The sequence below is a fragment of the Suncus etruscus genome, chromosome 6, assembly GCF_024139225.1.
Source record: "Suncus etruscus isolate mSunEtr1 chromosome 6, mSunEtr1.pri.cur, whole genome shotgun sequence".
NCBI lineage: Eukaryota > Metazoa > Chordata > Mammalia > Eulipotyphla > Soricidae > Suncus > Suncus etruscus.
In genome coordinates, this window is record NC_064853.1 from 90,555,932 (window position 1) to 90,700,110 (window position 144,179).

At 38.0% G+C, this 144,179-nt stretch overlaps 2 protein-coding genes across 9 annotated transcripts; one reads left to right on the forward strand and one right to left on the reverse strand.

Moving 5' to 3' along the window:
- The first annotated feature begins 36,502 nt into the window (after positions 1-36,502).
- Positions 36,503-104,164, forward strand: FXR1 (FMR1 autosomal homolog 1). Of its 6 annotated transcripts, XM_049775853.1 has the most exons (18): positions 36,503-36,559; positions 57,996-58,048; positions 59,347-59,440; positions 70,586-70,657; positions 71,041-71,189; positions 71,400-71,493; positions 72,081-72,197; positions 73,159-73,329; positions 75,498-75,576; positions 79,431-79,540; positions 86,169-86,255; positions 88,656-88,713; positions 88,801-88,863; positions 95,900-96,103; positions 97,795-97,995; positions 98,665-98,745; positions 102,319-102,410; positions 103,100-104,164. In XM_049775853.1, the coding sequence occupies exons 1-18, from the start codon at positions 36,509-36,511 to the stop codon at positions 103,268-103,270; spliced, it is 1,947 nt and encodes a 648-aa protein (XP_049631810.1). In that variant the 5' UTR covers positions 36,503-36,508; the 3' UTR covers positions 103,271-104,164. The 6 variants fall into 6 exon arrangements, with proteins under 6 accessions (XP_049631810.1, XP_049631807.1, XP_049631808.1 ...); XM_049775850.1 differs by lacking the exon at positions 98,665-98,745; XM_049775851.1 differs by lacking the exon at positions 98,665-98,745 and having other exon boundaries at positions 95,978-96,103.
- Positions 104,165-112,170: 8,006 nt separating this feature from the next.
- On the reverse strand, positions 112,171-118,928 carry DNAJC19 (DnaJ heat shock protein family (Hsp40) member C19). Of its 3 annotated transcripts, none has more exons than XM_049775904.1 (6): positions 118,789-118,928; positions 118,069-118,120; positions 117,922-117,995; positions 116,311-116,390; positions 114,478-114,548; positions 112,171-112,908 (listed from the first exon to the last, which is right to left on the reverse strand). In XM_049775904.1, the coding sequence occupies exons 1-6, from the start codon at positions 118,789-118,791 to the stop codon at positions 112,838-112,840; spliced, it is 351 nt and encodes a 116-aa protein (XP_049631861.1). In that variant the 5' UTR covers positions 118,792-118,928; the 3' UTR covers positions 112,171-112,837. The 3 variants fall into 3 exon arrangements, with proteins under 3 accessions (XP_049631861.1, XP_049631860.1, XP_049631862.1); XM_049775903.1 differs by having other exon boundaries at positions 118,073-118,120; positions 118,789-118,922; XM_049775905.1 differs by lacking the exon at positions 118,069-118,120 and having other exon boundaries at positions 118,789-118,922.
- Between the last annotated feature and the right edge of the window lie 25,251 nt (positions 118,929-144,179).

The following is a 144,179-nucleotide window of genomic DNA, read 5'->3' on the forward strand; positions in this document are numbered from 1 at the left end:
TTAGAAAACTGGGAATTGATCTCTCATATGATCCAGCTATACCACTCCTAGGGATATATCCTAGAAACACAAAACACAATACAAAAATGCCTTCTGCACTCCTGTGTAATCGCAGCATTATTTATAATTATTTATAATAGATAATAATAATTATAATTATTTATAATAGAATCAGGAAGCAACCCAGGGGCCTAACAACAGACGAGTAGCTAAAGATATTGTGGTTTATGGGAAAAAAGAAACATAAAAAAAAGATATTGTGGTATATTTACACAATAAAATACTATGCAGGTATTAGAAAAAATGAAGTCATCAAGTTTGTCTATATATGTATGAACATGGAGATTATTATACTGAGTGAAATGAGTCAGAGGGAGAGGAATAGACATAAAATACTTTCACTAATCTGTGATCTATAAGAAAAATAAGACAGTATGGTAGTTATAGTCAGTCAATAGAGATGAGGGCTAGAAGGACAAGTCCATGAAACGAAGCTTGCCACAAAGAGCAGTGAGCACAGTTAGAGAACTAACTGAACTGACAACTACCATAACAATGATAGTTGGAACTGATCACTCTGGAGAAGAACTGGGTGCTGATCAATGATAAATTGATATACATGGCACCCCCTTATTTACAATAGTGCAAACCACAGTGTCAGAAAGGAAAGAGAGAGAGAGAGACAGAGAGAGAGAGAGACAGAGAGAGAGAGAGAGAAGTAAAAGACCTGCCCCAGAGACAGACAGGCAGTGGGTAGGGGGTAGGAGGGAAATGGGGGATATTGGTGGCAGGAAAGTTGCACTATTGAAGGGTGGTGTACAACTATGAACCCAACTATGAACATTTCTGTAACCACAGTAATTTAATAAAAAATTACTATTTATGGAGGGTACCAAGACCAGACAGTCATATGAATATAAAGTAGAAATAAAAAAATGATCAGAGTTACACAACAAATCCAAAGCCAACAACAACAAAATCGACATTCAATCTACAACATGCTAGACACAGAGGGGACCACTTATATTAGTAACCCAATGGGTAAAGGAGGGAGATATGGGGTGCATGCTGGGAACAGGGGTGGAGGGAGGACAACATTGATGGTGGAAATGCCCCTGATTCAATGTCACTATGTACCTAGAAAATTATTGTGAAAAGATTGTAATCCACTTTGGTCAAAATAAAAATTAAAAAAATATATTATTTAAATAAAAAGGAAAAGTGCCCATGATCACTAATTATTAAGGAAACATAAATTAAAAACAACCTATCATCTCACAGCAGTAAAAATAACATGTCAAAAAGAATAGGAACAATCAATGCTGACAGGAATGCAGTGAAAAAGGTACCCTCATTCATTATTCATAGAAATGTTGTCTGTTTCAGCTTCTATAGAAAATGACAGATATTTCTCAAAAAGTAAGAATAGAATCTCAATATGACCTGCAATTCCAGTTCTTGGCATCTAATAACCAGACACAAAAACACTTATTTAACAGTTATATTCATTTTATGTTCATTGCAGTGTTTAGTTCAAAAGTCAGGATATTCATATCCTGGATATGGAAATAAATAAGTAAATAAATTGTGGTATATGTATACAGTGAAATACTGAGCAGGTATAGAAAAGATAAAGCATGCAGGTTCACAGTACTGTGGCTAGAACTGGGGGATATTGTGTTAAGTCAAATAAGTCAGAAAAAGAATGATAAATAGCAGTTTATCTCACTTATATAGAGACAAAACAAGGGAATATGTGGTATAGAAAATCACAAACTGTTGACTTTGACATATAAAAGTTACCTACCAGTGGTGGTAGAATGAGAAGAAGTTCAGACTAGGGATGATATAGGGTCAATGGCCGAGGGTCATGGGCACTTAGATGGTTGTACTTTTGTTCACTGTACCATAAACCTTAATTAACACTATTGCAACCACCTAAACTAAAATAAGTATAAGTGCCAAATCATGTATATAATTTTCAAAGTCTGCTAAAATAATAAATTACAAGAACATTTAAAGTCAAGTCCATGTTTAAATAAAATAATTCCTAACCCCAACTGTAAGGAAAATTAAATTAAAGGTAAGCCATTAGGACTACAAATTTCAGAGTCAGAGAGATAGTAAAGAAAGCAAGTAAAGTGTTTGCCTAGTAAGTGGCTGGCCCAAGTTCAATCCCCAGAAGAGAATATGGTCCCCCAGCATCGCCACAGGACACACTTGAGCACAGAGACAGGAATAGGTCCTGAGCGGCCCTGAGTGTGGCCAACACTACTTCTATCCCTGTAAAACAAAATTAAAGAAAATTTAAACATTTTAATGGCACAAATGCACACTTCACCTGTGGAATTTTTTTGGTTTGGTTCCCAACATTACATAACCTAATTGCTTGTGCAGGAGTCAGTCCCAAACACAAAAACCGGATTATCCCTTGAGCACAATTGCATGTAACCCCCCCCCTCCAAAATTAATTAGAGCAATTAAAAATAAATAAACTGAAAGCTTTGACAAAGTAAAAGAAATATAAACAGAATGCAAACACAGCCTACTGAATGGGATATTTTTGCACATTGTTACATATAGGTGTTAATATTCAAAGTAAAAAAATGAGTCAGACAATTTAATAAAAACAACTTTGTCTTTGTTTTCTGTTCGTTTGTTCTGCCCCCAGGGCAGCTATTTTTATTTTTTTAATTAAGTAAATTCTTGCATTGAATCAATATAAGATACATAATTATGTTTTTCATGATTGAGTTTCATTTATACTATGACCAACACCCATCCCTTTATCAGTGCACAATTCCTGACACCAAAATCTTATTTTCTCTCAGACCCTCCCCCCTTACCATGCCTTAATGGTAGACTAACTCTCTCTCTTTCTCTTTCTCACTCACTCATTCTATTCCTTTTTGCCTTTTAGGCACTGTGGTTTGCAATATTGTTACTGAAGGGGTATTATGCATATTACTGTATCTGCTTTCAGCACCCAATTCTTATCCACACGATCATTTACAACTATTACAGTCATAGTAGCTCCTTCTCTGCCATAACCACATTCCCACACTATTTGGGGCAAGCTTCCTACCATGGACTGATCTTCCTGCCCCTTGTTTCTATTGTCTTTGGATATTATTATCATACTATTATTTTTATATTCAAAAATAGGTGCAATCATTCTATTTCTATTCCTCTCTTTCTGACTCATTTCTCTCAGTATAAAACTCTCCATATCCATCCATGTATAAGCAAAATTCTATAACTTCATTTTTCATGTCAGCTGCATAGGAGTCCATTGTGGAGATATACCAGGGTTTCTTTATCTGCTCATCTGTTCAGATTCTGACTATTGAAAATGTATAAAGGCATAAAGTTGCCTTTTCTACATTAAACCATCCTTGCATTCCTGGGATGAATCCTACTTGGTCATGGTATATGACCTTTTTGATGCATTGTCAGAATCTGTTTGATAGTATTTTATTTAGGATTTTTTGTTTGTTTTGTTTTTGGGTCACACCCGGCAGCGCTCAGGGGTTACTCCTGGCTCTACGCTCAGAAATCGCTCCTGGCAGGCTCAGGGGACCATATGGGATGCCCGGATTCGAACCACTGTTTTTCTGCATTCAAGGCAAACGCCTGACCTCTATGATATCTCTCCAGCCCCTTGTTTAGGATCTTTACATTTATGTTAATCAAAGATATCAGCCTATAATTTCTTTTGTTTGTGGTGTCTCTGCTTTTAGTATCCGGGTGATGTTAGCTTCATAGTAACTGAGAGTGTTTTTCTTTCTTCAATTTCCTGGAATAGACTGAAAAAAATTGGCATTAGACTCTCTTTAATGGTTTGAAAGAATTCACTAGTGAATTCATCTGGGCCTGGGATATTGTTTTTGGGAAGAAATCTTGATAACCATTTCAATTTTCTCAATAGTGATATGTCTTTTCAGGTATTACAAATCATATTGGCTCTACCTTGAAAATTATAGAAGTACCAGAATTTATTCTTTTCTTTTAGGTTTTAACATTTCATGGCATAAAGATTCTCAAAACAATCTCTAATTATCCTTTGAATGTCTGTGGTGTTTGTTATGACATCCCCCTTTCATTTCTGATTCCGTTTATTAGGGTACTTTCTTTACTTTGTGAATCTTGCTAGTGCTTTTCGATTTTGTTTATTTTTTCAAAGAGCCAATTCTTGCTTTCATTGACTTTTTTGGTTTTCATTTATTAATTTCTGCTCTAAGTTTTATTATTTCTTTCCTCCTGCCTACTTTCAGCTCATTTTGTTAGTCATTTTTCTATTTTTTAAGCTGTGCAGTCAAGTTATTTATGTGAGTCTTTTCTTTGCTGATGAATGTTTGCAAAGCTATAATTTTTTTCTGTTAATGCTATTTTGTTGTGTCCCAAAAATTCTGATAATTTGTGTCTTTATTCTCATTTGTTTCCAGAAATCTTTTGATTTCCTCTTTTATTTCCTCTGTGACCCACTGGTTGTTCAATAGTGAGCTATTTAATTTCCAGGTTTTATAGTTATTCTTTATGCTTTTTTTTAATTTTCAGTGGTCTGAAAAGATTATTGATATAAATCTATTTTGTTAGAGGATAGAGGTATGTTTTATGGCCTAGCATGTGGTCTATCTTAAAAGATGACCCATGGGCATTAAAAAGGAATGTGTATTTGGCTTGTGCGAAATGAAAAACCATATATATGTATATATATGGTTTATATTATACATATCTCTTCCCCCCTCTGCCATTTCTTTCTTCAAAGCCAGTATTTTCTTTTCTAGTTTTAGCTTGGTTGATCTATCAAGAGGTGATTGAGCAGTGTTAAATTATCCAGTTACTGGTTGTCTCCATTTTTATTTATTTATTTTATTTTCTTCTTTTCTCTTCTTCCATTTTGTGCTCTGTCATGTTTTTTTTTTATTTAACCAACTTTATTACATACATGATTGTATTTGGGTTTCAGTCATGTAAAGAACACCACCCATCACCAGTGCAACATTCCCATCACCAATGTCCCAAATCTCCCTCCTCCCCACCCAACCCCCGCCTGTACTCTAGTCAGGCTTTCTATTTCCCTCGTACATTCTCATTATTAGGATAGTTCAAAACGTAGTTATTTCTCTATCTAAACTCATCCCTGTTTGCTCTGAGCTTCATGAGGTGAGCTGTAACTTCCAGCTTTTTTCTCTTTTGTGCCTGAAAATTATTATTGCAAAAATGTCTTTCATTTTTCTTAAAACCCATAGATGAGTGAGACCATTCTGCATCTTTCTCTCTCTCTCTCTCTGACTTATTTCACTCAGCATAATAGATTCCATGTACATCCATGTATAGGAAAATTTCATAACTTCATCTCTCCTGACAGCTGCATAATATTCTATTGTGTATATGTACCACAGTTTCTTTAGCCATTCATCTGTTGAAGGGTATCTTGGCTGTTTCCAGAGTCTTGCTATGGTAAATAGTGCATGGCAAGTATGCAGTGCCTATCTTTATTGCTGTAGCGCTCACTGGATATTTTATTCAATACTTCTTTTTATACTGATGTGGTGTTCACCTTCTTTTTCCCCTTCGTCTCTCAAACTGAGGATGAGAGCCTCTAGAAGAACTCCGCCCATTTCGGCATATTTAATTTTTACCCCATTTTATTACCTTTTTCTTCTTCAAACAAAACCACATAACTTTAACTATCTATCCCATCTCCCAATTAGAAGAGGATATAATGGAGGTACCATGACCAAACAGTTGAAAGATCACTGAGTAGTAAGCTAGGCACAGAGGGGACCACTAATTCTAGCAGCCCCGGGGGTGAGAGTGGAGGCTATGGGAGGCAGGACTGGAGCGGAGCTGGAGGGAGAACAATTCAGTGGTGGGAATTCCCCTGATTCAATGTAAATATGTACCTAAAGTATTGCTGTGAACAATATGTAAGTCACTATGATTAAAATGAAAATTGTAATTCAAAAGTATCCAGTTACTATTGTGTTGCTATTAATGTCTTTCTTCAAGTTTATTAGCAGCTATTTTAAGTATTTTTCTGGCCCTTTATTGGGTGCATATATATTTAGGAGTGTGATTTCTTCCTAATTATTATTAATTATAGAGATTATTAAACAAAGATTAAAACATTTCCCTGTCTGTCACTTATAAGCATTTTGAATCTTAAGTCTATATCTTCTGATATTAGTATGGCCAGCCCAGCCTTGTGAGGGAGTTGTTTGCTTGAGTGATTGTCATCCAACCTTTGACTTTGAGTCTGTGTTTGATCTAAGTATTCTTATGTTTCTTGCAGGAAGTAAAATGTTGGCTTCAATTTTCTAATCCACGTTTCTATTCTGTGTCTTTTGTGATAAAGTTACCTCATTGACATTAAGATAAATGATTTTAATGTAATTTTGTGTCATCATTTAGTAGAAGTTTGGTGCATTTATGGAATTTGTCTTGTGTTATAGTATACACTATAGTTCTTTTAAAGTAGGTTTTGATGGGGCTGGAGCAATAGCATAGTAGTAAGGTGTTTGCCTTGCACATGGCTGACCCATGACTTACCTGGGTTCAATCTCTGGCATCCAATATGGCCCCCTGACCCAGGAGCAATTTCTAAGCATATAGCCAGGAGTAATCCCTGAGCATCACCAGGTGTGGCCCAGAAACCAAAAATAAAATAAAGTAGGTTTTAAGTCTATAAAGTTCCTGAGCTATCATCCATGAATCCATGCATTGTTCATTGAAATATGAATGAGGGTCTGGTTTGGCGAAGCATTCTTAGTAAGGCATTTATTTTGTTGACTTTTTAAATATACCCTCCCACTGCTTTTGAGGGTTGCCTTAGGTAAATCTGCCATAAATCTTAAGTATGCTCTGTTTTAAGTGAGTTTCTTCTTTGGTCCTGCTGCTTTAAATATTCCATCTTTATCTACAGTTTTTATAATTCTGATTAGAATGTGTCTTGGAGTATTTTTATTAGGATTCCTTTCAGCTGGTACCTTCATGCACACTTTTGTGTGGGAACTTCTCAGCAATATCTTTGAGCATGGCATTTTTTATGAAGTTTGTCTTTCTGACCCTCCAGGATGACAATAATTCTTATATGGTTCCTCTTGAAGTTATCCCAAAGTTTTCTTGTCAGCTGTTTATTTATTTTAAGACACTTTCATTTTCTGCTGTTGGCTGAGGTTGTTCTGTAGCTCATTTTCAAGCTCGTTGATTCTTCTTCAGTAGCTATTACTCTGCTAGTGAGTTCTTCCAGTGAGTATTTAATTTTACCTACCAAGTTTTTCTTTTTTTTTCTTTTTTTGTTTTTGTTTTTGTTTTTGGGCCACACCCGTGACGCTCAGGGGTTACTCCTGGCTATGTGCTCAGAAGTCGCTCCTGGCTTGGGGGACCATATGGGATGCTGGGGATCGAACTGCGGTCCATCCTGGCAAGGCAGACACCTTACCTCTAGTGCCACTGAACCGGCCCACCTACCAAGCTTTTCAACTCTGCTATTTCTGTTTACAGTTTTCTCATTTCTATTTTTATATCTTTTTGAGTCTTATTGGCTATTTGTTCCATGTTTTCTTTGAATTTCTTGAACATCCTCAATGGGCCTATGAAAATATGTTTATTATCACAAATCATCATGAAAACACAATAAGACCACAATAAGAAACCACCTCACATCTATGAGTTGGCTTACATAAAACATATTAACTAGTGTTAGAAAAGATGTGTGAGGGCCCGGGGAGATAGCACAGCGGTGTTTGCCTTGCAAGCAGCCAATCCAGGACCAAAGGTGGTTGGTTCGAATCCCGGTGTCCCATATGGTCCCCCGTGCCTGCGCCGGGTGTGGCCCAAAAACCAAAAAAAAAAAAAAAAAAAGAAATAAAAGAAAAGATGTGTGAAAAAGGAACCTTCATGCCTGGTGGAAATGCAAATGAGTGCAAACATTTTTAAAAATCCTAAGCAGTTTCTTCAAGAAGCTAATTATTAAGTTACCATACGATTCAACACTTACTCTTGTTGTTACCTGTCTGAAAATTATGAAAACTTTCAAAAGTCTATAACCTGAGCATGGGCCAGGAATAAGCCCTGTACACTGTTGGGTTTGGTCCAATCTTTTTTTTTTTCTTTTTAAATATTCTTTTTTTTCCTTTTTTCTTTTTCTTTTTTTTTTTTTTTTTTTGTTATTGTGACTGAAGTTCATTACACAGAATTATTTACAGTACATAGTGACAATGAATGAAGGGCTTTCCCACCACCAATGTTGTCCTCCCTTCACTCCTGTTCCCAGCTTGTCTCCCACATATCCCTCCTTTACCCCCCAGAATCCTGGTGTAACTGGTCTCCACCTTACAGCTTGTTATAGGTTGGGTATCTATTCTCTTTGGTGTTCCAGTCTGGTCATTTTTTATTTACACTATGTGTTCATATGACTGGTCCTGGTATCATTCTTTCCCCCCCCCTCAATTTATGAGGCTGAATGATTCAAGTTATGCTATTCCGTTAGAGATAAAAAAAAGTTAATGAAAAGAGAAGAAAAAACTTGGTATCAACTACTAAAATAGAAAGAAAAAAAATCACTGAATAATATCCACAAAAGTGAAAAAGAAAGAAAAAAGTGGAAGAAAAAAGAGAAGTGAGATAATATCAAAAAACAAACAAAAAATAAAGCAAAATAAAACCAGAAAAAGTGGTGCAGTGGCAGGGCTTGGTGTTACCCCACCATTTTTTTAATAGGCACAGTAAGTATTGGGGAAGGAAGGAAATTCCTGTGGCCTAAGAGATTCAGGGTTTCTCCACTCTTGAAGCATATTGTAATGGGAACAACCACTGGCTCCATACCTTCTCATTGCCATATCCCAGGTTTGGTCCAATCTTACCTCAAAAAAATTATATTCAGGAAAAGAGATACAGTACAGGGGCCTTTGTCTTCCAATACAGATTTTGATTGCAACACTGCATGGTTCCCTGAGCTTGGTAGGATGTGATTTCCACCCACCCACATGCAAAAATAAATAAATAAATAAAAGCTATAACCAATACAATGTTTATTGCAGCATTATTTATAATAGCAAAAAATAAAAAATAAAAATTCCCAACTGATTAGTTCAAGGAAATACATAGCCAACACAATATTTTTGAAGAAATGATATATAATAGGGCAAAATGAAGAAATAGTTGGAGGGGTCGGAGAGATAGCATGGAGGTAAAGTGTTTGCCTTGCATGCATCCCATATGGTCTCCTGAGCCTGCCAGGAGCGATTTCTGAGCATAGAGCCAGGAGTAACCCCTGAGCGCTGCCGGGTGAGACACAAAAAGAAAAAGAAAAAGAAAGAAAGAATTGGAGTTCCCAGCATACATGATTGATTCAAGAAGAGGTGTTTTTAGTCAAAATTTTATTTTTGTTTTTGGGCCATACCTGGTAATGCTGTACTAAGGGATCACTTTTGATTGTGCTCCAAGAGTCATATAGGGTGTCAGGGATTGAACCCAGGGTCAGTCACATACAAGGTTAATGCTCTACCCACTGTACTATCACTCTGGTGATTATTTTTTAATATTAAAAATAATCTATTTAAAATAAAAAGAAGAAAAAGAAAAAAAGAAGAGACAGTATAGCAAATAAGTTTTTTTGTTTTGCACATAGCTATTATAAGTTCAATCACTGGTATTACATGTGATTCTTACTCCTTTACCCCACCCAATACCATCTTAAACACAGAGCCAGAAGTAAGCCCTCAGTACAGTTGGGTACACAAAATCAAGAGTAAGCCTTCAGCACAGCTGAGCACAGCCCTGAGTACCCAAAACCAAAACCAAATAAAAAAAAAATTCTACTTGCCTATGAATCACTAGGAATGATAATGCTGAGTAAAAACATAACTAAATCTTTGCTCTAGTTTGGGACACACCGGTGATGATCAGAGGTTGCTGAGTTTATGTCTAGTTTACATTAGAGCAAAGCTTTAGAGCAAAGTTTATGTCTAGTTTACATTAGCCAGTCACTTTGTTGTCTATCATTTTTAAGATTATTATTAAATATTAGTAAGATAATATATCCTCTTGTTCTCTGCAAATTACACTATGTATCTTCATTTTTTTCAAATAGTCTCATCTATAAATTGCATTTTACTTTTATTATACTCTTTTATAAATATTCCCTAGGAAATCTCAGCATGTTCACCACAGGAGTCAGGAAGTTAAGTCAATGATCTGGAGAATATGCTTTATATGTAAGAGATCAGGATTCAGTTATAAGCACTGCATGATATTCCAAGCACCCCAGTGAGTGACCCTTAAGCACTGAGTCTCCTAAGCAAGACAGTGTGTCACTCCCCCAAAAAACAAACCAACAATGTAGATAGATGATTAAATAGATTAAGTAGGCCGAGGGGGGGGGAGAGAGAGAGAGAGAGAGAGAGAGAGAGAGAAGAGAGAGAGAAAGAGAAAGAGGAGAGAAAGAGAAAGAGGAGAGAGAAAGAGGAGAGAGAGAAAGAGGAGGGAGAGAGAGAGTGAGAGAGAAAGAAGAGAGAGAAAGAGAAAGGAGAGAAAGAGAAAGAGGAGAGAGAGAAAGAGGAGAGAGAGAAAAAGAGGAGAGAGAAAGAGAAAGAGGAGGGAGAGAGAGTGAGAGAGAGAGAGAGAGAGAGAGAGAGAGAGAGAGAGAGAGAGGAGATTCATCAATGACTGGGGGTATAAATCAATGGGAAAGCTTTTCCATTTGTGATACTCGGGGTTTGATCCCCAGCACCACAAATAAATAGATATTCACCATAGACTCCAAAACTTTCATCTCCACTCAAATCCTCTTAAATGCACTTAAGAAAATTAGGATTGAATTCAACTTAAAAAACCAAGGGGTTGTTAGGACAGCAGGAACTACTTTGCACTTGCCTTTCATGTAACTGACCTTACTTAGTTCCATACCTGCCTGGTCCCCCAGTAACTGCCAGTAGTAATTCCTGAGTGCAGAGCCAGGAGTAACCCCTGAGCATCGCTGGGTGCAACCCCCAAACCAAAATATAAAAATCAGATTAGGAGTAATTGAAAAAGTGTCTCTACCTGCCCCCATCTCTTTCTAAAAGGTAAGAGAATAGAATCTTTTTTTTGTTTTGTTTTGTTTTTCGGTCACACCCGGCAGTGCTCAGGGGTTATTCCTGACTCCAGGCTCAGAAATTGCTCCTGGCAGGCACGGGGGACCATATGGGGTGCCGGGATTCGAACCGATGACCTCCTGCATGAAAGGCAAACGCCTTACCTCCATGCTATCTCTCCGGCCCTGAGAATAGAATCTTAACCTGAAATCTTTTTTTTTTTTTTTTTTTTTTGGTTTTTGGGCCACACCCGGTAACGCTCAGGGGTTACTCCTGGCTATGCGCTCAGAAGTCGCTCCTGGCTTGGGGGACCATATGGGACGCCGGGGGATCGAACCGTGGTCCGTCTTAAGCTAGCGCAGGCAAGGCAGGCACCTTACCTTTAGCGCCACCGCCCGGCCCCCATCCCTGAAATCTTTTTGCTTTTGGGGGGCTTGTTTGTAGTTGCTAGCTTTGGTCTTTTGATTTTTGTTTCCTTTTTTGTTTTGTTTATTTTGTTTTTGTTGTTGGCTTTTGTTTGTGTTTATTGTTTGCTTGTTTTTGTTATGGTTCTCTTCCTTTTTCCCCTTTCTTCTTTTTTTTTTCTTTTTGGGACACACTGGTGACGCTCAAGGGTTGCTCCTGGCTATGAACTCAGAAATCGCTCCTGGCTTGGGGGACTATATGGAACGCCAGGAGATCCAACTGCGGTCCTTCCTGGGTAAGTGTCTACAAGGCAAACGCCCTACCACTTGCGCCACTGGCCCTTCCCGTTCTTCTTTTTAAATTGATATTTAAATCTCTAGACGGCCTCTTCCCGGTTTTTTTGTTTGTTTGCTTGTTTGTTTGTTTATTCTTTTTTCTTTTTTTTTTTCAAACAGAAGCACATAACTTGAATCATCTTGTTCTGCCTCAAAAATTGAGGGGGGAAATGGATGGTACCAAAACCAAACAGTCGTATGAACATTGAGTAGAAATAAAAAAAGGATCAGACTTAAACACCAAACCCCAAGTCAATAACAACAAAATTGATACCCAATCTTCAACAAGCTATACACAGAGGGGACCCGTTATACTAGCAGTCCGGGGGGTGGGGAGGGGGCAAAGGAGGGGATGCTGGGAACAGGGGTGGAGGGAGAACAACACTGGTGGTGGGAATACTCCATATTCAATGTCACTATGTGCCTTAAATATTATTGTGAAAAGTTTGTAATTCACATTGGTCACAATAAAAATTATTTTAAAAAAATAGAACCTACACCACCCCAAAAGAAATCGCTCCTGGCTTGGGGGACCATATGGGTCACAGGGGGATCAAACCACAGTCATTCCTATGTTAGCATGTGCAAGGCAAACGCCCTACCACTTCACCATCACTTGGGTCCCAAACTAAAATCTTTGCGGTAACATGAGTGTACCAGCTCTTGAGTGATATCCTGATACTCACCCTCCTGTAACCCACTCTTCCTAAAACTGTATTTTTCTGTTCTGTTTTTCTATGGAAACAGTAGATAAATAAAACCCATCTTGTAACTATATAGGGAAGATGGCTGTTTCGCTTTTTTGTATTTGAATCTGCCAGTTCCCAACTTATACATAAAGCTTTTTCTCTCCAGGCATCATTAGGTCTCTCCTTTGTCTTATTGTTTGTTTATTTGGGGGCGACACCTGGCTGTGCTCAGTACTTACTCCTGTCTCTGCATTCAGGGATCATTCCTAGCAGCCTCCTGAAACCATATGGGAATGCTGGGTATCAAAACAGGCCAGCAGCATGCAAGGCAATTGCACTATCCACAGTAGTATCTCTCTAGCCCCTGGGTCTCTTATTTGATTTGTCTTCAAGCATCAGTGGAAGAAAACCATTATGTTTACACCTTTACCAAAAATCTTTACTGGATATTTTGAATACACTTCTAATGCAATGCTCCCAAATAGAAGAGAATCTCTATAAATCTTCCTCAACTTTCTAATGTAATTGCATCATTGTGTAACTAATTGTCCAAATAAGAACTTTAATTTGTCTTCAATTTTTTCAGTTCTCATCATATCTCTAGATATAAGATTCTATTATTTCAACATCTTAATGATCTTAATTTTAACTCTTTACTGAACTCTGTTGTTATTTAGGTTTCTATTTATCTTTAAGCTTGTAATAAACTTTTAATTTGTTTCTGCCTTCTCTACTGTGATTTTAAAATCATTCTTCCTTGACTTTGTATGTGTGATACCTTAGTTTTGTCCCTAGCACTGCAAAAATAAATAAATATTTATTCCTGTTTATTGCTAAAAAAAAAAAAAAAAAGTTTTTTTTGGGGCCGGAGAGATAGCATGGAGGTAAAGCGTTTGCCTTTCATGCAGGAGGTCATCGGTTCAAATCCCGGCGTCCCATATGGTCCCCCGTGCCTGCCAGGAGCAATTTCTGAGCCTGGAGCCAGGAATAACCCCTGAGCACAGCCTGGTGTGACCCAAAAACCAAAAAAAAAAAAAGTTTTTTTTAAAGAAAACCTCCAATATGGTTAAATGACTTGCTTCTCCCTTCTAAGCCTATAATGATTTGTTTATTATATGAAAAATCACCATCATTTGTTGAACATCTAACATATAGCAGTAATTTTCACAGTACTATATAAATGATACAGACAATGGTTTAACTCTAAAATTATTGCTCTTAACATCACATGATAACATTATAGCTGCCTTTTTGAAATAGGATAATTCTAAAACTCTTAACACAACTTATAATACTCTTTTCAGTTAGATCCAAAATCTATTCAACTATTCATTAAAAATTTGCGAGTATTTCCACCTCTTAAATAGAGGGGGAAATAAGGGAGTGTACCAGGACTAAACAGATATATGATCATTAATAGTAAGCTAAACAAAGAAGGAACCACCTACTCTAGCAGCCTGTGGGTTGATGGTGGGGGATATGGGTTGCAAAAAGGGAACTGGGATGTGGGAGAGGACATATTTGGTGATGGGTATTCCCCTGATTCAATGTTAATATGTACATAAAATACTACTGTGAAAGATATGTAAGCCATTATGATAAAAAATTGTGTCTTAATCAGAAATGTTCTTTGATTTACATATATTATTATATTAATTATATTATGTTGTTATGTTACTATATTATGTTATGTTAGTTTACCTCAATATGTTAATCAATTTTGTCTCTTGAATAAATTCTTACAATAAAAAATTTGTGAGTATTTATTAAATATCAAGTGCAATGGATAGTAAAAGACTTCCTTGAAAATGAACTATGCTTTGCATTCAGGAGGCTGGACTTCAGGAATTGGAGCTGGCAGTAGCCACTAGCACCTCAGGGTAAGGCCCCCAAACAAAATAGAGTTTATCTTCAAGTTTTAATCTACACCCAGCTTTGTATATATGCACACACCTGCATTTCTCCTTTGTAAAGCTCTGGAGTGGAGCTGAGTTTCGGTCTTTTTAGTCTCTTGAACACTCTGGTGACTAACAAAGAAGGTTCATGTATGAATGAGGTTCCTGAATGTAGGAGCCCCACTTTCATTCACTTCATTAGCTTAAATTTGGCTATTCTCAAAATTCCTTAGGAATAATAAAGACTTCTATCATTCATAAATTTCAGGGGAAGGAGGCCCTGGGTAAAGAAAGAAATTGTTTAATTTTAAGAATTGTCTCACATTTGTAAGAACTAGGAAATTCAAAATCTGTAGAGTAGGTTGTTTTGTTTTTATTTCCTTTTTTTTTTTGATACATGTCCATATTTTTCAAAATCATAGAAACAGTCAACATTCTCACTAGCAGTGAATGAAAGATCTTTTCTCCCCACATCCCAGAGAATATCAGCTGTTTTGGTACTTCGTGATCTGGAACAGTCTGACTGGTATGAGATGATAACTGCATTCCCCTACATATAAATGATGCAGAGCATTTACCCACTGAACATTCATGTCTTCCCTGAAGAGGTTTCTGTTTATCTCTTTCTCCCATTTTTTGATATTTTTAATGCTAAATTTTACAACTGCTTTAGGATGTTAAGCCTTAATCAGAATAGTGGTAGACAAATAATTTCTCTCACTCGTGAAATGTGTTATTTTTTATTGATTTTGCTACTGTTGCAATGTAGATGCTTCTTAATTTTATGTAGTTTCATTTGTTTATCTTTACTCATGTTTGCTTGGCTGAATCTCTGAAGATGCTTATAGATAGAATGCCATGAATAGTTCTATAAATGGTTTTCTCAATATAATTTATGAATACTGGTCTGATTTCAAGGTCATTAATTTATTATGAATTAAATTTTGTGTATGGTGAGACAGAAGTGTCTAAATTCATTTCTTAATATCTGACTGACCAGTTTTCCCAACACTGAATAGGTTTTCCTTAATATATTTTTTTGCTCCTTAGTCAAAAACTAAGTGTCCTTATATCTGAGCATCCATCTCGGGGTTCCAATTTTATACCATTGTTCTGAGAGTTTATCTTTATATCAGTACCACATTGTTTTAATTACTATGGCTTTATACAGTATCATTTAAAAATAGAGAAGTCTCCCGTCTTTTATTTAGGATTGCTTTGGCTATTGAGGGAAGGGGAATAATTACATTTAATTTTTAACAGCATTTGATCTAATTTTTTTGTGTCACAAAGTTTGGTAGGTGTTGTTTGTTTGTTTTGGTGTTGGGTTACACCTGCTGTGCTCAAGGCTTAATTCTGGCTCTGAACTCAGGGATCACATCTGGCTAAGTTCAGGAGACTATATGTGATGCCAGGGAATTCTGAAGGTTGGTGTGTGCAAAAAACTATCTCCTGGTTACTTCTGATCAATATGATACATAAAGCTTCAATATCTATAGGACAAGAAGTCAGGAGGAAACTTCTTTTGTTATAAGACATGTATGTTAATCTCAGTGTCTACAAAGTGTGCAGTAAAGCTATGTCCAGGAGCACATGAGAAAATCTCTTCCAAAGGTATTTGAGGGCTAATTTATTTAATTTCAAAAATTCCCAGTCACCATACTTTAAATTGTGACTAATATAATCCCTTAAATTAGAATCTGAGAAATCTTCCTTAACTTGCTAATGATATGCTTGAACATCTATACAATAAAGAAGCCTCATAAGAGGTCAGAGATGTGGCAAAAGTAGAAGTAATCCACAGTGCTGCTGAATGTGGCCCCTAAAAACAATAAACACATATAAGGTTTATATAACCTGTACAGTGAAATTGATCTCTTCATTTCTGAGACTCTGTAAGATATACCTCAAAAAGAAAACATTATTTTAATTTTTTGGTTTTTGGTTTTAGGCTAACCCTGGGAATGTTCAGGGGTCACTCTGGCTCTGCACTCAGGAATCACTCCTAGCAGTGCTCACTCTATTCTTACATGAGATGTAAACTACGCCATGAAAACTTATGGATAAACCAGTCATGCTGCAGAAAGCTGGCAATCTTGGGAGGAGAAGGTAGGCCAAGCTCCTGCCCTGTTAAAGCCACACCTGTTGCACACTTCATTTAGAATCACCATTTTGCCAATGGCCTTTTCTCACCACCCCTCTACAGTTCTCTTTGGGGACACCAATCTGATCAAACTTCAGGTACACTAGTTTGGGGACTGCTATCACTAGGGCTTTGGAGTGAATGCAAGCACCATCCCCCATACACCCCATACACGTCACACCCCCACACACATCCTCTTTTTTTTTTTTTTTTTCAGAAGGTTTGGCAGCTGAGAATACCTTGCACAAAAGCCATAGTATTAGTAATAGTGCTTTGAATTGCTGGAAAACTTTATTTTTTTTATGTTTTCATTCCTATAGGGACACACTAATTTTTTTTTCGGTTTTTTGGCCACACCCGTTTGATGCTCAGGGGTTACTCCTGGCTAAGTGCTCAGAAATTGCCCCTGGCTTGAGGGGACCATATGGGACGCCAGGGGATCTAACCTGTCCTTCCTTGGCTAGCGCTTGCAAGGCAGACACCTTACCTCTAGCGCCACCTCGCCGGCCCCAGGTCACACTAATTTAATAGAATGAGCAGCTAACAAGACCTCACTAAATTTTGCTATTGTTTTTTTTTTTTTGGGGGGGGGAGGTCGTCACACCGGCAACCCTCAGGGGTTACTCCTGGCTCTATGGTCAAAAATCGCTCCTGGCAGGCTTGGGGGACCATATGGGATGTTTGGATTCGAACCACCGTCCTTTTGCATGCAAGGCAAAAGCTCTACCTTCACGCTATCTCTCCAGCCCTAAATTCTGCTATTGTTTTGATAACTTCATTGGTGAAACAATAATTTTCTCTTATATGCTTGTTACAGTACCTTATCTCTTATCTTTCTTTTTATATATTTATTTATTTATTTTTGGTTTTTGGGACAAACCCAGCGATGCTCAGGGATTACTCCTGACTCTGTGCTCAGAAATTACTCCTGGCATGGGGAACCATAATGGATGCTGGGATTCGAATCACCATCCTCCTGGATCGGTTGCATGCAAGGCAAATGCCATACTGCTGTGCTATCTCTCCAACCTGTTTTATCTATCTATTTTTTTAAAAAAAACTTTCCTCTCTTCCTTTTTTTATTTTTATTTTTCTTTAATAATTTTTTCTCACTTATCTGGAAACAAATGTATTATGGTTAATTATGTCAATTATGTGATACTGAGATGCATTTTCTTCAAATAAAGTAAATATAAAAGTACCCAATAAAAAAAAGATAAAAGAAAAAAAAAGGGCCGTAGAGATAGTATGGAAGTAGGGTGTTTGCCTTGCATGCAGAAGGACAGTGGTTCAATATTTTCATCACTGCTGGGAAAACAGCATAAAACAGCATGCAATGCAGGCCAATGAGTATATTTGGGTTTACCTTGTTCTTTTCATTTGTTTTTGTTTGAGGGAAAGTACACTTGGGGGTGCTCAGGGTTTTCTCGTGGTTCTGAACGGAGAAATCACTTCAAGCAGTACTCAGGGATCATATAAGGTGACCTGGGATCAAAACAAATCAGCCACGTGTAAGCTAAGAACCCTACCCACTGTACTACCACTCTGTCTTATTATGTTCAATCGTAGTGATAGTTTCCAAGCTGGATATTGTACATTCATTTCAGAATTGTTCCACCACAAGGCAAGTAGCTCTTTGGTTCTCAAAGTCTCTGTCTAAATGGTAGTCGTATATATAGTATTTCTTCAGAAAGTCCTAGAGGATCAAGGTTCTTCCTACATTTCTATATATCTTTATAGTACCTTGGTAACATAATCCATAAAAAAAAAACAAAACATTTTTTTTGTGTTTTGGGCCACACCTGGTGATGCTCAGGGGTTACTTCTGGCTATGTGGTCAGAAGTCGCTCCAGGCTTGGGGGACCACATGGGACACCGGGGGATCAAACTGCAGTCCATCCTAGGTTAGCACATGCAAGGCAAATGCCCTACTGCTTGCGCCACCATAAAAACCATTTTTATTCCCATATGTCTGTGGCACTCTTCAGGGACTTACTCTCTCTGTTTCTCTCTGATATCCTTGAAATGGTGTCTATCTCAGATATTAAGGTCATTGTTCTTTCATCTATAACCAGTTCAATTAAAATCAAGAACTGGACTCAAGAGTAAATCCAGTAAACTCTAGTCATGGACTATTGAAAACATAAGGATTGATCCATTTTCTTTATATTTTGTCCTGAAAAGTCTCATCAAGGAAGACATAGGCAGAATTTTTAGAGTTTATTTTTAAGTTTTGGGAGGGCTCATCCAATGGTATAAGGGTCTTATTCCTGGCTTTGCAGTCACGAATTGCTCCTGGTGAGACTTAGGGGGACTCTATGTAGTCTTAAGATTGAAGCCAGGTTGGCCCCATGTAAGGCAAGTTAACCAGGGTACTATCTCTTCAGTCCTAGGCAGAACTCTTAAATAGAAATTTTTACATTCAGAGATATGTCAGTACATGCGTCAGAGGACTAGGTCACACTGAAATTTATCAGTCATTCTGGTGTCCACTAGCCTCAAACACACCCCACCTAAAAATAGACTTCCAGGTTCTTTTCTTTGAGAGAAAGAAAAGGTTCTTATCAAAGTACTAGCAAGATGACTCATTAAGATATGAACCTACCATCTTTTATCTTGCCAACTTGTCCTTTAGTAAAGTTTTTTTATCTAACCATTATCACATTGTCTCTCAATTCATTGACCCCCACCAGGCTGAATGAAACCAAACCTTCAAGGATGGTTTCAGTTGATGTCAGACTCATTTATACATGCTGGGTAACATGGTAGCAAATACACTTCAAATGAAAATTTTCTGAAATCCTAATAGGTATTACTATTCATGGACTTCTATCACAAGTCCCAGAACACACACTTGGGCAATCGCATTGACGATGTTTCTTGCCAGCCATCTAGCTTCTTTCTGTAATATGATGTAAATTCTAGCAATCTTACTGATTTTCATTTATTTTGCACAATTAATATTGCTTTAAGGATAAAGTTATGCTTTGTGTGTGACAATTTTAGGTAAGAGAAGCATTCTCCAGACACTATATCCATCTTCCCAAAACACTTAGTTACTTGATTCAATTAACTATTGAGTGTTGACACAACTAACTACTTCATATAGTTTATCAAAACATGCCAATTCTCCAAAAAGCATTTACCTTAATTCTAACAGCTTTTTATTACAACTGTAGCCTTTTTAGGACTCAACCAAATGTACTCTAGTACTAGTTAGTACTAGAGGTACTAACTGAGGTAGAACCTTTATCATAATTATTTTAAGTCTTTAGATTCTTCACTTTTAATTTTGCTAATGTCAGTATTAGTTGTTTGCTTATTTGTATCAGTGCCAGGAACTAAACCAGAGCCTCACACATGCAAGGTAAATGTTCTACCATTGAGATACATTCCTGCCCTATGTGAGTATTAGAAGTAACCTATGAGAGCCCAGGAATAGTTCAAAGGTAGATTAGCTGCCTTGCAGATATGAGATTTTAATTTTGATCCTTGGCATGATCTTTTATGCCAAGTATGCTCCTGATGGCACTGCCCTATAGGATTCCAAGTCACAACTGAACGTTGAATCTTTGGTGTACCACAACTAAGCATTTGTGAACATCACAGCTGAAGTATGTGATTTTCCAGAACCACAACCAAGTGGCAAGCTCTGCAACTTAGAGTGTGAGTGACTCAACCCAGAATGTGTGACTCATGACTGTTGCATCAACAAAGAGAAAGGAAAAAGAAAGTTAAAGTAAAATGAAAGTAGAGGACCAGAGCATTATCACAGCAGTAGGACTTTTGCCTTGCACGGGGCTAACCCAGGACAGACCTGTGTTCAATCCCCAGTGTTCCAATGGTCCCTTGAGCCAGGAGCGATTTCTGAGTGCAAAGCCAGGAGTAATTCCTGAACATCACCAGGTATGACCCCAAAACAAAACAAACAAACAAAAATAAAAGTAGCCTACAGATTATTCACCTCAATTTAGTTGGGGAACTGCCTTACACATTCAATATAATCCTTATCCAAAAGGACTAGGGATGTTTGAGTCTTTGAGTTTTACCCCTGGTACATACCATGTACATAAACACACACACACAAACACAAACATACTCCTTAGGAAATTGAACAATAAAAATATTTTAAATAGGATAATTTTGTTTAATTCTTTTCCTTTTATGTCAAACTATAGGGAACATGAAAGATTGAATTCAGGTTGGTCACCAAATTCTAAAATTCGGGCTTGAATGATAGTACAGTGGTTAGGGCGTTTTCCTTGTAAGCATCCAATGAGGGTTTGATGCCTGGCTTTCATTCCTTGTTTGATTCCATCTGGTCTCAAGCCTGTCAAGAGTGATGCTAGAAACAGGAGTAAGTTCTGAGCATAACTAGGTGTGACACCAAAGAAACCAACAACAACAACAAACTTGAAAAAGTCTGAGGTGGGACTGGGGAAATGGATCAATTGACTGGGGTACACATGTTGCATGTAGGAGTAACAGATTTAATACTCAGTACTGTATGGTCTCCTGAACCCCAATAGAGCACTGAGCTGGGAGTACATCTTGATTACCACAGCATATAGCCCACCATCCACCCAAAAAAGAGAGAAAAGAAAATGCTAAGGTAAGGTCTCTTTTAGAGGCAAACCATATAAGCCCTTTTAATTTAGAAATGACTTCTCTAGTCTATTGGTTGGGGATGTACCATATAGTAAAAATGAATATCTTTTAGAAAAAGATACTAGTGGTTTTTCTCTAATAGAGATATAGAAAAAATCTTTCTGGGGAGCCAGAGTAATAAATCAATACACTGAGCATGTGTTTTGCATGTAGAAGGCCTGAATTCACTCCCCAATACTACATGGTCCCCTGATCACCATCTGGAGTGACTCCTAAATTCTGGTCCTGGAGTAGTTCCCAAACACTCTGGGGTGCAGCCCAAATGCTTGCTGCCAAAAAATAAAAAATAAAAAATAACTGCATCTGAGGGGCACACAAGACTTAGAATTGTTGCTTTGTAATTATAACTCCTAAGTTTGATCTCCAGTTCTACCACATGCACAGAACTTGATCCTGGAGCTGGAGTGAGCAATACTAATCCATGAGCACAGAACCAAGATAAGTCTTGAACACTTCTGGCTATGGTATAAAAAATGAAAGTCAAAAAAAGTGGGGGACAATTGGACACTTAACAATCACAAACTAGGGGCCCGGAGAGATAGCACAGCGGCGTTTGCCTTGCAAGCAGCCGATCCAGGACCAAAGGTGGTTGGTTCGAATCCCGGTGTCCCATATGGTCCCCCGTGCCTGCCAGGAGCTATTTCTGAGCAGACAGCCAGGAGTAACCCCTGAGCACTGCCGGGTGTGGCCCAAAAACCAAAAAAAAAACCAAAAAAACAAAAAAAAAAAAAACAATCACAAACTAGAAGAAATATAACTGAGGAGATAGCTTAGAGTGTTGGAATACAAACTTTGCATACAGCAGCTCTGGTCCCATTGCCCCCAATACTGTCAGACATGCCCTTACCCCATACACACAAAAACCTACAGAGACCAGTCTCTGACCTTGGTTCAATTTCTGCCATCCCTGAGCCCACCTGGAGTGATGCCTGAGAGCGAAGATACGAATAAGACCTGAACACTGCCAAGTGTGGCCCCAAATCAAACAAACAAATAATAAAAATCTAGAAAATGACCAGAGCCCTCAATAGTAGTATAGGTATAATATAGGTGTATTATACCCATAATATAGGTGTATACTTTGCATGCAGGAGAGCTGGGTTTGGTCACAGTCACTGCACAGTAACTCAGCACCTCTGGTAGTTCTCAGAATGGAGAACAGAACCAGAGTACCACAAGTATGGCCCTAAACAAAACCAAAAGTAAACAAACACCGGAAGGGACAGGACATAAGAAGTTAATATTCAATAAGTTACCCAATAATATATTGATAGGGGAAATTAGTAAACTTGAATGAAAACAGAAGGTGAAAACCCAGTGGCCACAGACATGTGTGGGGAGTGGAATGTGGCTCCTTTCCTGGATTCCTCTTTTTGGTTTGTTTGTTTGTTTTTATTGATTTTGGGGGCCTACAACCAGCAATGTTCAGGGATACTTCTGGCTCTGCCATTAGGAATTACTCCTAGAAGAGCTCCTGGAAACATCAGGGATGCTGGACATCTAACCAAGGTCAGCTTTATGCAAGGCAAATGCCGTAACCACTGGAATATTGTTCTTTTCCCTCCTGGATTCTCTTTGGCCTGCTATGATCCCTTCTCAAGAATGTTCCCTATGATAATTCTTCTTAGCTAGTTCAGAGCACATGTTCCCTCTTTCAGTTCTTCTCCCTCCCCCCATTTTGGTTTTTGGATCACATCTTCCTGTGCTTGGGGTTACAACCCGCCCTACATTACAGGGTTGTTCCCAAAGGGGCACTGGAGAGTTTTCTGGGGGAGATTTCTCCATTATATATGTAGGTAGATAGGTGGATAGGTAGATGTAGATAGATGGTTTATTTTTAAATATTAGGTACTGTGATTTGCAATGCTTGCTGTTATTGAAACTTCAAATATACAGTGTTGCTACACCAAACCTAATGTGAGAATATCAGCATCCACATCTTCACGCCTTGGTTAATTTAGTTTGTAACCAAATGGATTAAAGACCTTGATATCAGACCTGATATCATAAGGTATATAGAACAACACATATGTAAAACACTCCATGACATTGAGAGTAAAGGCATCTTCAAGGAGGAAACTGCACTTTTCAAACAAGTAGAAGCAGAGATCAACAGATGGGAATACATTAAACTGAGAAGTTTCTGCACCTCAAAAGAAATAGTGCCCAGGATACAAGAGCCAGGATACAAGAGCCACCCACTGAGTGGGAGAAACTATTCACCCAATACCCATCAGATAAGGGGCTAATCTCCAAAATATACAGGGCACTGACAGAACTTTACAAGAAAAAAACAGCTAATCCCATCAAAAAAATGGGGAGAAGAAATGAACAAACCCTTTGACAAAGAAGAAATACAAATGGCCAAAAGGCACATAAAAAAATGTTCCTCATCATTGATTATCAGGGAGATGTAAATCAAAACAACGATGAGATACCATCTCACACCACAGAGATTGGCACACATCACAAAGATGAGAATAATCAGTGCTGGCGGGGATGTGGAGAGAAAGGAACTCTTATCCACTGCTGGTGGGAATGCCGTCTAGTCCAACCTGTATGGAAAGCGATATGGAGATTCCTCCAAAAACTGGAAATTGAGCTCCCATTCGAACCAGCTATTCCACTCCTAAGGATATATCCTAGGAACACAAGAATACAATACAAAAATCCCTTCCTCACACCTATATTTATTGCAGCACTATTCACAATAGCCAGGCTCTGGAAACAACCAAGATGCCCTTCAACAGATGAATGGCTAAAGAAACTGTGGTACATATACACAATGGAATATTATGCAGCTGTCAGGAGAGATGAAGTCATGAAATTTTCCTATACATGGATGTACATGGAATCTATCATGCTGAGTGAAATAAGTCAGAGGGAGAGAGATAGATGCAGAATAGTATCACTCATTTATGGGTTTAAAGAAAAATAAAAGTCATTTTTGCAACAATCCTGAGACAATGAGAGGAGGACTGGAACTTCCAGCTCACTTCATGAAGCTCACCACAAAGAGTGGTGAGTGCAGTTATAGAAATAACTAAACTGGGGCTGGAGAGATAGCATAGAGGTAAGGCGTTTACCTTTCATGCAGAAGGTCATCGGTTCAAATCCCAGTGTCCCATATAGTCCCCCGTGCCTGCCAGGAGCAACTTCTGAGCATGGAGCCAGGAAAAACCCCTGCGCACTGCCGGTGTGACCCAAAAACCACAAAAAAAAAAAAAAAAAGAAATAACTAAACTGAGAACTACCATAACCATGTGAATGAATGAGGGAACTGGAAAGCCTGTCTGGAGTACAGGTTGGGGATGGGGTGGGATGGAGAGAGATTTGGGACATTGTTGGTCGGAACGTTGCACTGGTGAAGGGGGGTGTTCTTTACATGACTGAAACCTAATCACAATCATATTTGTAATCAAGATGTTTAAATAAAGATATTATAAAAAATAAAACACAGATGTTAAATTATATTATACAACTGAAATAGTTATATAACAAATACTGTTCCACTGTAAATTTAAACTAATAAAAAAAACAAGAGCAGAAATAAATAATAAAAAATTTAGTTTGTAAACTAAGCCTCAGGATATGTTGTCTTTGACTATTTGTTATCACTTTGCTAAGATTCTTTATATCACACCTATGAGAGAGATCACTCTGTATTTGTCCTCCTCCTTGTTCTGACTGACTTCCCTCCGCAGACAACCCTTTATTTCTATTTATATCCTTTCTTATCACTGAGTGCCACTGTTGTATTACCCACTCATCTGTCCATAGACATTTGGGCTGTTTGCAGTTCATGATTTTGTAAACAGAACATAGGATTACAAGTACCTTTTAAAGTCAGAGTTTAAGTGTTGGGGAGGTAGAAATCTAGGTGTGGAAATACTGTACCATATGAAAATTCTTTCTTAATTTTTGAGAAACTTCTATACTGTTTTCTCTACAGGTTGAATCAGAAAAATTCCCACCAACAGTAGATGAGGGTTCTTCTCCCTCCTCACATCTCCCACAGCACTGCTTCCAGTCTTTTTTATGTGCCATTTTACTGGTCTGTGGTTTTACATGAGGGCCATTTGTTAAAAAACATTTTTTATTTTGTTTCATATTTTTTCTTTATTTTTTGACCATCTGCTTTGCTTAACATTAGCACCATGTACCCTCCCAAACAAGAAAGAAAAAAAAAAAAGAAAAAAGAAAAGAAAAAAGTAAAACATGGTCTGTGGCTTTACATGAGAACCATTTGTTACATTTACATTCCACCAATGTACTTGTCCAAGCTTAGTTGTCTGGGGTTAGAGGAAAAGTACAGAGGATAAGTCAACAAGTTGCTACCCCAGGTTCCATCACCAGCATCCCATATGGTCGTTCAATCCTACCAGGAGTGATTCCTAAATGCAGAACAAGGAGTAACCCCTAAGCATCACTGGGTGTGGTTCAAAACCAAACAAAAAACAAATAGTAAAAATAAGTGTTTGAAAGTCTCTTACAAGCAGTTTAGTCAGGTTCTGTTATTTTGGAGTCATTCCTGATGTTTTTTTCCCTACCTACTTCTAAGTGTAAATTCCTTCATTTGGGGGCCAGAAGGATAACAGAAAGAGTTGTGTGCTTGCCTTGTATGTGGCTGACCTGAGTTCAATTCTTGGCAGTACATAGGGTTCCAGACCATCACCAGAATTGATCCTTGAGTTCGGAGCCAGGACTAACTCCTGAGCACCTCCCTGCCCCAATTTATTAATTTCTGCATTATGTCTGGTGGTATGTAAGGGAGGAACAGGGCTAGAGATCCAAGCATAAGCTCATCTCAGCAATGATGAAGTACTCATACTCGCTATGTCGAGTCTGTGTGTGTGGGTTTGAATTGTGTGGGTGTGGATGCTTGTTGGGAATTTGTGGTCACAGATGATCTGTAGCAGCTATAATGTAACCAGGGATTTGCTTTCAGAAGCTTTTTGCATTAGTTATGACCCCATGATCAGTCAGACAGTGTCACAGCACCTGTAGTCCTTAGCAGCTGTTATAAATTACAATAATTGTTTGTCAACCTCTAGCCATCTATATTACCAAGGTGAGGTTTGGTCTGTATCCATCCTAAGTGTGGACAGGTCTCTGTTTCTACCCAAAGGTCAGAATAGCTGGCAGAAGTAAGCATTGCTGCCATTTTTTCTTTGTTTCTACAGAAAGTCACTTTTCAACCCCTTTTCTACAATCAGTCAGGTATGTTTGGAGGAGTGGGTGGCCATGTGCTGATCTCCCCACTATTCCACCCTTTACTGCAAATGGATTGCTTCCTGTTTAAAAATGTTCAGAAGCAGAGGCTGGAACAGGTATTACTGGAGGTAGGGCATTTTCCTTGCATGCTGCTGACCCAAGTTTGATTCCCAGCAGCCCCTATAGTTCTCTAAGCACCACCAGGAATGACCCCTAATCACAGTGCCAGGAGTAACACCTGAGAACTATTTGGTCTGCCTCCCCCAATTAAGGTTCAGAGCATGTTTTTAGGAGTCTCCTGAGTTTATGAATATCTTGTGACTTTATATATTGCCTTCTGCTCATGTTTCAATTAGAGTGGAAACAAAAGTTTGGTGATCCCCTTTCTTAGTGGGAAGTGTTGAGATTTCAATGTCTGCTTCACCTTTCCCTGAGGAAGATTCCCTTAGATCTGACATCATGGTTAAAATCTAAATTTAGAACCAAGTTTGATTTAGAATTAACTGCTGTTTTGCTTCTGTAACCCTGATTTTGCTTTAAACATAAAGATTGAATGACAGGCTTCACATACGTGGCAGAAGGGACTAAGCCAGAACAGCCAGTATCAGGAACTTCAAGGAGCCATACCAGAACAGTTAGATAAACTAGCAATACCCGGGGGCCTGTAGGAGATCAACATTATACAACTGTGGGCTCCCAGCAAGCACCTGAGCCCTTTTTCTACTATTTCAGCTGATGTTGATCACAAGGTACTATAAACCACAATATACCACTCTAGATATCTAGCTATAAAAGGAGACACCCTAGTCAACAGACATTTTAAAGGCCAAATGTAATAATGTGAAGCCCCTATAGCCCTATAAAATGTATTTAGAAATTTGCCTAGGGGTAGTTGCTTAACAAGGGGCTACCCCAGCATACTGGTAATAAACTCCCTTCCATTTGCATTACTATTCTTCTCCTGGTGGTCTGTGTAGAGTGGATCGTGAGTCTGGAGCTAACATCAGCAGTGTGAAGCCCATAGTGAAGAATCTCTTCAAGATGGTAATTAGGTTCTCTGAGAAATTTACTCATATATTTACACAGGATTCTGTGTTTTAGATTTTGTGCATTTCTTGTATTGGTGTCCACAGGAACACTTTTAGATATTTCTCTCCCTTCTGCCATCTTGGCACACCCTCCTTAAACTCAACTATGAATATATGAGATTCCATTTCCTTTGCTAAATTTTTAGGTTTCCTAGATACAAACTAACATCTAAACACTTTTTACTATAGGCTTTGCCTTATGCATACATTAATAGAACTAAGCAGTACCCAATGAAACATGACAGTGACACACAGTAGCCAATGAACTAAGTCTGGGATTAGTATTAGATTGGAAACATAAAGACTAGGTTTAGTATAATTCCAAACAAATGGGAAGTTGTAGCTGCTACAGTAATTTCAAACATGGAACATGGGGCAAAGTTTAGGATTTAGATGTTGCCACGGGACTAAATTTGATCCAATCAGATCCTAGCAAATGCCATCAGTAATTCCTAATCTTTTCTAAACCAACAAGCCCTAATAAATGAAGATTGCAGACTAAAAGCAGGGAAGGATACCAGTGAGGAAATTTGTATTAAAGGATTAATATTGAAGGATTAAGAAGTACAGATGAATAGTGTTGCGATGAACATAGGAGTACAGATGTCTTCTATATTGTGTTTTTGAGCCCTTGGGATATAAATCAAGGAGTGAAATTTCTGAATCATACAGAAGCTCAACTCTTAGTGATTTTATAAATATTAATAATATTTTTTTGTGGTTTTTGGGTCACACCCGGCAGTGCTCAGGGGTTATTCCTGGCTCCAGGCTCAGAAATTGCTCCTGGCAGGCACAGGGGACCATATGGGATGGCGGGATTTGAACCGTTGTTCTCCTGCATGAAAGGCAAACGCCTTACCTCCATGCTATCTCTCCGGCCCTCATACTATTTTTCAAAAGGGTGAGACCAATTGACATTCCCACCAATAGTGAATGAGGGTCCTTTTATACCCCACATCCACACCAACTCTGGTTGCTGTTCTTTTTAATGTGTGCCAATATCTCTGGTGTGAAGGATATCTTATTGTTGTTTTGATTTGCATTTTCCTGATGATTAGTAGTTCTCAGAGCTAATTCTGTCTCTGTGCTCTGGAATTTCCCCTGGCAGGCTTGGGAAATCATATGGGGTGCCTGAGATGAAAGTGAGCTGCATTATCTCTGTATTATCTCTCCAGCCCATTTATGTTTTTGGAGGAAGTTTCTACTTATTTCAGTGATTGAAAGAAAAAAGAAAAAAAAATGACAGGAAAAGAAAAGAAAGGAAAAGAAATTCAGATGGAGGGACCAGAGAAAAAGTACAGGCATAAGGGACTTACTTGCCTTACATGTGGCTGACCCTGGTTGGATACTCATTGCATATGGTATCCTGTACAATGCCAGAATAATTTCTGAGCACTAATTTAAGAATAATTCCTTAGCACCATTAGGCTTGGACCAATCTTCATCCTGTACCTCTTAAAAAAGATGGAATTGACCAAAAAAAAAAAAAAAAAAAAAACCCAGGGGCTGGAGCGGTAGCACAGTGGTATAGTGTTTGCTTTGCACATGACTGACCCAGGATGAAAGTGGGTTTGTTCCCCGGCATCCCATATGGTCCCCTAAGCCAGGAGCAATTACCTAGTGCAGAGCCAGGAATAATTCTTGAGTGCTGCAGGGTGTGGCCCACAAACAACAACAACAACAAACGAAAAAAATAAAACTAGATGGAACTGTGATGAAACCTGGATTAGACAATTACATCAGGAAGTATAATTTACTTCAGAGCCTTGAACCCAGTGAGAAAGACAGAGAGTGAATGGGTACTATTCCAGTGTTTCTAAAATATCTCCAAACATCCTCATGTTGCTTTATATTCTACTACTGTTTTTAAGTCTGTAAAAAACAAAATTGATTAAGCAAATCAACCAAGTATTTGGGTATCAGTAGTTTCACTAAAGAATCACTTAATTGGGTAGTTTCACATCTCACTAATAGATACTTCAAGAAGATAGTGAATTGATAATATTATCATTAACCTTTTAAATAATATAATGATGTAATGGTTATATTAAAATTTTCTATTAAATACATTCCTAATAAAACATTTATATATAAAATACAAAAGAATATATTTTAAAATGGGGGATTTTTGTACTCATGGCAAGAGTAAGAGTACTGCAGTAATAGTACAAAAGGTTGGGTGCTTACCTTTTATGCAGCTGACATGTTTTATTATCTGCATTATGTATGGTCCCCTGAGCACTGCCAGGAGTGATCTCTGTGCACAGATCCAGGAAAAAACCTGAGCATTGCTGGGTGTGGCCCACTGCTACCTCCCCAAAAGGATAGAATATTGTTTGTGATATTTTAGAGTTCCACACTCAACAGGGCCCAGGGTTTACTAGATCCTAGCTTAGGGATCATTCCTGACAGGTTCAGGGGAACATATGTATTGCTGAATATTGAACCCAAGTCTGTTGCATGCAAGGTAAGTGCCCTACCTGTGGTACTATCACTTCAGCTCAAGAATACTGATTTAGTAAAAGATAAAATTTATTTCAGGCAAAGCTTCCTTCTCTCTCTTTTTTGTTTTTGTTTTTGTTTTTGGGCCACACCCAGTGTTGCTCAGGGGTTACTCCTGGCTGTCTGCTCAGAAATAGCTCTTGGCAGACACGGAGGACCATGTGGGACACCGGGATTCGAACCAACCACCTTTGGTCCTGGATCGGCTGCTTGCAAGGGAAACACCGCTATGCTATCTCTCCGGGCCCAAGCTTCCTTCTCTTAACCCTCCTTCGTGAGGGTTAAGACTGGTAAAATCTCTTTTACACAGATGAATATGGAGAGTAGAATGCTGAATGAAATGAGTGAGAGTGAGAAGGATCGATATAGAATGATAGCACCCATTTGTGGTATATAAAAATATAGTATGATAATAATATCTAGACAAAGGCCAGGAGGACCAGCCCATGGTTTAAATTTGATACAGAGTAAAGGAGTAGTTAGGACAAAGAAGGGACCACATGACAATGATAGTTGGAAATGATCACTCTGGACAAGAACTCGGTGCTGAAAGGAGATAGTGATGTGCATGATACCCATTCAGAAACAATATTTCAAATGACAGTGTCTAAAAGAAAAAAATAGAGAAAGGCGCCAGAGCAATAGTACAGTGGGTAGAGCTTTTGCCTTGCACGCAGCCAACCTGGGTTTGATCCTCTGCATCCCATATGGTTCCTCCCCTCCCCCCCCCCCACGCCCCTAGCCTGACAGGATTGATTTCAAAGCGTAGAGCTAGGAGTAACACCTGAGCGCCACTGGGTGTGGCCCAAAAATTCCCCCAAAAATGAAGAGAGAAAAAACATGCCGGGGGTGGGGGGACAGAGGGGAGAGAGAGAGGGGGGGGCAGGGAGAGGGAAATTGGAACTTTGACAGAATATGTGCTCTGTGAAGGGTGTTGGACATTGTATGACTGAAACTCAATCATAAACAACTTGGTAACTGTGTATCTCACAATGATCCAATTAAATTTCTTTAAAAAAAAAAAAAAGACTGTAAAAATCTGCTATAAGCCTCTGCTTAGTTTGGACATTCATGTCCCTCCAGCTCCACAAGGCAGCTTGCCCAACTGCATCTGAAGACCACTAGATCTATCTGGTGCAACAACTGGTCCCAATCACTTAAGTTCTTGAGGGAACTGTGTACTCAGGTTGGAGTCAAGAATGGCATTTTATAGAAAAAGCAAAGTCAGCCCTAACCTTTCCTCGTGTTTTCTAGATTGTCTTCTTTCTTTGCAGAAAATAATTTCAGGAGGAGGTGGAGTGAAGTGAAACGGTTTTATTTAGAGAAACATGGATAAAGAGCAAGTGTAAGACAGAGACTAAGAGAAAGAGTGAGTGTGTGAGTGAGTGAGAGAGGGAGAGAGAGAGAGAATTTGAGATAACATAAGAGAAATCATAGTCTTCTCTAGAAGAACACATGGTAGGCTAAAATATAGAAACTTGAAATACTGATGGTAGTATATATTTATGTGTATATATATGTTTATAATTATAACATGGCCTTTTCTCTCGAAGCTTCTCTTTTTTCTGAGAGGGGGTTCATCCTTCTGTTGGTAGTGCTTCAGTTTCTGCAGTTGGGTGGTGACTTTAAGCCTTGGGATACTTCAGATCTGATATCTCTGCAACTTCTTTAAATCACATTTCGATTTGATTATTTCTTGAAAAACTCATTACCAGTGTCTCATTACTGTGCCCCTGCCTGCCACAGTGGGGCTTGTTATCAGTTACTATTTTGGTCTTGTTGATTCTTTTAAATTTTATTTATGTATTAAATTAATTGGGGGGTATGGCCACACAGTTGTGTTCAGGGCTTACTTCTGGCTCTGGGTTCAGTGATCACTGCTAGCAGTGCTTGAGGGACTGACTATAAGTGGTGCTGGGGATGGAACAGGATTGGCTGCACGCAAGGCAAGTGTCTTATCCCTTGAACTATCTCTTTAGCATCTCTTGATTCTTTTTCAACATTGCATATAAAGGTCTGCGTTTATTAAAGTGTTCTCAAACATTCTTGTTAACATTCTTTTTTTTGGTTTTTGGGCCACACCCGGCGTTGCTCAGGGGTTACTCCTGGCTGTGCTCAGAAATAGCTCCTGGCAGGCACGGGGGACCATATGGGACACTGGGATTCGAACCAATCACCTTTGGTCCTGGGTCAGCTGCTTGCAAGGCAAACACCGCTATGCTATCTCTCCGGGCCCCTCTTGTTAACATTCTTACTATGTTGGTTTAACTGGTTTTCACTCTGTACTTATCACTCTGCCCAAATAAGTAACAAATGATTCTATTTATTAGTTAATTATATTTGAAGAACTTAAGAAATATTGATGTTCTGATCTGGGGTAGGGCCATATCGGGCTGTGTTAGGGCATACTCCTGTCTCTGTGCTCAGAGATTATTGCTGGCTGTTTTAAGAGACTTTACAGAAAGAACAAGGTCAGCCACAAAAAAGACAAGCATCTTAACTCCTATATTAGCTCTCCAGCCAAACAAACATTAATGCCTTATTTAATCAATATGTGAAGGTGAATAAATGTAACATTGTTGAAAATATTTTAATCTCTGTCTTTTTGTTTATGGCCTACACCAGGCTGTATGGAGGGACCATTCCTGGTCCTGTAATTATAAGTGACCCTTGATAGGAATGGAGGGGACAACCATATTTGATATAAAGGATCAAATTGAGGCTGCACGCAAGACACACACATTATCTCCTGCACTATTTCTACCTTCATCAATTCTTCTTCTTTTTCTTCTGCATTAATTTTTAAATTCTCCATTTCCATACTACTTCATGATTCTGTTGGAATATCATTAGACATTACCACTTTAATTTTTTTTTTGTGTGTGTGGTTTTTGGGTCACACCCAGCAGTGCTCAGGGGTTATTCCTGGCTCCAGGCTCAGAAATTGCTCCTGGCAGGCACAGGGGACCATATGGGACGCCAGGATTCGAACCGATGACCTCCTGCATGAAAGGCAAATGCCTTACCTTCATGCTATCTCTCCGGCCCCACCACTTTAATTTCTTACTCGTTGATTTTTACTTTATTTTACCTCAGTTGTTGAAAATCCACACTTGCAAAGATATTAAATCAGATGGAATGTAGCCTGAACTAATCAATATGACTCCTGAGTCAATGTGAACTCTATTGCTTTGTAGCAGTGTTTATATATCCAGTAGATTTCAAGCATAAAACTCTTAGTCAACTCTGTTAATTCACTGTTATTTTCTGGTGCCTATTAGTGCACAATATGAGAACCCTGGCCTTACCCTTTTCCTTTCATTTAATTTTATTTATTAATTTATTTTTTGTTTGGATTCTCTATGTGACAGTGCCAGGGGTTACTCCAACTTCAGTGCCCTGGATTTTCTCCTGTGGGTGTTTGAGGAACCTATGAGATTGAACGATGTGGCAGGCAAAGTAACCATGAAACCCTTTGAATTATTTCCCTGGCTCCATATTATTCATTTTTATGGAGGAGCTTGTTTTAATTACCATTTTAATTTCTGGTTATTTTAGGCTATTTCTGTTTTTGCTTTGTTGTTGTTGTTGTTTTGTTTTGTTTTTACAACCTTTCATTTCCACTTTTCTCTTTTTATTCTTTTTCATTTTTGGGAGTACTCAGGGGCTAGTTCTGGCTCTGTGCTCAGGAGAGAACCCTGGCAGCATTCAGTGGACTGTATCCAATGCCAAGGATTTAAGTAGTAGCGCAGTGAAGATGCCGGCACAAGACAAGAAGTGCCTCATCTCTTTCTTTCTTTTTTTGTTTATTAATATTTTTATTTAAGCACCATGTTTACAAACATGTATATAGTTGGGTTTCAGTCATAAAAATGTATACTCTCCTTCACCAGTACAACCTTCCAACCACCAATGTCCCCCATCTCCCATCTCATCTGACCCGCCTAGCCCTTTTTTATAAAATGGTGACTGTAAATCAAGTCCTTCCACTAATGAAAACATATGATGTGTTATGGCTTTAATTCTGAGCACCTTAAACTCACAAGCATCTGTGACAGTTGCTGAAACCTTAAGCACTGCCAAGATTGACCCCTTCCCCAAATTTGATTGTAGTAAGACATGAGCATTTCTCAGAAGCTAAAAGTCTGAGGCTGAGTTTGGTCTGCTGTATTTGAAACAGCTGGAGCATTAACAGACAGTGTGATCTTGGGATACCTCAGTTGTGTTTTAGTACCACAATTAAAATCTTGAAATCTCCCTCCCTACCAGCACCATAGCCAAAGATGTGCAGGCTTCCAAAATTGTGAACCTTGTAAGCATATGTGCCAACACCAAACTCAAAGAATTCACTATGACTCCATTCATTGCAAGAAGGGGAAGGGGCAACAAGTAAAATTAAAATAAATTATGGTGTGGTTGCATCGCTCCACAAATATACTAAAAATCATTGAAATCTGCACTTGAGTGCATTGGTTGCAACTGCATGATGTATGAATATTATTTCAATAAGTTGTTAAAATCAAGTAAAAGCATTATAAATATGATGATCATTATATAATGTTGAACAGAAGAAACTTTTATAAATGTTACTAGCAGTTGACATATCTTCTTTGCTAATATTTTCCACATTTAAATCTATCGAGTACACAGCAATACAATATGGAGCACCTTTTCAGACACCATTTCATTTTCCTTTAGCATAAGTGTCTTCCAAGTAGTACTCAGGAGTCCTCCGAGGCAACCCCTCAAGAAATTCAGCTTTTATAGGGCCCTGATGATTGAATGCTTGGCTCTGCCATGCTTTGTGTCTTGGTCAAGTCATTCTGGGAATACCACACCACAGGTTAAATGAGAGACCCATTTCCTGCCTGAAACTTTGGAGGTGTAGAAGTGCTCATCAAATCTTACATAATTTTTGTTTGTTTGTTTGGTTGGTTTTTAGGCCACACTAAGCAGTTCTCAGGGATTACTTGTGGCTCTCCACCACTGGAGGGACCATATGGGATGCCTGGGCTAGCCAAGTGCAAGGAAAATGCCTCCTCTCTCTGTACTAGCCTTCAGTCTCCTTACATTTTTATAGGACTGTTCTCAGAAAGGTTGATCCATTCTTATTTCTTTGAGAAGAGCAAATCCCTGTCAAACAAACAAATCCCAAATCTCTTCCTACCCAATTTTGTGTACAGTTTTTCTATCAACAGGTACAGGACCCTTATTTCTGATGGCTGTGCTTTGGAAAAAAGGGTTAGTTAGTATCATTTCTTAATCCAAACTAGCTTCCTGATAATGTTTACTGCATTGGAGTAGAGTTTGGAAGAAAAAGCATGAAAGATCATTTTGTCTAGGAGGAACTCCCCCAAGCATTTGCAAGGGAAAAAAAAAAACCTAGTCTCTTGCCTCACGAAAGTTTCCCTCACTTCTTTAAACAATAGGTCTTAAATTAACCTTAACTCTCCTACAGCTGGCAAGCCCTGAAGACAATTAAAATGGACAAAAAAGATTTAGTTTGATCTGACAAGGCTTAAATGGGTAACAGGTGGGTTGAAGGCTCGGGGGGGGGGGGTGTAAATTGGAGAAACCTTGGAAGTGTGGAACTTAAGAGAACGCATTAAAAAACAAACACTCCACCTAGAAGCGCCAGAACTTGGAGCACACACGTCTCTACCTTCATTAGACACGCGCCAATCTTGAAAACAGTGTGCAAGTGGGCAAAGGGATCCCCCAAAGTGGCTCTACCCTTGGGGGGCGATGGGTGCTGACCGTGGAGAGGAACTGCTCCGGGGGGTGGGGTGGGGGAAAAATCAGCAGCTGCTGGAGCAGCACAAGGGCAGGATACCCGCAGAGCAGAGGAATGCAGAAATGGGGGGGGGGGGGGTAGGGCTTGGGGCCAGAGAGCTAGCATGGAGGTGGGGCGTTTGCGTTGCATGCAGGTTCGGATCTCAGCATCCCATAGGGTCTCCCGAGCCTGCCAGGAGTGATTTCTGAGCAGAGCCAGGAGTAACCCCTGAGTCCCGCTGGGTGTGACCCCCCCAAAAAACAAACAAACAAAAAATTGAAATGGGGGGGGCAGGCACGGGGTGTCCGGAGCTTAGTAGCCAGCCAGCGGACAGACACTGGGGGGCGGGGACGTAGGGGCGGGTCCGAAATGTGGGGCGATTGTGTCGGGGTGGGGGTGTGGGGGGGAAACGAGCTTCGGGGCGGTGGGCGGAGCTTGCGGCGAGCGCCGTGCCGGAAGCTCCGAGCCTCCGGGCGGGGTGGGCGGGGGGGGGGGGGGAGAAGAATCGGGGCCGCGCAGCGTAGCGACGCGAGAGCCCCCCCGCGGGCTCGGGGCGTGGGACGCGGGAGTGGGCGGGGACAAGCCCAGCCAGTGCCCGCCTCTTCCCCAGACGCCCCGCCCGCCTGGCCCCGCCCCGCCCGCCTGGCCCCGCCCCTCGGCGCCTGGGCTTGGAAAGTTTCTAGAATCCCTTCCCGGCGGCCTTTGCGGTTCCAACATGGCGGAGCTGACGGTGGAGGTTCGTGGCTCCAACGGGGCTTTCTACAAGGTACGAGCCCCGGGGCTGGCCGGGCCGGGGCTGGCGGGGCCCCGCCGAGGGGGGCCCGATTCGGGAGCCGGTTCGGCGCCCCCTCGGGACGTGCGGGGCGTGGGGCGTGGAGAGGGCGCCTCGGGCTCCGGGCGCAGGCCGGGCCGGCCGGCCCCTGGCTTCTCGGCCTCCTCCCCCGCGGTTTAACGGTCTCGGCCGCCCGGGCTCCGTTAGTTGGGACTGGAGCCGGCGGGGCGCGGACCCCGCGCAAGGGGCCGGGGCGCGTCGGGCCCCCGGGGCGAAGCGGCGTCCCCGGCCGGGCTGGGCTGGGCTGGGCTGGGGCGGGTGGGGGAGCGCCCCGGGCAGGCCCGAGCGGAGCCGAGCCGAGCGAGCGAGCGCTCGGCGGGAGTGGGGGTGCCGGGGCGAGGGTCCTGGGGGGCCCCTCGCGTGGCCGCCGCTCCCCCGCCCACCGCCGAGAGCAGCTCCCAGGGCCGCTTGGGCGCGCTTGGCGGCGCCTCAGGAATTCACCTTTTGTGTGCGAGCTTGGGGGGGGGGCTGGGGGCTCTCCTAAACTTGAGTTTTGTCTGCGAGGGAAGGGCCGGGAGCAAGTGTGGGGGGGCCGGGTGGCGGGTTCGGATCCCCAAAGCGAAGACTGGGATGGGAAGAGGGGTGGGAATTAATTAAAAAAAAAAACCCAAAACTCCCCAACCCCAAACAAACAAACAAAAAAAACCCTTGAAAGGTGGCGAGTGGAATTTCAATTTTTTTTTTATTGTTGTTGTTGCGGCCTGGGAAATGGGCCGGCGCTTTTTCTTTCTTTCTTTTTTTTTTCAGCCCCTAATCTCCTACGGAAGAAAGAAAGAAAAAAAAGAGGGGCGCCTCCTGGAAGCTTTGGAAAGAAAAGGCTTTTTAAAAACATGTGAAGTGTGTTCTGCAGGACAGGTGGTGTTGGGGGAGAGGACTAGTTGCTTTCCAGCAGTTCCCCCACACCCCCCAGTGTGTTGCAGGAGGAAGGTGGGGTCCCCCCTTCTCGTCTGCACGAGGCTTTTTTTTTGTTTTGCTTGTTTGCTACAGGAGGGGGGTGAGCCTTGGAAGAGCAGCAATTGGGAATGGAGGAATGTTCCAGACAGAGGAGGGGAGGGGTGTGTGTGTGTGTGTGTGTGTGTGTGTGTGTGTGTGTGTGTGTGTGTGTGTATGTATGTATATGTGTGCACAGCGGGGTGTCCCCCCACAATGAAAACGGAGTCCTTCAGAGTAGTTTTGGTTTTGCCGCGACAATATCCCTCCTTTTCTCCCACAGTGTGTCAGGATGTTGGGAGATCATCACTCCGGAGGCTTCCCCCAGCTGTTGTCTGTCAGTCAGCCTCGCTAAGCTAGCTTCTCGAATGCTTGAGAGTGCTCGGCTATTTTTAATGGAGGGCCTTGTCCTCGTACAGGAGTAGTGCGGCTCGGCAGACAGACGGTGATGGCGTTGGGTTTCATTCCAGCGTACCCTTTTGTCGTCCCTCCCCCCCACCCCCAGGGGACTTATTTTTGTGATCGTCATTTTCTTCTCTCAAGCCTGGTCTTGAACTCTTGGTGGAGGTGCTCTTGACTGTCCCATGACTATTGGGGCGACTGGGGGGCGACTCAGATCTCCAAACCCCTGTCTCAGTTTACATTCTTCTAAGGTAGTCAGACAAGGAAGGAGGAGAAGCCGCCTCATGGTAAAAGTCTTTTAATACCAGAGTGGCAAGTTTCCAGGGGAAGTTGAGGCTTACAGTGGGATGTCGAGGACCCAAGTGAAGTTTGACTGTTTTACTGACTTCAGTTACTGTTTTTCAGTCCTCCTGGGGGGCGACGGCCACTGTACTTTTGCACAGCATGGTTGGTTGTTTTCCATCCATGCCCCCTTCCTCAGAAAAGTTAAAATTCTCACTAGTTCGTGTATAATGGAGATAACCCATTTTCCCCCATTGATAATTGAAAAGCAGGATTATTTGGTGACAGGAATCTTTTTAAAAGGGAATGTTATTTTACCCAAGTATGCGTGATTTGTCGTGGATGCCTTAATTCTCTCTCACCTTTTAGAGGTTTGTTTAAGATCATTTCACAGTTTTTGTAAAGGTTGTTTAGCTTTTGGTTTCTCATAGTGGTTCAGCCCACAATAAGGAGCAAAAAGATGTTGCTCATTTTTGGATCTCTGGAAGTATTGATTTTCTAGTCGTACTCATCTGCTCCCTGATTTTATTTCAATTTTGATTTTACTATTTATTTTTACCTAGCAAACAAATTTCTATCTGTATTGAGCATAGGGAAGGACCCTAGCCTCATTTGTCTGCTAGAATAACTGCACCTGAAAGTTTGGAATTTTAGCGTCTGCTGGAATGCTTTTTATAGAAACTGGTCTACAGAGAGCTAAAAACTTGAGAATGAAGTAGGAAGAGCCCTGGATTTGAAGTTAAAGTGGTAATTCTTGGTCTGTACCTCAACTCAATACTTATCAGTGGTCTTCTGAATAAATCTTCCTCCTACTTTATGTAAAATAAGAGGGTTGGAAGTAGTCTTAATTGTCTTCAATATCTATTTCAGTATTTTTGCTATACATAGGACTGGGTCCCGTCCCAGCAATTTTCCCAGCAAACCCATCATGTGCCTTCTTCATGGACACCATATACCCAGAACTTGGTGCTCTCTCGAACTCCATTATTATTATTTTTTTTTTTTAGCTGTCCACTTGGAAAATATTTGGCTTCCTGTATTAGCAATTTATTATTTTAATCTACTTGAATTTTAAAGGTCATTTGCATATAGCAAAATAATCTTTTTAGGGTACAAAAATGTAGGAATTTGTTAACAGTTGGTAATCTACTCTGTCTACACCATCCCCCCAGATTTCCTTTATACCACATCTTACTCCTAATTCCCAGAAACTTTTCTGTCCTGACAAATAGTTAAGCATTCTCTTGAATGTCCTGCATCTAACAGGGGTCCTCAAACTTTTTAAACAGGGGGCCAGTTCACTGTCCTTCAGACTGTTGGATGGCCAGATTATAATAAAAACAAAAATTATGAACAAATGTTTATGCACACTGCATATATCTTATTTAGAAGTGAAGAAACAAAATGGAAATAAATACTATATGTGGCCCGCGGGCCGTAATTTGAGGACCATTGAATACCAGACAGGGCCACTTTGATTTGGTTTAGCAGAAACTTGATTTTAAGAAATAAAAAACAGCTAATTTATGATCAATGAGAAATCTTTGAAAATACCAGGGGAAGAAGTTGCCTTGAGATAAAAGAAGTTAACATTTTTTCTTCTGGTGATAGGGTTGTAATAAACAGGTGATTCTGATTTCCTCCTCGTTTCCCTTTCCTCCTGTATCCATAGGCACATATTTGACTGCAGGTATTTATTGCTATTGAAGGATTTCAGTCTTGGAGTTTGTATTAGTAGTTGGATTATATATCAAGTTACCTGATGTTCTGTAGCTCTTGATTAGCATTTCTATTGGAAAAATGATTTTGTTTAGAAAGTAATTGGAATCAATGAAGATTTGACTTAAAATTAGGATTTAAAAGTATTAGACAATTTGCTAAATATGTAGTTTTGCATCATTTAACCAAAAAAAGATAGTGGCATAATTTCTGTTCAGTAAATACATGTGGATGGAAAAGAATAGGATTTGTTAATAAACATTTGGTAAAAGAATGTAGTTTTATGTAAAATTTTGCTTTTGTAAGTCTGTCTACCTTCTGGTCTTTGATCTTAATTTATATTGTGGTCCTTTCTTTGTCCGTCCACCCCCTTTTTTTAGATTATTCTGGTTTATTTCTGATTTAGTGCTTAGGAGACCAGTGGTACCTGGGATAAACCTTTCTTCCTTCATGCAGAGTTGAAATACTCAACTTTAGATTTATTTTCAGACCCACGATGCTTTTTTAGATGTCCTTAAGGGGATGAGCATTTTACAGTTTTTTTTTTTTTTTTGGGGGTGGGGGGTGTCACTCCTGCCAGTGCTCAGGGATTACTCCTGACTGTGCTTAGAAATCACTCCTGGCAGGCTCAGGAGACCATATGGGATGCCGGGATTAGAACCACCAACCTATACATGCAAGGCAAACGCCTTACCGCTGTGCTCGCTCTCCAGTCCCAGCATTTTACAGTTTAATTGTAAAACAAATCAAAATAACAAAATAAGAAAAAGTTTAGAAAACCCAAAACATTTCTAGTAACCTGTAGTCAATCAAGGATATGAAAACCCTGTACCTGAGATAATTAAATTATTTTTAACCTGATGTTAAGTTTTGCAGTTCACATAGTTGTGGGTATATATACTGAACTTTTAATTAGAAGTTGGAAGTAATTCACTCAATTTCTAGGTTATGTAGTGCATCATTTCTCAACTGGGGAGCAGAGACCACAATTGGGGGCCAATAGAAGGGAAAAGGGTGGTTGGTAAGAGGTGATAAACAACTGATTGAGGAAAGTTTACATGGTGTTCCAAGGAAACGTGATTTTTTAAGATCACTGAAATACTACAGAATATTAATTTTTTTCTTTAGTTCTTAAAAGGAAATTGAGAGTAGTTTAATTATGTAGTAGGTTTATTATCACAGATCATCTGTGAAGTTACAGCGAAGAAGTTCTGTTCTGAACCTGTACTAGCCTCTCAAAGTTAGTACATACAACAGAGATCTTGTTTTTGGCACACACCTGTCACTGTTCTGGGTTGACTCTTGGTGGAGCATGCAACCGTTGTGTTCAGGAAACTCTAGAATAATCGCAGAAATGAGCAATTGAGAAGATGATGGCCTTAATACTAGGGTCACTGTTAAAAAGTCTTAGCTATTAAAGATAATTACTACCGTAGTTCTATTATTTTAAAATGAGGTTTAAATGAAAGTGTATGAACTAGGACTTAACAAAAGGTCATTCAATTAAAAAATCAAACTTAAGTACTTTTAATTTATTATAATATCTTTATCTAAACACCGTGATTAGAAACATGACTATAGTTAGGTTTCAGTCACAAAAAGAACAGCTTTCACCAGTGCAACATTCCCACCACCAGTGTCCCCATCTCTCTACTCCCAAACCCCTTGCTTGTATACTAAACAGGTCTTTTACTTCTCTCACTTACTAACATTGTCTTGGTAGTTGCTAGTGTATTATGGTACTTTAATTTTAAATCTGTTTTTGTTTTATACTACAAAAGTGAAAACAAAGGCAAAATAATATTAGTTATTTAGAGATAAGTTGTCAATGGCTTGGTTTTAAATTCATTCACTTTGCCATATTATAATCTTAATGCAGTTTTTTTTTAAAGTTATTTATGCTACCAGTTAAGAAACTACAGTGTTATTATCACTTATAGACACCCTATAAACTTCTGCATGCATCTCCTGATTCTGTTTTCTCAGGAGTTGTTCTCTCCATGAGGTTTTTTTTATTTACATTTTATCTATTAGGAAACTGATAATGATTAAGGAATGTGTCCCAAGATGACATTCCAGCTGAATGAGATTTAATTCTCTCTTACTGATTTATTGATTTTTTTTATTTTGGTTTTCGTTTTTTTGGGGGGGTATTCACACCTGGGTGGTGTTCAGGGGTTACTCTTGGCTTGGCACTCAGGAATTATTTCTGGCAGTGACCACCATATGGGATGCTGGGGATCCAACCTAGGTTGGCCTCATACAAGGCAGACACCCTAACCTCTCTATTACTATATTACTACTCAAGCTCAGAATGAGTGTTAATTCTAGGGCATCACACATGAGCTCAGCATGAGAGTCTTGTAAAGAAGACCTGTACTGAGCTTTTTTTTTTTAATATCTTTATTTAAACACCTTGATTACAAATATTTTTTTAAATATCTTTATTTGTACTGAGCTTTTGTTTTAAGTCAACACCATTGATTAAATTAAAAAAAGAAAAGAGTTTTCAGCCACTGCTTTATCTTGCTAACAAGATCTCAGACAATTGAACCTCAGGCCTTATAAGTGAAAAGTCATTCTATCTTCTTAGTCACATCCTCAAGCCCTGAACTCGGTTTATTCTATTTTTTTATTTTGGTAGTAAGTAGGAAGATTGTATTCATTTTATGATTGAATACTAATTGTACTAGCTAGTTCTAAGGCCTGTGCTTTCTTTTTCCTCTTTTTTTTTTTTTTTTGGTGTGTGTTGGCGATACAGAGAGATCACACAACGGTTGTGCTTGCTGGGTATGTGGGGGGATAAGAGAAGTGTCCTGTGTCAGGTTGTACTTGTTGGAGCTTGCACTTTTCAGTTGTGCATATGTGCATTATGGTGGTGCAGTGCTCATTGAGGATCTTTTGATGCTCACACACATTCCCCACACTTCTTAGCTGGGTTCTTGCCATCTTTAAAAATTTTGTTTGGACCACACCCAGTGGTGCTTAAGGGCTACTATCTATCAGCTTAGTGCTGGAGTGTCACATTTAAAAATGATTGTGGGGAGGGAGCATACAGTGTCATGAAATGTGAACCTGGGTCTCTGGCATGCCAAGCATGTGCAGCAGTCCTTTGAGCTATCTTTTCACTTGCTCATCTTTTAAGGTTTTTCATTTGTTTTGGTTATGTGTGTGTAAGCAAATGCACTCCTGTATGCAAAGGCTGCTGTGCTTGTGGGGGTGGGTGTTGCTCTTGGTGGTGATTGGTGTTCTTGGAACCTGTGGTGTTGAGTGATGAACTTGGGCCTCCTGTTTGTAGAGCGTAGTGCTCTAGATTTCAGTGGTCTCATCGTGGCCCTATCACTTAGTATTTTCTGAGTACCAAAAAGCTTTATAATTAATAAGATTTTGGACAGATGTTTAGGTAATAAATAAGAAATTGTGATGGGTCTATTTTCTAAGACCAGATCTTCATAAAGACTAGCTGGAGTAAGCAAAATTAAGCAATGTATATTGTTTCGCTAATATGACTGTGTATTTTCACTTACACTGTTTGTTTCTCCACAGTTTATTTGTCCTTACATTCAAAAGGCTGCAAATCAGGGCTGAAGTGGTGGCTCAGCGGTAGGGCATTTGCCTTGCACATGGCTGACCTAAGACCAATGGCGGTTCCATTCCCCGGCATCCCATATGGTCCCCCAAGCCAGGATCGATACCTGAATGCATAGCCAGGAATAACTCCTGAGCATTACTGGATGTGGCCCCCAAACCAATAAATAAATAAACAAATAGGCTGCAAACCATGGTAAATTAAAAGTGATAAGCTTTCATTAATAGACTGTACTTTAGCAGTAGCACTTTTGTTTTTGATGGTGTTGGGGACCTATTAGGGTCCCACATGCAAGGCAAGTGCAGTGCCCTTCTTCTGTAGCTGCAGCAATTTTTGCTTAGGTGTTTTTGAAGGATGAGAGAGGTTTTCCCACGGGAAAAAAAGATAGAATATATGCTTACTGGTGGCAAAGGAACGTACTTTTTCCCATCAAGATTTCTTCAAATCAGGAATCTCATCAGGTTCCTGTCTCCCTGCTTTTCTTGTCTTGGATTAATCATAGTAAAATGTTGTTTCTGTTAACCTTTTCCTTTTTTCGTTTTTTAAGTTATTTTTAAGTCTTTTTTTTTCCTTTGTTTTGCTCTTTTTTGGGGGGGGGGCGTTACACCAAGTGGCACTCATGGGTTACTCCTGGCTCTGCTCAGAAGTTGCTCCTGGCAGGCAACAGAGGACCATATGGGATGCCAGGATTTGAACCACTTTCTGTTCAAATCTGCTGCATACAAGGCAAATGCTCTACCTCTGTGCTATCTCTTTGACCCTATTTTTCGATTTTTTTGGGGGGCCCACACCCATTGTTTTTTTTGGGGGGGCATACCTGTTTGCTCAGGTCTTACTCCTGGTTATGTGCTCAGAAATCACCCCTGGCTTGGAGGGACCAAGTGACTTGTATCTTTGACTTGTATCTTTGTAAGTATTGAAAGAGCAAATGAATAGTAGATTCTCAGGTTTGGGATACTCTTTGAGAGGATGTGTAGTGGAATACACAAAAACTAGATTTTGATCTTAATTCTAAAACGAGCTTATTAGGCATTATGTATTGATGTTGATTGAGATATAATTTGTTAGGTGTTGGTGCTGGTTGAGATATTATCTTAGTACTCTGCATAGAACCACAGAGAACTTCTTTGTAATAGGAAAGTCATAATACTTGTGGGTGCCATTTGGATCCAATAAGGCATTACGTTTCAAGAATTGTTGGGTATCAAACTGGTGGAATTAGCCCAAGCGACTTCTGCTATTTATATTTATGAACATCGTTATAAATATTCCTATGAAATCTTGACAGTTCTCATTGCCTTTTTCCCTTTTTAGGGGTGTGTGACCACACCCTGCTGCACTCTAGGAACCCTATATGATGTGTGCAGGGCATGGTATTGGAGTTTAACCGCATGCAAGGCAAGTGCCTTACCATACATACCTTTGTACTATATCAGTGTCCCTAGATTGTATATAGTAAGTCCCTTGTTTTATTATAGTGTTTTTTATTACAAGATCTTTTTAAAAACATTTATTTGAGGGGTGAGGGTAGTGGGCATGTTTGGGTAATCCTGAAGGGAAAATTTCCTTCACTTCTAGGCTTGAAATGGATTGGAATGGTTTGTTTAGCTTGCAGAAGAATTCATTTCCATTTAGACTTGATAGGACCTAGAGCATACTGAGAATTGTATGGTGGGAGATAAATCAGAGGACTAATTCACATGTTTTTCATGCTGTATGCCCTGTCTACCCAGTAACAAATGGTCTTGAGCACCAGCATATATGACCCCCAAACTAAAACTGTTTGAGATGCTTCGGGAAGACTAAAGAGTTCCATGGGGACAATATTCTGCCCTGGTTACTACATTCTGTGTAGTAACTAGTGAATCACTTTTAGCCATGGCATCACTTGAACAGTATCTTTAGGAGTCTTTATTTTTTCTCTCTCATTTTTTTCTGTATTAAATAAGTAAACAAAATGTTTCTTATTCTTTAAGGTACATAATGTGAAAACTGTAGGAAGATTTACTTTAGTACTTTTTTTTTTTTTTTGGTTTTTAGGCCACACCTGGCGATGCTCAGGGGTTATTCCTGGCTGCCTGCTCAGAAATAGCTCCTGGCAGGCACGGGGACCATATGGGGCACTGGGATTCGAACCAACCACCTTTGGTCCTGGATCGGCTGTTTGCAAGGCAAACGCCGCTGTGCTATCTCTCCGGGCCCTACTTTAGTACTTTTGAGCAGTGGAGTAACTACTTCTGAAGTAACGTTTGAGTCCTTAAGAATGCTTTATTGAAAAAGCTTTAACTGTTTTTCGTTTGCATCTTTTGAAAAGATTTCTCATAAGTTGCTAAAAAAAATCACCTGGATCTGAAGTCCCTAAAAGTCAGGGGTATTTTTGGACTTACCGTATTTGCCAGCGTATAAGACGACCCCCTAATTTTGCAGTTAAAAATAGGTTTAGGCCTATATTCGCTGTATCAGGCAGAACGTTCCTGTGCTGCAACTGTATGTACCACAGTGAGCCAATCACAAGCAGAGGTTCAAAGGTTATACTGTAATAGACTTCCTCTCTGACTCTGGCCAGTTGGAGCAGGCTTTTTACAGTGTATATTCGGGTCCAGAACATTGTCTAATTTGCATGCATAAAAAGCCTGCTTGGATTGGCTGAGTTAGAGAGGCAGTCCGAGCAGCCTTGCAGTCATTGGTGCAGGATCTAGTTGGAAAATTCTTTTTGTGGCAATATTCAGACAATTTTTGTTTAGCTGCATATTGAAACATTTTTCGGGATATACTCAGCGTATAAGACGACCCCCGACCCCCGATTTTTGGTTGATTTTTTTTGTTTGTTTCAAAAGTCGTCTTATACGCTGGAAAATACTTTACTAGACTTTCTCATTTAAATCATAAGATAAACACTTTTCTTGTACACTTCACATTGAGCTGCATCCCTGGCCTCTAAACACTGATCTTTAACTTTTCCAAGGATGGTACATAACTAGTAGAGTCAGGATCAGTTGTTGATAATTCCCCTGAGCAGTGCTTAAGGTTTTGGGGGTATTAGTTTTGGGGTACAAATTGGGACCACTTTTTACTCTCAAGGTACATTTTAGAGGTGCTGAATGTTTTTCCTCCTGAAAAGGGTCAGTAGGCCAAATGACTAACACTTTTTGAGAAATGTATGGAGAGTAAGTTATTGCACAAAATGATTGTGTTGTAATTTTTAGAATCCTAAAAAGGAAATACTGTTTGGTTTATTTGGTTTTCTTTCTTTAAATCTTGTTAAATAAATTGCAACACAATTTGATGCTAAAGCACAGGGCAGTAGCTCATTCTAACAATTGATCCATTGATTTGATATATAAAAGTAAGTTGTTGAAGATGTAGATGTAGTTAAAGTTGGGTTTGAATCCAGAGAATAAGTAACTTTTACATAGATCTGGAAAGTTAGTCACAATAAATAAGTTGCTTAAAACATCTTCATATTTAAATTGTTTCAACTTACATTATCATTCTCCCTGCCATGGAGAGCATGGATGGTGCAAGCACACCTTAAAAGAGCTCTTCTTTTAAAATCTCCTTCAGGATTTTCTTCCAAGAATTTTCACCATTCAGCAAGTTTTGATAATGGTGCTTTCTTGATTTTTATCAGAAGGTGTCAACAGAACAACCTTCTGGTAAGAAACCTCAATCCTTCCTAAAATGATCCTTCATGGTTTGCTGAGGGAAATGACAGAGGTTGCAGTTAAGTGTTAAAATTGGCAATCAAACCATGTTTGAGACATTTATATCCTGACTGTCATATGAATCATAAGGCTCATAGTAGATGTATTTAAGTTTAACATACATCAGTTGTAAAATGTAGCCTGATTTCAGAGCTGCTAAATTGTTTGAAATGTTGGGCTGGGGAAATTGATTGGGATCAGTCTGAACCAGTAACTTAACTGATAATTTGTCAAATAATGACAGTTATTCTCTTTAACATTATGGCAGATTTTGAAAAAAGTTTTAGGTGAAGATTGTGTCAATTATGCAGTCAACTTTCCCCCCACTTCGTTTTGTTTTCCCAGTTAATCTACAGCACTGAACTTTAACTGATGTAATTGGAGGGGGGAGGAATCTCAGCCCTTTCTGAGGAAAGCTGTACCTAATATATGAGCCCAGTGATGCTAATTTATGTAGGCTTTAATCATTTTTCTTTTAGAAATACAATATTATCAGTCGTAGCTTTTGTTTTATTTTGGAGCTGTACTTGGCAGTGCTAGGGATAAAGGGGTGCTATGCTCTACCAGGGATTGAACTCAGGCTGCTGGCAACTAAATGTTTTCACTCTTGGGAAAAGGCTCACAAAGGCAGTTACTTTTGGGTCTTGTGCCAGATAAAAGGGAAAAAAATTTAAAGTTTAATGTTATAGAACCAGAGAAATTTTTAAAAGGAAAATTTTAAGTACTAGAGCTAGAATGCATCGGATATGAGTGAATAATGTGTGAGAACTCCATTTTCTTTGCTAAAGACAGTGCTTCTCAAATAGTGGGGCGTGCCCCCCAGGGGGCTGCGAGGCTCTGTAAAGGGGGGGTGCGTTTGACCTCGGCAAATACTGTCATAACAAGCTAAGCCCCATGTTTATATTTCTGTGTGTCTGAAGCTGAGGGTTGCTGTGTCTTGCTTCAAACCCCGCTTCGAAAAGCTATGCATTGCAAAATGTGCTCATTGTAGCCTTTAATCCAGGCATCACCTCTGATTAAAAAATCAGCTCAAATTTTATATATTTTTGTTTTGCAGGTTAAAGTTTTTTAAATAAAGATACAGTCACGTGGGGTGTGAAAAATGTTTTCTTCCTAGGGGGGCATGACAGAAAATAATTGAGAAGCACTGACTTAAGAATAAATGTGACCTGTGTGATGATACCACAGTGATAGCATGTTTGCTTTTCACGGAGCAGATGTGGATTCGATCCTCAACCTCCCATATGGTCTCTGAGCTTGCCAGGAGTGATTTCTGAGCACAGAGCACTATCCCCCAGAAAAGAGAAAATAAATGTGAACCAGCAGTTTTGTTCCTGTGATTCTTAGTTTTTACACTTGAGGAGCTGTAAAACCTAATCTTAATTGTTTTTCTTGTTGACCTTTTCCTCAAACTATTCATAGTACACTCCTAACAAGAATTTTAAACTTTCAAGTTAAAGTTTAAATACAGAGTATTTAGACAGACTTTTCTTTCAGGTGGTGAGGCTTCGAAATGCAGTGGTACTTGGGCTACTTCTTGATTGGTACCAGGAGATATGTTCTGGGATTCCAACATTGCCTCATATTTAAATGATGTTCAGTCTGTTGTCTGGCATTAGACTTGGTAGTTCTAAAGTTTTGTGAACTGAATATTTAAACTGGTTTCTGATAGTTTGCTGATTGCTTTTTAAAGCTACTTTCCCTTTTATGAGAAACATAAATTTAATGTGCAGTAGGTCATAAATGGATTTTTGAGTCACTTCTCAGAGATGAGTTTTTCTAGACTTCTGTGCTAGATTAATGCAGATGCTCTCAAAAGTAGCTAATGCGTTTCAAGATTTTTTTTTGTTTGTTTGTTTATGGAGTCGCACAGTCAGCTCTCAGAGGTTACTCCTGGATTTACGCTTAAAAATCACTCCTGGCAGGCTCAGAGGACCATATGGGATGCCGGGATTCTAACCACCGTCCTTCTGCATGCAAGGCAACTTACTACCTCCATGATATCTCTCCGGCCCCATTGCATTTCTTGATTTCTAAGTCACAGCCCAAGCAAGACCTCCAACTGATATTTAATTAAATTACTTGATCATTTTGGTTTTGGGGCCACACGTGCATGGGTTTCTGTTTTTCTGGTTGGATTCTTAAGGCAGTGTGTCGATGGAATGATCGAAACCTGTCTCCCACATTGAAAGCATGCACTCCAGTCCTTTGAATTATCTACATTTTTTTTTTGCTTAAGGCTGTCTTTTTGTGATCTAATTTCTAATTAGATCTAATGATCTAATTTATTTTGTTTTAGAAGTTTTCATCAGTAGACTTTAAGAAAGAGTTTTGCTCAAATCAATACCAGGCTAATGTTCTAGTCCTTTAGTCTTAGAAACTGAAGTAGGGACTGGAGAGATAGTACAGGAGTTAAGGTGCTTGTTGAGTGCGTATTTGACCAGGTTTTATTCCTGAACACAGAGCCAGGAGTAAACTCTTGAGCATTGCTGGCCATGGCCTCCAAACCAGAAAAAATGTGATAGCAAACAAAAAACCCTATGATTTGATAATGATTTAATGAAAAGAGCTCCAGACATAAGATTGTTACTGATTTATGCCTTCTGAATGGAAAATTCACAGTAGATGTGTATGGTTTTAACTTCACTTTGTTTAAAACAGGGATCTGGAAAGTTTCTTCTTTTAGACTACTCTTTTTTTTTTTTTTTTTGGTTTTTGGGTCACACCCAGCTGCAGTCAGGGCTTACTCCTGGCTCTACGCTCAGAAATCACTCCTGGCAGGCTTGGGGGACCATATGGGATGCTGGGGATTCAAACCACTGTCTTTCTGCATGCAAGGCAAAAACGCCTTACCTCCATGCTATTTTTCTGGCCCTTTTTTTCTTTTCTTTTTTTTTTTTTTGGTTTTTTGGCCACACCCGTTTGATGCTCAAGGGGTTACTCTTGGCTAGCGCTTGCAAGGCAGACAGACACCTTTACCTCTAGCGCCACCTCGCCGTCGCCCCCCCCCCCCCTTTTAATTTTTTAAGGCTACTCTATAAGTCATTTGGCAGTGCTCAAGGAACCATATGGTTGCCAGGGATTGAACCTTAACTTGACTGTTTGCAAGGCAGGTGTTTACATACTGTATCTTTCTGGCCCCTAGGGTACTCCCTCCCCCCTTTCACTAGACTTCCTGGCCTACAGAGTAATTTGTAGTACAGTTTTGTTTTATTTTCTATGTTCCAACACCAATTCCCACTACCAGTGTGACCTTCCTGCCACCATTATCCCTGGCCTCTCACCTCCTGAAGCCTGCCTTAACAGGCACAAAATATTTATTTTGCTTGTTACCAAAAAATGGTAGATGGAAGTACTAGTTATTTTTGTTTGATTAAGTTTAGTAAAGGAAAATTTGTGAAAATCATACCTTACAACGGTGTTAAAACGATGAGGTTTTACTGAACTGTTTGTGACTTCTGTATAATTGTTTTCACTTAATGAGCTTAGTGGACTTCCATGCTATTCACCGACCTGATTTGCTATGCTTTTATTGCTTGGTCAGTATTGTGAAATTTGAAGGTGTCAAGCAGCCTGGCCCAGTGGCTGTAGAACCGGAAAAATTCTTTGGAGGTTGTCATTTCTAGATTAACCCTGAAGGTTGTCTTTTCTAGATTAGCCTTGAAGCTGTGCCATTTACGTTTTGGAGGTTGTGGAGTGTGGGTATAGGTCCTTGGGCTTTGGCTGTACAGGAACTTGTCTTGACCCCTCCAAAGAGGACCTCGGTTTTCAGCCCTGAGAGTTACATCTGCTTGACCTCTTGAGATTAGTCATTAGAAGGATTCTATTATAAGTTGCATTTGAAATTTTATCTTGAGTAGGTGACTTTCCCATAGTAATTTTTTTTTCCATTTTAAGAACTATAAGCTCAGCTTTCAATTCCTGAAATGCACTCATATTTTCTTTTTGCTTAACCTGATTTCCTCCACCCATGACTAGTTGAGAAACCTATTTTTCTGGTGTATTGTTTTATAACTTTAAAAGTGGGCATTAAATAGCTATCCTTTGCACTTTGCTCTTTCCATAGTCCATTTATGCTGCTACTTCAAATTCTCCAGGACCTTTCGTAACTAGGCTCTATAACGTGGAGAAAAATTTACAAGTCAAAGGAAATGACAGTATCACTGTACATAGATTTGTATGTTAAAATTTTAACTTTCTTTGTATTGCTTACCCCGTGTGTGTGTGTGTGTGTGTGTGTGTGTGTGTGTGTGTGTGTATCCAGTTATCAACTCATTCAGTTTGATTTTATGAATTTACCTGAGAAATTAGCATTGGAAATTGGCTTCTATTTTATGTTTTTCCCCCTTTTCTTTCGAATATGATATCCTTTTACCTATTGCCTTCTATACTCAAATATAAGCCGACTTTTATTTATGCCAAAAAAACTGAACTCAGCTTAGACAGGTTATTTGATTCAGTGAGTATCTTTGGAAGGGGCGGGGTTTCAGTTCAGTCCATGAGTCTCAGCTGAGCTGAAGAGGTAGGTGGCTGAACTGAACTGTATGCCACTGAAAACCCACAATATTCTGCACTTTGAATGAGACCGACAGCAGTGATGATGATATCTGCGAACTCAGTGATGATGACAATGTCTATGTTGATACCCTCACATCAGATACAGTTGAAGCTCTGTTTGGGCATACAGATGATGATGATGACAGGTTTGAAGAATTTTTACCTTTGTGATTCAGCTTGATTACCTGTTAAACAATGGTTTTCTGCACTTTATTTAAGGTTTTAAAGTGTTTGTTGCTAGTTGACAATTTTTCTTTAGCAATAATTAAATAACATTTAACCTACTGATTCCTCAATTATTGTAATTTTTTTGGGCATATATTTTTATTTTTGAAATTTACCAGTGGTTGCTGCATTTTCTAACTCGACTTATACTCGAGTCACTAAGTTTTCCTAGCTTCTAGGGTAAATTTAGGGGGGGTTGGCTTATACTCGGGTTGGCTTATACTCAGGTTGGCTTATACTCAAGTATATGTGGTACTTTAGCTCTTAGGTATTATAAGTTTATCGGACTTTTCATGCTTTTGGGGTTTGGGTATTTTTGTTGTTTTGAGGCTGTAACTGGTTCTGTGCTTCAGGTATGCTCATAGTAGTACTTATGAGACACTGCAGTGCTGGAAATTGAACCTGAGTCTTTGGCTCTTGCCTGTTAACAAGCTCTCTGGTCCACGGATTTGTTTTTTGGTAAAAAGCAAACTGACTTATTCCAATTTTTGGTTCAAGCTTCCTTTTGGAGTCTATTAATTTTAAAAAGTTTTAACTTGCTGTTGGTGAAAATACCCATGTTCGTTTTCTTCAATAACATTCAAATGTTTTTTTTTTTTTTTTAATTTTGAGCCACATCCAATGACACTCAGAGGTTATTCCTTCTGTGCGCCCAAAAATTGCTCCTGGCTTGGGGGACCATTTGGGACGCCAGGGGTCTAACCAAAGTCTGTCCTGGGTCAGCCACGTGCAAGGTAAACACCCTACTGCTGCGCCATCGCTCCAGCCTCTCAAATGTCTTTTTTTTTTTTTTTGGTTTTTGGGTCACACTTGGCAGCGCTCAGGGGTTATTCCTGGCTCTACTCTCAGAAATTGCTCCTAGCAGGCTCGGGGGACAATAAGGGATGCTGGGATTTGAACTACCATCCTTCTGCATGCAAGGCAAACACCTTACCTCCATGCTATTTCTCTGGCTCCTCCCTGAAATGTCTTAATACCATTAAATATATTTCATTCTGGTGCTGGAACACACCAGTAAAGCAGGTAGGGCATTTTCTTGCTGTCCCAAGTTTGATACTTAGCACTCCATAGAGTCCTCTGAGACTGCCAGAGTTAAACCCTGAGCACCTCTAGATGTGCCCCCCCCCCCAACTCAAATATGTTCTCCCACTTCCCCCCAACTCAAATATGTTCTTCCATTTAAGATTTCCTGAATGATTTATGCCTATCTTGGAATCTGCCTGTTTTGATACAAGGTCTTCTCTTCTCTTTTTTGTTTTGTTTTGTTCTGTTCTGTTTTGAGCCATACTGGAGGTATTAAGGGACTTGAGAAGAACAGAGATCGTACCCGGAGGCCATAAATCTAATTGTGCTCATCTGCTTGCATGGCATGCACCTTGATACCTGTACTATATCTTCTTTGGTCCTCATTATAGTTTTAAAATAAGTTTCTCTCTCTCCCCCCTTTTCTTCCCCCTCTCCCTCTATCCTTTCCTCTTTCCCCTCCACCCAGCATTAAGAGTTTATTCAGGAATCATTCCTGGGGTTGCTTCTGGGACCATAGGTGTTGGCGATTGAACTCGGATTGGCTACATGCAAAGCAAATGCTTTATGTACTGTACAATCCCCTAGTTTGATTGATTGATTGAGGCAAGGTTTATATCCAGTTCAGGATTTACTCCTGGCTCTTTGCTCAGGATCACTCCTGGTGGAGCTCAGGGAACCATATGGGGTGCCAGTTTTCAAACCCGGGCTGACCACATTCATGTAAGGCAAGCACACTACCTGCTGTAGTACTACTACTCTGCCCTAATTTTAAGGCTTAATATTTAATAAGGAATGTGAAAAAAGGGACACAAAAATCACCACAGGTTAGACTAATGCAGTGTTTCTCAATTAGTAGGGTGCACCCCGTGGGGGGGGGGGCGTGCACGAGGCTTCGCAAAAGGGAGCGCGTTTGACTCTGGCAAATACTGTCATAACAAGCTAAGTCCCATGTTTATGTCTCTGGAGCTGAGAGTCGCTGTGTCCTGCTTCAAACCCCGCTTCAAAAAACTATGCATTGCAAAATGTGCTCATTGTAGCCATTAATCCAGACGTCACCTGTGATTAAAAAATCAGCTCAAATTATTTTATATATTTTTGTTTTGCAGGTTAAAGTTTTTTTTAAAATAAAGATACTATTTACAGTCGTGCAGGGGGGCGCAAAAATGTTTTCTTCTTCTTGGGGGACATGATAGAAAATAATTGAGAAGCACTGGACTAATGTAATGAGGATTGTTATGAATAAAGATCCCCTCCTTCCCTAGAATTTAAAGCAAAAGTGAGTGTTGTTATTGGTGACTCTGACCAAAAATTTTGGTCAACTAACCCTTGCCTTTATTCTTGGATACATGAAGAATAACATCATTCTGGTAAAGTAGAGGGTATGCAGTGTTAGTTTTTTAAAAAAAATTTTTTTAAATTTTGTTCTGTATCAGATACAAATTTATAGTTATCTGGCCATTAGATGAATACTGTCCCTATAATTTAGAGTTTAGGGATTAGAATATGTTTAGTAAAGCCATTGTCCACTGCATTTTAGCACTATAGTTCAAATCCATTTTAAGATGGCAAGTGGTAGAGTACATGTGCTGTACTCTGAGATCCTTATACTGCATGCCTCCTGTCTGCAGGTTTTCCTCATTTTTAACATCACCAAGTGGAACACTGTTGGATTGAGCAATGGGCTGTGAGCCAAAATCTAAAAGAAACCTTGGTTCCTTGAGTTCTGCTGAGCTCCTAAATACTTATGTTTGATTTTTATTACTGCTATTCTATTTTAAGTAAAAAAACTCCAATACCCCACAAAGGGTCGAACTTCTTAATTTGATTTAATGCCTAAAGGATATTAGTTTAAGACCAGGTGTCTCAGAAGAGATAGCATCGGAGTCAAGCTGCTTTCCTTGCATTCTGCAGCCATCTTTCCAAGTCCCCCCAAGCATAGGAGGCTACTCCTAAGCAATCAGGAATAGCTCCTGTGTACAGCCGAGTGTGTCCAAAAAACTTTTCAAAAAGGTGTCGAAACTTTTTTTTTTAGTTTGTAAGGAATGCGAAGTTGGGATGGAGGTGGAAGAGGTGTAAGTCTGAATATAAGTTATTTTTAAAAAGTTGGGTGGGATCTCTTCTCTGTGATGTCCTCAGGATCTTAGCATCTGGGCTGTTGAGCTTTAGGATGCATTTTGGTCAGGTCTGGGGTACAATGCTGGCTGGTGGGCAGGGAGGTTTGACTTTCAAAGTCCTGTACTATATCTTTGACCCCAGACATTGATTTTTAACTAGAAAAAAGGAAATTATAATCGAGTAGGATTTCTAAATTTGAACTCTGAATTTATAAGCCATAATGGAACATACTTTGAGAAACTATGTTAAAGTTGAAAATAATACTAATATCTTTTTTTTTTTGGTTTTTGGGTCACACCTGGCAGCGCTCAGGGGTTCCTCCTAGCTCTATGCTCAGAAATCGCTCCTGGCTCGGGGAACCATATGAGATGCTGGGATTCGAACTACCGTCCTTCTGCATGCTATTTCTCAAGCCCCATTATTATTAATATCTTAGAGCAAGATGCATTTATTCATAAACTTTGGAATTTTCATTCTGAAGTATTTCTTAAAATGGGAAGTGTTAAGTAAAGTTCTGCTCAAAAACTATGAAAATGCTGACAAATATGTCTGGAAATAACTGTGGGAATGAACTACCAGAAATAAAGAAACTGGCCAGGAAGTCTTCTTTTATATAGTGTGGTCAGATAATCAAAGCTTAGACTGGGATGGCAGCTTTTAATTTTTAGCTTAGAGAAGAAAGGATTTCAAGGCAGTAGAAAGAAGTTATTATACTGAGAAATTTATATTGATTTGTAGCCCTTGTGTTAGGATAAATACATTAAATTGTTCAATAGCATACAAATTAGACTTCTGGAGAGAGATTGCGATCAGATTACAAAATAATACGATGCTCGTAGATACTATATTATAAAATTATCTATAGATTATAAAAATTGGTGATCTTACATATTAAAGAAAATAAAATGATAGTTTATTTTCAGACTCAATGTTAAACTTTCTTCCACAGACTATTTCTGAAGAGTTTGGGGGTGGTAATGTTGATGTGTTAATGTTTCTTTTTCCTGTGTCTGGGGGCTGAAATATGACTGTAGTGTTATCTATATAATTTTGTATATGGTACTCCAACAAAGAAAGCATGTGCTCCACCAACTTGATATTCCTGATTCCAAAGATTTGTTTTTGTTTGTTTTTGGGACACAGCTGGCAGCAATCATGGGTTACTTTTGACTCTGCACTCAGAAATTGCTCCATCCAGGCAGGCTTGGGGATGCTGGGAATCAAACCCAGGTCCGTCCCAGGTTTGCCGCATGCAAGGCAACTGCCCTACCGCTGTGCTATTGCTCTGGCCTCCAAAGAATTTTTTTAAGCAATTGCATGGTATTAATAGCATAGTACACTATTGGTTTTTCCATGTTGCAAATGAAATATACACAAATTACCTAATATTTCATAATATGTAAAAGCACTTGACTAAGTTGGGGAACTTTGCAGTTCTATTTGATAATCTAATATAAAAATAATTTAATGTTAATTGCAGCTATACATGTACCAAGGATAGTTTACCCTTGTAAATTGGTGGTTTGTAATGGAGCATTTGAGCATTTTTATTTTTTTAAATCCAGGTCATTTTCCTTTTCTTGAATATGTCAGATCTTAATTATTTAGCTGCATTAAAGACTATAGTAACTAATTAAAACATTAAAGGTTAGGAATTGATCGCTCGTTATTTGTTTTTGTGCCACACGCAGAAGTGTTCAGGGCCTTTTCCAGGCTCTGCTCAGGAGCTACTCCTGGTGGTGGAGATTGAACCTGGACATGTATCAAGGTTTTTTTCCTGTATTTTTTGGGAGTGGGGGCTGTGGGGTGGGCCACATCCAGCTGTGCTCAGGAGGTTTACTCTGGTTCTCTGCCAGGGATCACTCCTAGCAGGCTCAGATCCATGGGAAGCAGGTGTCAGTCCTAGATCAGCCACGTGCAAGGCAAGCACCTTACCTGCTGTCCTATTACTCTGGTTGCTATTACTATTACTCAGTTGAGCTGTCTGGCTGGTTTTGGGGCTTTGGGGGTATTGCTCTCCAGGGTGCTTAGAGGATTGACAATGCTAGGGGGATTGAACCTAGAACAAGAAGCTGATATGAAAAATGTTAAGTTGAACCAGAGGGGAGGGCATTTGCCTTTCAAATGGCCAACTCAGGTTGACCCCTGGTATCCACATGGTCTTTCAAGCGTGCCATCAGCGATTCCTGAGTGCAGAGCCAGCAGTAACCTCTGAGCACATTCAGATGTGGTCTAAAAACAAAACAGCATTCGAAAGAAAAATATTAAACTGGTGGTACAGTTAGTATTTGAAATGCTGTTAATTTACCAAAACTGGACTACATAACTAATTGTAATAGAATTTTTTCACTTTGATTTTTTTTTTTTTTTTTGTATTTGGTTTTTGGGTCACACTCGGCAGTGCTCAGTTAGAAATTGCTCCTGGCAGGCTCGGGGGACCATTTGGGATGCTGGGATTCGAACCATATCCTTCTGCATGCAAGACAAACACCCTCCATGCTATCTCTCCAGCCCCTTGATTTTCTTGATTGTGTGAGTTACGATACTCGAAGCTTGGAATATAAATCTTGATATTTTGACTTTAGAACTTGGAATAACTATGATGTTCTCAACCTGTACATTTATTTTTCCTAAGTATTGAGGTAGGTGATAACTCTGAAAACTGGATAAGTAACATCTGTGTTAATACATCACATAAATACAGTTTGGCCTACTTTGGTGTTAATCTTTCATACTGCCTTTTTAAAAATCTCTGATAAGGCTTTTTTAAGCTTATGAAACATTTAATATTGACGTGCTTTAAACTCTCTTTTTTTGGTAGGGATTTATTAAAGATGTTCATGAAGACTCTCTCACAGTTGTTTTTGAAAACAAGTAAGTAATTTTTTTTTTGTAAGTAGTTTTTTTGGTGATGCTGAACTGTTGAATGTTCTACTGCCAATGAATATAGTGTCTTGGAAACAGTAGGAGTGATAAGTTGATCATCTTTTGAGTCCACATAATAGTTTTTCAAAAAACTCTTGATCTGTTTTTCTCCCCACAATTTACTCATCACTTTTTCAATACCCTTCTTTGCTGAAATGTTATGAACATGAATCAGTTAAGTTTTTTGTAGAAATTAAGTAAATGAGATTAAAATAAGCTTGATCTTGAAAAACCTAGAATGTTAATGTCAGAATCATCTTGAAGTAGGCCTTCCAAATATCTTCTGGTAGGATTAGTATTAGATTGCCTTTTATTGATATTGCTAAAACCTGAAATTAATTTTATACTGTAAGGGATTTAAAAATTTTTTTTTTCTAATGTGAAAAATTACCTGAGCTTGTTAGGAAGGGTTATAAGTTAATAGTATATGATGGAAGGTCAGAAAAGAACTATTCCAGTTGACTTTAGCTCCCTCCAGAGCTGTTTTATGAGGTAGCTCATAAGTATTGAGGTAATTTATTTATTTCAAAAGTTCAGAAACACTGCTGCTTAGATGTAATGGTGAAAAGAAAGCAACTCAACTTTTCAGTGTTTTGCCCACCTAGTATCGGTAGATGGAAGTTATAGGAACGTTTTATGAGGTATAGTGCCTAGAAGGTGTAGGAAAGAAATTTTATCAGTTTAGCTTTTATACAAAAAAAATCATGCCACACTAGAATAGCTTATACATATATATATATATATATATATATATCTACATACATACATATATATATAAAGATATATATATACAAGCTTTCCTAGATTTTCAATTAATGTACTTTAATTGTAGAAAAGGTTTCATGTGAAAAAAAATCAAATCTTTTTGTAAACTACTCAATGTAATTTAGAATTTATAACTTGTATAGTTGTAAATGTTAGAGATAAGTCCATCATCTTAACATATATTTGACAGTGATATAGATGTGACATTTCCAGTCATCATGAATTTAGCTTATACTGTGAGTTCTTTTGTAGATACATGTATCTCCTTAGCATTAAGTAATTTAGAGGATATCATAGTTATTAACAATGCTAATTATAAGCTTCATTGAAATCATCGGGTATGTTATATAACTACTGCAAATAATTGAAAGTTGTATTCTTTAAAAGGTAAATTGGAAAATATACAGCATTCAGCAAATTGAGCTTCTGTATTAAGGGACTAGACTATTATATTTTAAAATGTATAATTCTTTCCCTTTTAGTTGGCAGCCAGAACGCCAGGTTCCATTTAATGAAGTTAGATTACCGCCACCACCTGATATTAAAAAAGAGATTAGTGAAGGAGATGAAGTAGAGGTAGGTATTTATAAGTTTATTTCTACATGTCTATGTATTTTTGTGGGGAAATCTAGCAAATCTAACTTATTTGCTTTCTGTAGGTATTAACATTAGTTGTGTTATGTAGTAATGTTTAAAATTTGAATTCATAACTGGAATTCTTGTCTCAGGTCTACCTTGGTCATTTCTTTACAACTGAAACGAAAATTATTTTTGGGGGGCTGGAGCAATAGGACAGTAGGTAGGGTATTTGCCTTGCGCGTGCTTGACCTGAAGTTGATCCCCTGCATCCCATATAGACTCCAAGCTTGCCAGGAGTAATTTCTGAGTGCAGAGCCAGGAGTAACCCCTGAGTACTACCAGGTGTGACCCAAGCTTCCCACACCCAAATAATTTTATTTTAGAATTTAGGAAGATTTTTTTATTTTGATGTAAACATTTTATTAAGCATAAATACTCTTTTAGAGGAGAATATGGAAGGGAGGGAGGGAGAGAGAAATAAGAGAACAGAAGGAAATTTGTGTCCCAAATGGAGTTTCTAAGGCAATACATTTAAATGGCCTGTGTTGAACATGACACAGAACTGTGTGGTGCTAGCTCTTTTTTTTCTTTTTTGGTAAGTGCTCTAAAATTGGTTGTGTTTTATTCCTGCAATCTTTCTAAAAATTGGTAGATCTTTTTTTAATTATAGTGACCCTTAATGTAGTATATCATTTCATATTTTACTGAGTATAAGTATACTGTCTTGCTGATTATTCCAGAAATGTCTGGGAAATGTAGAAATAGAAAATGGAAAGAATAAAAAACTATTGGCTAGCAATTATAAAGCTGTTATACTTTGTGTATAATTCTCAGCCATGTTCTGTTCTGATCCCTCAGTTTTAAGTGGAAGATGGAATATTGAATTTTTTTTTTTCTCTGTATCTTAGTCACTTCTCCCCCTATAATCTCCTTTTGGATATTTGTCTTCAATTACATTTTTGATTTTTGTCATACCAGGAATTGAAACTGTAACTACACCTTATATAACTTCGTGTAGCTCCAGTGATAGTACAGTGGTAGGGCATTTGCTTGCCTTGCATGCAGATAACCCAGGACAGACCCAGATTCAATTCCCTGCATCCAGTATGGTCCTCCGAGCATGCCAAGAACAATTTCTGAGCGAAGAGCCAAGAGTAACCCCTGAGTGCCACTGGGTGTGTTCCCCCCCCCCCCAATTGTGATTGGAAGTAAATTCATAATGATTAGTTAGAGATAGAAAATTTCAGTTTTCATTTTTCCTCTAAGGTGATCATATATACTAATTATTTCTCTAAAGGAGTTGATAGTATTGAAGAGATAGTTTCAAATTTCTGTTTGGTTTATGTAGAGTGGTTGTAGGGAAATTGGAAATAAAGAACATTTATGAACATTGAACAGTACATACTTTGTCAGAAACTGTTCTGAGCTCTTTGCAGATAAATTCACATAATTGTGTTTCATTTTCTGAATTATTTTAAAACTGACTTTTTTGAATTCTCATTAATTGTTAAGGTGGAAAGCGAGAGAAATGGAGTACTTTCAGTCCCTGCCACTTTGAATTCAATTCCATTCTAAAATTCTGCTTAGATCTTAATTACTCTAAATTCATTGCACTTTTTCTCAGCCTCAAGCCTTGCCAGATTGTAGTTTTATAGTGTCATTTCTTCTGCTTTATACTTTTTAACATCTTTCATTTAGATGTTTATTTTAATATTCAGTTCACTTTCATCAGAAGTGGGTAGTAAGGAGAGCTTGATTGTATGTAGTCTAGATGTGTAGGTGAGATGTTTTTTGGGCTATTTGAGAGCATTTTCACTGACCGGATAGCAAAACATGGAGAAAAACAGTGGTAAACTGGCTTTTGAAAATTAATGTGAAATATTTATAATTTTTTTCTTTTGGAATTTCAATAAGGGAAAGTAAAGAACGGCAGTTTTAGAAATATAGGATTTAGAAAAGTGTGAGTTCTGTCAAGTATTTCGTAGCTTAGAATGCTAGCTAACATTCTAATTGTGTTCAATTTTAGTTCGGGAAGATATTTTCTGTTAGTTTCTGGAACAAAATATTGATGTGACGTGGAGTAATTTGAACACTGATTTCTATGGAGTCTATACTTTCACTTTTTGTTGTATAGTTTTGGCATTTGGATTTTGTGCCACATCCAGTAGTGCACAGGGGTTACTCCTGGCTTTGCATTTCGGAATCATAAAGGGGTCATAAGGGATGCTGAAGATCAACTTGGGATGGCCACATGCAAGGCAAATACCTTATAGTTGTATCTGATCTCTACAGATTTTTATTTTTTTTAATGATAGGCATACAAACCAGGACCCCCACTACATGCAAACCTGATACTTTTTTTCCTGCCCCCAAACCTGATACTTTTAATGAGATCTATTCCTTGCTCATATTTGAATAAAGAAGTAAATTCATTTAGGAAATGGGGGAGAGATGAGAAAGGGTGTTGGTGTGGAGGTGGGGGAAGGAGGCCTCAGAAGGGAAAAGAGGAGTTAAAAGAGGAAAAGAAACTGGTGCTGCGTCCATATGCAGTGCCAGGAATCAAAATCCTGTCAGCTACTTTTAAGATAAGTGCCTTGTTGTTTTATCTAACTCGATTTTTTAAAATATATTTAGGATTTTAATTTAATATGGGAAATTGATTGCACAGTATGATTTTAGTTCATGTCATTACTACTGTTTTCTGTTAGGTCACAATGTAACATTTGGTATTTAGATAGCACATATTGCAGACTATAAACAGATTGTTCCTGGATTTGATGCTTTGTTGTTTTTGGGGGGTTTATTTTTGTTTGTTTGAACAATTGAATCTAGGTTTCCAGCGTGCAAATTATGTGCTCCAGCCCTTTGGGCTATCTTCTTGGCCATAGATTATTTTTTGTTCGTTTCTGGACCACACACCCAGTAGTGTGCTCAGGGCGTAATCCTGACTCTTGCACCAGAATCAATCCTTGAAGGCTGGGTTGCTGGGTTCAGACGTGGGGTAGGATGCCTGCAAGTAAATGTCACATTCACTATACTATTGCTCCACTCCATCCATAGGGTTTCTTATTTTAATATAATATCTCTTATATGATCCAGAAGTCTCAGCAGCTGATAAATAGCTTTAGTCTTGAATTTAGTTTCCTTTTTAATTTTTTAACTTTTAAAACTGAAACCCAACTACAAACATGTTTATAATCATGGTGCTTTAACAAAGACACTATTACAATAAAAGACATTATTAATAAATCTTCATTCCATTTTCTTTTATTTTTTCTTCTCTTCTTCTTCCCTTCTCCTTTCTTATTCTTCCTCCTCCTCTTCTCCTTCTTTCTCTTCTTTTTTTGTTTTGGTTTTTGGGCCACACCCTGTGACGCTCAGGGGTTACTCCTGGCTATGCGCTCAGAAGTTGCTCCTGGCTTCTTAGGGGACCATATGGGACGCCGGGGGATTGAACCGTGGTCCGTCCTAGGCTAGCGCAGGCAAGGCAGGCACCTTACCTCCAGCGCCACCGCCCGGCCCCTTCTTTCTCTTCTTTTTCTTTCTCCTCTTCATTTTCTTCCTCTTCTTTCTCTTCCTTTTTTCTTGCTTTTTTCCTTTTCCTTCCTTTTTCTTCATTTTTCTTCTTTCACCTTCCTCTTCTACTTCCTCCTTTTTCTTCTTCCTCTTCTTCCTTTTCTCTTTTTATTCTTCTTCCCCTTTCTCAACTTTCACTTCTTTTTTTAACTTTCACTTCTTACTCCTTCCTCTTCTCACACTTTCTCCAACTCTCCTTAATATTATTTTCCTGGGTCTCTTGGACTCCAATTATTTCTATGTTGCTTCCATTGAGTTGATCAAAGACTTCTATTTTTATCTGCTCAAATATTTTGAGTAGTTTATTCATTGATCATTTGCCGTAAGGTTATTTTCCAATCTCTTCTGCTGTATGGAGTTGTTCTGCGTTTTAGCCTCTGGCTCAATAACCCCGTCCTCAGCTGTTTTCACTCTGCTGGAGAGGCTTTTCATTGAGGTCTTGATTTCATCTACTGAGTTTTTCAGACCTGTTAATTCTGTTTGGAGTTCTATCATTATGTTCTGTTCAGCTCAGTTTATTCTTGCTTTGAGTTCTTTGAGCATCCTCCATATTAATACTCTAAACTCCTTATCTGAGAGGCATTTCAGGTCATCTTCCCCATTGCAACACTTGTATAGTGGTTTTTACTATGTGCTGTGCTGGGGTTTGTGGATTAGAAGATGTGCACAGCTGCAGATTGGCTGTTCTCTTCTGGCTCCACCTTATTGGATGGGCCCCTTACCTGATTTAGACCCTGGAGATTGTGTTCGATGGTGTCTTCTTGGCTGTCTTGTGCAGAGAAGCAGATAGGGAGCAAGGCAGCAGTTCTTTATAATGGCTCTCTTGTGCCCAAACACACGATCAGCACCCATTGGGTGGGGCCTTTACCAGTTTGGGCCCTGGGGATTGTGTTCAATGGCGTCTTCTTGGCTGGCTTGTGCAGAGAAGCAGAATGTTAGTTTCTAATGAAGCACAATGTAAGCACATGGTTAAGGTTTTGTATCAGTCTGCATTTTTTATTTGGAAATTCTGAGAAACAGGAGGGGGAGGGGAGAGGAGAGAGGAGGAGGAAGGGGAGAGGAAAAGAGAAGGGAGGGGAGAGAGGAGAGAGATATAGGGGGGAGGCGGGGAGAGGGGGGAGAGAGGTGGGAGAGAGAGAATGTGGGCTTCTTCAAGAGGAGAGATTTTCACTATACATCCTAAAGTGAAAGGATGAAAGCATAAAAGTACACATCTCGAAAGAGGAGATATAGGAAACATGTAGGTGCTTCAGGTTTTCAACTCTTACAACTTCAGGGACCCGTCTTTGAGGAAGGGAAAGATGACTTTGATATGATAATAAGTTTAGAATACAAATGATGCAGGAAAGACTTTTTTCCATTAAATTCTTCAAACATTTTTATAGATTATTGTGTGAGATTTCTATTCTTATGGATTGAATTTCCTGTGGCTTACTGGACATTTTAGTACTCATGCTTGGCTATTTGAGGTTCACCTTTTATTCAGCTTCTAAGACTTACATATAGTTCTAGATCATAAATTTAGGTCATTGTTGAGTAATGACCTCAAGAAGATACTGTATGTGTTGTATATGGTTTGCTTACTTTCCAACTAAACCTGTTTCTTCATTGATGATAATGAGACAAAGTGGATATTTGAGATTACTTTGTCTATATATTAAAATGTTTAGTAATTAGCCATTGTGATTAAGTATTCAGTTTAATGGCTAATAATATTTAAAACTTGTTGAAAATGTTGAATTTTTTTTTCTTCTTGGTATTCACATTCTGTTTGTGGTTTGAAAGGCATAGTGAGACATAATATAAGTGGAAGTCTGGTAATCTTAGCAGCCAGGGGAAGTTTAACTCAGACTTTGGTTGTATGTTTAAAGTCTGTGTGACATTATCTATATTATAAAGTCTGTGTGACATATTTATATTTGACTCGGACTTGGTTGAAGGACTCTTGAAATACACTTAGGAATTTGATTCTTCATATTCCACCGTTTACCTTATGAAAACTAGTCTTTTTTTTGTTTGTTTGTTTTCGGGCCACACCCATTTGATGCTCAGGGGTTACTCCTGGCTAAGCGCTCAGAAATTGTCCCTGGCTTGGGGGGGGAATCATGTGGGACACCGGGGGATCGAACCATGGTCCTTCCTTGGCTATCGCTTGCAAGGCAGACACCTTACCTCTAGAGCCACCTCGCCAGCCCCCAAAACTAGTCTTTACTATGAGAAATTAGTCTTTAGTCTGTATCATGTTATCTTTGAGTTCTCATATGGGTCTTTTTATTTAAATCTTTTAAAACATTTCAAAAAACATTGTGATTTACGAAGTTGTTCATAATAGAGTTTTAGGCATATGATGTTCCAAAACCAGTACCCTCCTACTCCTCCCCCTCCCCTACACCAATCTTTCCAGGTCCCTTTCTACCTTTCATATTCATGGGCACCCATATCTCATTCTTGCTTAGATTTGAAAGAAGCTTGGAATACTAGAGCAGTAAATGCCATTCCTTTAAAATGTGAATTGCTCCTTCAGAATACTTTAGAGGGCACAGAGAGATGGTACATTTGCCTTATATATGTCTGACTTGGGTTCGATCTTCCTCTTCTCATACTGTGCTCCGGATACTGCCAGGCATGATTCCTGAGTATAGTCAGGAAAAAGCTCTGAGCATTGCCCAGCATGGTCTCAAACGCTCCTATATCCCCCTCACTCCCAAAAGTTTGGAAATTTAAGTAAAATCTGAAAAATGTATTTTCTATGCTGTTCAGTGACAATTACTAAGTAAATTTAGTAGTCAACATTTGAAACATAGATTAGGACACAGTTTTAGTGCTAAGTTTTAAGAGTATACAAGATAACATTCTTTCTTCCCTTTTGGATCATGCCCTACCAGTGTTCAGTGCATATTTTTGATATAGTTCTTAGAGGGAGAACATGTGATACTGTTGAAGTCTATGAAGTGTACACACTAACTGGTGCAGCTATCACCAGTACACTCCCTTTTTGTAAAGCATATAACTGGACCCACACAGAACTTTCTTTTTTGGGGGGAGGGTGGATAAAGTAGGATAAAGTAGGAGGGTGGATAAAGTATCATTCAAAGGCTAATTCCTCACTCTATATCTAGTAGTGCTTACTACTATCTAGTGCTTACTAGATAGAAGCAATGCTTATATCTAGGGAGGGTCATGTATTTAAAATTTAACCCGGGCCTCTGCCATGTAAATTTTGACTTAGACAAACCTATTATCTCCCTAGTCCTAAATTCTTACTTTTGATTCAGGCTCATTTTAGGTGACTATTTTGATTCAGGCTCAGGAACTTAGGTTACTATTTGGACTACACCCAGTGCTGCCCAGGGGTTATTTCTAGTCTTGGCACAGGAATCTCCTCGAAGGCTTGGGCACCATAAGGGATGCCAGGAATCAAACTTGGGTGGGCCTTGTGCAAGGCAAAGACCCTACTGGGTGTGCTATTGCTCGGGCCTCGTCTGTGAGAATAGTTTTGACTTTCAGTGATAGACTTATTAAATAAATTTACAGTGATGAATTTAACTATAAACTAAAGTTCAACGTTATATCAAAGAAGTCTAAATGATTAGTTATTTTTGTAGGTTAACTCTTAATAGAACAGCTTCCTATATAAAGCAAAGCTTATAGGGGCTGGAGTGATAGTAGTACAGCAAGTAAGGTGCTGCCGTGCACCTGGCCAACTTGGGTGTGATCCCCTGCATCCCATATGGTCCTGAGTCAAGAGTAAGCCCTGAGCACTGCCTGATGTGACCCAAAAATAAGAAAACTATGTTTAAAAATAGAAATAGAGGGGCTAGAGCGGTAGTGCAAGTGGGTAAGATGGATTGCAGTTCGAACCCCCAGTGTCTCATATGGTTCCCCCAAGCCAGGAGAGATCTCTGAGTGCTTAGCCAGGAATAACCCCTGAGCATCACTAGGTGTGGCCCAACACCCTCCCCCCATTAGAAATAGAACAAATTTATTTAGATAAATGGGTCAATCCCCTTCTCAGTATATCATAAACTTGGTTCTATTCAGTATAGGTCACCAAGAGATAATTCTATGCTTAGCTGAATTCTTTCTGTGGTACTTTTTTTGGCGGGGGTGGGGGGGTCACACCCGGTAGTGCTTAGGGGTTACTCCTGGCTTTATGCTCAAAAATCGCTCCTGGCAGGCTCTGGGGACCATATGGGATGCTGGGATTCGAACCACCATCCTTCTGAATGCAAGGTAAATGCCTTACCTCCATGCCATCTCTCCAGCCCCATCTTTAGATGAACATTTTTCTCCTTTTAGGTCCCACATACAGCAGTGCTTGCTTCCTACTCCTCCTCAGTAGTACTTTAGGGACTTAGGTGGTGCTGAGGATAAAATCAGGATCAGCAGTTTGCAAGTCAAGTGCCTTATCTCCTTATCTCTGGCCCCTTTGTTGTTTTAGGTTTTTGTATCATTCTCTGTTGCATGAGCATCCACATCCTTCATATCATGCTGAAAATCATTCCAGGGCATCAGGCATCTAAGACATGTGCTGTAGCACTTGAATCATACCCTTTGGTTTTTGGGCCACATCTAGTGGTAACAAGGCTTTATTCCTGGCTCTGCTTAGAGATTACTTCTGACATTGCTTAGGAGATCACATATGGTGCCAGTAATTAAACACTTATTGGCCACATGCATTGCAAGTGTCTTATCCAATAGTTTATTGTCTATCTTGACCCCCTTTGATTTTTTAATCTTCCATTTATGAGGAAATAGTAGTAATCATATCATTGATAATTTTTATTGTATTATACTTCAGATTTTTAGAGAAATAAGAATAAAAGAATAGTGGTTTTATTAGTTAAATTATTTTGGTTTTTGGGCCATACCTGACAGTGCTCAGGCTCTGAACTCATACCTAACTTCTTACTGTCTTAGCGGACCTATGGGGGGAGTGCCAGGGATTGAACCCAGGCCTGCCATATGCAAGCAAATGCCCACCCCACTGTACTAACCCTTTATTCCCCAAATAGTTCATAAATATTTCGATATGCTAAATTCAAAAATTTTCTCATACTTTTTATGATTTTGGTAATACATGCATCTTTGTTATTTGGTGCTAAAGTATTCATAAAGCTTGAAAGCTAGACTTTCTAAATACATGAAAAATAAAATATATGTTTAATATGGTAGGGTAATTCTTTCTTGTTTGGGGCCACACCCAATGATGTACTCAGGAATCACTCATGGCAATGTTTAAGGTTGTGTGTAAGGCAAACTCCCTACCCACTATACTATCGCTCTTGTCCCATATATATAACCTTTTTGTTTGGGGCCATATCCCATAGTTCTTGGGGGACTATTCTCAACTCTGCTCTTTGGGACCCCTGCCTGTACTCAGTGCCAGGGCTCAAAGTGAGGCCTCCAGTTAGGGAAAACCTGTGCTCAGCCCATTAAGCTATCTTTGCCTCATAATTAATAAAATTTAGCTTATTCTGTTTATCTTATATGAATATAATACATTTTCTTTTAGAGCACACTATCCCAGCACCATGGGACTTGCCTTTAGAGGTGTTTGGATATAGATCTGTGTAGTACCTGTGATGGAATATGCAAAAGCATTTAGTCCATCTTTTTAGCCCCAGAATATGAGAACTTAAGAATATTTTGGTGACTTTAATGTTGAATGGAGAGCACTAAATGTTACATCATTTTAATATTTAGACACCTTGATTAACCAATTAAAAGTTTATCCTCATTTTTTTTTACTTCTGTTTTTAGTCACTTTTGCACACAAAGCTACCTTTGGCATTTGTTCAGTTAAACTATCAGTTTTGGTGTAGAAATATCATAAAATATGAAAGAATACTGTCATGTATTCATGACATTCATGAAATGGGATGATCCAGATTCTTACTATAGGATTTTATATGATGGTATCCCATTTTAACGATTAACTGGGTCAGAATATTAATTTTTTTCCTTTCCTCATTAAAACTGTATTTGGGAAATACTTATCTAGGATGTTGTCAGTGAAGATTGTTAGGCATTGTTCATAAGAAAGTTACATTATTTAGATTGCTGTTTTCTATGTCTTTATGTCTTTTGATTTCTGATAATTATCAAAATTCTCTGTAGATTTTTTCTTTTTGTAATTATGGGTGAGGAAAAAGAATTTGACACCCAATTCCCTTACCTGTGTTGCTAGGATTCTAATCCAGGGCTTCTCACATGTAAAACAGATACTCTTAACTCTGAGCTACGTTGCAATCTCCCAAGTAGGAGTTCTTATTTAGTAATAGTCAAAATGTAATGTAAAGGATGGTGTTTATTTTTATTTGTGATTTTAGTGCCACACCTAGCAGTGTTCAGAAGTTGCTCCTGGAGGATTTGGAATAACTATAAAATGCCAGGGATTGAACCCAGGCCATCATCATGCAAGGCAAACATACTAGCCACTGTCCTAGCTTTCCAGCCCCAAGAATGATATTAGTCGTTTTGATGTAAATGAAAGTAATTTCAAGATACTTATTTATAAAGCTACCTTTGATTAATAAAAAGAACACCTGGTATCAAGATGATGACATTCTGTTTTAAAAGCTGTAAATATGCCAAATTTTTGTGTGTGGGGGGGGAATCTTAAATAAGGATAAATATTATCAAGTAAATTTGTTCAAAAGAAGTGCTAGATTAAAATTGAGTTCATTGGAACCTATTACAAGAACACGTTCTCCCCTCCCCCTCTGACCTTTCTGTTTTTTATGATAGCTTTTTCAGGGGGGGGGGGAGTAGCTTTTTTGGTGGTGCTCAGGGATCACTCATTGCTGGTTCTGGGGAACCATGTGGGGATCTGGGGTTCAAACTTGGGTCAGTCACATACAAGGATGTTACCCTCTGTCAGTCACTCTGGCCCTGTTTATTAATAGCTTTTGTTTTAAGCAGTTGTATATAATAAGTTGGCCCTATTTGGATATTTTACTCATTTATTCCACCACCTCCAATCTCAGATTATATGTATAAAGTTTCAGGCTTTTACTATATGCGCATAAGATTTTGTCATTTCTAATTTATACTTATGTCATGGTAGATTTCCCTGGTTATCTCTTTAGGGTAATCTTAATTCCTACAATGAGGATTTGTGTGGGTACTTGTTTCTTCTACTGTGCTTTCCCCTTATTTCTCATTTATTATAAGTATACCTACAAGCTGCTGTATTCTTTGAAATACTAATTTGAAAGATAACTGTTTTTTAAAACTTTCTGAGAGGTAATAGTACAACTAGTTATTATATTTTCAAAGCATATGTCCAGAGTAATGTGAAAAAAATTTTAAAGATAGGTTTTATAAGACATCTCATTAGGTCTTCAATATATATCATTTATTTTGATCCCACTCAATAATTTTTATGTATTTGATTCAGATTTCTCAAGTGATCAAAATGTCATGTCATATAATGAAGGAGTGGTTTTATCTTTAAAAAAGAAATTTGGTTTATTTTCTGAAAATCACAATTTTATCATTTTATAAGTGATGGTAATAGATCTTTTGGGATGAATGACTAAGTATTTAAACCTTTACTTTCAGGTTTATTCAAGAGCAAATGATCAAGAACCATGTGGATGGTGGTTGGCTAAAGTTCGAATGATGAAAGGAGAAGTAAGCAATGTTAAATACCTGCTTTGTGACTTATTTCCAGGAAAATATTCCAGCTCTTAGTTTTGATTATAAAGTGCTCTTCAGAAATAAGTTCATCACTGCAAGCATTCATCAGACCTTTACTTTTTATTTGTGTCCTGAATTTTCAAACATCACAGCTGCTCTTGAGTGATGGATGATACAACACAGACAAGTGAGGGCTCCACCAAAGTTGATGTTTAAAAGAATCTGTTCTCTATAGTTTAGGCAATTCAGGTTAATGTAACTAAACTATGCTTAGTATTTGCCACAGTGGCTAAGTCATTTGAGGTAACTAGATTTTCATTTAAAACTAATTATTTTTCCTTCAGATGGGATTTTTAAAGTATTTTGATGTCTTTTAGTTTTATGTCATTGAATATGCTGCTTGTGATGCTACTTACAATGAAATAGTCACATTTGAACGACTTCGACCTGTCAATCAAAATAAAACTGTCAAAAAAAATACCTTCTTTAAATGCACGGTGGATGTTCCTGAGGATTTGAGAGAGGCGTGAGTAATTGTGTTTACTATTTAATTGCTTTGGGAGTGATGAGGGTTTTTAGTGTTAGAATTATTTTTCCATAGCCAATTATAATACCTGATGGAAAATCTAATAAAATATTTTATTGGCTGGTATAAAATTGAATTACTGAATTAGTATCATAGTTGTCCTCTAAAATATATTGTTTAGGTTTTATACATGAATTAATTTCTCCTTAGGTGTGCTAATGAAAATGCACATAAAGATTTTAAGAAAGCAGTAGGAGCTTGCAGAATTTTTTACCATCCAGAAACCACACAGCTAATGATACTGGTAAGATCATTTTTATTTTTAAACATATAATGGATATGTTAGGTATTTTTAATTAAACATTTTCAAAGATCAAGGCTAAATTGGTATGTTTTGTGTATATTAGTATGAGATAACATTTTTGGCAGTTACAATTCAATTTTTTTTTTGTGGGGGGGAGTGGTCACATCTGGTGACTCCTGGCTATGTGTTCAGAAATCATTCCTGGTTCACTCCTGGCTAGGGGGGACCATATGGGACACCAGGAATCAAACCAGGCCTGTGCTAATCTACCGCCTGCAAGGCAAACACCCTACTGCTGTACTATTGCTTCGGCCCCAAAATTTAATTTTTTAGTCTTCAAAATAATATGAATATATCATAATGATTTAATATATGGGATCCTGGATTTTCCTCATAATTTTAATTTTAATTTCTTCATAATTTTAATATCAGATGTAAATAATATGGGGGAAATTTAGAAAGAAAATAGAATTACTTTGGAGAAAGGACACCAAGTGAAAGTATAAAGTAGATACTTAAGTACAAAGTTCTTACTATTTTACCTTAAAAATGATTTTTTTGGGTGTAACTAACATGTTTATTTATAGTCTGCCAGTGAAGCAACTGTGAAAAGAGTAAATATATTAAGTGACATGCATTTGCGAAGTATTCGCACCAAATTGATGCTTATGTCCAGAAATGAGGAAGCCACTAAGCATTTAGAAGTAAGTGGATTTACTCTTGTGTCATTTATTTCTAAGTATACAAGATTCCTGTCTTAAAATATTTATTATTAGATATGATAATTAGAATTTGTTTTTGGCTAAACATGGAATCCTGTCTTTAGGGAATTGATATTGATAACTCTTTTTTTCTATCACTGTTCTCAAACCATAATCTTTTATTTTGTTTGCTTTTGGGCCACACTCAGTGGCTCTTGGGTTACTCTTTGCTCTGTACTCTTGGCAGGTACAGGGTTATGGGATGCTGGAGATTGAACCTGGGTTAACCACAAGTCCCAAGGTCTTACTGCTGTACCCGCTGTGCTATCTCCTGGCCCCATCAAGCCATAATCTTCTTTTATTTTTGCTAAATGCCTAAGGTCTCACCCCTTTTGCTATCTTGCTGCTGAGTTGTTGTTTTTTTAATCACCCTTCCCTTTTTAACTATCATGGCATTTTTTTTCATGACATATTTTTTTTAACTAGTTCATGCCAACAGCTTAGATGAGTGGAGGACATGTGTAACCAGTAGTTTTATAGAGTCTGCTATTGCTTCTCTGTTTTCAAAACTATTCTTTGCTGTTCAGACTATATAGAAATGGCTCTCCCTGTTCTGAGCCATTCCCTAATACACAGACAACTCCCTATTTTAGATAATTTGAGTTTTGTTTCCTCTGAAGGATGTATTTATATTCCCTTTTATATTTATATTCCCATGCTATTTGACAAGTTGCAAACAACATTGTAAGATTTAAAATCAGAAATATTTGAATTGGGGGATTGCTTTTATTAGTAATTCAAAATTACTAAGTATTATATGTCTATTTTAGACTAGAATAATTTGTATTGTTTGTATATATCACATTTTTGGTCATTGATCAAGGGTTTATGGATGTGTATGAACTTTTTTGGTGTATGAACTTCTAATTTATTTAAATAATAGAACTAATTTACTTTTTACTAGTGCACAAAACAACTTGCAGCAGCTTTTCATGAGGAATTTATTGTACGAGAAGATTTGATGGGTCTGGCAATAGGAACACATGGTAGTAATATACAGCAAGCTAGGAAGGTTCCTGGAGTTACAGCTATTGAACTAGATGAAGATACTGGAACATTTCGAATCTATGGAGAGGTTAGTTGTCTATACCATTTTGGGTAACTTAATATTTGTTAGATCTAAGAAAATGTAGGCTCATTAAGCCTATTTTCATGTATTCAAGGTGCATTGGAGAAAAGATTGAGAAAATGAAAGAATTTAGTGTGAACTTTATGGAAATTTTTAACTGCTTCTCTACCTAATTTTATGTTTAGTAAAATAACTTTAAAGTATTTTTAAGTACTTGCTTGCCAAGCATGGCTATTTTATATCCTGTAAATTATTGTATTATATATTATATCCTATAATACTATATATATAGTATATATGTTTATAGAATAGCTTTCTCTGATTTATGGTAAAGGATAACGATACTTTTTCTGAAAAATAATTCATACTTTATATTGAAAACATTTTGCACAGGGGGGTTGATTATTACAAGTCTTTCCAGAGGCAAAAGGAAATCTGTTGGTAAAATTTTTATTTCTGTAACCTTTGGAAGTAAGGGGCCGGAGCGATGGCCTAGTGGTAGGGCATTTGCCTTGCCCCGGCTGACCCAGGACGGTCCTGGGTTTGATTTCCAGCATCCCATATGGTCCCCTGAGCCAGATGATTAAGACAAAAGGCCCTGGAGTCATTTTAATTGTTCCTATACCACTTTTTGGGTGAGTCCTTTCTGTGCTTTGACATCTCAGTAGCACTTACACAATTTAAACTTCAAAAAAAAAATCTTTTAAACATGAAATGAGTCTGTTGTGTTTCTTTTTTTAAAAAAATATTTTTACTTAAGCACCATGGTCACAAATGTGCTTGTAGTTGGGTTTTAGTCATAAAAAGTACACTCTTCCCTTTACCTATGCCCCATCCCCCCACCCCATCTGCTGCCTGTCTGAGACAGGCATTCTATTTCTCTCACTCATTACCATTTGTGTTGATAGTTACTAGTGTAGTTAAATCTCTAACTTCACTCACCAATTTTTGAGGTTAACTTCATATCATGGGCTGGTTCTTTCAAACATTATCTCTGGGTATGATTACCATACTGTCTTTTAATTTTCTTAAATCCCACAGATGAATGAAACTATTCTATCTATCTCTCTCCCTCTGACTCATTTCACTCAGCATAAGTTTCCATGTCCATCCACGTATTGCCTATACCACTTTGGACCTGGGAAAAGTGACAACTACCCTGCATAATTCTTTATAAAAAGAGACTAGCAATAGTGTTTACCTTCTAGTTTATAAGGATAAATGTTTTTAAAATTTATGTTTATGGTGTAAATTATTGGTCAATAACAATGACTTATAGTTACTAAGAAACAGATACTAAGAACATAGTAAACTGAGACAATTGTATGATAACCTTTAGAAAGTCTTTAAAAATTGTATCCATTAGAAATTAAAAGCATAATGATTGCATTGCTATTTTAAAACTGCTTTTTTTGCAAAGACCAAACAGTTGACCATTTGGGGGGGGTTGCTTTTTTAACATTTACCTGGAGAATTATCAGTACATCTTGGCAGTCTGAATGGGCATATTGGGGATTGGAAAAAATGTGACCAGTATAGGTAACTAGTAAATGCTACTACTTGTTTTCTCAGGGGTTTAAAGGAAATCTTAGAGATGTCTATACTTTAATTCTGATAGTACTTTTACTTTAATCTTTAAACGATTACTCTTTGATTTTATTAAGTACTTAATGAATTACATGGCATAAATATTACTAGAGCAGAGAGCTCCATACTTTGTCTACTGCCTACCTTTTCAGAGAGGAAATTACTTGGCTACTCCCCCTCCTTTTCTCTTCTAGCAAACAAATAGAGTCCCTTTGATTGCACCTCAGGCTACTTTAACAACATACCAGGGTCTCATAGTTTGGGAATCTCTTAATCTTTTTCAACTATTGTTTCTTTCCAACCTTCTTCCTTCCCTTGACCCATCTTATTTTACAAGGTTGACCCCACCCCCACACAAGTCTTATGCCACTGCCTCTTCCCTCCCACACCCCCAAGCCTCCTTAGAATGGCCTGGGGCCCCACAGGGTACTGTATGGCTATCAGTTGAGTAATTCTGTTCCATAGGACTGATAGATCTTATACTGGGTCATAAACATATTTTTCTCACTCCTTGTGTTTTTGGTTTGGGTTGTGGATGCTTTCAGGTTTGAAGAATTTCACATTTCTTTTCCCTCTCCCATCTACAGAGTGCTGATGCTGTAAAAAAGGCTAGAGGTTTCTTGGAATTTGTGGAGGATTTTATTCAGGTTCCTAGGAATCTGGTTGGTAGGTAATTTAAATTAAATGTTGATTAAGTTAAATGTTGAAGTCACTAAATTGGAAATCATTGCGTGTCTTGGCTAGATGGAATATCTGGATAACACTTGTATGACCTAGAGTCCTAAATCGTATACAACTTGCATCGTGATCTGTATTTATTTTTGAAATGAAGTGCCTTTTTTTTTTTTTTTTTTGGTACAGGGGAAACCCACTAATAGCTCATATTTATAATAATTTGTATTGAGATTCTTCTTAAGACTTTTCCTTCCTTGGATTTTTTCTTTTATTCTGATACCTTTTAATCATTCGTGTATCCATCAAAATTGCCATAAGTACTTTTTGAGAAGGTGTTTGTGATAATTTTTTTCTTTTGTTTAGTGCAGAAGAAAAAGTAACAGTGGATTAAAAATAGGGTAATAAACTTCTACACCATAGGCCCTGAATAAATAATAATTGGTTGTTGCAAAGGCATAGCATAAGGTAAGAAGTCATGGGTAGGAGAGAAGACTTGTTGATGAGAGGAGGTTTCACTATTAATTTTGGACACCAGTAACAGAAATATTTTACCCATGGATTATAAGTGACGAGTTTTAATTTCAACGCTGTAAATCATTCTAGTGTTTTAGTGTGGGATGAGTTGCTTTAATATCTCTGCATGTTATTTGTCCTTTTATTTTAAATACTGTTTGAGAAAATAGAAGTTTTGATGTTTTAAATACCCAAATGATTGTCTAAGATATTGAATATACAGTTGAGCATCAACATAAAGTATTTAAAATTTACTAGGAGAATGAGTTTTGTCCCCTTTTGTAGCTCTTTTGTGTGTATATGTCTGGGGGTTGTAGTTCCCCAGCCATAGTCAGTGGTGATCAGTCCAGCATCTGGTTCTGTTCCGTCTGGCAGTGCTTTGGGGCCAAATGCTTAAACTAGTCAAGATTCACATGTAATGGCAAGTGTCTTAGCAAGGCATATGTCTTTCTTGCCCGCCCTCTTTGTTCTTAATATAGTAGGCTCCTGGGCTCCATTCACACATACTCATTTTTTTGTTATAGGTTTTTTTGAACAAATCCTGAAAGCGGGAGTGGGAAATTTTAAAAAGATCATTTTGACTAGTGGCAAGTAGTGTATTATAGGCTATACCACAAGAATTTGAAGTTTGTGATATTTATCTATTTCTGCTTCTGTCTAAACATTCAACTAGGTATGATACATTTCCAGTTTAGCATCTTTTTGGTGGTATATGTGGGGGAGGTCATATATGAAAAGCATTCACTCTAGAACTGAACTTCACCCCTGTCTCTAAGTAAGCTTTTTAAAGTTAGTTTTTGGAAATCATTCTTCTATAGACTGAATTGCTGTAGAGATGTTAAAATCTAATGTATGGTAATCTTTGTGCAAATTAATCAATACTAAGAAAACAATGCTACTAAATTGCTAACAAATCAATTTAAGGGCTGCTTTTGAAATTGATCCCCTATGTTTATTTAAATACGAATTACTATTATGAGCACTAACATTGGTTGTTGCTTTTATAATTTAACTTAGGTTTCTTCACTTGTAAAAATGATTTGGAGGTGAGTGTGTAGGGATCCAGGGCTCTTTATAAACATTCAGTTCTATAGCATATAGCCCTGAGTTTCGGCAGAAGTCAAATTTTTAAAAGTAAAATTGAAGTTTTTCCAGAAATAGAAGAGGGAAGATATATTTGTTGTTCTGTGGTTGTATGTGTTTATTTGTGTAAGTGTGTGTGTGTGTGTGCGCGCATTTGTGCATTTGTCCTTTTGGTGACTTGGGTTGTTTTAGTCCTTATTTCAAGGAAATTTACATTACACTGATATTTTGGTAAAATAGTTAAAAATTGGTGTCTGCCCATAGTTATCAATATCCCTTTAAAATACTTTATGGATGGAGTAGTCTTGAAAGCAGTACATTCTTAGTCTAATGAGAAAACACTGAGGAGCAAGAGGGAATGAGGATCACTGGTGGGTAAGTTTTGGAGATTCCTTTACACATTCGGTTCCAAACATTTTCGAATTGACCACCATTCCTCTGCCAAATCAAAAGATGTTTTACTGCGTGAACTTTTATTCTACTTTGTAAACAGTGATTTGAAATGAATCGAAACCTTTCACATCTTAGAATCCTTCCTTAATCATAAAATATTGTTTCTTCAACATTTTATGCTCATGCTCAATTTATACTACAGGTCTGCTTCAATTTGTCAGTATACTTTGGAATAAAACTATGAAAATGGTCAATTAAAATAATAACTGTCTCTGGTGGGACAAATAAAAGTTGCAGGTAGGTTCCTGCCAAGGACCTCAGACGGTGATGGTATTCACTCTGCTGGTATAATTGAGAGAAGGAAGGGGCAGATCTTGGGTGAGGGAATATGGTATATCTGATTTGGTTTTCCCAGAAAGATTCATTTTTTTTTTAGCAGAGTCATAGATGGAGTTGCCGCTTGTGTTTCAGTGTATTAACAGTAAGGATTGCTTTATATGGTGCTACTGGGACTTCTCAAAAGAATACATATCATGTAAATTAACTGTTCTCTGTTTTAAACCCTGATGCTTTTAACTTTAAATAAAAAGTTACTAATGGGGATGAAGATTTGAGTGTAGGAATAGAAAATTTTGAACTTATTATTGTATTGGCCAGCTTATTATTATTATTATTATTATTATTATTATTATTATTATTATTATTATTATTATTATTATTATTGTTCCCTGATTTTACATAATGTAAAATATTTTTCTCAAGCATCCAATAGAAACAAATTTCATTGCAACCAAACTTATTAAAAAAAATAGGTTGCTTGGGCCAGGGTGATAGCACAATGTTAGGGTATTTGCCTTGCATGTGGTTGATCCAGGACAGACCTGGGTTCGATCCCTGGCACCCTATATGGTCGCCCAAGCCAGGAGCAACTTCTGAGCACAGGAGTAATCCCTGAGTGTCACCGGGTGTGGCCCAAAAACCAAAATAAAGAAAATAGGATGCTGATTTAAGTTTTTGTTTTTGCTTTAAGAAATTTTTTAGTTTTGGCTTGGTGCTTGGGATCACTCCTGGCTGATTCCTGGCTGTTTTGGAGGCTAGTTCCAATGATTAACCCCAATGTCCTGAATACTAACATGTACTCTGACCCAATGAGCTATTTTTCTGGTTTTGCTGACTTTTTTTAAAGTAAATTGCAGGTGGTGATTTAATAAAAGGAATTTAATGAAAATACAGTATTGTTAACTTAATAAAGGTATTTTGTATAGTTAGATTGTATATTTCTGTTAGTAACTAGTATTTTCTAATGGTAAAAGAGCTTTAATTATTGACAGACCAGTTGATGATTTGCATTTTATGTCATTTTATAGCATTTGAGTTAGAGCAAGAGTGAGCATACCATATATGTGATGCATACTACTATATAGCTGTGGAGTACATTATAAATTGTAAAATGTAATTACACATATTTTGCTAAGGAAATATTTTAATGGTAGATCTTCAGTCACAGGTATCTAAATTGGTTTTATTATATAGAAAATGACATGATTAATGTCATTCATTTTATTTCAAAAGTATAATAAATGTTTTGAAATGAGTTCGACCTGAAATTTCAAAAATATAGAAATCGTGTAGGACCTACTTTGAATTGTTTCAATTTTCAGAACTTTTTAATATGAGCAGTCCCAGTTAATGTTTCTGAATAAGCATTAAAGCTCTACAGTATGTTTTAGATTTAACTAAGTAAAGTGATGGAGGTGGAACTTTGCCTTTTTTAAATAATTGATAGCACATCAAGGTTTTTGATGTTGAGAGGTAATGGCAAGTTTTAATTTAGTATATATCTTTATTTTTTAAAGGAAAAGTAATTGGAAAAAATGGCAAAGTTATTCAAGAAATTGTGGACAAATCTGGTGTAGTTCGGGTGAGAATTGAAGGGGACAATGAAAATAAGCTCCCAAGAGAAGATGTAAGTATTCAGACAGTTTAATTGCTTTTTTCATGTTCTTTTCTGGGTTAACATTTTAATTTGTTCATTAGCTTTGGAAACATATTTGGTTAGCTGATTACCACTGATTTCTTGAAATTCTCTTCCTTAGAATATTACTTTCCCGATGTCATTAAAAAAAATCTGAACCTTAAATTCTGTATTGGTTCTCAGTATTTTATTAAAATTTTTTAATACTAAAATCTTTGAGAACAAAAAGCTGTAGATTTGATACCCTCAACAAATGTTGTAATTTACTGTTAACATTTGCTATTATAGTCTAAGCATTTCTTACTTGTAATCTTTTAAGCTTTTATGTTGCTAGTAATTCTATTTATAGCTTTTATAACATTCATTTGTGGGTGATGTGGGGTTTTGTCTATACCGAGTAATAGAGATTTAAAGATTGTTACTCCTGATTTTGTGCTTAAGGGTTTCTGGCAGTGCTCCAGGGCCATGTAGCATCAAGAATGTCAAAATTTCACTTTGAACGTGAACCTAATCTTATTGTTGAGCTATATCTCTGGCCCCTGAAATTTGTCAATTTTATCACCTGTTGAGCTTGTCCACATTTCTAACTCTTCATAAATCATTCAAGGACTTCTGAACTTTGTGGCATCAATGACGAACTTTGTTTATGCAGTGTAACCTTTTAAATTTGTATACACTAGTAGAAGATTATGATTTTCTCCAGAGAAAGAGTTGTACTCGGAGACTTTGGTTTTGCACTGATTAGTGTTCAGAGAGTTAGTTTATTGTCTACTTTAAAAAGTATTTTTTGTTTTGTTTTTGAGCCACACCAAGCAAAGCTTGGGTTACTCTTGGTTCTGTGCTCAGAAATTATTCCAGTCAGACTCAGGGGGCCATAGGGAATGCCAGGGGATCGAACATGGGTCGGCCGCATGAAGGGCAAATGCCTTATCTGCTGTGCCATCCCTGTAGCTCCAATATAAATATTTTATTGAATCACCGTGAGATACACACTTAAAAGTTGTTCATGATTTTCAGTTTCATAATTTTACTGAGTACATGTTAAAAGGAAAATTGGCACACAGAATAGCCTCTGTATCAAGTGTTTTTGTATGGATTTTTATGTATTCATACCTAATGAGATAGCTTCTTCTTTTCTTAGTCATAAGTATACACTTAAAAACTGAGGGCTAGGGGCCAGAGATTTTTTTTTTTTTTTGGGCCACACCCAGCGATGCTCAGGGGTTACTCCTGGCTATCTGCTCAGGAATAGCTCCTGGCAGGCATGGGGGACCATGTGGGACGCCAGGATTTGAACCAACCACCTTTGGTCCTGGGACGGCTGCTTGCAAGGCAAACGCCACTGTGCTATGGGGCCAGAGAAATAATAGAGTCAATAGGCCATTTACCTTGCGTGTGGTTAACCATAAGATCCCTGACACCCAAATTATCCTCTGAGCACTGCCTGAAGTGATCCCTGAGCTGGACCAGAAGTAAATCCAGAGCACAGTTGTGTATAGCCCAAAGTTGAAAATTTAAACAAGGGCTAGTAAGATAGCCAGTATGCTGGGGCTCATGATTGATCCTCAGAACTGAGCACTACTTGGAATAACCTTAGGAGCACAGTGTTTGGGCTGACCCTCAAACAAATGAAGGCTATAGTACATGTAGGAACCTAGTTTTAATTCCTGGCACCAAATTAATGGTCTTATGATCACTGACTCCTGAAGGGCTGCTGGATTTACCCTTCCCAAAAGTCAAACAATAAAAAAGTCTTAGATTTATACAATTGTGTCTCATGACTCATAATGTTATTTTCAGTGATTTCATCCTACATTGCTTCCAAAAATGCTGTAAATCTCAACTTCTAGTTAAAGAAATAGCATCCTTCTCATTTTTCCAGATTTTTAAGATAAGAGTTAAGGGACCAGAAAGGTACAGTGAGCATCAAGTGCCAACCTGGGCTTGATCCTCTTTGCCATATGAACATTGCTAGGTGTGACCCAAAAACAACAAATAGAATTAAGATTGATGGCCTATTTAAAATTGTCACTGCCCCCATTTTTATGTAATATAAAATATAATCGTATTCTCTTAATCATAGGCCCACTACTTGAAGAGTAAGGTGTTTAAGCCTGAATCATTAGATTATGCATGTGCATTCTTGGTTAATACTAACATCCAGATTTTCCTTAGTTTTAGCCTATTGCTGTGTACTATATAGTCAGCATTTTCTGGTAATTTCCTCTCTCAGATTGTCTTTATAAATAAGAACTTAATATGTTTTATGATTGTAGTTGTTATGGTTATCACTATCTTATCCCATAGTTGAAGAAACTATGTACAGAAAAAACTTAAGTACAGAAACCAAGTAGATGATGTAAATGAATAGATTGGAATATGTAGAGGAGAAGTGGTGGGTGCCCTTCTATAAAAAGAAGTATGCTATTTTCTTTTGAGTGTCATGTGTAGGATGTATGCATTAGGAATTGCTTTATGTTGTGATATTTTTAGAATAAGCTGAAAGCTGGAAATAGTATTCAATTTTTAGTTTTAAAACATTGCATATTAAAACCCGTAAGTTGATGTTGGTATATCTGTGACTACTGAAACTTTTCTTTTCTGTCGGGCCACATCTGGTTGTGTTTGGGTCTTGCTCCTGACTCTCTTTAACCAGGATTCACTTCTGGTAGTGCTTAGGTGTTTGGGTGCGGTGCCAAGGAACCCTAGTTGGTTATGTGCAAGGCTATGTGCATTGCCTAGCCAACATCCACTCTTAGCATTTTAACCTCTCCACATTTACTAGGTTTTTACAACTCATTTATTTTGAAGTCTGATGAGTGACCTCTGCGAGATGACCTTTTCTGTCAATATTTCATAGCAATTATTTTCTGTAGTTAATGATAGTCTTTCAGTCCTATATTTTGTTTTCTGTCTTTAATATATTCATAATCTTTGATTTTTGAATATATTTCAAGTCAAGTGATCAAATCTGAATTAAAGTATTTGTCTTTCTTCACTAGTACTATGAATTTTATAGAATAGGACTTGATTAAAGATTAGTTTATTGGGTCTTTGGGATGCATTTAGCAATGCTCAGATGCTACTCCTGTTATTTGAGGTTTACTCCTGGTGGTGTGTAGGCATCATGAGTTGCTGATGATCAAATCTTTGCTTTGTGCTTACCAGTCATTGCTTTAGCTCTTTTGTTTTTGTGGTCTTTTTTGGCTGAGGAGGGTGTCATATTCTGTGGCATTTTTCTTCTGCTTAGTAATCATTCCTAATGGAGCTCAGGGACCATTTGTGGTACCTGGATTGAATCAAAGTTAGCAGCACGCAAGGCAAGCACCTTACTTTTCTATATTATCGCTTGTTCCTGCTTTAGGTCTTTTGACCTTCCAGCTCTTAATATTTCACTCCAGTTATTTGGCTAGAGCTTTTAAATGTTTTAGATTTGATGTTTCTTACGGGGAGAAGAGACCATAACTCTGGAACAGGATTTCATGGACTACTTTCATCAGTTTAACCTATTTGTCTGAATCAAACCTAGAGCTACCATAAGCAAATCCCTTCTGACCTGGGTTGGCTGTGTGCAAGCGCATACCCTAGCTGTTGTACTATCACTGCAGCCCCAATGTTTGAGTTTTTAAGTTTAAAGTTAAATATTTTGTTATGTAAGAAATAAAACTTGTCTGTCTCCTTTATTTTTCTATTTTGCTTAATAGATTATTTTAGTCTGTTTTCAAGTTACCCCTTTTTCCCTCATGGTACACTTAAACAGGACTTGAGCACAAATTCAGGAATGGATTTGTTAAAACAGAGGGTATGTGGGATAAGATAAAAGTTCTTTAGATCTTGTTAATTTTCATACATTCTTAGTAGCAGCATAAAAAATTCTGTAGTTTTTTACATTTTTTGCCAATTTTGAAAGAAATCTTCTAGCAGGGATCTGGGGCTATTTCTGATGTTACAAGCTTGACTATTTGGTGCTTGGCTCCATGGTTTTTTTCTAGCCTGGCCATATTGGGGACTAAACAGTGCTACTGTCTTTGGTGGTGATTCTGGGTCACATGGCATTGGGGGGGGGGTTAATTCTGAACTTCACTATACAAGGTAAGCTCTCTAGCTTTCTGAATTTATTCCCTGTCACTTAGACCTTTGTTAATGCCATTCCAAAAGAATGTGTGCATTAACCTTATGTCTTATAGGACAATTTGGGATTTTTTTTTGCATTATTATTCTTTTTGCACTGAGTTTTAAAATGTTTTGTATTTTAATGAAGTTTTCATGCTTCACATTCTACCTGATATGATATATATATATTATATTATATTATATTATATTATATTATATTATATTATATTATATTATATTATATTATATTATATTATATTATATTATATTATATTTTTTGCAAGGCAAACATCCTACTTGTTTACTGTTAACTCCTGTCTTTATAGTCACTACAGGTCTCTATTCTTAACATCTCTTTTTTTTGTTTGTTTGTTTGTTTTTTTGGGTCACACCCGGCGGTGGTCAGGGGTTACTCCTGGCTGTCTGCTCAGAAATAGCTCCTGGCAGGCACGGGGGACCATATGGGACACCGGGATTTGAACCAACCACCTTAGGTCCTGGATCGGCTGCTTGCAAGGCAAACACCGCTGGGCTATCTCTCCGGGCCCTCCTTAACATCTCTTAACATCTGCCTGGGTGCCCTTTATATTTAATTTCCTACATCTAGAATGAACTGTTTAGATTTTTAGAAGATACATTTGAAAGAAATCATTGAGCATCTTTATGCAGAATTATTATTTTGTTTTGGGGCTTACCTGGCATTGCTCTTGAGCTGCTCCTGACTGTTCTTGGGGTCTTGGGGTTATAAAAGCAATGCTTGGTATTGAACTCAAGCCTCACATATGTAAAGGATGCTATCATCCCAATGAGTTATTTCTCCAGCTTATCACATGTATCATCTAATTTACATGGGTTGAGCACTTCCTTGCATGTGTGTAAAGTCTCTGTATTTGATCCACGTTACCCCTTTCACCCCAAATTCATTCTCTCTCTCTCTCTCTCTCTCTCTCTCTCTCTCTCTTTCTTTCTTTCTTTCTTTCTTTCTTTCTTTCTTTCTTTCTTTCTTTCTTTCTTTCTTTCTTTCTTTCTTTCTTTCTTTCCTTTCTTTCTTTCTTTCTCTCTCTCTCTCTCTCTCTCTCTCTCTCTCTCTCTCTCTCTCTCTCTCTCTCTCTCTCTCTCTCTCTCTCTCTCTCTCTCTCTCTCCCTCTCCCTCCCTCTCCCTCCCTCTCCCTCTCCCTCTCTTTCTTGATTTATGGGGTCACACCCGGCAGCGCTCAGGGTTCACTCCTAGCAGGTTCGGGGAACCATATGGGGATGCGGGTTTCGAACCAATGACCTCTTCTGCATGAAAGGCAAACGCCTTACCTCCGTGCTATCTCTCCTGCCCCCACCCCAAATTCTTAAAGCCAATTTGTTGGAGTAACTCCTGTCAACTGAATTGTAAAACCAAGAAAAAAAGGAAGCAATGAAATTGAATTTGGTTTTTACTCTAATTTTCACTTTGTTGGTGGTGCCAGGAATTGAATCCATGGCTTCAAACATGAAGAACCAATGCTGTACCACTGAGCTATAGCCCATTCCTGCATTTACTTAGAATTGATTCATTTTTCTTAACCAGTAGGAAGCCGGAAATGTTTCTTTTAATAAAGAAAAAAATTCTTTTAATTCCTTTTTTAAAACTTTACTATTCAATAATTAAACTTATGTCTGTTTTAATCTTTCTATGTATGCATGCGTATTCAGACTCTGCATGCAAGGCATGATCTACCACTGAGCTATATTCCTAGTCCTTTGATTTGTTTTACTACAAAGTAACTTAAGTATTTGCCCCCCCCCCACTAATCCTTTTATTTTGCATTATAAATATTTGTATTCTGCAATTATACTTGAAACACTTTTGATAAAACATTTAGATCTGAGCATAGGGTTATTAACCAGATTAGTAGATTCTTATTTTATAAAAGCATTTTCACTGAAGATGATATGTTTAACTGGAAATTTATATGAGTTTGAAATTTTGGTGAGGGGTCCGTTGTTTTGGAACACATTTAACATGGTAATTGAGGTTACTTTCAGTGTTGTCCAGGGAACCTTTTGTGGTTTTAGGGATTTTACCTGGGCCTCCTCCTGCGTGCAATACATTATCTCCAGTTTTGAATATGTACCCAGCCTGAAGAAATTTTTCTAACTTTTTAAGTTTGATGGGAATTGATTTTATCAGTATAGTACATTAGTACAGAAATATATTTCTATGGTTTCCCCCCCCCCCCCCCCCCAGTGGTTCTCACCTGGGCACCACTCAGCAGTATTTTCCTTGTCAGACAGTGGTTCAGTGCGAGGACCCAAGGCTGAAATGCTGCTTGGACATTGTGGTGAATATTATAAATGTAATATGAATATGATAGTCAAATATTTTAATATCAAATTATTGCTATTTAACAACTCATTTTTTAATTTTAAGCTTAGTATGCATAAAATGCCATGTGTTTTGGAAACTTCTAATTTATATGTCATTTAGCTAGACCTTTATTATAAAACATTGTTTATATTTTGTGTTTTCTTACAGGGGATGGTTCCATTTGTATTTGTTGGCACTAAAGAAAGCATTGGAAATGTTCAAGTTCTTTTAGAATATCACATTGCCTATTTAAAGGTTTGTAATCTCATTTATATCATTGTTGCTTCAAGTGTTAGAAACTTTTTCTCTGGAAATTATATATTTTCTAAGTATTCTGTTCTTCAGTTTTGCACTTTTTTTTACAATAGTTTTAAAATGGAAGGTTCTTTGCAATAATAAGATCTCATGCATGGTTCTTCTGAGATTCCTCATTTTTTTTCCTTTAAATTAAAAAAAATGTTTGGTTTTATCTTTCTTTGTTTCTTATCAACACATTTTGTTTTTACCTCAACTTTTAAATAGGGCACAAAAACAGTAGTGAAATTGTGTTTTTTTGGTATCTGTGGTAACTATTAAATTTTGATACAACCATCATTTTTAACTTGTTTATAGTAAAGTTTGAGTTGATAAAGACCAAGGATTCTAGAAAATGCTCAAGTGATATCCTCCTATGCATTGCATGAAGTGATTGCCTTGCAAATGACAGACTTGGGTTCAAATCCCCAACGTCTTATATTGTCCCCTAAATACCACCAGGAGTGAGTCCTGAGTGCAGAATCAGGAGTGACCTCTGAACACTGCCAGTTATGGGCCTCGTCCACTGCCCCAAAATAGTGAACAATAAAACAACACCAACAAAATAGCTCTATACATCATTAAAAGTTGTAACTGGCATGTTGTACGTTTAACTTTTTTTTAATTCTAATGCTGTTGGTTTTAGAGTAATAATTTGGGGGGGGGGGTTGGGTAACACCAGGCAGTGCTCAGGGGTTACTCCTGGCTTCATGCTCAGAAATCGCTACTGGCAGGGACGGGAGACCATATAGGATGCTGGGATTTGAACCAATGACCTTCTGCATGAAAGGCAAATGCCTTACCTCCATGCCATCTCTCCGGCCCCATAGAGTAATAATACCTTTTTTGTTTTGTTTTGAATTTGGGCCACACCCATTTGACGCTCAGGGGTTACTCTTGGCTATGCGCTCAGAAATCACCCCCGGCAAGGCAGACACCTCACCTCCAGCGCCACCTTCCCGGCCCCGAGTAATAATATCTTAACTGCTGTCAATATTGTGTTTTTCTGTTAGTCTTATAAATTATTGCATTATATTAATACTTTGGAAGCACTTTCAGCAGTTAAACCGCCACCCACACCTACCTCTGTTTTGGGGTCACACCTAGATGCTCAGAACTTATTCCTGACAGTGCTCAATGGATCAAAAACTCATTTTTATGAAAATTGTAATTCAGTCTTAAATTCTTTTATTCTATGGTCAGCTCTTCTAGTACACTTCTAAAATTTAGTAAAACCTTTTCTTTATACACTTAAGTTTTTTTTACCACTTCTTTTTGAACAGTATAGTTACTTTTACTCTTTGTGAGGTGTCATTGTTGGGACACACCCTGCAGTGCTCAGGTCATGACTTGCTCTGTGCTCAAGGTTTGCTTTTGATATATGATATTTGGGATTAGTTGCATGCAAAGCAAACACTTAAAGTTCTTTATTCCAGTGGCCCCAGAAAAATACCTTTTCAATAGTACTTTTTTGTGGGGGGTGTTAGTGCTTAGGGGCTACTTCTGCCATTGTGTTAAGAAATTGTTCCTGGCAGACTCAGAGGATCATAAGGATGCCGGGAATCAAATCAGGTCCTCTGCATGCAAAAGGCAAAATGCCCTACCACTTGTGCAATCTCTCTGGTCCATACACTTTGCATTGTTGAGTCATGTTAAGGCAATATTGTTTGTTTGTTTTTTTTGTTTGTTTGTTTTTTCAGGCCACACCCGTTTGATGCTCAAGGGTTAATCCTGGCTAAACCCTCAGAAATTGCCCCTGGCTTGGGACCATATGGGACGCTGGGGGATGGGGGATCGAACCATGGTCCTTCCTTGGCTACCGCTTGCAAGGCAAACCTTACCTCTAGCGCCACCTCGCTGGTCCCAAGGCAATATTGTTTGTTGAAATGTAGTTACAAATCACTTTTACTAATAAGTAAAAGTCACCTTTTTTGGGGGGGGGGGGGAATCACACTCGGCCACGCTCAGGGGCTAGTCCTGGCTCCTGACAGGCTCAGGGGACCATATGGATGTCGGGACTCGAACCACTGACCTTCTGCATGCAAGGCAAATGCCTTAGCTCCATGCTATCTCTCTGGCCCCAAAAGTCACTTTTAATAACTGTGTTTTCTGGGAACACAATTACATATTTTAACAAACCCTGGAAGTTCCTTTTCTTACAAGGCAAATGCCTACCTCCATGCTATCTCTCTGGCCCCAAAAGTCACTTTTACTGTGTTTTCTGGGAACACAATTACATATTTTAACAAACCCTGGAAGTTTCTTTTCTTACGAGGGAGTATAGCTCTGTTGTTTGAAAGACAACAATTTACATATAAGATTTTTAATACCCTCCTCCATTTCTTTTGGTTTCATTTATAGGAAGTAGAACAACTAAGAATGGAACGCCTACAGATTGATGAACAGCTACGACAGATTGGTATGGGTTTCAGACCTTCTTCCACCAGAGGGCCTGAAAAAGAGAAAGGATATGCCACTGATGAAAGTACCGTCTCTTCTGTACAAGGTTCTAGGTCTTATAGTGGAAGAGGCAGAGGTCGTCGGGGCCCTAATTACACCTCCGGTTATGGTAAAAAGCAAACATTTTTTCATAGTTCTAGTTCAGCTCATATGTTTATTATTCATGTGTTTAATTTTATCTAGTTCACTCTTGATTCTGAAGATAGAAGAAAGTTCTAAGATTGTATGTCTTAAAAGGCTAATTTTTATGTAGGTCTGTATACGTATGTATTTGTTAAGGTGGTAATGATGGTCATGCTTCTTTGAGAAACTTCTTTTATAGATATTTCCTTCGTACAGTTGCATTTAGTTAGCCATAAAAAGCTAGTGATAGTAGGGATATAGGTCCTCTTACCATTTTAGGAAAAAATGTAGTAATCGTTTGCAGATGCTAAATCTAAACTAATTTTTAAAAAGTACTTTTATTTTTTTAATACTTTATTTATTGATTGATTGATCAGTTTCTAGGTCACACCCAGCAGTGCTCAGGGGTTACTCCTGGCTCTGCACTCAGGCTGGGGAACTATAAGCATGCCATGCAGGGAATTGAACCGGGCTCTTCTCGGGTCTGCACATGCAAAGCAAACACCCTACCGCTGTGCTATCTTTCTGGCTGCCCCCTCAAAAGAAAAGAACTTTGAAAAAATTTTAGATAAACTTTTATGTATGTAAAATATTTTGAAATGAGGATTTTGAAACTAGAACCTAATATTTTTTAAGTCAATCTTTTATAAAAAAAATCTTTAATTGAGTCACTTGTGATCTACATTTAGAGTTATTTATGATTGAGTTTTAGTCATACTTTATAAATGAATATGTGGATGGATAGTGTCCTTTCTATTAGGAAGGGTGGACTGTTGATGGTTATATCAATAGTCTCAGATTTGGAGTTACACTATATTTTTACATTTGGACTTGGATTTTAGCAGTGATCAGACTTTTGGGGGGGGCACACCCATTGACGCTCAGGGTTATTCCTGGCTATGCGCTTAGAAATCGCTCCTGGCTTGGGGTGCCATATGGGGCGCTGAGGATCAAGCCACTTTCTGTCTTGGGTCAGCCATGTGCATAGCAAATGCCCTATGGCTGCTCCATTGCTCTGTCCCCAACAGTGATATGATGATGATTATTATCATTATTTTTTGTTTTTGTTTTTTGGGTCACACCCAGCAGCGCTCAGGGGTTACTCCTGGCTCCAGGCTCAGAAATCGCTCCTGGCAGGCCCAGGGACCTTATGGGATGCGGGAATTTGAACCAATGACCTTCTGCATGAAAGGCAAACTGCCTTCCTCCATGCTATTTCTCTGGCCCCAGTGATAAGATTTGTATCATACCTTGTTTTCTATTTTTTCTTTCCTGTCCTGCCCTTTTTCTATATTTAGGAAAAATCAAAATATATGAAAACTTAGTGTGTTTTCATATAGTGTGCATATAGTGAAGCTATAGTGTGCAGATTCCACATCTAGATTTTATGGTTGATCATCTAAAAATGGAAGTTTTATAACTTGTACCAATTTTCACTTGTTAACAGTTTGGAAAATAATTATCCTTTTTCATATATATTTAATTTTTTTTAAGTAGTGAAAGTTAACCTTGTACTGAAATTGAAAAGCAGAATTAATGCTTATGTGAAGTACTGAGGATTATAAATTAACTGTATTTTGAAAATATATATTAATCTAAAAGATAATGAACCTGTATTTAAGTACATACTCAGTGGTTTTAGAGATACAAATTACTGTGCCTGTCAAGTTTGGATTCTTTATTTGTTTTCTTTTGTTTTGGGTTATTTGGGCCATATCCTTTGGTGCTCAGGGGTTACTCCTGGATCTGTGCTCAGAAATTGCTCCTGGCAGCCTCAGAGACCATATGGGATGCTGGGGATCAAATCTGGGTCTGTCCCTGGTTGTTAGTGTGCAAAGCAAATGCCCTTCTGCTGTGCTATCACTCTGGCCCAAGTTTGTTTGTTTGGTAAATTTATTGACATATATAAGATTTTCTGTGTTTCCTTTTTTTGGTTTGAGTTTTTGTTAATTTTGGGGGGCTATACCTCATGATGCTCAGGGTTATTTCTTGCTCTGCAGCCAGGAATCATGGGGTTGGGGGTCACCATATGCAGTGCTGGAGATCAAACCCTGATCAGTTGCATGCAAGTCTACATATCTCCTATCTGTTATACTATTGCTCCGGTCTTTATTGAAGTATTTTATAAGCCTTTGTGAAGTTCACTTATTAATGTAAGGTCACTTTGGCAAATGATTTTGACAAAAAAAATAGGTGATAAATTTGTGTCACTGAGGGTGGTGGGAAAAGTATACATTGAAAAATACTAAATTGTTCACAGTAGATGGCACTCAACTCTAAATCATTGTAGAATATAACACCTCTTAAAAATAACTTTTGAATAAAATAATTGAATTTAACTATATAAATGCCTATATGTACACCATATTAGAAGGATTTTTTTGTGTTTTATTTTTAGTATTGAGGATTGAACTAAAGGCCCTCACGAATGCAGTGCAAGCATTGCACCTGGTATACATTCCTAGGTCCAACAGAAGGTTTTAACTGGTAGCTGTGTGAGAAATTTCTGATGTTGATAGGTTTTGAAACAATAGATATTTGAGTTGAATTGGCAGAATTAATGGCACTAAAGTGTCTTATAAATGGATGCATGTTGGGCTTGGTAAAGATATTTTGAGTATTTGGTACATGTGATCATTCAGAGGATATGGTACCATCTTTGTGAGAGGATTTTACAAATTTTAGAATGAGGAAAAATCAAATTAAAATTTCATTGAGGTACTGGGTGGGGTAGTACACATATGGCGCTTTCCTTGCCACTTGGCTAATTTGGTTCCAGCCACATGTCATCTAATTACAGCCAGGGTTACTCCTGAACACCTGTTTGTGACCCAAATTCCTCCTTACCTACCATGCTTCATAAAATGTTATTTCAAAAGCAGGTCCTTCATTTGTTAATAAAATTGGATCCATTTGGCTTAGTTTTGTTAATTTTTGGATTCACGGCTGAGCTCTAGGCTGGCACTTGGATATCTTTTGGTAGTGTTTAGGTACCATGTTTGTGATGTGAACCATCAAACCCAGGACTCCAGAACAGTTACTCCAGCTCTTTGAATTCTTTCCCATTACTGAGAAAATTTGGGAGGAGATACACCCAGCCTTGTTTTGGAGTACTCTGATCTATTCAGGAATCACTTTTCCTGGTGCTTGGGGATGTTGGGAATTTAATCCAGGTCAAAGAACAAGGTCCTTAACTGCTGAACTCTGCCCCAGTCCCTCTAACCCTCACCCTCCCCACAATTAATTTTTTTATGGGGAGGTCACACCCAGCAGCGCGCTCAGGGCTTACTCCTGGCTTTATGCTCAGAAATTGCCCCTGGCAGGCTCGGGGGACCTTATGGGATGCCGGGATTCCAACCACTGTCCTGCACGAAAGGCAAACGCTCTACCTCCATGCTATTCTCCACCCCCCAATTATTTTTTAAAGCTTACTGTCTTTTTAATTAAAAGCATGGACTGTTCTTCAAAATTAGGAGTTTGTATGGTCGAAATAATTCCTGTTTTTGTTTCTATTGCTGGTGTAAGAAATTATTAATTTAGTGTTCTGAAAAGTGATTGTTCTAATGTTAATTTAAAGTTAAGAAACCTGATTGGAAACTTGTCTCAAACTTAAAAAGTTAGCAGCATATTGTGATTTTCCTTTCTGGAGACTTGTTTGGAGGGTTAGATATGCCTCCAAGAGTTGCTCAAGAGATCAGGATTCCCCTCCCAGTTATCATTGCTAGATTCCTTGTGGTCTCTGGGGGTGGTGGTGATGGTATCATAATAGATCTATGTCTGGGAACCATGTAAGATGAGATCTCTCATGTACTCTGTCCAGTCCTTTTTTTGTAGACTTAGGGAGAATTTGTTCTCTTCAAATTTTCGTTTCCTGGTCCTAGCATTTCCCATTTCTCTCTGTCTCTGTCTGTCTGTCTGTCTGTCTGTCTGTCTGTCTGCCTGTCTGTCTGTCTGTCTGTCTGTCTGTCTGTCTGTCTGTCTGTCTGTCTGTCTGTCTCTCCACACACACACAGTGTTTATTTCTCTGATTCTTTGCAGTTGGAAAAGTGTTTTCACTATGATTTTTAAGCTGCAGAAATATTTGACCTTTCTAATGATTCTCATTCAGAAACCCATGTAGTGTGATAATCTTCCACCTCAGTATCCTTAACTTTAATCATTTGTAAAGTTATTTTACCATCATAAATATTTAAATGGCTTACTTTCTATAAACAAGCACTGGTCAGCTCACTTGCCCCTATTGTTTTTTACTTGAATATCTGTCTTATAACTGGTGAAATCTATCATTTAAACCAGTGTTCTCCAAAGTGTGCTGATAGCTATCTCATGAGGGCTATTGAAATGATCTTGAAAAGGGACAATAGCCTTGGGTGCTACTGTTGGCTGTGCTTTTGAAGCTTACACATATAATCTCTAGAGGGGGTGCGGTGTTTTCTCACCTATCCAATTTAGAAAGTCTGACTTAAATATGCCTTTTAATATCTTAAGTACTGGATTTAGATTGAAGGAGTAATTTTCTTGCTGTGACAGTTAAAAGCTACAGTTTCTAAAGAGAATTCATCATGAACTTCTGTGAACGTCTTTAAATATAAGCCATACTTCTGCCTTCTGATTTTGGTAAATACGCTCAGGCAGGATATAGGTTTGTAAGTAAATAGTTCATTAAGAGCACGTGTGTGTGATTGTGTGCAAACTTTTGTGCATGTATGATAGCCCAGAGGTTAAATCTTGGCTCATCCATCTAAGACCTAAAGATTTATCTCTGCATGAAAACAGTAACTTGTCCTTATTCTAGCAGAATATAATATCAACTAATTATTTTTTACTTGTTTTGGAGAACACTCTGGGGAGTTAATTTTCTGATTCCATTCTTTGCTATTTCATTTGTTTTGGGGCTACACCTGGCAATGCTCTGGAGTTACTCCTAACACAGTGTAATAGGATTGCTTATAGCAGTGTTCGAGGGCTATGTGGTGTTGGGATGAAACCTCAGGTGCATACCTGTTGAGCTATTTCTCAGACCTAAGAAAAATAGTATTTTAATCAAGTATAGTTCTCACCAGTTAATCTGTGCTATGATCATATTGTTTAACTATAGTTATATCCTCTCCCAAAAAGGTACATTGCAGAATTATCTTTTTAAATGAATAGATGCTGGTAGGCTCACTTCTTGGAAAAAAATACATTTTAGGGACTTTCTCAGAGAAGTTCAGTAGTCTGGGGGACCCATCCCTGTGATTTACTATTGGTGATTGTGGACAGCCTGTTTTAGCAAGGATAGAACTTAGGATCTCTTTCTGTGTAAAGCATGGGTTCTATCTCTATATCTCCCTGAACAGTATTACAGGCTTTTATAGAATTTTTTGCTGCATTTAAATTTTTAAATGATAGTCATTAGAACATTGGTCATTGTATTGCTAGAAATGATAAATACATTTTATCTTTACCTTTCATTGTTATTGTTATGATTGGGAAAATTAAACATTTGGTTGCAATAGTATTGGGATCACACATTGTTGTGTAGAGATCCAAAATGGCAGATGCCACTTAGCCTGTGACTGGTGCTCCAGAGTTGAATTCTCAAAAATGATGCACCATTATCTTTGGCTCCTATAAACATTTATTTTATTTAATGTGATTATTCTTATTTTTGTGGAGTGCACCTATATTGCTTTGAGGAGGTTCTTCCCTTCAAGGAAGTGCTGAGGGATCCATTCAGTGCTGGTATTGAGCCTGGGATATGCAAATTATTATAGTCTAGCTACAAACTTTATTTTTCTATTTGCCTTTGGGACCACAACATGTGCTCAGGACTTACTTCTGGCTCTGTTTAGGATCACTCTTGGAAGTACTAAGGGAACCAAATGTAGTACCAGGAGTTAATTTGAATCTGCTGTGTGTCAGGCAAGCATGTAAGCCTGTATACAAGCTCTCAGAACCCTCATCTTCCCAGTCTACAAACTTTTAAAATCATAATGAACATTGCTATATACTACTGATAGGTCAAATTTTCTTTTTAGGGTAATTTTAAAACATCCAGTAACTTCGAAATTAGACTCTTAAGACTTTGCTGTGGGCCAGAGCTACATACAGTAGTACAGGGGATAAGCTTCTTACCTTGTACATGACGACCAACCTGGTTTTGATCCCCAACATCCCATGTGGTCCACCAAGCCCTGCAAGAGTGATCACTGATCGCTGAGTCAAGTTTAAGCTCTGAGCATTGTTGGGTTTGGCTCAAACAGAAGAAAACAAAACAGCTACTTACTATGTGTGTTATGTACATATAATAAAAGAGAATCAGTTTATGAAAAATATTGCTGTTTGGGGGTGTGGTTCAATGGAGGTAAAGTATAGCCTCACAGCATCTGAGAGGTATTAGATTTGGGTTCTGGTACCAACCCTCACTCCCTCCCCCGCCCCCAAATGAAACTATTTTAAGAGATAATAAAATGCAGAAAAGTTGCTCACTAATCTGAAATGCTATTGGAATATAGTAAACAATTTTTATAAATATAAGATTTACTTTTAAATATTGGACATGGTTATTTTTTACTATATTAGTTTATATTAAAATCAAATTCAGGGAAAAGTTCTTAATTTCCCATGTTAAGTACATTTTTAATAGTGTATCTGCAATGCTTCATGTTTTCTGAAATGATCCATTGACTGTTTCTGTACATGAAACAGTTCCATTTTTAACCTGACTAAATCTTTGTCTTTGGTATAATAATACTTAGTTACGTTTTATATAAGTTTTTTTAGGGGGTGGGTGAGTTATACTCAGGGATGTCCAGGGAATCACTTCTGAAAAGTCTGAGGGCCATGTTAGGTGCCTGTAATCGAACCCCAGTCAGCCACATGCAAAATGCAAGACACAAGTAACTTAACCTGCTGTACTATTTCTTTGTCTCTGTATTTCTTAGTTTTAATGAATTTCAGTATAATTAGCTTTGTTAAATCTTACAAGCAGCCAGTCCTTTTTAAATAGAATATAATTGGCATATGTTCTCTTTCTCAAGGTACAAATTCTGAGCTGTCTAACCCCTCTGAAACAGAATCTGAACGTAAAGATGAGCTGAGTGATTGGTCATTGGCAGGAGAAGATGATCGAGAGAGCCGACATCAGCGTGACAGCAGGAGACGCCCAGGTGGAAGAGGCAGAAGTGTTTCTGGGGGTCGAGGTCGTGGTGGACCACGTGGTGGCAAATCCTCCATCAGTTCCGGTAGTCTTTTATATACTATGTCACATCCTGTCTTCGTAAACAATATAACTTTATATAAGTTCTTTTGGAAGTATTTTCCAGTTAGGAAAACAGAATATAGCAATGTAAGGAAAAGCTGTGTAGAATTTTCTCGAAGTTTTGTTTTCAAGTTAGAGAAACTGAATTTGGCATGGTACATGGCATGTACATGGTGATGGTTAGATGTATGCTTATGCCTTTAGTTTTGGAGGTGAATGTTTATGCATTTAGGAAGGAACTCCCAACCCCTGAATAGCATATTTGGGTTATATGTTTTTGTTTTTCAAATTCAGAAACTTTATAATAATGTATGTATATCTAAAATGTGGAAGATGAGCTGAAAAGCATTCTTTGCTATATTAATGTATTGCTTGGGAAATGGGGTAATTTGTAAGGTAACCTGTTAAATTTTAATGTTCGAGCAATAGAACTTTGAAGAGGAGGATTTAGCTAGATTTTAAGTATGAAAAAAATTTTAACTTAAGATTTGGAAAACTTTAAATGATCTTTATGTGGAGTCATAGTTGCTAGAATGTTCTTTAATAGGCTGGAGTGTGTGGGCGGAATGATTGTGAAGATATGTGGACTAGATCATAATAAGCTTGAATCTTTAACATTTATACCACCCTAACCATTCAGGCAGTTTACATAGCATTAAAAATTAGATGACATATATACACATATAGTTCTATAACAGTTGTGCTTAGAAATTACAAAAGGTACTCTAGTTTTATTAATATTTTTTGAGTTTTAAGTTTTTAGTTAGACTATTTTAAGGAAGTAGTTTTTATAATTCAGTCTATTCCTCACTGTTACTTGGGCTTATAAAGGTATAATATGCTGGTTTGCAAAATAATGTACTTTACCTAGTGTTTATAATTAATGGATAAACTTAGTGTCTTTTGTAAAGATGCTAGCTTGCTAACTGATACCAAAGGAAACTTAGGAAAAATCGTGATTAGGTGAATTTCTTCTATAATTTGATTGGTGGATGCAATAAATGCACATAGGTAAGATGGTTTTTTCTTACGGATTATATCTAAAAACTTTTCCTTTTCCACTCTCACCCCACCTTATCCCACCTTCACTCTTTGTTTCTGGAGATGGGAATACTAGTCAGCATTCATTTATGCATTTTCCCATAATCAGTTTCACCCTTTTTTAGTTTGCTTTCTTTTTTACAGATTTGTTTTGATACTTGTTCATAGAAACATTTTTAAATTGTCAACTACAGGTGTTGAGTATTATTTGCAAGTAACCCTTTAATTAGCACAAAGATACAACAATCACTTTGAATTCAGCAAAGGAACAAAGCCATTTATTATTTCTTTTGAATCAGAAATTTCTGTTGAATAGTTCTACTCTGAATGTCAGAATTAAGATGTAATAATAAATTTTCTAATATCTTCAAAAGTACTTGAAAAGAAATAGTATCTTAATTTTTTATCACCATTAATATTTTTATTATATAGATAAATACGACATAGAAGACACTATTTTACAATTTAGTTTGGGATTAAAGTTTATCAAAATAGTGAGACATTTTATTTGAAGCATTGATTGGCAATTATTGGAGTTTATCATTAATTTGGTATATCTCAGTATAGATCAGAATGGTACCAGATACTGCAGCTCTCTTAAACAAATATTTCTTGCCTCTGACATGCATATAGTGCTCAAAGATCCAGACAGCAATCCATACAGCTTACTTGATAATACCGAATCAGATCAGACTGCAGACACTGATGCCAGCGAATCCCATCATAGTACTAACCGTCGTAGGCGGTCTCGTAGACGAAGGACTGATGAAGATGCTGTTCTGATGGATGGAATGACTGAATCTGATACAGCTTCGGTTAATGAAAACGGGCTAGGTATGTAAGCATTTGGGGAAAGATACTGGGGAAAAAATTGCATTAAATGTGCAGATCCCAAATAGAATTTTTTCAGTGTTTATTTCAAAGCAGATAGCTTTGTTTTTGTCTTAAAATGTTTATTTTTCTAAATTTGTTTAGAAAATTATATGAAACCGACAGTTTTATAAAAGTGCCCTTTGATGCCATTAAAGTAGTACAGTTACTGTAACTACGAGGTATGCTCTTAATTTTGTACAGAATCTGGCATCTTAAGAATGGATCTTTAAAAAAAAAGAATGAATCTTTTAAGAGCTTTTTAAAAAAATTAATAAAATAACAAAAGTGAAGGTGTGTATTTTGAAGAAGCATTATCAAAGGGCTAAATGTTTGTTAATTTTGGTAAATCTAAACTTTATCATTTTGTGGTAATCTAAATTTTTGAATTTGATTTAAATCCTTCGTTTCCTTGTAAGAGTTCTATTTTAAAAATTTTATTTGGAACATTTAAATCTACAGAAGTCTGATTTTTGTCAGTAATTTAATCTTCCTATTAAAAGTTTTGTCTTTTAAATCTTTAATGGAAAGAAGTTTCTTGGTTTTGTTTATTTTGGTGTTTTTTTTTCCTTTTCTTCTTCTTTTTTTTTTTTTTTTTGTCAGACTAGTTCATGGTAAACTTTGCAATTACAGATGATAGTGAAAAAAAACCCCAGCGACGCAATCGTAGCCGCAGGCGTCGTTTCAGGGGTCAGGCAGAAGATAGACAGCCAGGTAACTTCAGTGGACCTATTCACAGCACCAGGTCACAAGCATGAAAATGTCATGTGTCTACTTTCTAAATATATTGTACTTACATGTACACATGTGTGCGTAGACATTCAAGATGTGCATTTCATAAATTGTTTACTCAACTAATAAGACTAGTCAAGAGAATGCATTCTTTACACCTTAAATGTTTCATAACCTGTCTAATCAAACTAATACTGTGTCTCAAAAAAAATTTTTTTTAAAACATGGGAATACTGTGGAGAAGACCACTGTTTTGTCTAGTTGGCAGAATCTTCACATTTGTGATAACGCCTGCTATTTCAGGGACTTGGTTACAGGCTGTGGTTGAGGTTAATTGGCAGAATTGGGCAGATTTTGCATGGTGTCTGGTAACAATACCTGGATTCAGCACCTCATTTTTGTGGGAACTGTAATATCCAGTTTTAAAAAAAAAAGTATAAAAGAGATATATACTTGAAGTGTCTTCCTAATAAGAGGAATGCATGTTATGTTTTTTGTTTATTGTGTGATTTCTTTTCACGTACACCTACTAACTATTCAAATTAATAATACTTAGTTCTAGGATGTTACTTCAAGTAGTCATACGTTTTACTGACTTAAACGAAAAATGTTTGCTGTGTCTATTATTTTGAACATGATTCCTTTCTTGTATACAGAGAATTACATATATGTTCACAGTGAAGAAATTGTGTGCACCAGAAATAAACCCCTTTTGAACTAATTTTGCACTCTTTACAAAAGAAATTCTTTCATGTGTCACCCCCAAATAATTTCTTTTACCATTAGTGTTTTAAGTTTAGTGTGTTTAGAGCTATTTGGGAATACTAAAGGTATTAGTTTTTAATTTGAGGGGGAGGAGTGTTTCTATTTTAATGGGAGTTGTGATTTAAAAGAAATGAAAATTGTCAAAGTTTTCAGTAAATATTTTTCTCTTTTCCCTCTTTTAATAGTCCTAGAGATTTACCTTCAGATAGTTAATATATTTTCTGCTCATACTGTATAAATGTAAAAATAAAAGCACTCAGTGTGGACTTACTATAGAACAAATTTGAACATAACTTACTAGAAGGTAATATACTAAACAAGTTAATACACATAAAAAGGATAACAGTATTATAGGAGAGGCAAAGATTTCAGTACTGGGAGTTTGCAGTAGTTTGATAATGATTTGTATATTTCATGCCACATTCCTGTTTTTCTTTTCTTTTTCTGTGATTAATATTTTCCTTTCAGAGACTAATTTTCTTCATTAGACTATAAAAGTCCTATTGGCCCCCAACCCCTAGGGAACTAAAACCAGCCATCATTAACACTGATAGAATAAGAGTTAGAATAAGTATTTTGTTTTCTCCTTGCCAGTGACAGTAGGTTTTGGTAGTTGGGGGTGGGTGGGAAGACATCTATATTAATTAGCAACATTTCTTTTTTTTTTTTTTTGGTTTTTGGGCCACACCCTGTGACGCTCAGGGGTTACTCCTGGCTATGCGCTCAGAAGTTGCTCCTGGCTTCTTGGGGGACCATATGGGACGCCGGGGGATCGAACCGCGGTCCGTCCTAGGCTAGCGCAGGCAAGGCAGGAACCTTACGTCCAGCGCCACCGCCCGGCCCCAATTAGCAACATTTCTAAATATAGTCATTTGTTTTTATTTGCTCAAAAATTCTTGTTGACCTTAGTATCAAGTGAATATTAAATTTTACTTATTTAGAATGTGATAATACACTGGTGTCCAGTTAACCTCGACAGTTTAGATAAAATTAGAGTATAAATTATGCTACACAGATTGCCAGTATTTTTCCTTTGGATATTGTATTTGTTAATATTCCAAAGTGTATAAGGCTAGTTCTAAACAGGTGGGGGGGGCTGTTTTCTTTTTTATCTTTCTTTTTTTTTTGGAGTGAGGATATTACCTGTTCGTGCTAAGTGGCTGTTACCGAGTCAGTGCTTAGAGTCCATGTCAGGTCAGGGATGGAACTCTGGCTCAACTGTGCAAAGCATTGCACCTCAGCCCAGCCTTTTGAGCTGTCTCCCTGACTTAGGCTTTTCTTTGCCAGAATTTCCATGTTAGCTGGATAGTTTATCATTGAAGGCTGAAAGAATTGTATCAAAGGTTGGCCCAACTGATTCCTTCATAGAATGATTTGCTATGTATCTATATAATAACCTTTCCCAGTTTTGAAAATGATTAAATAATTTTAAACTTACTAAGATTTTTACTTGGAAGAGACAGTTTTAGACATGAAACATCTTTAGTCTGTATTCTGAAATAAGTTGTTTAAATGATTAATTTCCTAGGCCCTTAGAATTTCTTGACTCTTGTAATGTATTATCATGTTCATTCATGATTTAAGAAAAATGAATTAAAATATCTAGAATGTTTGAATTAAAATGACTTAAGCATTTGTTAAAATAATATGAACTAGTTTTCCCAGAAACTAATTTAAAAGTTTACTTGAGTTTTCATTCTTAACATAGTGAACTTGTTCTCATGATTTAAAGTAGCACTTTTTCACATAACCAGGGAATTTTATCAGTTTCTAATAGAAAATTAATTCTTCAGGGGCCAGAGTGATAGTACACTTAGGCACTTGTTTCATGTGTAGCCAACTCCAGTTTGATTCCCAGCAACCCTGAGGCTGCCAGGAATGATCCATGAGCACAAAGCCAGAAGTAAGCCTTGAGCAGTTACTACTGGGTATAGCCCCAAAACAAAGAATATTAATTGAGAGCGGGGATTAATTTGCTATTTCTTCAAGTCAGTGAATTCTGTATTGTAAGACCTCGAAGAGACTGGATAGTGGTATTAAATGAGGCCTCTCCAGAATATCTGTAGGTAGACCAAATAGCATTTGTTGTACTTGGGTGTATCGTAGTTGTTAGCTTGGGTGAATCTTTTTCAAATTGTATCACAAAGTCATCTCCCTAATCTCTTGCAAGCATACATCAATTCCCTAAAAATATTCGTAGAGTGAGCAGGGGGTCATTACTAAATTTTGCTACCCTTTTTCTACTACCACTGACCACATTTTTTAGGATACTCTCCTGTGTGCTCATAAACCCATAATGGCTTCTGGTGTGACATGTTTACAGAGCCATGAAATAACACTTAGCTTGTGTTTAAAAATATAACTACTTGAATAAAATCTCTTAAATCTTTGATAATTTTCGAATGGAATCATAACACTATGACTTGAAAAACCCTACCCCATAACTTCTAACTGCAAACATTGTTTGGGTTTTAAGTGCTGCATTTTCTGTTCTTGGATTGTGGGTATCTATGCCAACTTATCCCGCAATCACATATTCAACTAGAAGCAAATGGCTGGATACTTGTGAAAGAGGACTATAGTTTTCCTCAGTCTCCAGCTTAAAACCTTTTGTACTATCATTACTAAAACATGCATTTTTTTTAAGGCTTGTTTTTGGTGTTACCCAACTTAAATAATTCTTGAAATTGGGTAACCCTCCATCAATTTAAAAGTAAAATTTTCTTTATCCATAAATAAACGTTAGACATATTTTTTCAACACCTGTAATTTTTTTCTCATCTTTAACAGTCACAGTTGCAGATTATATTTCTAGAGCTGAGTCTCAGAGCAGACAAAGAAACCTCCCAAGGGAAACTTTGGCTAAAAACAAGAAAGAAATGGTAAGGAGAATTTAACCTGTAGGTTTTGGTTTTTTGTTATATTTTTGGTTTTTGTTTTTTAAATATGGTTTTATTTTATTTTCACTTAATGTACGATCACTCGTTTCCCCAACGAGAAAAATAATTTTAAGAGTACTCTTGATTTTGTTCTTTTCCCCTGGTAACTAAAAATATGCATGCATGAGCTGAATTTTTTTTTTTCACTTAGAAAGTTAAATAGCATATGTAAAAAAGATAATTCTACCCAGAGATAAAGACTTGCTTTGGGGAGCAGTAGGCTATATAAACCATTTTCAGTGATAGATTTAAGTTTCAGTTACTCTGTGCTGTAAGGGATTCAAGACATGAATACACAACGTGTAAAAGGTGAGTGAAGCAGGTGATTTTGATTTTCTTAGGTTATTAACTGCTTATATCATTTAGATGTGCTCTTCAGTGGTTAAAATGATAAAGTAGGCACAATTTTTAGCAGACAAGTTTAAGTTTTTCCTGTGGTTTAGGTATTGCTATTTGCAAGAAAAAAAAAAGGAATTGAGATTTGTTTCGAGTTTTTTAATCATTTAAATTCTTTTGAGTTATTGTGGTACATGAGCCTATAATTATTAGCTAATTAATGTTTATGTAGCCTTTTCTCCTCAGCAATAGATTTTGTTTATAATGAAGTTGAAAAAGCTGTTTCCCTTTGGCAGGCAAAAGATGTGATTGAAGAGCATGGTCCTTCAGAAAAGGCAATAAATGGCCCAACTAGTGCTTCTGGCGATGAAATTTCCAAGCTACAACGTACTCCAGGAGAAGAAAAGATAAATACCTTAAAAGAAGAAAACACTCAAGAAGCAGCAGTCCTGAATGGTGTTTCATAAACTGAAGAAGTTCCTAGTTTACAGTTCTTACATTACATTTTACAATAGTGCTTGTACAAGCTTGCCAAAGATAGAATATGGATCGCCAGTCTTTACATCGCACTTTCAGTTCCTCCATTTGGAATTCAGAAAGGGGAGGGATCCTGAAGAAATCATATGTTAAACATACTTTGACACCTACTGTGTTATAAAATATATCATCAGATGTGCCTTGAGAATAGTATATGTAACATTAAAAAAAGTTGCTGGCTATAGGAAATGTTATTTTGTTTTCAAAACATGGCAGAAATGGGGGGCGGTGGGTGGGGTGTGGGATCCCTAACGTAATATTCTTTATGAAAGCATTAGCTGCTTTTGTTACATTTTTAATAATATGCAACCACTTCTTCACCTGAGGAAAACTAGAATGAAATGCAGTCTAAAATATTTTGCACTGAACTGTAATTTCTTCATTAGTTTAGTCTGGAAACTGGTCTGTTTTAATGTGTTTGTTTTTTTTTTTTTTTTTTAAATGCTGTGTGTAGAGGAAAATCTGCAGACCACTGGAATACATTTGTTAAATTCTCATCTGCAGGGATACTGGGTGATATTGGCAGTGACTGTTCTACATTGAAGCTTTGTTTGGTTTATTTATTAAAGTGTACAGTATTTAAAAATCAAACACAGCTTTAGTTAAAACACTAAGGTGAATTAGTCATGTCCATTCAGACATAACCTGAACTACTGAAAGATCAATTTCCAGAAGGTTTATTCTGTATAAACTACATGTTAGTCTTCAGTAGGCTATCTTATCTTTCCTTTTTTTTTTCTTTTTCCTTTTTTTTTTTAATTTTGGTTGTTTGATGTGCAATATGTTTTTGTATGCAGGTAGTAAATAAACTTTGATCTTCCATATGCTGATTTTTAACTTTCTACTTTTTATAACAATTGTTACAAAGTAGTTGGAGCTACTTACAGGTCTAGAATAGTAGTAACCTGATGGCATTTTTAAAAGCATCTATAATTATAGATAGTATTATAATGCCACTTTATCAGTTGATTATTCAGTAATTAATTTTCTGAAATTATAGCACTTAGGCTTATAGATGAGCAGGGTTTATAATCTTAGGAAAGTCTTCATATAAAATTTCCAATGAATGGCAACTTCTGTAAGGATGAGGTATGAAATTTTACTTTTGCTTTGATTATTAAAATTTTTGTGAGCAGTTTTTCAAACAGGAATGGGCAGTTAACATGCTTTTTGGTTTTCAATTTTAAATATATGAATATTACTGAAAATTTTAATAGTTTAGTCATCAGATGACTATTTTAGGAAAGTAAACACATGAAACGTGTTTGAAACAGTACTATTTATGAACTTAGATGACTTAATTTTAGGAAAATAAACAAGCTATGTGCATTAGAAACTGGTACTGTATGAAACTAATAGGTCATAGCAAACAATTGTGACCTAAAGAGTTTAATGTAAACAACTAAGAATGATAGTCCTTTCTATTGGCTGACTTCTAGAGGGTTTTCTTTTTAATGTGTATAATTGCTTAATTTTGAATGCCTATAATTATGTGATCTTAATTTATGATTGAAGAATTCAGGGTAAAAATTTCTCTTAAGTTTGGGCCACACCCAGTGATGTTCAGGGTTACTTCTGGCTTCCTTCAGGAATTAGCCCTGGCAGGGCTCCATATAGTGTGTAGGAAATTAAATCCTAATTGGCTCTATGCAAGGGAAGTGCCCTACCTTCTATAGCCCCCTAGGTATAGTTTAAAATTAATTTTTGTCAGGTCAGTGTGAATGTTTGATATATAATCCTTTCCCCAGAAATCTTGGTAACTGATTTAAGGTATTGAGTGACTAGTGTGATACTTGTGCTGGTAATAAAAAAAAAGTTTATGTTCTAATTTTTAAGAAAATTAACCCATGTCCTTTTCAACCTTCAACATTGGAAACAGTGAAGATTTGTTCTTTTCAGCCTTTGGCTTTTGCTAATAATTAGGTTTACAGGTTAATTGTGAGAATTGTCAGTATTCTTTAGGCAACTGTGGTAAAAAGAGAAAATAATTTTCATCTTTTTTCATGTAAGATAAATGACTAAATGTCTTTTCCACAAGCATTGTTTCAAAGGGAAGAGGAAAATATCTTTAAAGGGAATATGGTCTCAGTAATTAGATTTTTAATAGTCATATTTTTTAAAAATTGGTGTGCAGTGGTTAGTGTTTTTGCTTTGTACACAACTGCCAGGCAAATATTTATTACATTGAGAAGGAAAAACACTTTCCCCAAAGAGACCATTTTGATTTAGTCTTGAAATTTAATTCTGACAAGGGAACATTGCCATTATATACTAGTTAGGTAAGATTTAACCATTGGACAATTTGCTAGTAAGAGTTATAAAGCAAAGAAAAACATTTGAGTACAAATGTGAAATAATGAAGACCTATGTACTGAAACTGATATGGAGGCAAAAGTTAAAAACTTTAAAAACATGGGGCTGGAGTGACAGCACAGTGGTTGGCTGTTTGCTTTGCATGAAGCTTGGTCCCCCATACCAGCCAGGAGTAACCCTGATGTAACCCAAAACCAGACACACAAAAACAACTGCAACTTATTCTTGGGTTTAATCACATTTGTGAGACTTCAATGGGCTTGGAAGTAGCCAAAAAGTATGTGTCTAATGATAGGCAGTAACATAGATGAAATTAGTGTTGGGCTTCCAAAATCTTAATTGAAAATATAGGTGAAGTTAAGAAAAACAGTGCATAAAATTGGTGAGTTCATGCAAACTATCTGGAACATAACTTAAGGGATCGAGAGAGGCTGTTCAATAAATAAAAATCTTAGGAAATGTATATATGGCAATCATAGGGGTTGAGGAAGCACTGGGCATTTAATAACTAAAAGCCACTGGTGTATTTTGGGTCCCTATTGAAGCCATTCTTGAGTTGTCACCTTCATGCTAAAGCCAGAAGTACTTACATTGCTATTTCCTATGTCTGTTTAATCTGAGAAGGCCCTGCAACTTCTATATGTTAACTGAATGTTATAATAAATTAGGAAAACAGACTTTTTTTTTTTTTTTTTTTTGGTTTTTCGGGTCACACCTGTTTGATGCTCAGGGGTTACTCCTGGCTAAGTGCTCAGAAATTGCCCCTGGCTTGGGGGGACCATATGGGATGCCGGGGGATCGAGCCGGCCCCAGGAAAACCTACTTAAGGTTGAAACCAATTAGTATTATCAAAGGTTGTCCCCTATTGTAAGCTCAAGATGAATGGAACACTGGCTAATGCACTAATTCGATGATTAGTGGTTATTGAAAATGACATAAAAAGAATTTGGGTTTAAGTGGATTTAATCATTTAGCAATATTTGAGAAGGCAGGGAGATAAGATATTGGCTGTAAATCATAGTACTGCTATTATGGTTTTGGCTTCCCTTATACTCTTACAAAGCTATCTGGTATAAATTTATTGGCCCCTTATTAAGATGGTGTGTATAAATACAGTTTTGTATTATTAAACTATGATAGTACCTGTATTTCAATGTGGAATAATTATATAATCAAACTTGGGCAGCTCATGGTAATTCAAAACTATACTCAACTATTGATTGGAATAAGTTCCAGTGGTCCTCAAACTTTTTAAACAGGAGGCCGGTTCACTTTCCCTCAGACTGTTGGAGGGTCGGACTGTAGTAAAAATAAAAACTATGAACAAATTCCTATGCACACTCTATGCATCTTATTTTGAAGTGAAGAAACAAAATGGGAACAAATACAACATGTGGCCCGTGGGCCATAGTTTGAGGACCACTGGTTAGGCCATAGTAAATTGCCAGTAGTTGAAATCTTTGCTAAAGAAGTGGCAGTCTCCTTACAGTGATTCAACCTAATATTCCATTTAAGAAATCCTACTGTTATCAGGGAAATGAAAGAACACCCACCTTTGTTTTTCACTCAGGAATCACTCCTGGCTATTTCATAAAACACAGTACCTATCACAAGTGCCAGGAAGCAAACATGCACTTTACACACTCTCCAGCCAGCACTAATAAAAATGTCAAAAGTGCTTATCAGTAAGTAAATCACTTTAGATTCAGATCTATGTCTTCTGAACTATGGTGTTGAAACTATAAAAAATGCTTCTGGGATAATCTGTACTGTAGAGGATTTTTATTGTTATAATTTGAGAAGACATGAAAAGTCCTAAAAATAGGGAAGTTACCCAGCTGCAAAAAAGGTTAGAGGTTATAGACTACAGAATTAATTACTCACACATCTTAAAGATGGTTTTCATTTCTAAATGTACTTACTATGCTAAAGTACAAAATTATTCTTCACTTTGTAGTCAACCATTTCCAGCTTTTTGTTTGTTTTGGTCACACCCGGCATTGCTCAGGGGTTACTCCTGGCTCTACACTCAGAAAATCCCTCTAGGCAGGCTCGGGGGACCGTATGGGATGCCAGGATTCAAACCTCTGTCCTTCTGCATGCAAGGCTAATGCCTTACCTCCGTGCTATCTCTGTCACCCCTCCCATTTCCAGCTTTGTGTTCAGTATTTTAAGAAATCTGAACTGAGCAAAATTCCTTTTCACAAAACTCAAACTAAAAGCTATCAGTGGGAGGGTGGCACAGCGATAGGGTATTTGCTTTGCACGTGTCAACCTAGGACAGACTGAGGTTCGATCCCCCGGGTTCCCATATAGTCCCCCAAGCCAGGAGCGATTTCTGAGCGCATAGCCAGGAGTCCTGAATGTCTCAGGATGTGGCCCAAAATGCCACCCCTCCCCCATAAAAGGTTATCGGTGTATTGTTAACTGTTAAACATTGTTTCATTGATTAATTCATTATATTTTGACATTACAGGAAACTTCTGACTGGTTTGTACCTTTAACATAGATTTTCTTAGGATTTTTCCCAAGTGAAGTAGTTTATATGTTACCTAGAGATACCTTATTGAGTTTTGATTTTTTTGAATCAGTTTTCAGGTTGTAAAGAAAAGTCCTATGAGCACATTTGGAATACTGTTAAGGTCTAACAGCACTTAGAAACAGCAAGGGTTAACATGTATAGGTTGTACCTTAATGCTGCTATTGTCATTGGGTCAGGAATAACAACACTGAATAGATTCTCTTATATAGAACTTATTGCTAAGGCAACATCAGTCTCTAAGCTGATAAATAGTATAGTCAACACTTGTAATAAGAAAAAGTAGTATGTGGCATTCAAAATCAGAATGTTACCGAATCACCTTACTGTAGAGTTCTGAATAGTGTTTTTATTTTTATTTATTTGGACTGGAGATGGAACCTCCACATCTTGTGTGACATCTATTTCATATTTACAGGTATTACTGTTTTGGAAATTTTGAGTCCTATTCAATTTTTTCTCTTGTCTGGTTTTGGAGCCACATCCAATGTACAGAGCTTATTACTTCTGGCTCTGCTCAGGGTCATTTTCTGGTGTTATTCTGGGGATCATATGTGAGTATTGGGGTCACCTGCAATTAAGGCAACACTTAAATCTTTGTTCTATCTCTCCTGCCCCTGAAATGTTACACATATTTGAGGAGTCATTTGTGCTTCCATAAAAATATGGCCCTCCTGCAAATTTCTGAATTTTAAGACAAACCTTCCTAGGTAGTATTAAAATTTCTCATTAAAACAATTTAATATTCTAACAATGAACTGTGAAACTTAAATGGGAGGGGGGTGAGAAGTAAAGGCTCTTGCTTTGCCGCCTTGCTGTGACAGACACAGTTTTTATCCCCAGCACCACATTAGGTCCCCTGACTGCTTGGGAGTGACTCCTGATTTTAGATTGAGGAGTAAGACTTGTGCACTGCTGGTGTGGCCCCAAAACAAAATTCAAAGCAGCATTTTAAGTGAAGCTTTTGGGAAAAAAAAATACTTTGGTTTTGAGGCTACATCTTAATCTGTTCAGGCATCGGAGGACATATAAAACATATAAGGTGCTGTGCTGGGGACACTTGGGTCTGCCACATGCAAGGCAAGTATTACACCTGCTATACTGTCTTTACAGTTTTAGAAGATTTCAAATCCAAGTTTTTCTTTAAGGTAGGTAAGTTTCCATTGTTAAGTAAAATACAGTTTTTCATTACTGCCACATTATATTGTAATTCGTTTTGTTCTTGAATTAAAAAGCTAGACTTGTGTTTACACTCACCAGTGGTTTTTCCTATTAGCTGCCTTTTATGTTTAGTGTGGAGCATATTAAAAATAGATGAAATCGATGTAAATACACATCAGAGTGTTAGACATAAATTTACATTCCATCAGTCTTTAGAGTTCTTGAATGACATCTTCAGAGAAACTAATTAGACTTGTATAACTAGACTTTTTGCATCCATAGGATATTTCCATCATATGAAAATACTTGAAAATGAGGATTTACTTAAAACCCAAGAGGGGAACAATCTTTTTAGGACCACTCAAGCCCACTTCTATCAGCTAGAAGTGTAAGATTTATCTAAAGATGTCAACCCAAAAGGCAGTTAAAGCAAAAGATTGTTCAGGCATACTAAGACTGGATGTGCCAAGGATCAGTCTTGGGAAACACTTGGGCTGGATTTATTTTCCTCTGTAATATTTGTAAAAGTCTCACATTAAGTTGAACCATATAGGCAGATTCAAACACGAGCCTGCTCAAATCTTGTCAAAAGGCAAACAACTTTGATCTCCACAAGGCTAATTCCTAGTTTTGCTCTTTCTTTTTCTTAAAAAGTAATTTACTCATATATGGGAGGGGAGAGAGAGATTTAGAGAAAACATGGGCTTCTTTAGAGGGCAAACATACATTCCATTCAGGGTTTTTTAAGACTAGTGAGCCTTATCACAGTGGAGATATGAGCAGAATAGACTTTTGATAGAAAGCTTCTGGCATGTTATTTGGCAAGTTTGCTTAACCTCATAAAGTAATAGTCTACTGAGATACTGGGAAAATGTCAGTTAAATACATGTTAAGTGGTGGGGGGGGCAAACTTACGCTTAAGAACTTAGAAGAAAATTTTAAAGATACACCTATCCTAAAAGCAAGCCATTATGTTGTAAAATTCACATTTTTATGAAGGGAAGTTTTTTTTTAAATGTATTGAAATGGGGAGTGTGCATAAATAGTAAATTTAAATGCCAGAAAAATAATCTGCAGTACTACCCCTTAGTATTTTTAAATTATTTTTAAATTAGTTTTAATGCTTTTAATAAATACCTTCCTAGCATTCAAACATGTTGCACAGCACTTAACATAATTGCTTGATTGCCTGTGGGCATACTTTCTATTTGTCCCTTTTATTAGTTGCTTTTGGGGTGGTTTTTTTTTTTTTTTCTTCTCTTTACAACACTCAAGGACGCTCAGGGATTACTCGTGACTGTTCAGAAATTACTCCCGGCAGGCTTGTGGGACCATATGGGATGCTTGGGCTTGAACCCAGGTTGTTAGCTATATGCAAGGCAAATGCCCTACTAGCTGTGCTATGGTTCTGGCCTTTTCTGAGTTTTGTCTGAAGTTTGCTTTTAAAGGTTGATCACCCTTTCACCTGATGCTCTTGTTAACAGAAATTTTGATTAGTCCCAAAGTATGAGATAAAAGTTAGAATGCCAGAATAAATGAGCCTCATTACCAGCAGATTCCTTTCCATTTTAACCATGATTGCCACAAGCTGCTTTTCATTCCTGGCATTCATGGACATACATAATACTAAAAATTTGAACCATCTTAGATCCACAGTACAGATACCTATTTGATCCCAGCTTATATACTATAAATAAGCAGCCTGTTTGTGATCTGTGTATTGTCTTGATTTTCACATTTTTGGTGACTAAGTCATTCTGTTTAAGATGACATCTAGGTTTAGTGAGGTGCTTTCTGATGTTCTGACATTACTAAAGGCTGTGATGTACTTACATTTGTTACAGTGCTGCTGGCTGTTGAATGTTTATCAACATACAGATGTCTTTACACAAACACATAAAGCAAAGTTATAGATTGACATGGTGATTGATTTTGTGACAAGGCTTACAGAAAGTTCTCCCTAATATTAATATTCACAATGACTAAAACTTATTTCAATAAATAGACCTTTTGTTCCCAGAATTAACTGGACCATATTCCACATAAGAGTTGGCACTCATTTTCTCATCTTAAATTGTACCAAATTGAATTGGTCAGATTTTAAAGGGGGGGGGGGAACCCACACCTAAAAAGCTATGCACAGATAACCCAAATTTTAAGTGTCCTTAAGTTCTAATGCTGAATATAGGATGACTTACTTTGAAAACCTGTTCTCTGCTAGTCAGATCTTTAACATAGCTCAAAAGTTCAGGTGGTAGGTAATTGATCTTGATAGGCATTTACTTAAGCCCATCAAGCTCTCTCCACAGACTAAATATTATTTGTGGACTGGCGATTTTACCTTAGTGTGTCTCAAATCTCAAATAACTTTTTTAATTAGGATCCTTGATTACCATTTGGCTTAGGGTCATGCCTAGCTGTCCTCAGAGGTAATTTTTGGTGGTGGTGGTGGTGGTGGTGGAACCATATGGTGCCTCTAGGGATTCAGCTTGGACCACTGCAAGCAAGCAGGTGTTACAGCTGTATTGAGCTTTCTCTTTAACCCCAAATGTCAAGTGCTATTTAATAGTTCCAAACTGAGTAATTTGATAAATCATTTCAGTTTTTCTAATTGTGTACAGGCTCAGAACAAATGAAATGCTTGTTAACGTAAGTCATAAACTTTAAAGCAACTGAATGCTTTCTAGATTAAAAATGGAATCTATTTTCAAATCTTATACTGTTTTTATTGAACAAGATCGGATTTATCAGTCCTATGTACATGTCAGTTTCTTATACCAAAGTTGTGGCTACATTTAAAGGTTTCAAACATTTGGGCAAGTTTCTTTGAGCCTTTAATCCCAAAATGTCCACATAATCTGCTAATTACATATTTTTTCCAGAAGTATTTCAGGGGTGGGAGAGACCACACCCAGCAGAGTTTACTCCTGTCTCTACACTCTGGTGAGCTCAGGAGACCTAAGGTGGTGCTGGGGATCAAACCTAGGTTGGCTGTGCAAAGCACATGCCTTACCCATATTTGTTTGGGGGGGACGATATACCTGATGGTTTTGGGTAGGGGGAGCCTGAGGTTGTTTAGGGGCACTCCAGAGTATTCATGGCTCCTGGCAGCGCTGGGGAATGGGGCACACCTGATATCTGTGCTTGGGGAGTATATGGGTTCTGGAGTTTGATTCCTGATCTCTACTTGAACCCTTTTGACATCTTGGCATGTTGTATTTTAGTGTGCCACTAGACCAGGGACTCCTTGAGGATACCCTGTCCATTTGCCTTGAAGTAGGTTAAAACTTAGTAGAGTAATATTCACATTAAATATTTGTTTTCCAAATAGTCTACTAATCTGATTTTGAATCCTCATTATGCCAAAGCTTAGACTTAGCTTGTGCTAAATAATTATTAAAATTTGTAGCTTTGAGGCATTTTATTATAAAAACTTGGTATTCATACATTAACTAATAAGAAAATTTAAAACTTCAAGTTTACTTCATTTTTTAGCTTGACCTTCTAATAAGTCTTTAGCTTCATTGATTTTGGCTGCTATATATGGAGATCCTCCTATAGAAAGAAAAAAAAAGAATAGTTACATGGTTTCTCAATTTTTGTTTTAACACTACTTTTGTTTAAAAAATAATTGCTTAGAGGGATTTGGGGGGAGCACAACGTACATGTGTGTCTTGTGTGTGTGTGTCTGTCTCATAAGTATGGGGAAGCACCATGGAGTTGGAGTTCCCTCCATTTCTTGTCTGGAAATAACTTTAAAATAATTATGACAATAATGAAAAGAGTACAGTGAGTAAGACTTGTCTTGCACACGACCATTCGACCAATGTTCAATTCCTGTCACTGCATATTTACCCAAAATCCAGCCAGGAGTAAGACCTGAGCATTGTAGGATTCTTCCAAACAAAACACCCCCATAAAGCTATGACACTGCAACTGGCAGATATAAAACAGTATATTTGACCAGTAGGAAATGAAACAACCGTTGTGCCTTGCTATACTATCTCTGGCTCCAGAAAAATGGCACTTCTGAAGGTTTTTGTTTTTTAGACCACACCTCACAGTGCTTAGAGGACCATACGGACCATACATGGTGCTGCAGATTAAACTAATACTGGCTGCATGCAAGGCGGGCTCCTTAACCCTTATACTATATTGGCCCCAAAATATTTTTTGTTGGTTTTTGGGTCATATCCTGAAATGCTTATTGGTCACTCTTAGCCATGCTTTGGGATCTATATGTGCACCAGGGATCAACATGACATTGACCACATTTAATGTAAGTGCTTTAGCCCTGCTTATCTCTTTGGCCCCCTCAGTTTTAGAAAACTACATACATGCATGACCAATTTACTGCTTCACTATTTCACTTTGGGGCCATACCATGCAGTGCTTAATTTTGTTGAACATAATATCCTTGATTATGACAACTACAGTTACTTAAATCTCAAAACAAGTTTTCTTAAAATCTACGAAAGTAAAAGGATTTGAGCACTTGGATTTTGTGGTTTCTATATTGGTATTCCAAGGAATTTTTTTTTCCAATATCTAAAGCTGGCATAGCATAGCAGAACAAAATACATTCTTACAGTTTCTAATTAGGTATGCTACTCCTTGGAACTAAATTCCATTGGAGGGTGAGGCAACCACCTGGTAGCTCTTGGGATCATGCATGCTAGGACTGAATCCAGCTTACAAAGCATGCACTCCAACCCAGAGTAAGTTCTCGCCCAAGTTTTATTTTTAATTTTACTAACTGAAACAACACTTATTTTACAAGTAAGGACCACCCCCAATGGCTGTGTTGAGCTGTATTTCATTAGAAGTCACATCTTTATGAATGCAGATCTCAAAATCTGGTTACTATTACCTTTGCTTTTAGAGTGATAGTAGAGTATTTGTCTACCTGGGTTTGATCCCAAGCCCACTAGGAATAACCCTTGAGCATTGCTGTATGTGGCCAAATAAGTATAGTTGACTATTAAACCTCTTATTCTAGAAATAAATGCACCCCCCCCCCAACTTAAGGCACTGAAAGAAAATGGATCAGCTTGGGAGGCAGAACTTGATATACAAATTAAAACATTTATTTATAAATGCCTGAAGTAGTTCATTAATTCTTACCTTTGTCTGGATGATTTAAAAGCATAATTCGTCGATGAGCATCTCTTATTTTTCCTTTGTTGGCAGTAGGACTGATTGGAGAAGGAAAAGATGAATTACATCAGACCCCTCTTAGATCACACAGAATAACTGTACAGAAAAGCCATCTGAAGATTTTGGAAGTGAGACACCTCAATGAGGAAGAACACATGCTCTGCATACATGATACTCCCTAACATGAAATACCTGCTTCCCACTTCTTGATGGACCCTAGCATTTCCAGGCTTAAGCATCAGACAAAACAAACTACCTGGCCCAAGTTTCTAGGATAAGTATTCATATGCAGGGTGCTCCACAAAAGATTTTGGGGAAATAACTGTCAACAGTATAAGAAATTTCCCTAGTGCTCAAGATGAATATTCTGAAACCTGGTTTTTAGAAAAATATGGCAATGAAAGCAAATTTTCCCACAAAGATGGGTTGACATTTTAGGAAATAGGATTAATTTTTCAAAACACAAAGTGCAAGTGAACTCATTAGGTTTTGGTAGAGAACTGTTAAATGTTTCACAAGAATAGTAAATAATTTAGGCACCATGGTTACAAACATTTGTAGTTGAGTTTTAGCCACAACCCTTCTCCAGTACTTTTCTGCCACCAATGTCCCCCATTTCCCCCCTCCACCACCCTGTCTTCGAGACAGGCATTGTATTTATCATTATTATGGTAATTGCTAGGTATTTCTCTGACAGTGGTCACCATTCTTTGTGCTAAACTTCATATCATGGGCTAGTCCTTCTGGCCCCTATATTTCTGGGTATTATTACATGCTGTTTTTTATTTTTCTTAAATCCTGCAGAAGAATGAGACTATTCTGTGTTTATTTCTCTCCTTCTGACTTATTTCACTTAACATAATAGTCTCCATATTCATCCATGTAAAGGCAAATTTCGTTGACTTCAATTTTTTTCTAAAAGCTGCATAGTAATTCCATTGTGTAGATGTACCACTGTTTCTTTAGCTATTCATCTGTTGTTGGGCATCTGGGTTGTTTCCAGATTTTGGCTAAGCATATAAATTCCAAATTTCCATGTCTAAAAATATTAGTACTCAAAATCCTGATTCACTGTAATATATTCTTCACATGAATATGGGTTTTCAAGAATCCCATATATCAGGGTTCTCAAACTCGCGGCCCACGGGCCATTTGTGGCCCTCCATACAACATTTTGTGGCCCTGCCCTAGAAAAATCTTTTTTTGTTTTGTTTTAGTTGTTTGGGTCACACCCCCCAATGTTCAAGGCTTACTACTGACTTTGCCTCCTGCAGCCCCCAGGTAAATTGAGTTTGAGACCCCTGCCATATATCATTATTCCTCAACCAGGATCATATATCTACCTCTGGGCCCCCAGGATAATCTAAGGACACAGATGAAAAATAAATAGGTCAGAGCACAAGTTCAGCAGTTAAGGCACTTACTAGCCTTGCACTTGGCCTAACCACCTTCAATCTCTGGCATCCCGTATGGTCCCGAGCCCACCAGGAGTGATTCCTGATAGCAGAGCCAGGAGTAACCCTGTGCATCTCTGGGTCTGGCCCAAAAACAAAAAAAGAATAATAAAGTAATTCCTTTTGGACTAGGCTTATTGCTGCCTACAAGCAAGCTTGGTGCTTGACGGTTACTCCTGGTGCTCTGGGTCAGGCTCATTGTAATGCTAGAAATTGAACCCAGAGCCTCACACATGCAACACAAGTGTTCTACCACTGCACCACACACCCAGTCACTGAAAAGGGAGTATTATCACATGTATACAGAAGGCATAAGCATACTAATACTAAATATTAAATAGATCACCTGATGCCAAGTATTAATGCAGCTTCCCGTTTTGTCATTTTGGTTTCAAATCCACCTCTGTAATAACCCCCACTGAAGGCCTGAAAGAGAAAATGCATTTATAAGACTATTAGAATAAACTTAGTGGATTTGTTTTTTATTTCACGCCCCCCCCCTTTTTTTGGTTTTTGGGTCACACCCGGAGGCGCTCGTGTTACTCCTGGTAGGCACAGGGATCCATATGGGATGCTGGGACTCGAACCACCCTTGGTCCTGGGTCGGCAGCTTGCAAGACAAATGCCCTACGGCTGCTGCGAAATTCCTCTGGCCCTTCTTTTAGTTTTTAAGCCACACCTGGAGGTGCCTGGGGCTACAGTCAGCTCAGTGGGGATCAGAAAGTACCAGAGTTCTAATCTGGGTTCTGGCTGAGCTAGTTCACAGGATGGAAAATTCATTTAAGAAATTAAGTGTAAAATTAGAAAAAGGTTTGAGTGAAATTCCCATGGTATTTTAGTTTTAAGTAGCAACAGATATTTTAATAATCCTTAACCATTCCTTTCCAGACATCATGTTCTACATAAAGTTTCAGAATCATTAGTTTTAATGTCTTAAGAATATATAGAGATTCCATGACTGAAACCTTATCACAATCATTTATGTAATCAAGATATTCAAATAAAGAGAAAAAATTAAAAAAAAAGAATATATAGAGATTCCAATATAGTTGGTTCAGGGGATTTTTGAGGTTCAAAGCAACTAACTGCTAATGATTTGGCTATGTGCATTGAGACTACTAGGACCTCTGCTTTTTTGAAAACTCCTGTAAATTTTCACCCTATTATACTCAACAGGGTACAGGTTACCAAATTCATCTGTACTGTAATCATATAAATGATCACATTCAGTCATACTCTAGCCCAATTAACCTAAGTATCACTTCTAGTCTTAGGCCATACTAAAGAAACAGATCACTTCAGACCCCTGATCCTTGAGTAGAGGTGCAGGATGAGTGAGGAATGATAAGTATATGGACAGTAAAATATCTCTTTTGGGGGGGCACACCTGGTGATACTCAGGGATCACTCCTGACTATGCGTTCAGAAATCATTCCTGGCTTGGGGGGCCATTTGGGACACTGGAGGATCGAACTGCTGTCCATTCGAGGCAGACGTCCTACCGCTTGCACCACCGCTACGACCTGTATTTCATAATTCTAGAGCTGTTAATATCACATGTTGGATTTAAGTACATTGCTGCAATGAAAAAAAGGAATGCAGAAAGTTTTATTGCGTGGTGGTTTGGGGTTCTTGGGTAGTTCTCTAAAAATTTGAGATAAACATTCACACATACACACAAATGAAATCTTCAAATAACCAGGCTTAAGAGAAGGGACCTGAAGCAATCGCTTAGGACTTAATATATGGTGAGCCAAAGAGGTGGTACAGTAGTGTGCTTGTCTTGCAGGTGGACAACTCAAGTTTGATCCTCAGCGCCCCATATGATCTGAGCATCACTGAGTATAACCTCAAAACAACAACAATGTTGTGGAATATACCCTCAAATGTGGGTCTGGGCTTCATATGCAGCAATTAGCGAAAAAAATAAAATAAAATAAAGCCAAGCAAGTCTTACAGATTTTGGTAGGCTTTGAAAAACTTGTTTTACTTGAGGTTCCATATGTTTCATAGCTTGCAATACACAGCGGCCTAAAAACAAAAAGCAATGATAAAGGTCATTCCCTGTCTTCCTCTATTTCTACCCCCCAAACCACAAACAAACCTGCAAATCCTGCAGCAGCAATGGTCAGTCCAACTGCTACCACTGTGCTGGCCTGGCAAGGGGAAACAAGAAGTTGTTTACTTCCAAATTCCTACCTTTCCCCTAGGATACCCATTCTCCCAGCCTAAACGTAATCGACTTCGTTGCAATGGGAGAAACAAGGATGAAAATGTTCCTTTAAAAACACTGTCACTTTTACACTCAATGTATGGCAAATTACAGGATTTTCACGTACGAAATAGGGAAGGTGACTGGCAAATGGAAATCACCACTTCTGCAAACCCTTTTCCCCTTCAGCCCTGTCCCAACCTCACGGACGTCAGTAATGAAGAGAACCTCAAAAATATGTTCAGCAATCTCAAGAAGAGCTAAGGGTGAGGTGGGGGCAAAGTAGATCAAGTTGCGTGCGGCTGGTAGTGGTAAGAAGGTCTCGTTCGATGCGTTTCCACTCGACTCCAACCTCTGACCTTAGGGGACTTGGAACCCAGCCACACTTCGCGCCCAGAGCACGGGCCTTCACGCGCTGTCTGCACCGCACCTCCCGGGGGTGCAAGACGCCAAGACCCCAGGACGAGAAGCAAACACCCCGGCGAGTGCGACTGGGACGCTCGGAGCCCCCTGCTCTGGAGCTGCACGGGGAGACCCTGCGCCCCGCTCCTCCGGCGCCGAGACGAGGTGAGTTCTGAGAAAGACCCCAGGAGAGGGGAGCGTGGCACTCACCATGGCTCCGGCGCGGTCCCCTGTCTCCGCCGAGAGCGCGACTCATTCCAGCCGCCGCAGCCTCGGCCACAACCCCGCGGCCCCCCGGCAGGAACGTACTCCGTGAAATCCGGCAGTGGCGCCGCAAAGAGGCCGGAAAGCGGGCCGACTGTCGTGAAAACGAAACGCAGAACGGGACGGGATGGAAGGTCGCTCGGCTGAGCCAACGAACAACTTGACTTCGGATTGGTCGAGGTGGGGGCGGGTCGCCTCCCGGTGTTCTGACCCCCCCCCCCGCCCCCCAGACTCTGGGACTGTTAGCTTTGGGAAAGAATTGCCTGAAAGGTAGTATGGAAAGTCCTGAGCCCATCCAGACGTTTTTCTTTCTCTACCTTATTATCTACACACACATATATGTATATATACATATACATATATAGCTTCGTATATATGAAATAAATATATATATGACATATATCATTGTCAAGGGTAATGAATTTGTCGAAACAGTCCCTTCAAAATTAAATCATGAGTAATCGCTTCCGCACTATTGATTGCAAAACAGAAGATGCCTCAGAAAAACAAACCAGCAAATTTCGCTTGCTCGGGGATTATTCAGTAGCATTTCTTTAATAAAAAGAATTCTTCTTTTTTTTTTTTTTTTTTTTTTTGGTTTTTGGGTCACACCCGGCACCGCTCAGGGATTACTCCTGGCGCTACGCTCAGAAATCGCTCCTGGCAGGCTCGGGGGACCATATCAGACGCCGGGATTCAAACCGATGACCTTCTGCATGAAAGGCAAACTCCTTACCCTCCATGCTATCTCTCCGGCCCCTAATGAAAAGAATTCTATGTAGTTATGTGACTTGATAGGACTTAGTAGAAGCTGCTTGAGTTTTGTAGAGTGGGATTACCACTTGAATGACAGCTAACATTCTAATAATAGATCTCAGACCTCACAACTAAAAAATGTTATTTCATGGATGGTACCAGGAACAACCAGTCATATGAACATTATAAAGTAAAACAAAAATGATATGCCTCTCAATTTTATTTATTATGCAGTTATTGGATAAGACACTGGATTAAAGCAAAGCAAAAGAGTATATACACTAGGCATTAGTATCTTAGAGCTGGAATTTTTATAAAATAAAATAAAAAATGATCAGATTTAAACACCAAAGCCAAAGTCAACGACAACAGATTCGATACCCAATCAACAACAGGCTATACACAAAGGGAATCTGTTACACTAGCAGTCCAGGTGGCAAAGGGAAGAGGATGGGATGCATGTTGGGAACAGGGGTGGAGGGAGGACAACACTGGTGGTGGGAATGGCCCTAATTCATTGCCACTATGTACTTTAAATATTACTGTGAAAGATTTGTAATTCACTTTGATCACAATAATTATTTTTAAAATGTTATTTAAAATTTCTCTCATCTTAAAAAAATAGCAGGGTTGAATTTTGTCATTAAGGGAGACTGTTTTTTTACACCTTTACATAGGTGCTTGAGAGGAGGAAAGAAAGGAGACTATCAATAACAGATATTTTTTACAATGAGATGTTTACTTATTAAAATTAATGTGAACTAATTCCACTTAGAACTTATAAAATGTTAAAAAAAACTTCTTGCATTTCAATTAAAATTTGCCTTCATGAATTGGCAGGTTATTAGACATTCAACATTGTCACCTTTGTTTCCCCCTCAGTAAATAAACTGCATTTGGATTGTAATGCAATTTATTGTCAGCCAAATGATCCAGCTCTTAGATACTAATGCCAAGTGTATATCCTTTTTTGATATGGTGACTATATTGATTGACTTGTGTATGTTAAACCATCCTTGTATCCCTGGAATGAATCCTACTTAGTCATGGTGCATGACCATCTTGATGAAGCATTGAATCCTATTTGCTAGATTTTTTTTTGAAGATCATTGCATTTGTGTTTATAAAGGGACCATGGTTTGATTCCCAGCGTCCCATATGGTCCCCCCAAGCCAGGGGCAATTTCTGAGCGCTTAGCCAGGAGTAACTCCTGAGCATCAAACGGGTGTGGCCCAGAAAAACAAAACAAAACAAAAAAAAGAATTTAACATCACTTGATACCTATAAAAATTAACTTTCTGGACATTTTTTTTGGTTTTTCGGGCCACACCCGTTTGATGCTCAGGGGTTAGTCCTGGCTAAGCGCCCAGAAATTGCCCCTTGCTTTGGGGGACCATATGGGACCCTGGGATCGAACCCTGGGTCCTTCCTTGGCTAGCGCTTGCAAGGCAGACACCTAACCTCTAGTGCCATTTCACCAGCCCCAAATTCTTAAAAACTATTTGGGAGGTTTTTTTTGTTTCTTCAATTTCCTAGACTCAGAAATAGTTAGTCAGAAGTTACAAATAATAAGTGGCAGAGGCAAGATGTATATCTATTTTTCTGCATAAAGCAGAACTACCTTAGGCTACAACAGGTACAACATTTGTCTTACACATTGACTACTTGAATTTGACCCCAGGCATCCTACATGGTTTTCTGAGCCCAATTAGGAATGATTCCAGAGCAGTGAGCCAGGAGTAAGTCCTGATCACTGCCAGGTGTTTCCAAATCCCCAAATTAATAACAATAATAGAGCTATCCCTACTTCTACTCCAGGTGCCTTGCTTTAATGTCTATCTTTGGTTTCCTAAGACTATCTTCATGTCATAATTTATACATACCAAAATATGCAGAAAGTGTTTTATCAGGAAATAGTCTAACTGGTTACTGGGTGATTTGATTCCTAAGACTTATGCCTCACATTTTATTATTATGCAGCTATTGGATAAAACACTGGATTAAAGCAAAGCAAAAGAAGTTATACACTGATGAATGCTTGCAAAGCACTTTTTCTGTGTCCACAAATTCTGATAACTTGTGTCCTCATTTTGTTTGTTTCTAGGAATATTTTCATTTCCTCTTATATTTTGTCTCTGACCCACTGGTTGTTCAATAGTGAGCTGCTTTAATTTCCAGATGTTAAAATTATTTTCTATATTTCTGTTTGTAACTCACCTCTAATTTCAGTGCATCATGATCTGAGAATGTAGTTGATACAATTTCTATCCTCTTGATTTTATGAAGGTATGTTTTATGGTGCTTAGGGGCCACTCCTGGTGGGCCCAGGCTTTCATATGGAGGTCTGGGGATTGAACCTGGTTTGCCACATGTAAATCAAGTGCCCTATCCACAGTACTCTCCCTTTGGCCTCTGTGGTCCCATTATTAAATTTTTGTCTCTTCATTTGTATATGCCATTTTTCCATGAATGTTGGTGTTTATAAGAGACTACTGTAATAATTTAAGCATATATTGTTAATAATGAAAAGAAGTGACTAGACTCCAGATTTTATTTTTAAGGAGGAGCTGATGAAATTTTCTGGTAGAAGAGCTGTCATATGTAAGAGAAAGAAGGCTGGGGCCCGGAGAGATAGCACAGCGGTGTTTGCCTTGCAAGCAGCCGATCCAGGACCAAAGATGGTTGGTTTGAATCCCGGTGTCCCATATGGTCCCTCGTGCCTGCCAGGAGCTATTTCTGAGCAGACAGCCAGGAGTAACCTCTGAGCACCACTGGGTGTGGCTCAAAGAGAGAGAGAGAGAGAGAGAGAGAGAGAGAGAGAGAGAGAGAGAGAGAGAGAGAGAGAGAGAGAGAGAGAGAGAGAGAGAAGGCTACGGTGACTCTAGAGCTGTGGGCTTGATCGGCTGAAAGAATGATATTATCCTATAATAGGACTGCAAAAGCTTTAAAAGGGAACATATAGGGGCTGGAGAGATAGCACAAAGGTAGGGTGTTTGCCTTGCATGCAGAAGGATGGTAGTTTGAATCCCGGTGTCTCATATGGTCCCCTGAGCCTGCCAGGAATAATTTCTGAGCATAGAGCTAGGAGTAACCCCTGAGTACTGCCAGGTGTGACCCAAAAACCAAAAACCAAGACAAAACAAAAAAGGAGCATATAAGGAGTATATTTGAAATATATACTAAATTGGGGCTTCTTGAACATTTTTTCTTTTGGCCACATCTGGTGATAGTCAGGGCTTACTCCTGGCTCTGCACTTGGGGATAACTGCTTGCAGTCCTTCAGAAACCACATGGGATGCTGGATATTAAACCTGGATTGTTTAAGTGCAAGGCAAATGGCCTACCTATCCTATAATCTCTCTGGCCTTTAATGAACTTTTCTATTCCCAAATCCTTTCATCTGAGAAATTTTTACATGATGGAACAGTTTCTGAACAGATTTTTAAAGATTATGTGACCCTATGAATAACTGCAGCCCAAACTCCACACACACACACTTTTTTTTTTTTTGGATATACCCAGTGATTTTTAGGGTTTATTTCTGGCTCTGACCTCAGGGATCACTGGTAGCAGTGCAGAAAACCATATATGATCCTAGGGATTGAACCTGGTCAGCCACATGCAAAGAAAGTGCCTTATCTGCTTCAACCTACTATTAAACTGTGCCATTCGACCGACTAGTGCTTTGTCTCCAGGACTTCACACTTTCAAGAAGCTAGGAACTAGATATACAAGGAGTATTTTCAAGTAGTGTTTGGATATGTCTGGCATTAAGAAAATCTCGGAGTCATCAGCTTATCAAAACCGATCACTTTGTTCATTTATGAGTGTCAGAGAAGGGAGATAAAAGGGATGATTTTTTTGGAAAGAGGTAACCAGAAAACAGATGCATGTGATTATTCTGTAAACCAAGTGGAGGGAATGTAAAAATAACTGCCAAGAGTGAAATAAAAGCAATCAAAGAAAAAGAGAGAATTGGCTACTACATGATATTTAAGAAAAAAATTTCATGTGCGATGTTAGGCAGAAAATTGTTCCTGGGGTGGATTCAATAAAAGATGGAATGGAAAAAGTGGAAAAAGGAAAAAAGGCATTTCTTTTAAGGAATGTTACTAAAAGAGAAATTAAAGAAATAGAGAAATACTTAAAATAATTAATATAAGAATTTTTATTTTGGCATTATTAAGATAGTTTAGCAAAGGAATTTTGAAAAATCTATTTTATGGTAAAACTTAAGAATGAGAAGAGGGTTTGGATCAATAGCAAAGTGGGTAACACATTTGCATTGCTGACTCATGCTGGATCCCTAGTATCCCTGGGTACTGCCATGAGTGATTCCTGGGTTAAGAGCTGGTAGTAAACCCTGAGCATTGCAGGTGTGGCCCAAAAACTAAAAAAGAAGAATAAAGGAATGAGAAAGAAATGTAAAGTCTAGTTGTGGATGTGTATAGGTTAGCAGTAGAACACTTGTTTGCATATGAAGCCCTTAATTTGAGAGAGAGAGAGAGAGAGAGAGAGAGAGAGAGAGAGAGAGAGAGAGAACATGAAGACTTTCGAATAGTTTTAGTAAGTAAATTAATTTTATAAAATTTTGGTCAATGACTGACTTTTCTAAAACCCTGACCACATCCTGTATCCACTTCTATTTTCCACTGTCATACATATACAATATTAGGGTAAAAACATGAGAGAGCTGTAGAACTGTTTTTCCCAACATTTATTTACAAATAGTTTTAGGAATTTTTTCAAATTTAGAATATTGGTATCTTAAATGTCTGACTAGCAGTCCTTTATTCTTGGAGATCTTTATTTTTTTCTTGTTAGATTTTAAAAAATTTTTATTTTATTAAAATCATGATGATTTACAAAGTCCTTCAAAGTTGAATTTCAGACATACAGTGAATCAGGGACATTCCCACCACCAGTGCTGACCTCCTCCACCAATGACCCCAGAATGCATCCTATGCCATCACCCTTTGTCCCCTGGCCTGCCAGTATATCAGGCCCATTTTAAGTTTAGATTGTTATAGTTTGGGTCTTTAAATTCTATTGTTTTTGACTTTGGTTTGGGTATTTAATTCTGTCCTTTTTTTTTTTTTTTTTAAATCTTCACCAATGCACCTGTTACCACTTGGCTTCTGGCCCCATTTTTTCTTTTTTTTTTTCCTCATCTTTATTTTATAGATAAATGCAGAAATATGAAGCACAACAAAGTAATTTGTGTCCCAAAGTTTTATTAAAAAGGCAAGAGCCCTTATCTAAAATATAAAAAATAGGGGTAGTGGTTTTTGTATAGGCACAGCAAAAGTTGAGGAAATAGAAGAAAAAAACCTTTGGCCTATAAACAGGGTGTCCCTACCATTGAAGCATCCTGCCATAAGACCATCTACAGACTCTGGGCATATTAAGTTGTCAAACCCTAAAGTCTTCATAGTCCCAGGAAAATTTCTCCTCAATAACCATTGTCCCAGTCAGGCTTCAGTAATAAGAGATCATGGTTTTTGCACAGATCCTATGTTGAAGTAAGGGTGTCATGAAATGTCTTCTAGTTTCATCTGACTGTAAGGTGGTGAGGCAGGAGAAACTGTCCTGAAAGCAAGTTGTTACTGTTTCCAAGTCATCAGGGTGTTATACCAACCCATCCTGGAGCAGCATTAGGGCCTTCTCCAGTAAAAGTTTGATTCCTGGTGCTGATGCAAAAAAGTGCCAGTTCCAAATATGGGATCCAAGGTTCAGGAAATTTTTTGTAGGCAGCAGAATATATAACGCTATAGGTAAATGAAATGACATTTGGGAACCAGAGAGATATTACAGCAGATATAATATTTGCCTTACATGTGCTGTCCTGAATTCAATCCCTGATACTCCATAGGGTCCCCCCCAAGCCAGCCCGGAGAGGTCTCTTGAGTTTAGAGCCAGGAGTAAGTTCTGAACACTGCCAGATGTGGCCTTTAAACCAAAAAACAAAACAAAATGAAACGAAAACAAAAAACAAAACAAAAAAAACAAACAAACCCAAACAAATCCAAATGACATTCAATAAATATTTCCTTATTTTTTCTTCTCTTTCATTCAACTTTTAAACTTTTATCTTTGGTCTTTGTGCCATTTTCCCCAGTGTTTCCACCATTGGGACCTCATCTTATTGCCCTACGTTAATATTTTAGGGAAATGACCACAATGAACTATGATGGTTATACTTCTCTTTGTGTATGTATTGCCATAACATTCTTTTGGTGTTAGAACTGTAAAGGGGATATTTTAATTTTTGTCCAAAATGGAAGGAAAAAAATAAAGACTTATAACAGAAAGGACCAAAGACATTCTCAGGTAAGAATCATATGTGAAGTTATGGGGCCCTGAGGAAATGGAAAGGGTGCTGGAAGCCAGAGAGGAGACGTAAGGGCTGCTCTTTCCTCTAATGTCCTGCATAAGCAACCAAATCAGATAACCTCACCCTTCCCTGTGGATTATTTTAAAACAATTTTAATTATTTCTTTTCTAATTTATTCTCAACTTATTTCATTTTTCTTATTTGCATTTCTTTTAATTTGACTTTATACTTTCCTTCCTATTTAAAAGACTATTTAGTTCAAGCATGTGAATAAAGGACTAGTCAGAAAATTATAATGTATTTGAACCAAGTGACAGCACACAAGAGGCTTTTATTTATGGATTAAAAAGAGCTTTTCTCTGAAGCTGAGTGAAAGGGAAATTGAGGCACTTAGGATTTTAGGTGAAACTTGGAAATTGGGATAGCTAAGGTCACTTTTCCAAAGTGAAAATTTCATCACCTTTTCCAAAATGAATTTTCATTTCATTCTATCTTTGCATGTCACATCTTATTGTCTCTCTAGTTTTCTTTTCTTCTTTTACCCAGGCTTCTTGTGTTCAGTGCATTGAATAAATTGAACCCTCCCTACTGAGCTGTCAGTAAATGGAACTGACCAACAGAACTGTGTAAGTGCATCTTGTGCCTGGGCCAGACCGACAAGTACAATTATTTGATTGCTGGATATTGTCTCTAAATGAGAGTAAAAGAGTGGGTCTGAGATTTGTTGGTGAATATTATTAATAATATAGTGTCACACATTAATAACATAGTGTCATGTGAAACAAAGCTACACTGGAGGTTATATATAAAGCCTCATTTCAAATCACATTTTTAGAGAGATGGTGGAGGAGATGAGAAGTAATACAATGAAAGTCTCAGTTTAAAAGTCTCACTATTTTGAAAGTTTCAGTTTAATCTAGGCTGAGGTTTAGAGGATGAAGCAAGAAACTTATTTATGCTGATTGTCATTAAAAACATATTGCCACAACACTTTACTATAAAAGGTCATATTGTTCTTTTCATTTGTGTCTTTGAAGAGAAGTTATTACCAACATTGATTTTTTTCCATCTATTGGGAGGTCTTGAATTATTACAAAGTCTACTTCTTTTTCTGCTGAAAATAAACAACTTTTCTGACTTCTCCACTTCTTCCTTCATATATCTCAAATGCTATTTGTCACTATAATTCTCTAGATGTATCCCGAAGTTTTATGCCCTTGGGCTTTTACTAAAATAAATTTCTCCATTTAAAGTCCTTCTATCATCCCATCTTGATAGAGACTCAGATTAAAAGTGTCTGCTACAAAACCTTTATTCATTTACCTAAAGTAATAGCCCACAAAATTGTTTATGTAAATAAACACATAACAAAACTGTAGGCTTGGCATTTAGTTTGTTTCAACAATGTTTTAATTCATCATTAGCTTTTGACCCCATAAAAACAAATGACTGGATGATTTTGACTCACAGGCCAGAGTTATCCCATTCATACCTAAAACAATAATTACTTTAAAATTCTGTGCATTTCTAATTGTGTTACACATATTATTTATCATTTTCAGATTTGTATTGAAGTATTTGACATGCAATTATGTGGACAGAATGCAGATCCTTAGGAATAGAAATTATATCTTATATACTGTATTATATACTATAATATCTGTCACAGTGTCTCAACAGAAAAGTTTTGATATATGTGAAATGAATTAATATGATCTTTTAGAGAAAACATTATTTATTTACCAATCCATTAAAGCTCTCAATTTATGATATGTCTTCCACTTCTATTCTAGCAGCAAATCTAATAAAAATTATGTAAAACACGACTGGCCAAGCAAATGGAAGAAAAGATAAACAAATTTTATCTTTGCTTTATCAGACATTAAACTAAGAAGCTTCTCAGAAAAAAATATAACCCCATAAAAAATAAGGAGAAGAAATGAATAGACAGTTTCTCAAAGAAGAAATACAGTTGACCAAAAGGCACATGAAAAAATGCTCCTAAAGCCAGAGAGATAGCATGGAGGTAAGGCATTTGCATTGCATACAGAAGGATGGTGGTTCGAATCCTGGCATCCCATGTGGTCCCCCGTCTGCCAGGAGCAATTTCCAAGCATAGAGCCAGGAGTAATCCCTGAGAGCTGCCAGGTGTGACCCAAAAAAACAAAACAATAAAAAAGCTCAATATCACTAATTATCAGGGAGTTGTAAATCAAAACAAAAATGAGATATCATTTTACACCATAGAGACTGCATACATCACAAAGAATAAGACAATCAGTTCTGGTGCAAATATGGGGAGAAAGGGGCTTGCCTTCATTGCTGCTGGGATTGCCATCTAGTCCAGCCTTTTTAGATTACAATATGGATATTCCTCAAGAACCTAGAATTGAGCTTTCATTTTATCCAGCAATAACAGTCCTAGGAATGTACCCTCAAACTTAAAAAAAACCATGGATAAAAGCCCTCTGCATTCCTATGTTCATCATAGCACTATTTACAATAACCAGAATATGAAAACAACTCAAGTGCCAAAAAACTGAGGAATGGATAAAGAAATTATTGTACATTTACACACACAATGGAGCTCTTAGAAAAATGAATTATGAAATTTGCTTATACATGGATGGATAGGGAGATAATTATGTTGAATGTAATGAGTCACAGGGAGAGAGATAGACATAGAATAATCTCACTCACTTAGGAGTTATAATAAAAAATATAGTATGGTAATAATATAAAGACAATAGATATGAGGGTTGGGAGGACCAGTCCTTGGAAGAGAGCTTGCCACAAAGTGGAACAGTACAGTTAGGTTAGAGAATGGAATACTAACAATGATAATTGGAACTGATCACTCTGGACAAAAATAGTATACTAAAATGGGATAAAGTGAAATGCATGAGATGTTTACCCCTTCATTAATAATAGTGCAAACCGGGACCGGAGAGATAGCATGGAGGTAAAGCGTTTGCCTTTTATGCAGAAGGTTGATAGTTTGAATCCCGGCATTCCATATGGTGCCCTGAGCCTGCCAGGAGTGATTTCTGAGCATAGAGCCAGGAGTAACCCCTGAACACTGCCAGGTGTGACCCCAAAACAAAACAAAAAAAGAGCCTTAATAATAGTGCAAACCACAGTGTCAAGAAGAGAAATAAAGAGTGAGAGAGAGAGAGAGAGAGAGAAAGAGAGAGAGAGAGAGAGGATGAGAGAGAAGAGTAAAATGGTTGCCCAAGAAAGAAAACTTCTCTAACTTTAGATGTTTCTAAGATGTAAAATAAAATCCAATGAGTCATGAGATCACTACAGGCAATGTATCACTAAGGCAGATGGGTCTGAAGATGCAGGGTTTCAGCAAAAGATGATAAAGCAAGCTAGTCAAGAGAGTCATGGGGTCAGTGGTCAGGAGAGTCATGGTATCAGTGGCTTCTCCCTCAGTGCTTTGTCTCCAAGCACCAAGCCAAAATTGACTTCTTTTTATTATCCCAAAACAAAATCCACCAGGGTGGGCAGGGCAGAGTGATCAGGCAGACTTTTTACCTATTAAAGGAGAGATTTAATAGAAAGAGGAAGATGGGGGACAGCCTTTGTTTGGGGGTGATAGCTGGGTGTCATCTTACATTAAGAATAAAGAGTTGGGTAGAAAATGCTTCAAATTATTGCGGTTAGCCTTTTTAGACAATATTCTTAATCATGTGACATATCATATTGTTAAGATAATTCAATTCCATATCAATTATTCCACATCAAAGTTAATTTGGGGCTTAAGATAGCTTTAAGTGTGAAAATCTCAATGCTACTTGATTGCAATTATCTAAAAGATGGGAAACTAATAGAACTGATTTAAAAGTTTTTTATTAAGCACCCTAAAGGACAATTTGGTCCTACTAGGTGTAAGAACATTTAGCAATGTGGTTCCAAATTGAAAGGGGGAGTTTCAAGTTTCCCTTGAAACTTGAGTCTTAATGCTGAGTTCTATGTTTTTTACTTGGGAAACTGGCTTGCTCTGTGGAGAGGAGGAGGATACAGAAAAAATGCATGGAAAAAGGCTGGAGTGCAGATCTAATAACAGCCTTCTTTAGTGCTCTGAGCTCAGTGCCCGTGGCAGTCAGCGCAGCAAATCTTCCCATTGGAAGATGAAGAGAGAAGAGAAGGTTAGAAAAAGGAATGTGGATGTGTGTTTTACACAAGAAAGTTAATGGGTGGAGTTATGAATATTAGAAGAAATGAAGAGAATTCTTTGAAAACAGTTGCAAATTGGAATGAAAAATAAACTGTATGGTCAAACTGGATTGTTCTTTATATGTCTCTAAATTAGAAATGATGTTTTTTTTTATAAATAATCTTTAGAAAAGGAGCTTAGATACTCAAGACTCATATTACAGTGCTCTTAGAAAATTGGACCTTTAGAAATGACAGGAAATCAAAGTTTTCCAAATGGGATTTAAAGCTATATACATAATTATTGTTCTCTGTGTTCTGTAAATTGAGAAACATTGCCTTTTTTCTTAATACTTTAGTTGTTTTGTTTTTTTTCTGCTTCATGGCATTATGTTAGTTTGCATTAATACAGGCAGGAAGTTTTCCTCTGTGTCATGGGGATTACTCCTCAGGCAGATAGGATATCTTAAAGGTCAGTTAGGGAACCCTAGAGTCCTCTTTCAGGGAACAGTTGAAAGGGGCTGAGGTTAAATGACAAGGAGTTCCAATACTGTTACAAGTACTCTGCTAACTTCAGGGAGACCATAGAGATGAATTGGCCTAGGGAAATTGAAAATTGTCTAGGAATGGCTAGATCTGAACTGACTGGCCACAGCTTGGGTCCTGCTCTCAGTATCAAGAAAAGTTCTTGAGATCAAGATATCCCCCAACCCTGGGGAGGGATAGGAAGACGCCCTCCAGGAATCTCCTATAGAAGATGAGAGGCCCAAGGCCACCTCCAGCTTATTACCTGACCTTAGCATGTTTACACCAGCCAAGCCCGTGTAACTCTGACATGACAGGTAAAGTATTAATGCCTTTATTGGTAAACTACCTGCTTTGTCATTTACCATTCAACAGAAATTCTCTTTAAATAATGGGGTACCCCAAAATGAAGATTTATTCAGTCTTGCTGGGTTTATGCACAGGAAAAAGCCAAATTTATTCAGTCATCTGGCGAGTTTCATTGTGAAGGTGGAGAGAAAACCTTTTTTTTTTTTTTTTTTTTTTTTTTTGTAGCTGACTGAATTAAATGTATTCTAGCAGGTTTAACTTAAAGCCCACTCCTTTTGGGTAACCCATATGAAAGTGTTCTTACCGGTTGTAATAGACTGGTCATGAAGGCACTAAAAGCTGTACATGCTATTGCTAGGCTGACCAGGATAGTGGGAGCCAGAACTTTACCTGGAAGGACTTACGCTGAATGGGACTGAATAGGACAGTAGGAGAAGTAGTTCAAAGCTGGGTTTTATGTATGTTACTGAGCCTAGTGGGAGTCTTAGGTCTCCTCTCCAGGCAACACCTGTAACACTAGAGAAAGACTGGCAGTGTGAGTCCATACAACTGCCAAAAATATTCAGGAAACAGGTATACTATTATGATGCTTTGGTTTCTGTTGTTTAACTTCTGTGTCGTTGTCCCAGAAGGAGCATCTTTTACTGCTCTTTCATAGCAAGGATAGAGGGAACTATTTAGTGCAGTAGGGCCTGATCGGTTTAAATAATATTCCTCTGTCTAGTTGCTCCACTCGTTTTTAGATATTGATAAATGCAGAACCAAACCAGTTAATTGCCTGGACCCTCATTAAGAGCTGAGGTGGCATGAGAGTTCACCCCTTCTTATAGGTAGACCCCACAATCCTTTGCCAGCCTGAAGAAGATACAGAAGATCGACGTTTTTGCCCACACTCACCTTTAATGACTTCTAAGGTTGTAAAATCTTTAGGGAAAATGTGAAAGAGGAAGGTCAGCAGGAAAGCTGCCAGAGAATAAGGGTAAGTGAGGCTACAGGAACTCAACTACCTAAGGCCATTGACACCAATTGGAAATTACATTATGCCCACCTACCCCAAAGGTTGGGGTAAGTGGAAAGAATGAACCCAATATTTACATTAAAAAAAGATGAGTGGTGGAAGAAAAGAAGGAGCAAATATTGTGGCTTCCCCTGGTAATGTTAAGGGTAAAAGAATTAACACCAGGGGCATGGTGAGAGATAGCATGGAGGTAAAGTGTTTGCCTTGCATGCAGATGGTTGGTGGTTCGAATCCTGGCATCCCACATGGTCCCCTGAGCCTGCCAGGAGCAACTTCTGAGCATAGAGCCAGGAGTAACCCTTGACCGCTGCCAGGTGTGACCCAAAAACAAAAACAAACAAAAAATGAATTAGAGGGGCCCGGAGAGATAGCACAGCGGCGTTTGCCTTGCAAGCAGCCAATCCAGCACCAAAGGTGGTTGGTTCAAATCCAGGTGTCCCATATGGTCCCCCGTGCCTGCCAGGAGCTATTTCTGAGCAGACAGCCAGAAGTAACCCCTGAGCACCGCTGGGTGTGGCCCAAAAACCAAAAAAAAAAAAAAAAAAAAAAAGAATTAGTACCAGGTGTGTGTGCGGGGGGGGGGGGGGGGGCATTTCTGTTTGACCCAGTGCAGAAAAGGCAACAACCCTCACAGCTGTCTCCAAGCAACTGGATTTTTTAGAGCCCTATATTGTTCTTTCCATCCCAAACAGCTATTTAAGTTACAGGATTGAAGAAGATGCCAGAACCTCCTTGTTCCTAGCAGTGGAGAGTCACAGCCTGAGTAGGAAGGGCTCCCTGCAGATTCAGCTGACTCAGCTCCCTGGAACAGGACAGAATGCAGATCGTCCTGATGCTCCTGCTGATGGCAGTGACTAATGAACGACTGGCAAGAAAGAAAACTCAACTTACTTGTGGACTATACTTGTTCTCTTACCCAGAATATGGATGGAGGACTTGTGGGTCAAACTATTACCCCGTGGGTTCCTCTCCTAAACATTGACTTAAGTGATTTGTTTGTGATTTCCAAGATCTCTTGCTACTGAGGTGTAAATGTTAAAAACAAACAAACAAACAAAAAAAACTTGGGGTACCAACCCATGGGTACTGGTTTTGGCAAGGGAAGTTGACCTGAGAGCATTCTCATTTTATGCATGTCTAGAAGAATAGTTCCCTGAAATGTTTGTGTGTGGGAGAGGTGAACTTTCACTGCAGGGTATAGGACTGTGTCAAGGAAGCCACCTGGCAGCACAGAGAAAGCCAGACCTGATGGTTAATGCTGGAGGTTTGAGGTAGAGTTTTGAGAGTGTTGTTAATCAGAGCTGTCTCAGCACAAATATTAGTAGGGCCTTTAATAAAATGCATCCAGACTTACTTTCTAGTCGGGAAGCATCAGTTAAAGGCAAATAAGAAGGATGAGGGAGCCAGCAGTTCAACACTGCTTAAAGTGCCAGTGTAAGCCCCACCATAAAGCATAGAGTAGATGAGAGCCTAGAATCAGACTTCAGAAATTACCAAAGATTGTTGATTATGCATACATCTAGAGCACTCTCTGGACTCCTTAACAGAAATGATCCTGCAGCTCAGAAGGAGTTTGGACTTAAGGTTTTTAAAACAAGGTGAGCTCTGTATGGTCCAAGAGGAACAGATTACGGGTCATCCAGGGGATGCTGCAGCAGGTTAAGGCCAATTTGCAGGAGCAGAAAAATATTTCCCCCCAGTATGAATAGTGTTCCTTTCAATCACTCTGTATAACTGCCCTGGCTAGGCCGCTGTTTATTTATTTATTTTTCTGATGCTATTAATAGGTCCTTGTATAATTAATTTCTTCACTCACTTTATTCACTTTATTTCACATAGGTGCAATTAAGATGCTTGTGCTTAGGTCCCAGGATGTGTCCATAAGCAGGGACGTGAACGAGTAACCTCAAGGAAAGTCAAGGATTTGATTCAATTCCGTAAAAAAAGAGGAAATGTGGGATCCTGGGTTCTGAACAAGGAGGGATGTTATTTTGTAACATATACATGTTTTAAATATGTATATGTTTTAAATCTCTTAGACTTCTATTTCTCAAGCCTAAATTTCCATTAACACCACCCAGAGCTACCTATTCATACCAGGTAACCTATCTGGAAAGGACACAATGGAGTGGTAGGAAGATACCCTAGACAACAGCCAATCATCTTAAAGATCATTGGAAGCTAGAACCCTCTCAATATATAGAATATGTATATCATATATATATAATGACTTGTGACCTTGGCAGAGGGTTGTATCCTCTGGAAGATGGCCCTTACTAGTCATTATGGGGCTTGTGGCTGACAAAATAAAGTTTTGTTTTGCTTTAATCAAATTGTGTGGTCTGTCCTTTGATCCTGGGCCCTAACAATCCTAGACAATTACAAACATTATATATTTTTGGGGAGAGATGGTGTTTGTACTACACAGACTGTGCTTTGTGGCTATTCTTAGCTCTGCTCAGCAGTGACCCTGGTGGTTCTTTAGGTTTGAACAATACCTGTGTGCACAGCACTTTCCTTACTTCCTATACTATTTCTCAGATCAAGGCATTATTTATTTTATTAGTTTTTGTTTTGGACCATGCTTGACAGTGCTTAGATCATATTCCTCACTCTGCAAACAGGGATCCTTCCTAGTGGGGATTGGGGGAACATATATTGTGTCAGAGGTTGATCCTGGATCTAGTATGTGCAAGGCAAAAGTCTTACCTGCTATACTATTTCTCTGGCTTTACCTGCTATGCTAACTCTCTGACCTAGATGCCCTCCATTTTAATAGATACAATTATATATGGCATTTACTGAAGCGATGCAATGAATTTAATTATTTTGTTGTAATCTGGATAAACTAGTGATCATAGTTGTCATTTAACTTGATTGTAGGAGACAAACTAGGCTACAGAAATGTAATATCTTGATCACCTGCAGCATCATTCAGTGCATAGATGTGGTGTGTGGTAATTATAGATTTTTTTTTATTTAAATACCTTGATTACATACATGATTGTGTTTGGGTTTCAGTCATAAAAGGAACACCACCCATCACCAGTGCAACATTCCCATCACCCAAGTCCCAAATCTCCCTCCTCCCCACCCAACCCCCGCCTGTACCCTAAACAGGCTCTACATTTCCCTCATACATTCTCAATATTAGGACAGTTCAAAATGTAGTTATTTCTCTAACTAAACTCATCACTCTTTGTGGTGAGCTTCCTGAGGTGAGCTGGAACTTCCAGCTCTTTTCTCTTTTGTGTCTGAAATTTATTATTGCAAGAATGTCTTTCATTTTTCTTAAGACCCATAGATGAGTGAGACCATTCTGCGTTTTTCTCTCTCTCTCTGACTTATTTCACTCAGCATAATAGATTCTGTGTACATCCATGTATAGGAAAATTTCATGACTTCATCCCTCCTGACAGCTGCATAATATTCCATTGTGTATATGTACCACAGTTTCTTTAGCCATTCGTCTGTTGAAGGGCATCTTGGTTGTTTCCAGAGTCTTGCTATGGTAAATAGTGCTGCAATGAATATAGGTGTAAGGAAGGGATTTTTGTAATTATAGATTTTTTAAGCAAATAAATAGGAAACTAAAGAATTGATTCAGGTTCTGTTTGAATCCAGCACCTGATTTCTCCAATGTAATCTAAAAAATGTATCATATTGAGTTTCACTTTGACTATATATTTATCTTGAAGAGAATATATTTGAAAAAAAGTCACTCAGGCACTATACATTCAATTAGTTGACAGAGATTGGAAAATCTTATGTTAGTTAAAAAAAGAAGGAATTTATTTCTTTTGCAAAAAAATACATTATTAGTTCCAATAATTTTATTTTTAAAACTAATCTTACTGTCTGCCTCACTCAAAATCTCTTGCCAGATTTGTAATCCTCCCAATTTTACTCCAATGCTGTGTGTTGAGCTTTTATCCTTCTATTTCTATGCAATTGATTTTATTCCTCTTTTTTAGTTACTCTGCCCATTTCAGGCTTTGTGTTCCTTATAATAATTTTTCCATGTGGTAAATCAGATTCTAGGAAGACCCTGGATTGGTTTTAGAGATGGGCTGGATCTATGAATCTTTATTTGTACATATATATAGTTCTTTGTGTATATATGGCATATACATATGTATATGTATGTATATATATGGGCATGTGTGTAGGGGTCATCACACCTAGAAATGCACCAGGCTTACTCCTGGCTTTATGGTCATGGGTCACTTCTGGTGAGCTTGGGAGGACCTAATGGACTATCAAGGATTGAATCTGGGTCATCGTATTCAAGGAAATTGCCCTACTAGCTGTACTTTCACTATGGGCCCTGAAATTGCCTCCTTGGTTTGATTACATAATGTGGCAAAAGATAGTCACTTATGTCCTAACTTACACGACTTTTAATGTGGTTACATTACTTTAGACACCATGATTGGCTGTAGAGAGAATCTTTTTCTTGCTCCTAAGATGTGAGCTCCATGTCTTGGGACTTAATTGGTAGGAGCTGTTAGCCAGTAGAAAATGGGGCTTCAGTTCTACAACTGCAGAGAACTGTTATCTTTCAACAACTTTGAAACTTGGAATAGGGTTCTCAAGTCTTAGATGAGACTGCAATCATGGTTGACACCTTAATTTCAGCCTTATGAAATCCTGTGGTGACTCAGCTATGATCCAAGAGATCACATGGATCTCTCGCTCATGGAGATAATAAATGTTGTCTTAAACTAGCACAGTTATTTATTACATAGCAATAGAAAAGGAAAACCTGAATATTAATTTGGTTGCATGGTAAAATCTCTATATGTATCTGTGAAAGGGTAACAAGTACTTTGCTGTTATTGCTTCATGCATTTTTAGTTTCATGTTTGTTGTTTAATATTTGTCTCTAATCTTTCTCTTTTATTCTCAGCTACAATATAAACAATGCCTCTGAAAAATTTATTATCTTATCACAATAGTGATTCCCTGTACCTATGACTCACAAAGCTTATGTAATTCAGTCAAAATCCCTACATGACTAGGAAAAGCTTTGGACTGGGATTTAATACTTCACTATAATATTGTAGGAATTAATGAAACTGGCGGAATACTGGGGCTGGAGAGATAGCACAGCGGTGTTTGCCTTGCAAGCAGCCAACCCAGGACCTAAGGTGGTTGGTTCGAATCCCGATGTCCCATATGGTCCCCCGTGCCTGCCAAGAACTATTTTTGAGCAGATTGCCAGGAGTAACCCCTGAGCGCCGGGTGTGGCCCCAAAACCAAACCAAAACAAAACAAACAAAAACTGGCTGAATACTATTGGAGTAATGGTCTTGATCTTTTCTCTAATCATAAGGGCTTTTTCTTTGTATATGTTTGTCCCACCTGGGCCAGAAAAACCTTTGGATTGTACTCCTACTCCTACCTCTTCTCTACACATGGGGATGATCTTACTCTTCCTAATAAAGACCATGGGTCAGAAAGGTTTCTATGGCTTATTCCACAATGTGTCTGCCAACTTACTCTGCTTGCAAGCTAGCTTGTGGTGGAAATTCCTGAACCTGTTTCATCTTCTAACTTTGTGTGATTATTTTCTGTCAATGTTGCTTCCAGACTCATGTTCCCCAATTCCTCTGGGATTTGGGTGTGAGATTTTCTCTTCAGAGTACTAGTACAACAGGTAGGGAACTTGCTTTACATGCATGGTTTGATCCACCTACACCACAAATAGTTGCCTGAATATTCCTAAATATAGAGCCTGTAGAAAGCCTGAACATTGTCAGATGTGCTTGGTCTACCCCTTCCCTGATAAAAGGAAATAACACATTAAATTGGGATGCGTAATGTAATTTTTATTTATTCATTTAAAAAATTGTTTTGGTTTTTGGACCATACGTAGCGGTTTGTCCTAGGTCTGAGCTCAGAAATCATGCTTGGTAGTGCTCAGGGGACTGTATGGAATGCTGTAGAACACGCACACCTGGGTCAGCTGCATGCAACGCAAGAACCCTACCCACTGTACTATCACTCCTGCTTCAGCAAGATAGTTTTTGTTGAAAGAAATTTACTTAGAAAGATGGAGGGGGTGGTGGTGTGAAAGAGAAGAATAATTTGTGTTTCAGAGAGGACAAGGACTTGAAAGAGCAGGTATGCAATCAAGGATGAAAATTGGCTTCAAAGAGCAAGTCTAGAAAAGCTACTAGGTGATAATACACAATTAACAGTTTTTCCAAATGATATTTTTTTCCTGGAGTTATCTGTAGACATTAAAAACTAATCTAGGTATTGTCACAAGGAACGCCTTGCCCTGTTAAAGGGCCCTAACCAATCTAATCACAGCCTTTAGATTCTTCTGCAGTTTCTCCTTTTCTGAGGGGGTTCAACCTTCTCTGGGTGTATCATTGGATATCTGCATCTGAGTGGTGCCTCAGATTCTGCAGCTCAAAAGAGCTCAGAATTTGCTTCTCAAAGGGGTGTGGTCTCCATTGGGCCTTTGGGCTACCTCAGGGCTGTGAGATTTCTTCTTCAGTTTTATTTCTCAAAAGCATTTTACCAATCTGCCTGCCTGAAACATCCCTAAATGGTCCCTTAATTGCTTTTAGTTTAAGACGCTGTAAGTTTGAGTATCATTTTCTTAAGTTCTTTGGACAGAAATGACCCCTCCAGGTTAAGTAGATATCCTAAATATTGAACTTTTGGCTTGACAATTTGTGCCTGAGAGGGGAGACTTTATATCCTCCTAATCCCAGAAAGTTTAACACCCCAGTATATCTAGAATTTGATTTCTACAAAAATTTATTATTACTGAAACATAGTTTCTCTCTATCTTTACCAAATGGTTTCATCTTAATAAGCTTGGCTAGTTATTTTGCATAGACACAACAAAAAATCAGAGAATTCTCCTTTGGGGAGAGTGTTAATGGTGGCCTGTTGTACATGAGTCTATCCATCTCCTGTTGGTTTGGGAGAGATCTAGGTTCTAGGATTTTTTGCTTAATGTTGAGAGCAGAGCCCAAGTGGTGGTCATAGCTCTGGATATTGCTTGTTTTCCACTTTTCTTCAAGCTAGCCTACCTTTAAATTGGCCCCGAGGTTTTCAGGGCACTAATAATTATAAGATTTTGTTTTGGTTTGTTTGTGGGCCACATCCTGTAATGCTCAGGACTTAATCCTGATTTAGCACTCAGATATTACTCCTAGTGGTCCTTGTTGACTCTATAAGATTCTGAGGATCAAATAGGTTGGTGTGAGAGGCAAGCATCCTTCCCTGCTGTACTATTCACTCCAACTCCTAACTTTAACTGTTAATATTGGACCTGCTCTTGTCGGTTAAATAGATCCCTTTGGACTCTTTCTGTGCAAGAGGATTTGGGGGCTCCACAATATTTGCCTTTTTAAATTTATTTTTAATTTCATTTATTTTTACTTAGGGTAGTGTTTGGGGGTCTATTCTTTGCTCTGTCTTCTGGGGTCACCCAAACTGTATTTATGGGACCATGTAGTGTCAGGAATTGAAACTGGGGATCTTAAAAGCAATACATGCACTTAGCATCTAGAACTCTCTCTTTGGTTACTAAAATACCTGATTTAAAATTCTCTAAAGTGAATAGAATAATAATAACTATTATTTCTTCAAAAATGACTTCTTCTTCCCTCTTGGAGCCCCTAAATTAGCTTTTTCTATCTACATTGTTTTTAATGCTTTCTTTTTTATTCCTGGTCTTTAATTTTTATAATTTCCACTCCTCTACCTTAACGTTTGCTGATTTGTCTTTCAGCTTTTTCCATTCTATTGTTGAGCCTCTATTTTATAGTTTAGTTCAGCTTTTATAATTATTAGCTCTGTGATTTCTACTTAAACTTTTGTCAAACTTTCATTTGTTCTTTGTTGAAATTATTTTCCAATGATTTAATTTCAACGAACATCATTTAGGACGGTAGCTTTGGAATCTTCAGGTTACTTGCATAGCTGTTGCATCAACTCTTTCTAGGTTGATGGACTTGGAATCCACTAGTGTGGTTGAGTTTCTTCATCGTTGAGTTACATCCAGTACCTCACAAGGAACTATTAGGAACTAGAAGCCTGTAATGAGTGGACCTTAGTAGCAAGTAGGCTTTCAAGGTTATCGGTGCCAAGTAATCAAACCTGGATGGTGGCTTGGGAATCAGTGCTGAGGTGGATTTTACAGGAAGCTGCTGATAGAACTCCCAGCTGGCAGGGAACAGTTTATCTGGTCATTGGCCTGTAAAGGCTGCTCAGCAGGCAATGGAGCTCCTGGCTGAATGACTATGCTTTAGGAACTCTGCAGGTACAGCTTGCTTTCTAACAGCAGAGTGGGCTAGCAAAGTCCAGGTACATCCATCTGCCAGGAGGAAGCAGTCTTGCTAAGGGTCTGGGCTGCCAACTAGTAAAACTCTGCCAGAGGAGCTAATTTGTCCTCAGGGACTGTTACTATGGAGAATGAGAACCAACCTGGCATCCACCAGCACTTCAACAGCAGGACTGAGAGGTGGTCATCATGCCAGTGAATCCAACCTTGTTCTATGCTCTATACAGTTTCATAGCTTCTGCACCCCTGTTGGAAGGACAGAATCATAGAATTGAGGGGCCAGAAGGGTTTCTTGGAAAAAAGTGTGTCTCTGTCTCCAGTCCTTCTGGTGCTATCGCCATAGTTTCTTGTTTGTTCATCAGAACTTCAGGCCAGTGTCAGGAGGAAAACGTGAGTTTCCCTTATTCTTCCTTATTAGCTCTCTCTCTCTCTCTCTCTCTCTCTCTCTCTCTCTCTCTCTCTCTTACTCTTTTTGTTATCATTTTGGGTCACTCTTTCTCTTTTTGGGGGGCACTCTCTTTGTTTTTAGGGCCACTCTTTCTTTGTTTTATGTTTTTGACCCTCTCCCCTCCCTCTTTGTGTGTTTTTGCTTTTTTGGGCCACATCCAGTGGTGCTAAGGGGATACTCCTGGCTTTGTGCTCAGGGGCCATTTCTAGTGGTGCTGGGAGGACTGATCATATGGGATGTGGTGGATCGAACCCTGGTCAACCTCATGCAAGACAAATTTTCTATGCATTGTGCTATTGCTCTAACCCCTGACCATCTCTTTTTAAGATTTTGAGGTCTCTCTATATTATTAAAAAATTTTTTTTGCAATACCCACAGTACTCAGAACTTATTTCTGGTTCTGTGCTCAAGGATCACTCCTGGAAGGGTCGGGGGTTTCAGGAATCAAATCCAGGTTGGCTGCATGGATATATAACTTACCTGTTGCAGTGTTGCATTGCTCATGCTCAGAACCTCTGTGTATTTTTATGGGTAATCTGGACAAGTTTTGTACTCACCATCTGTGTTTGGGGTTTATTTTTTTTCCTCAGACATTTATTGTTCCTGATCATTTTGGCCTCATGTGTTTTAGATCATTATCATGGTATAAAGTAATATGGTGATTCTGCCTTTTATTTTTCTAATATTAAAGTGCCAATTGGTTATTTGTATTTTTATTAAATTTTGGGCCACACCTGGCAACTGATGCTCATCCTGGCTAAGCACTTAGAAATCACTCCTGGCTTGGGGGACCATGTGGGATGCTGGGGGATTGAACCGAAGTCTGTCCTAGGTCAGCCTTGTGCAAGGCAAATGCCCTACTGCTGCACCACTGCTCCGGCTCCTATTTGTATGTTTCTTAAAAAAGTTATACAGATCTCCTGCCATATTTTTATTTATTGTTTTTAGTTGCTGAGTTATATAAGTTCTTTATATTTTTGTGTTTTTTATGTAATTCTATTATTTAATTTACATATATAATTCAAATTTCACCCATTATCCAAATAATATTCCTGTTTTTGTGGGGAAGGAGATTGGTGTTAAACCCAGTAGTGTTCAGGGACTTTTTCTGGCTAGTGTACAGTATCAATTTCTGGCATTGTTTGGGATATATGTAGTGCTGGGGATTTGTATCAAGCTGGCCACATGTAAGTCCTCATTGCTCCCTTTTCAACTAATAGTCTGTACATCAAGAGACAAATAATTTCTGTTTCAAAGCTAATTCATAGGTTGACTTTAATTTCATGAATCTTCAGTCTCTTCATCCTTAGGTTTTTGTCATAACTGGGCATTTTTGAGCATTGACTAGTCATTTCCATGAAATGTTCCTCAATTTGAGCTTGTCAGATATTTCCTCCTAATTAGATAGATTCAAAGTGTGTAATTTTAGCAGGAATTCTGCAGAGTAAATGTGTCCACAGTGCATCATAGAAAGAGGCTAATGATGGTGATTTGTCCCATTATTTGGCGATTTTAACACTGAATATCTGCTTGAGGTGGTAGTGTGTTCTCTATAGTGAAACTAATTTTTTGCTTTATGATTAGTTTGTGCTTTGATTCTTGTGTAGTCTATAAAAATCATGTAACTCATTAACTTTCTTCTGATTCAATTATTATCATTTATATAAGTATGGATTCTTTAATGCTTGTTTTATTCCTTGGGTATTAGAATTATCTATACATTTCTGTATGTCTCTACCTATATATTTCCATACAAACATTAAAAAAAAACATTTTTTTTTGTTTTTGGGTCACAACCGGTGATGTTCAGGGGTTACTCTGGCTACGTGCTCAGAAATCACTCCTGGATTGGAGGAACATATGGGACGCTGGGGATCGAACCCAGGTCAATCCTGGGTCAATTCCATGCAAGGCAAAACCCTACTGCTAAGGTATCGCTCTGGCCCCTAAAAAAACTTTTATGGAGTTAAATATATTGTTTTATTGCATCTATTTTTTTACTGAAGGAACACATCTGGTGAAACTCAGTGGCTATTCCTAGCTCTGTATTTAGAAATGATTAATGACAGTGCTCAGAGAACCATGGAATATGTGGTGCCAGAAATTGAAACTAGGGTCAGCAGGATGCAAGACAATCAATTTAATTTCTATATTCCTTGGCCTCTGAATTTTTTAAATATTTTTATTTAAGCACCATGATTACAAACATGTTTGTAGTTGGGTTACAGTTATAAAAAGAAACAGCTCCCCCCTTCATCAGTGCAACATTTCCACTACCAATGCCCCCAACTCCCTCCTTCCCCACCCCCCTGCTCGTATTTGAGACATTCTATTTCTCCCTCTCATTAGCATTTTCATGATAGTTGTTAGTTATTTCTTTAACTGCACTCACCATTCTTTGCAGTATGCTTCATATTGTGGACCAGTTCTTCTAGCCCTTATCTCTATTGTCTCTGGGTGTTATTACAATAATGTCTTTTTTCTTAAATCCCACAGATGAGTGAGACTATTCTGTGTCTATCTCTTGCCCTTTGACTTTTTTCACTCAGCATAATAATTTCCATGTTTATCTATGTGTAGAAAAATTTTATGACTTCATTTTTCCTGTCTGCTGCAAAGTATTCCATTGTGTTTATGTACCACAGTTTTTTTTACCCACTCCTCTGTTGTAGGGCATCTGGGTTGTTTCCAAATTCTGGCTATTGTTAACAGCGCTGCAATGAATATTGATGTGCAGAAATTTTTGGATATTAACTTGTGTTTTCTCCTGTAGTCAGTAAATTTCCTTTTAACATTTTTGTTGTTTTTCTATGTAAAACATTTTGTTGTTGTTGTTGTACTTCCTTTTGGGGGTGTGTTTTTAGACCAGGCAATGCTTAAGCTCTGCACTTAGGAATTACCTAGTGGTGCTTAAGGAACCACTGTACTCAGTAACCCCAATATGGGATGCTGGGGTTCAAACTAGGGCTAACCTTGTGCAAAACAAACACCCTTGCCTGGTAATGCCTTGTATACCCCCAAACACACTCGAAAGGTATTGCTTGTGTATTCCTCAAAGTATTTAATGGTTTCAGGGTCTGGTTTTGTTTGTTAATGGCCTTGTCACATTGTCCTTGGAGGTTATTTCTGGTACTGCACTCAGAAATGACCCTAGCATAACTCAGTTGACCTTATGTAGTGCCAGGGATCAAACTGGGGTCAACTACTTGCAAAGTAATAAGTGCTTTACCTCATGAACAAGTCTGTCTAGTCAGTTTCAGGTTTTAGTTGTTGTTGTTCTAGGCCATACTCAATAATACTCAGGACTTACTCTTGGCTCTGCTCTAAAGGATCCCTTTTGGCAGGTTCTGGGCATATTTTGTAATGCCTCGTACTGAACTTGGGTCATATGCAGTTTCAGGTCTGATTTCCAAGTCTTTTACATATTGTGCATGTATTAACTATTGATATGGTTTCATTTCTTTTCCATGTGTTGTCA

What these genes read in the sequence shown, in the direction of transcription:
- FXR1 (XM_049775848.1), top strand. Translation starts at nt 36,509, where the DNA reads ATGGCGGAGCTGACGGTGGAGGTTCGTGGCTCCAACGGGGCTTTCTAC. An exon ending in CCACACAGCTAATGATACTG is followed by an intron (nt 71,494 to 72,080) that starts GTAAGATCATTT and finishes GTTTATTTATAG; the next exon opens with TCTGCCAGTGAAGCAACTGT. An exon ending in CATTTCGAATCTATGGAGAG is followed by an intron (nt 73,330 to 75,497) that starts GTTAGTTGTCTA and finishes TCCCATCTACAG; the next exon opens with AGTGCTGATGCTGTAAAAAA.
- DNAJC19 (XM_049775903.1), bottom strand. Translation starts at nt 118,834, where the DNA reads ATGAGTCGCGCTCTCGGCGGAGACAGGGGACCGCGCCGGAGCCATG. An exon ending in GGGACCGCGCCGGAGCCATG is followed by an intron (nt 118,121 to 118,788) that starts GTGAGTGCCACG and finishes TCCCCTTGCCAG; the next exon opens with GCCAGCACAGTGGTAGCAGT. An exon ending in GCATTAATACTTGGCATCAG is followed by an intron (nt 114,549 to 116,310) that starts GTGATCTATTTA and finishes TTCTCCAATCAG; the next exon opens with TCCTACTGCCAACAAAGGAA.